Source organism: Ammospiza caudacuta, chromosome 4 (genome assembly GCF_027887145.1).
Source record: "Ammospiza caudacuta isolate bAmmCau1 chromosome 4, bAmmCau1.pri, whole genome shotgun sequence".
Taxonomy (NCBI): domain Eukaryota; kingdom Metazoa; phylum Chordata; class Aves; order Passeriformes; family Passerellidae; genus Ammospiza; species Ammospiza caudacuta.
The window spans coordinates 50,728,080-50,872,258 of record NC_080596.1 but is presented as its reverse complement, the minus strand read 5'-3'; the positions used below and the strand labels follow the sequence as shown (position 1 = coordinate 50,872,258).

The 144,179-nt window shown below is 43.7% G+C and overlaps 2 protein-coding genes and 1 long non-coding RNA gene across 4 annotated transcripts; 2 read left to right on the top strand and 1 right to left on the bottom strand.

Annotated features, from left to right (window-relative positions):
* The first annotated feature begins 8,136 nt into the window (after nt 1–8,136).
* Nucleotides 8,137–9,114, top strand: GSX2 (GS homeobox 2). Its single transcript, XM_058804414.1, has 2 exons — nt 8,137–8,590; nt 8,774–9,114. Exons 1-2 carry the CDS (start codon nt 8,137–8,139, stop codon nt 9,112–9,114), a joined length of 795 nt encoding a protein of 264 aa, XP_058660397.1.
* Nucleotides 9,115–28,221: 19,107 nt separating this feature from the next.
* LOC131557323 (uncharacterized) lies at nt 28,222–33,742 on the bottom strand. The gene is made up of 5 exons (XR_009274730.1): nt 33,683–33,742; nt 33,217–33,358; nt 32,794–32,862; nt 31,107–31,230; nt 28,222–28,684 (listed from the first exon to the last, which is right to left on the bottom strand). It is a non-coding gene; the product is annotated as an uncharacterized LOC131557323 (long non-coding RNA).
* A 13,759-nt stretch (nt 33,743–47,501) lies between these two features.
* On the top strand, nt 47,502–81,925 carry PDGFRA (platelet derived growth factor receptor alpha). Of its 2 annotated transcripts, none has more exons than XM_058804408.1 (23): nt 47,502–47,659; nt 54,990–55,050; nt 56,341–56,655; nt 59,402–59,665; nt 60,343–60,473; nt 61,797–61,968; nt 62,068–62,257; nt 62,759–62,874; nt 63,347–63,473; nt 63,975–64,168; nt 64,623–64,717; nt 64,827–64,959; nt 69,008–69,112; nt 69,793–69,903; nt 70,639–70,792; nt 71,803–71,969; nt 73,127–73,242; nt 73,796–73,918; nt 74,513–74,624; nt 76,211–76,310; nt 76,432–76,537; nt 77,252–77,487; nt 78,547–81,925. In XM_058804408.1, the coding sequence occupies exons 2-23, from the start codon at nt 55,002–55,004 to the stop codon at nt 78,692–78,694; spliced, it is 3,264 nt and encodes a 1,087-aa protein (XP_058660391.1). In that variant the 5' UTR covers nt 47,502–47,659; nt 54,990–55,001; the 3' UTR covers nt 78,695–81,925. The 2 variants fall into 2 exon arrangements, with proteins under 2 accessions (XP_058660391.1, XP_058660392.1); XM_058804409.1 differs by lacking the exon at nt 47,502–47,659 and adding an exon at nt 47,885–48,093.
* The last annotated feature ends 62,254 nt before the right edge of the window (nt 81,926–144,179 follow it).

The following is a 144,179-nucleotide window of genomic DNA, read 5'->3' as shown; positions in this document are numbered from 1 at the left end:
TAATCTTTGAACTAATACACTTAGACAAAATCATAAAACGTGTGAAATTATTTTGTTTCCATGAATTTTTAAACAGAAAGCTTCAAATACAAGCTTATACAATGTATTCATGAGAAATAAGAAGAGGCAGACTATGCAAAACCTTTTTGTATTTTTTTAATAGAAACCTTCATCTTGGTTTCATTTGGATGTGCTCATATTATGTCCTTCTTCAATATATTACTTTCTTCATAGGAAAGCAGGAGTGGAGTACCTCTAGCCTGTATTTCACTCAGACTCTACTTCCTGAAACTTTTGGGTTTGTTCCTGTATTTTAAATTGAGGCTAAAAATGTGTGTAAGAAGATGAATGTGATAAAGGGCTGCTTCCAGCTACAGGCATTAGATATTTGTTTTCACATAACAGCTGCTCAGGCAGAGCTAAGACTATATTGTGAAAATAGAACTGAAGAAAGGAGAGGATTAGTTTGTTTCTTGTAGAGCTTTACAGATTGTATCAAAATCAGACCAAAGTTTATTCTAACATATGAAAAACTCTGACCATTTTGGCACATATGGCTTTTAATACATGTTGTAATAACAAGTGTAGAAACAGAAAAAGCCCAAACAAAAGCAACAGTTCCTGTTGGAGCAGAGTCAGAACACGGAACAGGCAATGAACTGGGTTGGTATAGGGTAGAGGACAGGAAGGATGCAGCAGAGCACTACTTCCACACTTGCTCTAGGTGCTCTGTGGACCTTAGTTTTTAGGAGTACAAATCCAGCATATTTTTTAGATAACACATTTCCTGAAATAATGAACAAATAAAAATTAAATTAGTACTGTTTCAAAATGGATGTTAAACAGAGTTTGTATGCGTCTTCAGAAAAAATCCCATAAGGTCAGAGACTGTTACATAACAGTCAGAAATGTGTCAAGTTTTCTCTTAAAATTACTTCTATTTCATATGCCTATTGGTTGATCCCACAAGGAGTTCCAAAACCTCATTTCTCTCATAGTTAGAAGGAGATTTTTCCTTTTTTTTCTTGCTAAATTTCTACATGGCCAGAGTATATCCACCTGTTTTTATGATGATACTCTTCTTTGTATGGAGTAGCTCTTCTTTTTTTTGGATATTTACTTCACTGGTATAAACAAAAATCATGTCTCCTCTCTCTGAGTCTTCTCTTTTCATTGGGTTCCATGTTCCTCTGATGCTATACTTCTAAAGCTGTTCACTGGATGTGCTCTGATTTCGTTTTTTTCTGAGATGGACATGGAAATCTGTCTGCCATCACTGACGAGGTTTCTCCACACACAATGTCATGGGCTTTGACCATCTATATGGGTTTCTCCATGTATGGTTGACATACTCCGGAGTCCACATGCACAGTATTTCTGTCTGCTTAGTGCAGTGGCCTTGCCTGTCCTACTCTGTCATGCCTGTCACCTGGCCACACCACAGAGATGCTTTGTAAACATGGATAAATGTGTCTGGGTCGTTAATGTCACATTCAGGTGTGGAGCTCCAAGCTTGTTGTTTGTCACTGCGCTCCTCCCAGTATGGCACTCCAGCCTCCACAGGTACTGACTTCACCTCTTTCCTATGAATAGTGAAGTCCTATTGGCTGTGGCAAGGAAACAAATTAAACAAGGTCATTCAATTCCTTCTGAGACTTATTCTTGAGGAGCTCCATCATAACTGTATTCCTTTCTGCTTTCTGAATTTGGAGGGGTGGTATCATCTCTCCTTAGGTAATTCCTTCATCAGGCTACAGGTCTTGAACTATACCACATCCATACTTTCATTACAGGAAAAATAAAGAAATTATAACCATTTTATTTGTTTAGGTTGCGTGAATTAAACTCAAAATTTACAGTTTTCTGACTGTGAAATAGTTAGCTCCTACAATATGATGATATGTTTGATGACCTCTTCATTTTTCTCACAGCAGCATTGAATGTCCATTCCTGTTAACCTGCCTTTTAAAAATGTGGTAATTGCTCTGGTAGAAAATTCAAAAGCCTGCTTCTTGGTCACTATTGGGTTTAGGTCACTATTAGAATGCTTCAACCTAACCATGACACCTGAGGATCAAAATTCATGAGGTCTGAATTTCAAGGAGAGAAATGGAGTGGGACGTTTAGTATTACACAGAATCTCATGTTCTTTATTGGACTGGGGCCTGTGATACTACCAAGTATCACTCTTGTGTTGATTTGTGGTGCATCACTGTACAACCAAAACAGATCGTGATTGGTGTGTTCAAGAGTCCACAGCAGCATTTTGAATCCTTGTTCTGACTCACATGACCTTGGGGTTTCATCTCCATCTCCCAACATAAAACTTCACTGAGGCTGCTGCAGGGGTTTAACTTTATTCCCTTTAAAGATACACCATCACAGCTTTCTCTCAGATATATCATGTGTAGCAGCTAACAATTCTAGCTGTTAGAGCTGTAAACAGCAGCCATTAATGAAACCAAGGCCCAGACCCCCTGTAGTGTCTGGCCTGATGCTGCCCCATACCTGAAGAGTACGAGAAACATGGCAGACTCAGAGAAATATCAGACAAGACTGTGGGTAACAATCTCACTGGGTATTTTCTTATTCAAGCTCCTTCATGTGATCTCTTGTAGAAGTGCACTCTGGTGAGGAGACACAGACAAAAGATTTTTGCTTCCAGACACTGAAGGGAACCCATCAAAGTGCTAACACTCTTTTTAAGAAGGTGGAAGAGGAAGAGAATTAAGGCCTACACCTGCATATATATGAGCAGATCTGATTGACTTAGGAAGAGCCTCGTGAATTTCCCCCCCAAATAAAATACATAACAGAATTTAGCCTTCTGGCTGCTCTTTACATGAAAGACAGTTGTGTCTGTGGACCTGCAGGTGAAAGCAAAAGGCACTGAAGAGTGGATGAAGGCTGCTGCTGGAGGGCTTTGGAAACTGTCAGTCAAACATATGGGATCATAGTCGCCCTGGAGGACTCATGTAGAAATTTGCTATTAATCGTGTGAATGAGTAACTTTGTGGACAGCACCAACAGCGTGGAGTAGCATCATCTCTCCAAGAGCTGGAAGGGGTTGAAAGACGTAGCAGGTTTCTTCCTAGAGAGAGGTGGCCGCTCCCGCTCCAGCTGGAGCTCCGTGTCCCGCCGTCCTCCACCATCCCCACTCCAGGATGTGCGAGAGAGCCCGGGGGCAAGAGGGGCTGGCAGTCCCGGCAGGGTAGCCGGGGGGCTGTCGCTCCTCAGCGCAGGAGTGCCCCTTCATTCCCTCGGAAACGGCCCCGTTTCCTGCAGGGGGAAGGGAGGTGCCGTGCCAAGTTCTAGGTGGGGTAATTTATGACCGGGGATGGAGGCAAGGGAAATCTCTCACGGAAGGGAAGGGCATCTGCGAGGAAAGGGGAGAAGCTGCCTTCCCTCTCCTCAGCCCGCTGTCAGTCCGCAAACCCTCGGGTGAGCTCCCTGGCTGCGAGCCGGTCTCCGGAGAGAGGCTTCACGCCCCTGCCCTCTGGGGCCGAGAAGGAAAGGCGGGTGCCCGAAGATGGGCAGAGTTCGAGGAGTGGTGGAGGAGGATCTCGGCCTGGACTCTGCCCTGTTCCCCCAGGCAGCAAGCGCGGGCGGCCCTGAGCCCTCACAACCCCGGGGCACGGTTCCCGTTCCCGGCTCGGCCGCCTCCGGCTCCGGCCCCTGCCCTTAATGAGATTCTTTGAAATCCAAAAAAGCGAGATTTAATGTTACATCCTTATCTTTGGAGGAGCGCGGTTTTCTTGCCGCGGCGACGTCACTTGTTAAACAATCCGCGGCTGAGCCCCTGAAAAGAGAGGCATTGCACCCTTCGTGCTGAATACGCTTCTCAGTGCGCCTAACGCCAAGGCCTTTTGATGTCTCACAATGCGTGTTACGCCCAAAGATTGTCTCTTTGGACAGATCTACAACGCTTGGCTTCATGTTTGGAAGTTAAATGGACAGCGAGGTTGTAGAAACTCCCACGCTTGAAGCTGGCGCAGACACTCGGTACTTTCGCCTGTTACTTTCCATGAGTGAAAGCGGCAGGGGTGGAGGGAAGGGGCTGCTGGTTTAATCCGTGCTCTGAGGCAAAGGGAGGGGGGGAAAGCAATCCAGACTTTTCCTCTCTTTTCTTTTCTTCAGTTTATTCTTTGGCAGCCTTAAAATAAGAGCTATGTGCAAAGCGTGCGCCCTGCCTAGGTAGCTTGTGTCTGGAAGTCGCTGGCAATGTTGCTGCTCCATGAAATCAAAATTTATGATTATTCAAATGTTGGGGACTGTGAAAAGAGAGGAAGAAAGAGAGAAAATTAATATTGCAGCTGTTCTTCTGATTAATGAGAGATAATTGCTCATGAAAAGTCACCCCTGTGGCATTTTGTTGTCTCCTGGATCTTTGTTCTTTTCCACTATTATTGAGGACTTTCTTGAAGACTAAGCGGTTCTTTTCAATTTTTGGTATTCAGAAAGTGTTGCTTGGTTACAGATAATGGAGAAATCTCGGGCTATATTGGGTAAGATGTGCCACAGACAGCAATATCACAATGCCACTTTCAGAAAAGGATGGATACAAGTTAACGATGCGCTTTCAATAAAACATTAATAGACTTGTTCACGCTTTTATAATGACCTCCTTAATGGGAGCTGGGGGCAAATCCTGAAGATTGTGTTCACTTCAGAAAGGCCAGCGTCGGGATTGCCGATCACTTTGGAAACTAATAGGAAATCAATGTTAGAGTAGGGAATAAATGCGATTACAGCGCAGGAGCCTGCGGCCCCTCTCTTATCCACGCAAGACTTTATTTTGAACGGGACTTTCCCGCCCGGGAACTGCCCCAGCCCGGGGCGCAGCCTGCCCAGCGCCACCGCATGTCACCCCGGTGTGATGTTTGCGGCCACGGCCGCTCTGCAGGTGTTGTTTAGGGTTTGTTGTTTTGAGTTTGGGTGTTTATTTGGTTTTTTTTTTTTTTTGTTGGGTTTTTCTGGGTTTTTTTGTTTTGTTTTTCTGCTTGAAGCGTGTCCCCGGGCTGCGGCGCTTTCCGCTGAGGCAGCTCCTCCCGTGAACTCCGCGGAGATGCGCGCCTGAAAGCCAGCGCTTTCTCCGGGCGGGCATGCCGGGGTGGGGGAGGGAAGGGAAAGAGTTGCTTTTGTCATTTAAGCCGTGAATCTCTTCTACATAAAGGTGTTAGAGACATCTGGAAGAAAAGAGGGACCAGCACCCAGTCCTGCGCTCGGCGGACCAGGGGAGCGGCTCTGATGTTCTTTTTGAACTGCTCCACTTTCAAAAGGGGGCAATTTCGTTACATTCTCATTTGTTACACTGTCTTGAACTAAAGGCAGACAAAGCTATACTCTGTCACCCCGAGCAGAATGAAGGGAATCAAAGGATTTTCCCTTAAAAGGACTAATTTTCTCCTTGAATTATGAAAGTAATGGCTAGGTAACAGCCTGTGCTCTGTACCCAACTGCTTAATACCTTCTAAATCCTTCCACGTGGCTCTCCCAGTCGTAGCAATTAGAGCTCATTATAGGCTCATAAGAGCTCTCATTTCGGGGATTACTTAATGGACAATGAAATTTTATCGGACAGAATTATTGAAAAATAAAATTGTAACGAGGCCGATGTGATGTGGGCGCACGCCTTGCATCATTCCGCCTGGTTTGGGATGTCTTTGCTTTCAAATGACTTCTTTTCTTGCTCTGGCTCTCAGAGCTGGGTTTTTCTTAGTAATTTCTCTCTCTCTCTCTCCCTCTCTTTTATCACTGCGTTTGGTTTATTATAACAATTACAAATTGCAATTTTGATCCGACTCTTTCTCTGTTTGCCTTCCCTTACGACAGCCCCCTCCCCAGATCCACTCTATCACTGCAGACAGCTTTTTCCACAGAAGGTTGGGACTGTAGTATTATATTCTCCTTTTCCAGAATAGCCTTTCCTAAAGGAAAACAAAAAGAAAAAAAATTTAAAATTAACATAAAATACAGATATTAGTTCAAATCTTCTCCAGATGTACTTTGCTTTAAACTGGAAGAGCCGAACCAAAGAGTGCCATGCTTGTGCACGGTGACCGTGGCAGGATCTCACGGGCCCCACGGGAGCTCAGGAAGAGCCCCCGGGGATCCCCAGGCCTCGGCGGGCGGCGGGGCCTCGGCTGAGCCCTGGGCAGCACTTTGGGCAAAAGTAGGTGAGGTCGGAGCCGACCCGCCTAAACCCCGCGAGCCCCTAATTGTTGTCACAAGACGCGGGATTAGCGCATTGCTGGAATAGCTGTCTGTTTACACTCAGGAGCCCCCGCCGGCCGGTAAACACTTTCTAATTGAATTCTAATCACATTCAAATAGCCACATAACAGACCTCAGCTGCAATTCATAAAACTTTAATTGCTATCCATAAATCCTCAGATCACCGAGCGCGAAGTGTCCCTAAAAACGCTGTTGCATCGTGCCTGCCCGGGGAGGTGCGGGGGAAAAGGGGATCAGGGCTAGGGGAGAGCCGGACCCTGCACAGCGGCACTGCCCGCGGCGGGATGGAGATGGGGATGGGGATGGGGTTGATGTTGAGGACGGGACAGCACAGCACAACCGGCCGAGACCGGGCCCCTCTCTTAGCAAGGCTGCAGTTGCACCGCCGAGCCTTGCTGGTTGCAGGGGCGAGGAAATGCCAACTCCATAAGAAGGCGGTTTTATTTTGCCGGGTTTAACAGTGATACGCTGGGTTTGCGTGAGGGATGGTAGGATGTGCGCGGCCCGGCCCTTGGGCATGATAAGCGCTTCTGAACACGTTTCGGCTATTGCTGCACTCCCGAGTCTCTGTTCAGCCTCTGGTAATCAGGCGTAGTCTGTGTTTTCTGCTTTAGAGCACAATTGTCACTTCCCTTTCCCGTGTCAAGTGGGATGGGATCCGCAGTGTGTTTTAAATGCCGCTTCACATCTGCTAAACAAGAACGAGATAGTCCTTCTATTAACGATAAGTCTCTTCTTAAACTCCCATAAAACAGGTCATTGGAAAATCGCGTAATATGCTGCGAATACCTTGGCTTTGTAATGCACTCTGAAATGCTCCGGAGCCACCGACCGTATTTAGCTGTTTATCCAATTTTACTTTGAATGATTGCTTCAGCAAACTTGGTGGAGATCAAAGAATCCCTCCCTGACATGTTCGCTTTTCATTAGCGCTGCGCACTGCGGTCCTGGAGAGGCCGGGGAAGTTCGCTTGGAAGTTTTCCGTTTAGATACCGTTTGGCTGAGAAGTGTCCAGATACTTGAAGGCTTTGTCCGTTGCAGTAATTGCCAATTTGGCAAGACTCACTTGAGGTGAAAAGGGCGAGGAGAAAAAAAAAGCCACCCAACCCACCCTACGTGCATATGTATGCACAGACACACAAATGCGCTCCATCCCTAACCCTTTATCCACGGCTGCATCTGTGTACCTGGCTCCTCTGATGCAGAAAGGGCCTCCTGGAGGAGTCCTGAGTGCAGGGAGTGGGCCGGACTGGGGAAAGGTGTTGGCCCCAGGCCTCTGTGGGATCCTTTTGGATGTTCTTTTACTGGGGGTGAGGGGGCCGGAGTTGAACCTCTTGTTTCAGGGCATTACCTGCTCTCACCTCTCCTTCCCTCCCGGCGAGGGAAAGGAGCGTTCTCCTCGGGGAAAGCCCTTGAGCAGAAATTCCTTCCGATTAGTTTTATCCCCAGCATCCCGGCTGTGTTGACAGAGGGACATGCCTGCGAGCGCGACGTGTGACGGGGCCGCGGAGCAGCCGCCCCCTCCCCGCTTTCTCTGCTCCTATAATTTATTTGAGGCGGAGGCAAAGGAGTGAAGTCATCGGGCAACGAGCAAGCACGCACACTTTGCCCCCCTCCCCTACCCCGCTTTGGTCCCCCCCGGCAGCCTCTCCTGCCGGCCTGGGAAGCCGGGGAGATTTAGATCTGCGAGGCTTTCAGCCATCACGTGTTTAAATACTTGATATAAAACCCCGGCGCAGGGGATCCAGGCGGGGGGACTTTAAGACCGGCCCTCTCCAGGGACCCTTTTGTTCAGCTCTCAAACATAAGCACCTTCTCGACTCGCCAGGACTTCAGTGGCAACTTGGCCGAGCAGGAAAACCCGACTTTGGGAGAGCCGCCCCGGCCTCGCAGCCCTCCGCAATGTCACGCTCCTTCTATGTCGACTCCTTAATCATCAAAGACTCCTCGAGGCCGGCTCCGTCCCTTCCTGAGCATCACCACGGCCAGGACTTCTTCATCCCTCTCAGCATGCCTTCCCCCCTCGTCATGTCGGTGTCGGGCCCGGGCTGCCCGTCCCGCAAGAGCGGCGCCTTCTGCGTCTGCCCGCTCTGTGTCACCTCGCACCTGCACTCGTCCCGCGGCGGCGGCTCCGGCGGGGCCATCCCCCTGCTCAAGAACCAGTTCCCCACGGCGGCGGGCGAGGCCCAGTGCTGCCCGCGGAGCAGCCACGCTCACCACCCGCCGCAGCACCCTCCGCCCGCCGCCGCCGTGCCCGCCGCCGCAGCCCTGGGACACGCCGCGCATCACCCACCTGCCTGCGCCGCCAGCACCTACAGCGTCAGCGACCCCCGGAGGTTTCACTGCCTCGGCATGGGTAAGAGCCCTGAGCCAGCGGGGAAGGGGGGCAGCGGGAGAAGGGGTGTCGCCAAGGGAGAGCGGCTGTCCCGGGTCGGAAAGCTGCTGGGGAATGTCTTCTGTCTGTCTGTCTCTCTCTCTCTCTAGCCTCCCCCACTCCTTTTCCCTGTCCCGCTGAAGTTCGCCTTTCTCTCCCGTCCAGGAGGGTCCGAATCCAGTCAAATTCAAAATGGGAAACGGATGAGGACTGCTTTCACTAGCACCCAGCTCTTGGAGCTGGAGAGGGAATTCTCCTCGAACATGTACCTGTCCCGGCTGCGGAGGATCGAGATAGCCACGTACCTGAACCTGTCTGAGAAGCAAGTGAAAATCTGGTTCCAAAACAGGAGGGTGAAGCACAAGAAAGAAGGCAAAGGCACCCAGCGAAACTCGCACGGGGGCTGCAAGTGCAGCACCAGCCAGGGGCATTACCCCCGGTCAGAGGATGAAGAGTCTCTATCCCCCTCATCGGCTACCGAGGATAAAGAGATCTCCCCGTTGTGAGATCCGCCTGCCGCCGGCTCCCAGCCCGGAGCGAGGTGGCGGCACGGCGACTCACCTGGCCGCGCTCCCCACGGACGGCAGCCCGCTAACCTGCCCCGGGCTGGCCCCCGCCGCCGCAGAGGGTTAATTCTCATCCATTCGCAGTAATAGAAATAGAAGTATATCTATATATATTTTTTTCGGACTGCAAACGTTTTAGTCGTGGGAGGTCAACCTAAACGTTACTTGTGTAACCCCAGGAGAGGGCACCTGCTCTTTCTAAAATGTAACATGGGACAAGGCTCGCATAGCCAGGGGTGTCTTCCTCTGTATCCCCACAGGCAATTTAAAGGAAAAAACGAAACGCCTTTGAAACCGAAAGGCGAGACGTTAAAAAAAAAAAAAAAAAAAAAAAGAAAAGAAAAGAAAAAAAAAAAAAAAAAAAAGACCTGAAAAGCAAATTAAAACCTGTAGATAACCTACTGGACGGACTTCTTAACAAAAATAAGAAAAGACATAACGATCGCCCGTTTGGGTTTGGGACGGCTGTTTGTCTGTGAATAGTTTTATATAAAAATTATATTTATATTTATTTAAATAAATGAAATCAGACGAGAATTTAACTTTTTTCTTCTTACCCCCCCGACTCCCCCTTCCTCCCATGAGGTGCCAGCCCAGTCGCAGCAGCGAAGGTGCGCTGGCTGGGCAAGGTGCTTTCCTTTGCGGTCCTTGTCCTTCGTACGGTGAAAGCATCGCTGTATATGTGTCAGACCTGCGTAAAGAGTGAAAATAAAAGCCATCAGCTACTAACACGAACATGTTTTCTGTTCCCCTGTGGCTCGGGACGGCTGGGGGGCGGAGAAGGGGGGGACTCCGCTCCGGCCGGAATGCAAATACAGCCGGTGCTCTGAGTCCAGCAGCCTTGTGTTCCTCCCCAGCCGGAGTCAGGGCACGCCCTCCTGGCCACTGACAGCTTTCTCCCGTCCGCCGGTCCGAAGGCACAGCGCCGGGCACCGGCGGCTGCCGCTGGCCCGGGGATCGCGGCTCGGGGCCGGAGGGAAGCGCTGGGATCCCGCACAGCCCCCGCCCCGCCGGCCTGGGAGCTCCGCTCTTCCCTCGCCCCCCTCCTCAAGGGGGGCTGGCTGCGCACGGCGACCCTTCACCAGGCTGAAACTCCGCTTGTTATTTTACGGGTGGATATTAAGCAGAGATCAGGGATTTTTTCCCCCCTCGGGTGTCGGAACAGCGTTAGCTCTTTTCGGTGTTGATTTCATTAGGCGCCTTGACCAGGCTTAGGGAGAAGGTCTGATGCAAACCCGCTAGGCTGAGACATGGTTGAAGCTCTCTGCAATTTGCGTCCGGCAGCGCTCAGCCACGGGTCCGGTCCTGCCCCTGCCTTGGGCAGCCCATCCTCAGCTCCTTGCAGGAGAGTTACCGGCGGCTGATGAGAGCGGGATGGACCTGGAGGTAGTCAGTCCCAAACGAGCCCCTTCATAACATTTTTCCTAGTTCCTGCAGTATTGGCAGACAGTAAGTTTATATACAGCAAGTAATATAAGCAAATCAGAAGTGCCTTTTGCACATTATATTCTTTCTCTCACATTTTCCTTGGGTGAAGTTTCCACTAATCCAATATACACTACCTCTGAAGCAATCCTTACATTTAATCCCTAATTTCAGAGCTTCAGCTCAGAGGTAGGTCTCCAGTTTGAGAGGCCTGCAATCTCCCTGGCTGCTGAAGAGACTTGGACTGGACTTGGAAAACAAATACAAAATCTCACTGGTCCATACCACTGATCCATACCATTTCACTGCCTGAGCTCACTACAGAGGCCAGCAGCCCGCGTGCCAGCTGAGTGATGGGGATGTTGGTTACCCCAGTGGCAGTCCTCTCACTTGCCAGGCTGGGGAGACCAAAGAGCCAAAGGCTTGAGGTCCTTGTGGCTCCTTACCAGGGGACTTCATGGAGGGTATGGCTGAGGGTATTGTCCCTGCTTCACCTAAAATCTGTTGAGGTGGAATCTGGAAACTGCTGATTCTCTGCTCCAGTTCACCTTGCTAACTTGCTTCTATAATCACAGTGGGTCTTTTCCAACCTTGAAGTTTTGGGAGGAGGGCATTAGTTCCACAGAAAGTATTGCCCACCCTCTCAGCAATGTCATCCCATACTGTGACAGGAGGGAGTCAACAGGCCTGCAGCAGCCTGGGAAAGCAAAACTTTGCTGGGTGAGAAAAAGCATCACAGTCTCTGAAATCTAACACTGCAGAACTCAAAGATATTTTAAAACTGCAAAGATACACTTGATAGAGTGTATATGTTCTCAGCACAACTCTGTGGAAATATGCACCTCAGTGAATAAATTAGTATTTCCCTCCATTTCTAGAAGATAAACAGTGAAATTTATCTTCATTACAGTACTTAACAATTTCTTTAAAAAATAGGAAAAATAAGTTAGTTGATCTCATAGTAATCAATGCTTACATGTGTCTTTCAAGGGTTGGGAGGTAATTGTGGCATATCATCATCATCATCATCATCATCATCATCATCATCATCATCATCATCACATACAAACTGTCATTTGGACAGTTGAGACAATATTTCATTTTATTTCAAAGTAAATGTTTCATGTAAAAAACTTTGGAAAAGATGAATGATAAAGTCGGTGTGACAGAAGCACCACCGGAAGTTGAATGTACTGTAATTTGCAGGAAATGTTTTTGAGGGTTTCCACATCCAGCATTCAATATTCTGAAATTCAAGCAAATTTATATTAAAATGTGTTGAGTTTTTCCTTCACCCCCTTCTTCTTTCTATCCTTTTTTTCCCTCCTACAAAGTGTGAAGTGCAATTTCCCCCCCTTATTCGTCCAGTGCCTAAGACAGGCAGTGTGCAGCTCCTGATGGAGACACTCCTGGTGTAACTTGGTGGCAGAGGAGTTGCCTGTGTCCTGGGTGGATTTCAGGTGTGGAACAGCTCCTAATGACCCTCCGGGTCACCTAGCCCCCCCAGCAAGGGGACGGTTACACAACTAAAGCAAGAGCGTTAGCGCAAGTGATGTGAGTCGTGTTTGTGTGAGTGACCTTCTGTAACCTGTTGCGTTATCATCCCTCCAGAAAAGCTTTCCAGTTGAGATATTTATTTACTAACGGTAGTTCTACTTAACTCTTTTCAATTAAAAAAAAAAAATCAGAAGAAGAAAACATCCATCTTGAGGAGTTTCTCTGACCTTGGTCTGCATGGCTGAGGTCAGACTCATGGCTCTGCCTTCTCTGGTTGTGGACCCGCTGGTTGAACCTGCTCCCATGTCCTGATCAGATGTGTTAGTCTTCAGGCAGCATTGGCTGTGGCCTGCTGGAACTTGGCAGTGCTGAAGACATGATGTTCCTTGGGCTGCTCTTTCAGCCCTGCCCTGAAATCCCCATAGGTGCTGCTGAAGCCTTTCCCCACTCTCTGAGCTCTTGCCACAATGTCCATGGCCAGCATCTCACACTTCTCCCCCAGACTTGGGGAAGTGGAGGCCCTTGGGTCAGCTCCTGGCTTCCACACGTGGTGTAGCTGGGACACGGTGACAGGTACACTCCAGAGATTCCCAGACTGAAGGGCTCAGTGTTCTGGCCGGCTGCACATCCTCCCTGGGGGATATGGGGCAGGCTGGGCCTCATCAGTCGAGCCCCAGGCACACATGGAGAGTAGAGCTCACAGTGCAGGGATCCAGGCCAGGGAACTGCGGTGAAACCCTCCTTCCTCGGTACCTCCGGTTGGAGCTGGGGCAGAGAGGGGACAGTCTACCTAGTCCTGCTGCATTCACCTCTAGTTTATCCTAATTTCCTACTCCTGCCTCTCCTGCTGACCTAACCCCCATGGGACAGGGCCTCGGGTGCGACTCCCCAGTGCCTCCCCAGTGCCTCCTAGTGCCTCCCCAGTGCCTGCCCAGTGCCTGCCCAGTGCCTCCCCAGTGCCTCCCAGTGCCTCCCCAGTGCCTCCCCAGTGCCTGCCCAGTGCCTCCCCAGTGCCTCCCCAGTGCCTCCCCAGTGCCTGCCCAGTGCCTCCCAGTGCCTCCCCAGTGCCTGCCCAGTGCCTCCCCAGTGCCTGCCCAGTGCCTCCCCATGCCTCCCCAGTGCCTGCCCAGTGCCTCCCCAGTGCCTCCCCAGTGCCTCCCCAGTGCCTGCCCAGTGCCTCCCAGTGCCTCCCCAGTGCCTGCCCAGTGCCTCCCCAGTGCCTGCCCAGTGCCTCCCCATGCCTCCCCAGTGCCTGCCCAGTGCCTCCCCAGTGCCTCCCCAGTGCCTGCCCAGTGCGTCCCAGTGCTGTCCTTGCGGGCAGGGGCAGCCGGACTGGCGGCAGCGCTGCTCGGCGGCTCAATGCTGCCCGTGGCTCTTTCCCTCTTGCACGGTTCAGTGGACGGCACGGCCGCAGGACGAGGCCAGGGCCAGAAAGGATCACTCGGGAGTTTCTGTCGGGTCCACACGGGGATAAGATGGGCAGGAAGGGGCGAGTCCTATTATCACCGCTCTGGGACCCTGGCGAGCGTCCTGACACCAGCTCGGAGGACGTGGGCAGGGCGGGGAGCACTCCCATTCTGGATCCGGAACCTAAAGATGACCTCATGCAGTCCTTCGGGAAAGAAACCCGGCCAAAAAACTTTTTATTTTTTTTAGAATACATTTTCGCGGATGCTCGAAAAGCCTGTTAACTACGATAGCGGGAAGCGCACCCCGCAGCCTCTGCGCACCTCGGTCGGCTGAACCGGCTCTAGGTCGGGGCGAGGAAGCCCGGGCAGGGTTGGCAGCCCGGGCCCGGGGGTCCTGGGTGGGACCCCGGCGCTGGGAAGGCGGCCTCGCTCCCCGGGCCTGGCCGGTGGCGGAGCTCCGTGCGCCGGGCAGCTGCCAGGCAGTCCCGCATGACAGCGGAATAACAAACAGCCCGAACCCCCTGTGCCACTCGGAGCACCTCGGGGCGTGTGGCCGCGCTGCAGCGCGCTCAGGCCCGCCGTGAAAGGGCCGATTTCACGCAGGATCGGCTCCGCGCCCCTCTCCGCCCCCCTGCGCGCTTCCCAGCCGGCCGCGCTGAAGGCGATGAACCGGCCCCGGCCCCTCCGGGCCTCCCCCTGCCCCGACCCCAGCCGGCGTGTCCCGGGGGATTTCAGCTGCTAGAAGCGAACCCAAAGAGATCGGAAGCGTGTGCTGTGTGCTCTGGAAAAATAACTAGTTTCAGATTAATGAAGGAGTGACAATTTCAAGGCTAACGTTGGCACTGCCCAAGCCAGAGCGTGGGGAGCTCGCCAGGCTTTGCTTTATATTGTCTGCTTTTCTGAAGAGCAGACAAAGATGGATAGAGAGACATTGAAAAGCAGGAGGCGTATTTCAAACAGTTCAATAAAGAGGGTTGTCACTTAAAGACAAGAACCATAGTGCTTTGATGACTTTGTATTAGCCTTACCGTTTCAAATAAGTGACTCTACTCTCTTTGCGGAATTCACCGAGTTTTAGTAGATGACACTTCAGTGAAGCCGCTTTAGACAGAAATGAGAGCTCGTAACTGCGGGACAAATCTTCTCTTCGGAAGGGTTTTACACAGAAGATTGCCGACCCTGGGCTTTTTTCTTCCCGTCCCCAAATTTAAGAACCTCGGTAAAACCGAAGTTTACAATTTACGCGGAACCGCTGTATGAAATAGGGAAAAACGCTCCGCCTCCGTGTGAATGTAAAGAAAGCGAAAGGGAGACCTCGACACCACAGGAACAAACTCTGCCTCCCGGCAGAGCCCAGCAATACGGGGGCGGTCTTTCCAAACCAGTTTCTACAGCCTCGGAGGAGGCACCGACACAGAGTGTTGGAAATAAAGTTGTGCGGGCTCCCCCGGGCAGCCCAAGCGTGTTCCCACGCACGCCGGGGCACGGTCCCGCGTGTGCGCGCACTCCCTCCGTGGCCGCGTCCCCTCCGGTCGCCGGCCCTTCCCGCCGTGTCCAGTGCCGATTCCTCCCCTCTGCCCGGGGGCGGCCGGTGCCGCAGCCCCGGGCTGTGCGCGGTGGGAAGGGAGAGGCGTCGCAGCCCTGCCGGGGGAGACTTTGCTGCCAAACTCGATAATTATTTTATATATATATAGATGGAAACTGTTTTTTAAGATGAGGACCCCCGACCGCTGCAGCCCCCCAGGCTTTGAAGGCACAGCGAAAGGGCTTCACTGTGGGTTTGAGAGAACCATTTAGTCACTGTTTCATTAGGCACTATTTGAACCTTGCAACATGTGGTAATTTCTGGGGCAAGCTGAAAAGGGGGGATTATGTAGGAGGGACACAAGGAAATTAGCTAACGGTTAATTTAACTCGTTTTCTGGTAGAATTTTCGATACATTCCTAATTGACTGAGGAGGCAGGTGAAGTCTTCAGTTCCAGGCAGACTCATTCACGGTGAGAATAAATGGCTCTTTTTCAACCCTCACTGCTCACAATATATCATCAGGGAAAAGACATGCAGCGAATATGTTGATTTAGGGTTTTTTTATCATTATTATTAATGGAATTACACCCTGCTACGCAGGTGTGAGGGTAAAACCTATACTGGGAAGAAATCAGATTAACAATGAAATGAGAATTTTATTAGCTTTCTATGTCATATAGACCTGGATTTAAACTGTCAAAACAAGAAACGAGAGGGGCGAAATATAAGTCTGAAGAAAACAATCCCAATCAGTGGGCAGAAGTAGTAGCTTGGATTCCAAATGACAATTAGCTGTAATTCACGGTGAATATTGGCACTCCGTACTCTACACCATTTATATCAAATAGAGAATATATGATTAGCCCATAATGGTAAATCTCTTTTGAGTCCGGGGTTTGCCCATTGATCCTCACCGCACCAATTTGCTATGAAAACGGAACATTTGGTCGTAAGGTGCGAGTTTTAAAAGGTCGTGTCGGAAATAAACTGTGTCTAACATTCTTGCCGTGTTCGCCGAGGAAAAGGGATCCGGCGGGATCGGAATGTCCCACGGGCGTTTGGGAGCAGCCCAGGGAGCAGCGGAAAAGCAGCTGTGATCCTGCACCGGGCAGCTTCGGACAGCGGCGGGCTGGAGGTGACCCTGCGCTGGGACGGGAGGGCTGCAGGTGGCCCTGCGCCGGGGACGGTGGGTTGGAGGTGGCCCTGTGCTGGGAGGGGGGGCTGGAGGTGACCCTGTGCTGCAGGTGACTCTGTACTGCAGGTGCCCTGTGCTGCAGGTGACACAGTACTGGAGGTGACCCTGTGCTGCAGGTGCCCTGTGCTGCAGGTGACCCCGTACTGCAGGTGCCCTGTGCTGCAGGTGCCCTGTGCTGGAGGTGGCCCTGTGCTGCAGGTGCCCTGTGCTGCAGGTGCCCTGTGCTGCAGGTGCCCTGTGCTGGAGGTGGCCCTGTGCTGCAGGTGACCCTGTGCTGCAGGTGACCCTGTGCTGCAGGTGACACTGTACTGGAGGTGACCCTGTGCTGCAGGTGACACTGTGTTGCAGGTGACACTGTGCTGGAGGTGCCCTGTGCTGGAGGTGCCCTGTGCTGGAGGTGCCCTGTGCTGCAGGTGGCCCTGTGCTGGAGGTGCCCTGTGCTGGAGGTGCCCTGTGCTGCAGGTGGCCCTGTGCTGGAGGTGACACAGTACTGGAGGTGGCCCTGTGCTGCAGGTGCCCTGTGCTGCAGGTGCCCTGTACTGGAGGTGACCCTGTGCTGCAGGTGACACTGTACTGGAGGTGACCCTGTACTGCAGGTGCCCTGTGCTGGAGGTGACACTGTACTGGAGGTGACCCTGTGTTGCAGGCACCCTGTGCTGCAGGTGCCCTGTGCTGCAGGTGACCCTGTGCTGCAGGTGACACTGTACTGGAGGTGACACTGTGCTGCAGGTGACCCTGTGCTGCAGGTACCCTGTGCTGCAGGTGACACTGTGCTGCAGGTGACCCTGTACTGCAGGTGCCCTGTGCTGCAGGTGCCCTGTGTTGCAGGTACCCTGTGCTGCAGGTACCCGGTGCTGCAGGTGACCCTGTGCTGCAGGTGCCCTGTGCTGGAGGTGACACTGTACTGGAGGTGACCCTGTGTTGCAGGTACCCTGTGCTGCAGGTGACACTGTGCTGCAGGTGACCCTGTGCTGCAGGTGCCCTGTGCTGCAGGTGACACTGTACTGGAGGTGACCCTGTGCTGCAGGTGCCCTGTGCTGCAGGTGCCCTGCGCCGGGGGCAGCGGGCTGGAGGCGCTACCTGTGCGGCGTGCGGAGGTGTTGGGCGCAGCCAGGCAGGACCCGCCGTGGCCAGAGGAGCCCGCCACGTCTGCCAAGGGCCCCTTTGTAACCTGCTGTAGAAAATGGAGGTATTCTGCATGACAAAGCCCAATTAAACTCGCTATTCAGGACTTCTGCAGCTGGTAGCCCATTGGGAGAGTGGGAGGAAACGCGAATATATTCATTATGCGAAGGGGCGGTGAAAAGTACCAACAACCGCGGGTCTGGGCTGGGTGTTGGGTATGTTTGTTTGCTGTTTTGTGTGTCGATCCCGTTATCTCTATATGTAATTTGGTGGCAGGGGTGGGAGGGGGAGGAGGGGCGGGGTGGGCGCTGCCCGGGGCGCACAAGTCCCGGCCCACGGAGCCCCCAGCGGGCCGGGTCTCGCTCACAGCGGCAGGAGCATCCTCCAGCAAAGAGGAGCAAGGAAAGCTGCCTGCCAGGCTCAGGACAGCGCTGGGAAACTGGCGATTAATACACAGCTAAGCTGTCGGTTTTATGTTAGAATTTTCTCTCTCTCTCTCTCTTAATTGTCACTCAACGGGGGTCAGCTGTGAGCTGCCAAGGGGCTTTCACAGGCTGAGGGGCATGAAACCCCAGGGTGGACTGAAGGCCATCCAGACAAAATACTGTAGATCTAACACTAAGATTAACCCAGACAATTAATTTATTCATTTGCTTTCCAGTTCTACCTTCCTGAGCCAACAGGCCATAATATATGCATAGCTGTAGTTGGTATGTAAAATAACAATTTCCCAAAGTGTCTGAGAAATAGCTTACATGTTGCAGTCATCTTACCCTAAAAAATCTGACTCCTATAATAGCAGAGGAATTTTAGCTCAGAACTGTGTGCCTCTGCACACAGAGCTGTGTTTGGGACCACAGAGTCTCCAGCCCTGACCACCAACACATACATGTGAGCACAGATCACTCCCTTTCCTTCTGTAGGAGTATTACATGACAGAGAAAATTCCATCTCTCCATGCTCCCAGTCTTCTCAAAATACCATGAAGCTTAAGCCAGAATGTGGTCAACCACACATGCAGAAGATGTAAATAGCATTAAGCCAAGGAGCATAACATATAAAATGCATTTGTACAAAACTTGGTATTCCTTTTTTTTCCCAGTATGTTTAGATTTTAACTAACCTACCACCCTTATTGTATTCTTCTAGAACAGTTTTCAGAGTAGTCATGACCTCATATCCTCAGTGTTGCTACAGAAAAGCAAGTAGGCATCTCCAGTTTATGTACTGTGAAGGAGAGAGACATTTCTTTTTTTCATTTCCATTCTCTTGGAAGACCTGTCCTGGCTTTTGATACATCTTCTGGAGTGGATAGACAGGGATTCTATGCTGACTTGGTTTGAACTAGTAATCATAAAGGCACCACAATGTGTCTTAGACATTTGTCACAATTAGACATGTGATTGCCTCCACCAAATACAGGAGAACAGTGTAGGTCAGTCAATCGTGCCTGCTTAAAATCTGTAGTAACCCTGAGGGGAGCTAGAAGAGTAACAGAAGAAATCACTACTTGATGCAATTAAGATCAGTTTTAATTTTGCTGTCATCATTTTCACCCACTCCAATAGTTTTGTTTTGAAATTTCATTTTTTGACAGTCAAATGAAAAGCCATAAGGAGGGGTTGTTTTCTTTTGTTTGTCAGTGTGACCTGGCAATTTCATATTACCAGTTTAAAATCATTATTGAAAGGCTGCTGCCATTAAGAAAAGATCAGAAGAGGTTTTGGGTGGTTTGGTGTTGTCTATTTTCTCTTGCTAAATCATTTATCAAGATCTGATTTGTCTTGTGTAATTAACGCAGGACAGAGCAGGTTTAGGCAATGTACAATTTAATAGATTGTGGCATTTCAATGCACTGGATTTTTAGCAAAAGTTGTTGAATTGTAGTAAAGTTGTTAATTTTTTTCTCTTTTCCAATTGCTATTAATTAAAAGTGCTTGCATGCACAGAAGGTAGCTCTCAAGCTTTTTTATTTTTTCTTTTTTACACAAAGGTGAAATGTACTGAGTTCCCAATGCATATTACTCCACACCAGTCTGCCTTAGCAATGGATTGCTTCTTGAGGCAGTCTCCCAGATAGTGATAAAATGAGACCTTTTCATCTTCAGAACTAATTATCAGAATGAGCTTAAGCTAGAAATTTGATTTAGGGACGGAATTCAGACCTTGCAGGTGAGCTGCCATTATAGATGAGCTTGAGAAGAAAGAAACTCCCAGCTAAAGATTTTTTCCAAAAGAAAAGAGGCACTGAGTCCTTCAAACACCTTGATTTGTGGAAACATTCAGGAACAAGACCCTCATACTTGGAGGGGGTCATTATGGTCTGTACTATCAGAACAGATAACAGGGCCAGCAGTTATTGGAGGTGTCTCCATGGGGTGGGAGAACGTGTCCCCTGCCACAGTGCTGACCTGAGCCATTTGATGCTGCTGAGTGGCAGTGCTGGAGCTCGCCATCCTGAGGGTACAGGCATTTGCCCATCAGACAAGCAAAGGGGGTGATGCTGCTTTTGGCATTGAGGGAAATCCTGTACAAGAGAATGAAAGTGAATCCTGAGAAGTGCAGGCTGCCAGAACGATGTGTGTCAGCCTTGTTTATGCTGGAATCTCATGACAGAGGACAGTGTTGTTGCTGAAAAAATGGCCTTTTCCTCTGGTCATTCACAGTTCTCTGGACTGTCCCATGTTTTGCTCTTTTTTCTTTTCTGTGGAAACTTCTGCCCTTGCCTTCATTCCATTTCTTGAGAAATATACAAAATCAGAGGATGTGATCAGGCCATCCTGTTTACAGCCCTGCACCTACATGGGAGGAGAGAGCATCAGTACATCTGTATGACTTCTACACTTTTCTAACTGACATTGGCTAATAGATCCCAAAATTACAGGGGGCTGAGTGGGTGGGATGAACTTGAGAGACAGATGAAGGTTCAGACAGATCACTGTCATAAATTTAGACTCTTTAGAATATGAGATTTACAGTGTCATCTGCTGCCAGAACCTGCACTCCCATAGCTGCTGGGTCAAAGTTGAGACGGTTTAAATAAAATCCTCAGTGTAAATGCAGGCTTTGAAAGAGTTTTTGCCAGAGGAAGACCTCCGCTGTGTTTGAGATACAGGAATATCAGCAGGAACCATGGTCTGCCTGAAGCCATAAAGATGACATACTTTGGTGGTCCTTTGCCTATAAGAACTAGGGAGTTTTGACTTAAAAAGAAAAGACTTGCATAAAATTACAGGAAGAGGAGAGAGTAAACACAGTGCATATTTAGAGCAAAGGACAGCACTGATCTGTTGTTGTTTTCATAACTGTTTTTTTCCTCTTGTTAGTCTTGTGTTTAATTCTTCCCATACTCTAAGGAGAAATGGAAGAGATTCACTAGTTTTCCCTTCACATTAGTGTTCTCTCCAATGCCCTTCCCACCAAGGCAAACCCTGGGGCATTTAAAGAAATTTGACATTTGAAATTAAAGACTATATTTTTTGTGTAAAAGGTAAACAGGAGATAGAGATGTTTGAAAACTATTTCTGTCTTACCCTCATTTAGAAGGGCCAGCTTCAACTTCCCCAGCCTCTGAAGCAAGCTGCAGTCCCCAGCAAGAATGTCTTTCTCTGTATCTTCACCTTGGTTTTCCCATTTGATCTTATTCAGGTTTCAACTTATCTTGAGGGAACATGTGAATCTTCTAGGTCCAATTTTGCAGTAATAATGTTTTAAAAATTTTCACAGGAAAGCAGGGTGTATTATACCCCAGCCTGTCTAGTATATAATGCTGTCTTCCACAGAATTAACAACACAGAAACCACTGGTTTTGCTGGATTTGTTTTTATTCCCCTCTTCTTTTTTTGTGGTTATTTAGGAATGAAATAAGGAAATGTTTCTCTTTCACCTTTTAAGATCTTTACTCTTTGGAGACAAAGGGAATAATGTTGGGCAATGGTTTATTGTTCTTTTGTTGGTTTTATACACATATGTTCTATTACACACATGCATGCACAATTCTTTCTACACGCTGAAAAAAGATTAGAAACTAACAGGAAATTTTGTATTTGAAAAGATTATTTCTTAATCAAAATGGTATACATTTGCAAAGACATTTTTTGGCAGGGGACGCCGGCAAACCTACGGAATTAACAGCTCTACAGATGGGCAACATCCAGCTCTGAAACAAGGAGTGAAAGAAGACATGGTCCAGCCAACTCGGAGAAAGTCTTTAATGGGACCAATTTGCTCCAAGATAGAACTCGAACTAATGCCACCTAATGGAGAGTGGGAATCACTGCGGCAGAGGAAAGGATGGAAGTTTAGGGTCGGTTCAGGGGAGCTGGGTAGTTCCCCCCTGGGCTCTCTTTGGAAGGTATGGTGAAAGCAAAGGTGAAAGTTGAAAAAAAAGTGGAGAACAAAAGTTTTCCCAAAGAAAAGGAGTATTTTGATTCATTGGTGATTTTACTGTTCAGGCTGCCAGACTGTATAAAAGAGGGAGCAGGAATGACCATCAAATCAAAGAGGGAATGGGGATTTGAAAACTTCATTGTTATTGTAGCTAGAAGAGAAAATGGCACAACATGAATCCATTCTAGGGGCAATGATTGTAAATGAGAAAGGGAATGGCACAAAGGTAACCCTTTCCAGTCCTAACAAGGTACACTTGTGTGGTCCTAACACCCTTTGGTTCCCTATTTTGTGCAATTCGCTGGTTTCTTTGCTACAATGACTGCATGCTTGTAGCCGTGCAGCAGTGAATTAGCAAATAACATTTTCATCTTTGGAAAACAGAAGTTGCCATTGTAATTACATTAATGCTAATCAAGAAATAGTTTTAACTGTTCTACAGCATCATGAAAGAGATGTTACAGGGACTAAAGCAATACTTTCAGTATCAGCCTACTCCATCCACTTAGAGCACTCCAGAAATGGGATGTTTTTGCTAAGATGAATGTATTCTCAGCAAAAAAGGTCAAGGGACAAGCACTTCAAATCCCGAGCCTGGCTCAGATATGTGCAAACACAACAGGAGTTACAAACAAACCTTGAAGTGTCCATGCAAACATAAGTTTGCACAAGCAAAGCAGGATGCACATGTGAATGGGACTTTGCTCACATACACTAACTAGCTGGAGCAGAAAGCAGCAGGAAAGTTTTGCTTTCATCATTTTAGAAAGTGAAGCAGGAGGGTGATATTTTCCTGGGCCACTTCACGCTGTTGGCCATTTCCCACCCTCTGGGGAAAGCGCTGAGAAGGCTTTGCTGGTCTGTAGGCACAGCTTGGTGGGTTTCTATGCAGCTGGAAGAAAAGTGGGGCAGGAATTCAGAGGTGAATTACAGTGAGGGTCAAACACATCCTTATGGAAAGTCTCCTGGGGACTGTTAGAGAGCTGTTGACTGTTAGAGGGCTGCTAAATCTTAAAGCCAGATTTGGAGCAGGACAGAGTTTGCAACAGGTCAGAGTTAAGTGTGGGCCAAGGTGAAAATCAAGTCTCTCAAGTTAGGTGGTTCTCTAAATTTCATGGTATATTTTTTATAGACCATTTGAATTTGTTAACAGAATTTGTTAAGAACTGATTAAAAGATTTTGTGGCTACTACAGATATTTATGTATCTCTCTCTGTATCTCTCTATAAACACTTTAGCATATTATCAGAACACTCAGAAATCCCAGCATTATACATCTTTTAGCAAATAAATGACAATTTTAAGGGCTACTTATGGGGGAAATATACCTGGGTTAAGTCTATAATGTAAATTGCATTTTTTAAAGAAAGATGTACTACAGATAAGGAGATGGGATGGGTCATGACTTCACTTTTAGGCCTCAGTTAGGTCTTCCATCTAACACAGAAAGTATACTTCTTTGTATATTTCTATTTTAATTATCCATGCCACAGGAATTAACTATTTTTCCTAATTTGCATTTTCCAATACTTTCTGGTACTTAATAATCTAAAAATGCTCCTTTTTAGGACCCTATTGCCCTTCTGCTTTTTTGGTGTTTGGAAGTTTCCCACCATGTGTATATAGCCACTGATCTCATGTTAAATTGATTATCAGTATTCTGAGTCAAAGGAATAGATTTTGAAGCACAAGAAAAGACTGGAGGTGTTATGTACTGAAATAAGTGCAAGTGTTTATTTGAATGGATCACAAAGCATTTGTGCATCTCAGCAACATGAGGGCAAAATAATTTTCCAGATATGCAGAATATGAAATAGCAGGAGTGGCCAATGTGTTGTCTAAGTGAAATGTATTCTCTCTGAAGGTTTATATTCAAATGCAAACCTGAAGAGATTGATGTTTGTATTGTAGGTATCCACAGGAAAAGGAGCTAATGCTTTGATGCAGCAATGACATTGTCAGCAGTGCTGTTGGCAGCCCAGAAATAACAGCAGTGCAGGATAATTTCTATCAGCTTTCTTTTTCTATTCTTCTAAGGTTTCATTAGTCCAATATTAAGCCTCAAGGAACCAAACTACTTTGCTGCACTTGCTATGCAGAGCAAACTTTCCCTTGACTCAAAACAGATCTCTGCTAAAATTGTACGGAAATCTGTTCTTACACTGCTGTGGTTGATTTTATTTATTCATTTATTTAAGTTTCTCACTTTCTTGCAGAAAGTATTGTTTGTTGGAGCTTCCCCCACTGTGTGTCTCAGAGAACACTTGCTGACATTTCTTGTTCTTATGCTGAGTGAGGAGAATGGAAATAAAGCATCACCAAGTACAGATGATGAGAGACAAGACCAGAGACCAATTTCTGCAAATGCTGTTGTCTGTACTGCTCAAGACCAGCCCGGTATGAAGGAGTGCTGGTGGCCGCTGATGCACTTGTTTGTCCCCTTGAGCCACCCGCCCTTTTGCATTCAACAACAGATTGTCATTCCAGTATTCTATGTCTTCCTATAGGTTACCTTAAAGTTTTGGAATAAGTGTTTCACTTTGGGGAATGCCTGCTCTCCTAGAGCATGTTCCTCTGAAATCAGTGACAAAGTACTCTTTGATTTCATTGACTGCAGGGTCAGTTTCTAAGATAATACTGACTGTGTAAGAACTCTGAGAACTTTGAGCATACAAACCCCAAATTGTGATGTCACACAGGACAGCTGTTGCTATGATATTCTTCAATGCACTCTCATACACTACTCCTCCAACCCCTACATTTTCAAACAACAACAACAACAACCAAAAAGAATGTGCTTTACTAAATGCCCAGGGAGAGAATTTTTACATTGAGTTATTGTGCACACTAGATTTTTCTATCATTTTTTGGGCAACACTGTTGACTTTGAGATCCAGGTATCCTACTAAGCTTTACGGCAAATTTTTGGGAGATACGTGTATTTCTGGCATTCAGTGTGAAAACTTGCAGCCTTTGCTCTGAAGTTGGTGAGACACTATAACAAGTGCCCATTCATCCAAAAACCCTCAGAAAATACAAATACAAAATCATTTTACATACAGTAAGACACCTTTGGTGGAAATACAATTTTTTTCTGGTTTTGTTTTTTTTTCTTTCAAGTGGAAATGTGTACACAGGTTATTTTCTGTTAATACATGAATGGTAACAATTTATTGGTAACAATTTAAGTACACACCTGAAACCAATTTTCTCTTAAGAACAATAACCCAAGAAAAAATAAAATAACATGTAAAAAGCATAGGTTTGGTCCATTTCAGCATGCTTATTTTCCTTCCTGGAGTGTATTCAAGCCTGCTTGAATAAACTCTTAGACTGGATGCTTGAAGTGAGACAAAATGAACCCTCACTGGCAGGAAGAAAAAAACAAAATGCAAGAATTGGTGATTCTATATATTTTACAGGGTGTCAGAGCTGACTGTTATTCCACATTCCCCAGACTGCAAAAATGTGAGAACTGTCAAAACTAAGACAACCACCCACCCTCTGCTGTAAGTAATGATTATAAAATATTGTAACTATGCCTCAGCATTTGCACACATACTTCCTTTTTTTTTTTTTTTATTGGTGAAATAGAGTATACAACATTGTCAAGGGGAATATTTTTACTTTTAACATGCCTTAAATATTCAGCAGTGCATTCCAATTCTTTGGAAAGCAGTCATTATATTGCATAGAGGATTTCAGCTTGAAATACTGAAAGAGAGACACACACACTTCACTGTAAGCAAACATTTCTGTCACTGGGAACACAAAGGCTGTCTTGTTTATAGTGCTCCAAGTGAACCATTTTAGAGGTGCTGTAGTGGATTTACAAGATGAGTTGACAGTGCTATTGTTAATCCCACTCGTCAGTGTAAGTGCAAAGGGATTTCCCCTTGGGAACCAAGTCCAACAGGCCTTTGAATCAGAATACTTTCTCATTTGGCGATTTCTTTACTGACCTGGTCCTGGTTTAGCAGTAGGTCAACTAAAGGCATGGACTCTAAAGAGAAATCCTGAGAGTAGTTTCTAACTAGAGGGAGCAGGGGATTGATGCTCTTATAATTTAATGTCCTTTGCATTTCTTATCACTACCGCTATACACTTGAAACATTCTCTTTTAATTAGAGAATTCAATTTTGTGTGAGCACACTTCAGAGGTTAAGTATGTGATTAAGTGCTTTCCTGAATCACTCTCTGGAGACACCTCTTTCTCTCTTTCCATGAATGCAGAGGCAGCCAGCTCAGCTTGGGTACCTGCATACAGAAGGCCAGAGCTGGCTACTCTGAAGTTCCTTCTTGGTGGATATGACTGTAAAAGGAGGCCAGACAGTTTTTCATTTCCAGATCACACACAACAAGTTCCATCAGTCAGTGTCTTCCTCTCCAGGTCTATCTGGTGTCATAAAAACCTTATTCAAATTGGCTCCCTTGGGCAAATTCTGCTGCTCATGATGCTATAGCTCTGAAGGCTGCAGCAGTGGGGGTCTTCTGCTCACAAGCTTGTCTGACCCTCCCACTTGCTTTCTTACTACTGAATGTTAACCCTTAATGTTTGGGGAGAAAAGTAATTGTGGATGTATTCCTTGCCAGCTCAGAAATTATGATGAGATTTTCCTACACTTTTCCCATTTTTTTTGAGCACAGGGTAGTGATGTTGAAAGAGCTGGATTTTTCAGGTGTGGGGTTTTTTTAGTGGGTGGGAGGTCTATTTTCCAATCCTGCCCTGTCTGCATTCCCTATATTCATCTTCACCTCTGTGAACTTCTAATGCATCTTCCTGGGGGAGGTTTAGAGCGAGTAGTAGCATCTCAAAGGGGTTCTGTTTTGGATCAGGCAGTCTCACAGTGGAAATCTGGAATAATTTGACTTAAATTAGCAGTTATGGGCAGATGCATAGTCAGTCTGGTGTAGTGATTAGACATTAGTCATTTGGTAGGCAAGAAATTAAACCCACTGGCCAGAAAATGTGGAATAAGGGAGGTCGAGCCGCTCACTCCTCCCAATTCCTCCATCCCCATCCAACCTGTACAGTGACTGTCAGAGTGTGGGGTGTGCGTCAGAGGGAGCTCATCAGAGCACTACACACTTGGCTGCTGTATGGCATGCATGTCAGAAAAGAACAGGGATTGGGGTTTTCTGGTCTTACCATTGTGAAGTCAAGAGCTATTGAGCCAACGCTGCTCATACAATCTTGGCAAAGAGGCAAAGACTGGGAAAAAGCCTGAGAGGGCTGACTGGCATCTACTGTGCTGTTTTGACAACTTCATAAGAAAAAAAAAAAAGAGAAGTTAGTACCATATTTATCTAATACATTAACTTCTGTGAAGTTTTGGTTAGAAGCACCTTTGCACATTGTATAGAGTAGTTACAGATGGAGAGAACACATACAGGATACAATATTACATTTGCTTTTATTAATGACATTGCTTCTTCATTTTCATGTTGACCTCAGTTTCAGGTCATCTTTGTAAGGTTTTGTATCAGGCTCTAGATTTACACTGCATGCATATTGTCCAAACTGGGAGGATTTCTTGGTATTCTCTGCTTCCTTTTCTTAGACACTGCTAATTCATGAAGCACTTCTGCAGTACTACAAATTTGGGAAACCCATGTTGTACACCAGTAATTGGATCTGGCATGTTGAAAGAAACTTTCTTGTGATGGGCAAGAAAGAATGACACCTTTTTAATAGAGAAGAATCTATATTTAAAATACAAACACATGTGTATAAAGATTTCTTTTTCAACTACACCTAATACAAATAAATAACAGTTTTAACAGGTGCTTAGTTTGGGAACTCTCTCAGGTGATTTCCCAGAGTATTTTATATAAAATGATAGGTAATGTACACCTGCTTCATTCTCTTACCTGATTCTCCTTTCATATATCAGGGGTGCAGCAGTGGTGTTATTTCAATGGGATTCCCCCTGATTTGGACCACATAGGCAAGAGTGGGATCTTTTTATGCTGAGCTGATGAACATTTTGTTGAACCGCTCAGGAAAATATTTTGAATGATGAGAGAAAATGCCTGTAATACAGCACTCAATATGTTCAGTTGGCATTGCTGTAGTTTAAAATAGTCAGCTGAGCTTTGACAACATGAATGCTTGTTATCTTTTCCCAGGAAAGTAAAAATCTTTCTTCATTTCAGTGGTGCCAAACCTGGCCTATCAAGAAAGTATTGTCATTTCCAGAAGACCATTTTCAGATTTATGGGGTTAACTCCCTTACAGTTTGATTTAAAATATTGTTATAATGAACTGTGTGACGGTTTCAAATGATGCATTAGAGCAATATTGCTTTTTGCAGTAAATGACCAACTGTTATTTCCATTCCTCCAGAGTTCATAAATTATAGCCTCTTTCTGGAATTTGGAAAACAGTGCTGATTCACTCCACTTTAAAAGCTACTTTATAGCACGGCGGGAAAATGTTTCATACCACAACTCCTTTAGCAAAATTGCCACTGCTGCCTTTTTAATATTTAGAACGTGCAACACCAGTGAGAAACCTGCAATCATAGACTTTATTCTCACATAGAAACATAATCAACAGTCTCAGGAAGGAATATGACTTGACAAAACCAAAGTTGGGGAAGAAATATATACCCTATAAATACACAAACAATAGGAATATATGGTGTGTTTAAGATAGCAGGAATTTTTTTCTGCTTAGAAACCCATAGCAGATGGAGCACTTTTACACTTGCCTTCTCTCCTGTAAGAACTGAAATGTGACAAAAGAAGTCAGTAAAGGACTTTTCCAAGTTTTATTTTTAATTGCTCTACTTGCATTTGATGCCTTTTTTATCAGTATGAAGTTGAGTCCCAAATTCCTGATCACAAGCTGAGCTACAGCTTTGCTTCAGAACAAAGCAGTTATACCAGTGCAGAAGGCTGCAAGCATTGCCCGGGATAAGAAGTTTATGACTTGCTGCCCTGTTTTCAAGGGAGAAAAAGACACAAAAACTTTTATGTGACAGACCAAGGCAACATTTCTGGTAAACTCCTGGGTGGCAGCTGGGTGACAGATGCTCTGACACAGCCAGTTTACACTCCAAGCATCTCCACCCCACTTGCATCTGCCCATGGAGCACCTCCCACAAAGCCATTCCTTTTTTCATAGTCAGCAGAGATGGATCAGGTAAACTTAATTGGCTCAATGAGGTGATTTTGGCTAACCTGAGCCATTTTAGGAGAAACCTATCAGGGAGCAATCCCTGAGCAGCTGTGGACAGGACAGAGACTGGTGGAGTTTCCTGTGGGGATGGGTGCCAGGAGCAGAGGAGCTGGGAAGCTCCAAGGGCCAGGCTGCTGTGATGTTCACAAACAATGCCCCCCAGCAGGTTCCATTAGCCTGGGCACGGTGCCACGCAGCTGAGGGGACAGTGTGCAGCCAGCAGAGGCTCTGGGGTCTCTGCAGAATGCCCTGCTGTGTAGCATAGGCATCTACTTTGTGTTTCCTTCAGACCATTCATGCTACAGCTGTTTCTAAGAGGCTAAAAATACCTCAGACTCGACAAGATGCATGGAGTCGATGCCCAAAATGAGATTATTGGTTTGTCTGAAGTGGGCTCATGTATATCTTAGGTTATTAAATTTCACCTACTTTTTTTTGGAGTCTGGAACTGATCCAAAGCCTACTGCAGCCTCTGGAATTACTCCAGAAAGTTCAATGGGTTGTGATTCAGGCTTTGAGTCAAGCTCAACTTTATACATTTTTAATTATTGAAAGGATTCTAATCCCCTTCTGCCTTCATGTGTGCTGATACAGAGACCTCATTTTCCAATGGTTAATGCTGGAATTTGTCACTTTTTGTAGGAAACATGCAGCATTTTCATTCAATGCAATCAAACTGTGTATTTTTCTAATAGATATTGTGGGTATGTTAATGGAGTTGTGGCACAGACTCAGGATGGGTCTGACACCAATTATTCCTAAAACTCAATGAGTTGTGAGCATAGAAACAGGAGTATTGTCCTTCAGCTTCAAATTACAGATCTCTGCTCCCTGAGCTGCAGGTGATGGTCCCCAGAGGTGAAGGGTGAGTCACACCCACAGAGGTGGATCAGCACCCCTGTTCAACTAAGTATTCCCAAAGCTTTGGAAAAAAGAAAAAAATCTGGCTGGTTTCTAGAGTAATGAAAAGCAGGTATTTGCCTCACATCATTCACAAAAATAGCAAGTGGAATGCAGAAAATTTATTTCAAGACAAACTATTTCTGCCTCTGGAAGCAGAAGAGAAGAAAGGGAGACAGAGAAATTACAAGGAAATTCACAAAGTAAAGGTGGCATTTGCCATGTGAACCTGAGCAAGCAGAACATGGGAAAATCTCAGTTTTCTGTCTGTCAGCAGCAAAGAGGCAACAAGTGTAAGCAAATGAGAAGAGGTTGGCCCAGCACCAGCCCATATATAAAATTATTTGAAGAAACTTAGATGGTGAGTGCTGAAAAGGAGAAAGAAATCCTTGAGACCACACTGATAGCAGCTGTGTTCAGAGTTACTGAAGAAACAACCACAAACTAATTCCCTTTATCATTTCAAAAAGAAGATAGAATTGAGTGTTGAAAGAAGAGTGCAAGGGCTAATTGTTTTACAGGTATAAATAACATGAGGCCCAGATCATTCTGCAAATGCAGCTTCCAGTTTTGCCTGGTTTAATAGCATTCCTTTACTCATGGTGGTGTAACAAGATGATTCAGCACATGGCTGAGGTATATTTAGTGAAATGCTGGCCCATCCACACCGCTTTTGAAGGGCTGTGTGCTGAGAAGGAGCCTCCACCAGCTGATGCACTGACCATGTGCTGAGCTGCCCTCAGAGGAGAGCACCAGCTACCAGTGAGGTTAGCAGGTTGCAGCTTTGGTTCCATTCCTGGTCTTTTTCTTGCCTGCTGCTCCAGCAGTTTAATTCAATACTGAGCACTAACCCTAGCTAGCAGCTAATTCCTGCAAGCTTCAGAAAGGTGTCATCTTCCTGCCCAATATTCTAGGAAATCACGAGCAAATACTGAACTTCCAACAAGCCAATCAATGAACCATCAGTGCAATTAATGGTTTCCTTTTTTTTTTAGGACCTTTAAAAATCCTGATAAAGAGATATGTACCTCTCTGCACTGCAGGGGTTGTGAAGTGTCATAATTCAGCACTAACTCTAAGCATGAGCAAATCTCTGCCTCTTTTTAAAGCTCTGGAAAATCAGACTGCAGCTACTGCAGCCACCAGCAAGGGATGAATTGGTGCATAAATAGCAGAGGGTATGGGTGAGGGAGATGCCTCCTCCCTGTAAGAGAAGCCATTGCTTCATAGCTTGGTTCTCCAACCTGGGAAAGGGATACAAGAGCTTTGATGCTCACTTACCTTTGTTGTCCCTTCCTTCTGGCAAAACAGATGCTCTCCAGGATTACATGGAGTCTGAGACTTGGGCCATGAGAGATCTTCCACCTCTCAGGCTGCTGCAGTGCTCCTGGTGACCAGCCCACCACTTTAGAGGACAAAATGGAAGCACTTTATTTATTATCCTAAACATGTGCATCATCAATATTTACTTCATTACCGATGTTTTATTCACCAGTATATTTAAGCACACTTTTATTTTGCCATTTTTTTAAAAAAGAGCATTCTCCCTTCTGGTATTTACTCTGTTGTGTTTTTCAAGACATTTATACTTCTCCATTTTTCAGTTTGACAAACTGAGGTAGCCAAGCTCCCCAGGTGCCCTCCCACTTTCATGGTAGCTCTTCTCCTGTACCTAGGATTTCCCTTTCATGCGTGTTCTTGAATAAAGCTGAACAAAGTGAACTCAGTTCCTTGTAGAATAGCATTTGTTCTTCCATCTCTCCGATGATAATTTCTATCCTGATATACCTTGTTATCTGTTTTTGCTTATTTATTTTGACCATTATGTCTGTAGGAGATCAAAATGATCCCATCAGTCTACAAGCCTTTCTTATATCCACAGCAAAAGCTGCTCATATCCAATTGGTGGATGATCTTGCACGTTCTTATGCCAGATTTCATCTTTCTTCTCTCACTTCAGTCCAGAACTTCTTTTTTGCCACTGTCCTGGTCCTTTTGCCTACCAGTGATTCTTCCCAGCTCGATGCCAATAGACTATATTGGCTGACTTTTCCCTGCTGTACTGCTCTAGAATGGCTTCTGAAGAGCAGCTGTGGCCTTTGCAGTCCTTGGCCTCCTGGAAGAGCCACCGTAGATACAGCATGTTGTTACTGGCTGCTCACCAAATCCAGCCTTGATCTTCATCACAACCTTCACATATATAGAACATCTGGGACTGGAAACTTACTGCACTGTAAATTCTGTTTCTGACTTTTCCATCTACAGGATGGCCTGATGGTTCTTAAAGGAAGTGACCAACTTCAGTGCAGACACCTTTCCATATTTCTGATGTCTTACAGTGCAAGAGTTCAATTGTCTTTACATTATAAGGGTTCTATATTGCTGGAGTTTCCCATAGGCAGCTCCTCCAGGCCCTGTCTCTGCCTTGCCCTCACAGCAGCCAGCTGGCTCCAGTTCCCCTCACCCAACCAATCCACTCTTTTATAACACTCCTCTCATTGGCTGCAGCTGTGGCCTGTTAACATCAGGCCTGCTCCTAATCCTTAGGAACTGGCTCAGATGCAACTCTTTAGGGGGTAACATTATTTTCTATACTACCTTTATTTACTTATGTTCTATCCCACTACATATTTCTGATGATAAATATAAATTAAATGAAATCACCTAGCTTCTTGACAATTGTGTCTATTTTAAGTTTTGCCTTTTATCCTTAGTGAGCCAGAAAACCCCATGTTCTTTCTTCAGAATCTTCCTTCCAACACAGGTAAGGAATAGCTTACTGTTTGTTTCAAACATTTGCATGCTTTTCTTTATGAAATTTATGATGAAAATTCCTATTAATTTTCTGCCTAATATTCACTGGCTGTAATTTATGTTTTCTTTACTAGGCTCTCAAAAAACTAATTTCACATTTTGACTTTGAGTCTTTCCAACCCTGCCAATTTCTGTATTGTTGTGTGGTACTCACCTCTCCTGAGCCTCTCATGATGCTTCTTTCTAAGGAACCCCTTGATGCTGGATGTGCAGGGCTAAGACTCTGAGGTGGGGGGGTAAAAAGTGCAACTGAAAAAATTGATGGACATTGTGAATTATTAAACATAAAATATTAAATGTCTCCTTTTGCATTTGCCTCTATTTCTGTGTTACTATTGACCATGGGCCTGTGGTCTGGCTCAGTATAGCTGTTCTTGTGGACAGTCTTGTCCATAAATCCTGGACTTTTCTGATTTCCTTTAAACTTTAACAATGTGAGAAGCTTTGTGTTTAACTGAAATGTCCCCTGGCGAGCCCCAGGGTGTCTGGAGGATGCAGCACCAGCATCACCTCCTGCACAGAGCCCCGATGCCCACAGAGCAGCAGCCCCCACTGCTCCACAGCATCTCCCTCTCACCTGGGGCCAGGCCAGAGCAGCTGCAGGGCTGCACGGCTCCTCAGCTCTGCAGACTGGCACTGCCACCACTGGGACACAGGAGCTCGGGACTGTCACACTTGGCCTCTCCGCCATGTCACTGCAGACTCCGGGACAGGGTCGCCTATATTTAGATGTATCCATTTATAGATATTCATGTGTATAAGAAGCATCTTTTATGGCAGGATACTAATCTTGATTGATTACTTTCTGCAAAAAAACCCTCCCAAACAAGCCACTGCTGGAAACAACCCAGGTGTAAAGGGAAAACACAGACAAATTAGGAAAGTTGATGGATAAAAGTATGCTTGCATATATAAGCACATGGAAGGCTACAATAATAAATTGCTTCTGCATATGGCTTATTCATATGGTTCCCTGTTGCCTAATGGTGCAGGAGCTCTTTTGTCATTACATTGCAAGGGTTCCATTTGCTAGAGCTTTGTACCTCCTTGATGTTTGTTGTAGGCAGCTCCTCCAGGCACTGAGTCTTCCTTGTCCTCACAGCAGCCAGCTGACTCCAGTTCCCACCAATCCACTCTTTTATAACACTCTCCTTATTGGCTTCAGCTGTGGCCTGTTAACATCAGGCCTGCTCCCAATCTTTAGTAATTGGTTCAGCTGCAACTCTTTAGAGGCTAAGATTACATTCTATACCACCTTTATACCCATACTGTATCCTCCTACAGTTCCCTATGGTTTTTTTTTTTCCAGTTCTTCCCTCTAGAAAGTAGTGAAGCTGGTTTTGGCAGTTTCTGTGTTTGTTAGAATATCAAATAATAGATTTTTTTCTAATCTTTCTCTGGAAGAGATGACTTGTGAAGTTATCTACATTGATCCAGAAATGGTGCAATATCCTTCTCTTCTGAAACTTACAGATCTGTGCTAAGAGATGAAAACACAGGAGAAAAATTGCACAACTTTGCTAGTTTATGGAAATATGTCAGGTCATGTAAATAAAACTGCATTCTTGAATTCAAAATATAAGGTAACACTACCAGCTTGAAAATATGCCCATGTCTGCATATTAGGTAACTATCAAAGTGGCAAGTAATATACAATATACTTAGCAACTTTGGCATATCTTTTTCTTTTATGAGGGAGTGATTAAATTTTTTTTTTTGATAAAAGATTCCTTGTGAAAATATAAAATTCAAAGATTAGAAAAACAAACTAGTATGAACAAATAACGTGACAAAAATGTTTCAAAGGAATTTCAAAAGAGATGCTTGAGATAGCATTTCAAAACTGTGCTAGTGGGACTTGATTTTTTCAAAGGGTTTCTCCAATAAGAATCATAACAACCCAATAGTGATCAAAGTTTGTAATGAAGCAAATTTAATGCCACAATATCACTTTTTGATCTGTCACCACGCCCTTCAGAAAAAATGAGTGACCTTTGCACCTCAAAATCCTTTTAATATGAGTATAAGAATTGAAAAATCTCTCTAAAATGCTATTTTCTGTTTGAAGCAGTTGTCAAATAAAGTAAATAATAGCCCAAATGTCATATGCAGTCATATTTCCTAATTTTTCCTTGTATTAGTATTACCTGCATTGCTGAAAGTGCTGCATATCTCATACCAAACACTTATCAATATTTTCATAAAACCCTGCATTTTTTCAAAATTTCCCGTATTTTTGTGTACCATAGGAACATTTAGGATTGCAATCACCCTGCCTGTTCCAGCCATAGCGAGCCACATCGACTCCAACCAGATGATACTGGAGACAGAAGAGCCTGGAAAGGAAATGTGTGCATTTTTTTTGATCCTGTTCCTGTTTTTCGCCACTCTCTGTTCTCAAAATTGTTTAGAGAAGCCTTGCATCCCCAGGCTGGCCAAATCCACCAGAACCCCCTTCCCTCTCAGGTGTCTATCTGCTGCCTCTGTCCCCAACTGCAGCAATGATCTCCTCTGCGTGTGCCTTGGCGCTGGCTTTGCCACAGGAGCCAGCGCTGACCTGTCCTGCTCCTGACCCAGTTTTTCCTCTGTCCCTGGTGCAATAAGTGGGAATGTGCTACAGTCTGAAGACAGACAGATGGAGGAAGAGTCTCAGGATGTGACTGTTGCAAGAGCTTGAAAGTGAGCCAGCAAAACTTCATCATTGCACAAAGGAGTAAACAAGCTCAACTGGAGTATGGAGATGAGATAACCCCAATGTTCAGTGTCAGCTCTCAAGCTGGGGAGAGTCACCATGCCACAGGGATGTTTCCCATTCTTGTCTCTCTTTCTCTCTCTTCTTTTTTTTCCCCCCCTATATTCTTTGAGAGAAAAAAAAAGGACAAATTAAACTCAAAGAAATGTGTGAGATGGGAACCTGGTACTGTTTTAAATATTTTTTTCCCTAGGCTATGACTTGGATCTTCTTAATTTTGTCTAAAATGAAGAGATTTCTCAGAGAAAAAGAAAAAACTTCCATGAGAATCCATTAAAAATTTCCAGCAAAAATCAGTGATTTGTTTTGTCTTATTGAAGCTTTCTCATTTGTGTTAACAACTGCCAGAAGCCCATTTGGAGGAGTGATTTTGCACTGTTTGCCAGAGAGGGATTTGGGATGGAAGACGTTCTACTTGATGGTGGAATATCTATCCTGTCCTGACAAGCTACATTCAATGTTCTGAGTTTCTTCCATACTGATGCTGAAAAAGAGTCCCTAATATAAGGAGATGTACATATTGGTACAGCTTGTTGAGGTTTTTTAACCACCTTGTAGTAAGTTTTAGGAACTCTGACCTTAAGTCAGGCTTCACGAAGTATGGCCAAGCAGAAAGACTGTTTACATATGATATGCAGAGGTAGGGATTATGGAGTCCCTGACTGGTTCTTATGTAGTTATTATAACAATATATTTTTTATGTTAGGGAAAGAGCAATGCTTGCAAAAATATTCTGTTGTATCTAATAAATTACATTTCAAGATGAAAAGCTACTATACTACCTCTGAGTAATGTTGCTCATTACTTAAATCCCTCAGCAACTTCAGGAAGTATTTAGTAAAATATTCACTATGCTACAGCACTTTTTTTACATTTTTTAAAACTACTTTATACCAGAGTGGGCACTACTTTGTGAGAGGAGAGGGAAGCAGGAGGGTGGTGGTTTACCTGTCTGTAGCAGGCATAGGCATCCCAACAAATTTAAGACTTTTATTGACCATGTTGTCCTCAGGATCAGGGCCTCTAAATTTTAATAGCTGTCTGGTGGCTACAGAAGCCTCTTTATCTGCATCCTTCCTCTACATGATAGCAGCAGATCCAGTGACTCCACCAGATGCAGTGCACAGCCTCTTAGAAGAGTGTCAGATGTTGCTAGCATAGTGCACTTCAAACCCAGAGAGCACCAACCCAGTTGATCTGCAGGGAGTGAAGACTGGCTTGGAAATATCTGCCAGGTCAGAAGCCAGAGCCAGAGAATTTCTGCACATTTTTGGGAGTATGTGTGCAAAGCAAGTAGGATGCCTGCTGCCTGTGAACAGAAAGGAGAGTAATGAAAGATGCTATGAAAAGGAAGAAAAGAAGCAAAATCTGAAAGCAGCCCAAGGAATGATTAAAAACCCCCCCTCTGAATCTGCTTCATGAAATCCACTTCCCTGCAGGGTCATGAGCTGTTGTGTTGGTCAGGCTGCAGATAGGAAAGGATCTCGTGGCCCCATGACTCTGTGCACTGCCACCGGGGGCCTTGGGGCCCTTCTGTCCCACCAGCTCTGCACACACTGGAATCCTGTTGTGCTTCTTCCAGAGGCGCCTCCAAATCCCCAGGGGCAGGAGTCAATGTTGGATGGCATGCAGAGCGCCTGCAACGCCTGTGCACAGCCTGCTCCTCTCCTGTGCTCTGAGAGCCTGAGGAATCCAAGTGAACGGTCAGCTTCTGGAGATTTAGGAAACAGTCTGGTATTTAGGCTAGAGTAAAAACAAATGTTGCCTGCAAGAGCAGATGAGGATGCTGTGTCTCACTTCCTGGAATTTAGGGCTGGCAAAGGCAGAATCCTTTTAATTCATATCATATCAAGGTCTTCTGCACATTCCTTCTGAATGGGAGATACTGGAAGTGGAAAGTTGGCTCTGGTTTTTATTGTTTCCAAAACAAAGTCCTTTTGGTGATATTCCTGACAGAAACACTAAAAACTTTTCTTAGAACCCCACCTCCAATATACTGATTTTTCTGAGAGACGTCTAACAGATCCCTGTAGGTACAGCCTGTTACATAAAATGTTGTCCTTACAGATTTTCTGATTTACCATTTCAGTGAAAAACATCGTGGAGGATCACTATGAATTCAAAGAAAAAAGACATCCTCTTGGTCCCATTCTTTTCTCAATGTAACTTTGGTGGATTTCAACCATTATCCTTCTGTTACATTAGTGAAGTTACTGTAATCAATGTGAAGTGATTGGTCTTTCTCCCTGTACAGCTGGCACTAACATGAACTGATCCATTCCATTTACTTGGTTGAACCCAGTCTTCTGGACCAAAACTCCAAAGGGTATTTCATGTGTTGGTACACATGGGCCCAAAGTTTTCTGAGCTAATATGAACAGAAATAGTGGGTGGTCTGAACTTTCACCTTGGTAGCCTTGTAGCTGCTTTAGTGAATGCTAAGTGGATAATTAACATAAATGCCAGCATGAGGGCACAAACCTCTGCCTATGCTTTCTCCACAGGCCTAGCTGCTCTGTCTGCCCTGGATTTCCCTGCTGGAGACATACTCGTGCCACCAATGTGGACCTAATCATCCAATCATCAGCAAAACCAGTCTCCATCCAAATGGAGGATTTGAGGAGTGGCAGCAACGCATTTCAATATGCCTGGAGATCACCACCTTAAAGACCAGGAGGTACCCTGCCTGTACCCTCTTGCACTGTGGTCCTGTTCTGATTCCAGTTCTCAGCAGAATCCCTGACCTCAGGAGACCACAGACTGCATCCAGGTCTTTTCCAACAGAAAGCCTGCCCTCCAGTGTGTTACTCTCCTGTCCCTCTGGCCACATCTATGGGCTCAGATGTGGTGGGATGGATCCTTGGGTCTCCCCAGCAAATGTAGAGACACAGGTCCACAGGAGTTACTCATTACATTGCCATACCAATGAGACACATCCAAACTGACATCAGGATGACATCCTATTTCTCAGCACTGACTCCTTACCAAAGCCACAGTGCTGCCATATTTTGGATTCATTACCTGCTCTCATAATGAAAGGGCTATTTTTTAATCCAAACAGGTTCAAAACCATCACCCCTGGCACTTTTTAAACTCTGTAGAGATCCAAAAGGTTTTCTCCTGAAAGGACACCTCACCACAAGACTACTTTTGGGTTAGACTTTTGTGGTGTGTCCTTTCTGTTGTGGTTTCTGGAGATGCTGCAGGACTTGCAGAGCTGGCGAAGCCATGGAGCTGGGTGGAGGCAGCCCATGGTGCCTGTGCTTACAGACTATGTTAATTTTATTTTTGCTTCTGGGTGGGAAGCCAGCAGTTGGTTTCAATCCAAATTTGAATGTGTCTTTCTCAGAGTCTGGTTCTCTTCTTGTGTAACACTGTGACGCTGAGATATTCTGGGACACTTTTACTAACCATGGCAGAGATGCATTCCTGGGGACTGGAGCGAGGGTGCTTTTCAGTGCAGGGCCACATGTTTGAGTGATTCCAGCTGGGAAACCCACTCTCCCTGGTGGTGTGATGGAGCAGAGGTTTACTGACCTTCACAAAACTGTGCCACCCACTGCAGCATGACTGCCTCCCCCTGTCACACACATTCCCCTTCTCGCTGCACACCCCTGTGACCTAGGGCTTCACCCTTGCTTCTCCTGGCTTGGGCAGGCAGAGCAGTTCAGAAACAATGATGGCAGAGAGAAGGGAGGAAACAAAGCTACCCAAGAATGACAGCAGGTTTTACTCAGGCTCCAGTGGATGCTTTGAGGGATCCAACATGGTTTTTTGAAAGACGGTTTGTTACATCCCTAATTCCAAATAATCCTCACTGCTGAAATGGGAAGCAAACATCCTCCACTGTGATCCTGCTTCTCTCCTGCTCTTCAAAATAATTGAGGAGTGATACTTACACAAGGTGACTACCTACCCTAGCTCCTCTTGTCCCTTTATCTTCATTCAGATGCTAATGATGGTTTAAACCAATGTTTGTGATTCACAGGCCTAAAGCAAAGCTAGGCAGAAGGTCTGTAGACAGTAGGGGAGCCAGCTATTTTAGCTCTCCTCCTTCCCTAAGTCAATATTAGTATAAGCAGCAATGAAAAAGGCCAACACACGGAGAAAGAATTTGAAGCCAGGAGAGCTGCAGAAGCTGTCAGAACAAGCAGCCTCACAGGGCAAAGGGCAGCAGAGGGACACTGGCAGGTGCTAAGTGGGCTGGGGGACCATTTGTCTCCCACAAAAAAAAGCACTAGACTGCTCAGATATTTACAATGGCTTCTGTCCACTCCAACTGTCCAACTACCTATACATCTTAACCTCCCCTAAGCAGAGCTGCCTCCAGCATCCCTGTTAATGCAGAGGCTCTGGTTATGCTTCTGAGCGCTGTTCTGATCAGCCCCCAGCTGTACAGCTGCTAATGTTTCTGGAGTAAAGCATTTCCTCAACCCTTCATCTTGTCAAGTTGACCAAATCCTACCATGTTTTGGAAAGGGATAATCTGAACAGGCGTCATAGATTCTTTCAGCCTACCAGAGATTCTGCTAGAAGCTTGCTTAGCAAGAGATTCCCAACCAAGTTTCATGGAGGTGTGGATTTCAATAATACCTTTTTCCTGCAGTAGTATGTGATGCATTGGGAGAAAAATAACTAAGAAAATAAAAATATAAGTTTAGTGATGGAAATGATGGAAAGGAATTGCAAGAATTTATTTGGATTTATGTTGGCTTTAAAAATGTTTTCTGCTATTGAAAAGAGAGGGAGAGAATATTCTGTACTCTCTTGACAATAAGAGGAACATGCTCATATTTCCTTTGACTGTGAAATAAAAAACAGAGATGAAGTGACCTTTGCCTATTCCTTCTTCTTGGTGTCCATGACTGATGGACAAAGAGAACTGTTCTGAAGTGGGCATTGCTTTGTATCGTTGCTGCTATTCCTTCAGCACTTAGCCTGTTAACAGGGGACAAAGGAAGAAAAACATGGATGGGAATAGGGGCCAGGTTGGTAAGGGATTACCCCACACTTCCCTTTCTCTGAAAGAAATCTCAAATGTGTAAAATCAGAATGGGCTCCATCTTCCTGGCTCTTTCAGTACATGTTCTTTCAAAGCTGCAGCCTGGTTTCTCCTCCTGTGTTTGCTCCCTGCAGCCTCCCAAGGCACCCATGCAGGGCAGAGAAAGGATGGTGGATAAGCTCACTGCCACAGGAGGTTGTGAGATGTGATGTGTTAGGGTGCTTCCTAATTCTACAAACCTGCTCAACCGGGAGATTAAAAGATTGCTCTGTGAAAGAGTCAGCTTCACCATGGTGTCTCTGTTCACTGATTGAGTAAGGAGTCAAAAAAAGAAGGCTGACAAGGCCTGACACTCAGGTACTTTTGAAATAACAAAATAGATTTGACTCCTCCTACATGCCAAACCCACTTAAAAAGAGCAAAATACATTTTCCAAATACATATTCTTCATACCCCACAAGAAGGAATCAAAGATAAATTACTCTTTCCCTTTCACCCCTTCTTTTCCTACACACCCTAAAGAGAGATCTGATTAACCCATGATTAAAATCTGGGGCCAGTCAAGAGAATGATAAATATCCTTGTGATTTCATTGGGGCTGAAAGGCAGACCTAACAGAAATAGATCAGCACTTTCTGACCAATTGCAATCAAATTATGGTGACATATTTTCTACGATGGACATGGACCTAACAAATAGAGTGACAGTAGAAATAGAAACTGTTAAATGTCATCTCATTTTCTTACAGAAATTTGGGTAGCAATTTATAATACTTCAGCATTCCTCTAGGAACTCCTTGCAGAGGTAGCTTTCCAAGGATACTAAAGAACTAGACAATTGCTCCTTCTCAATGTGTTGTGTTTAGCAGTCAGATAACAAGGTTTGCACCATAAAAAACCCATGTTGATTAAAGTATAAATTCAGAATTATTTCAGTGCTTGTGCTGTGGCTAGAGCAGTGAAATTCATTACTTCAGCAGCAAGCAGAAGCTTGCAACTGCCACAGCAGCATTTGTATCCTTTTAATGGAATTTGTTTTTTGTTTGGACAATATCCTGCAAAATTAAAAGTTTCTGTACATAACATTTTAAGCACAGTTGGTTGTCAAGGGTTAACTTGGTCAGTGGAACCTAAGTGAAAGTTTTAAAATATTGCTGTCATAGAGAACAAATGCCTTCAAAGTGTCTATAGCATATGTTTTTTAAAAGAGTGCTGAAATAAAGTCCTGGTTTTAATTATTTTTCTTTGCAGAACTTCTCTAACTTTATTGCCAAAGAAAAGACTTCCAGAGCCAATTTTTAATCTTAATTATACCAGATTCAATCTGGAATTTTTCCCTTGAAGTTAGAGTTACACCAGGTTTACACAAAGCAGAATCTGGCCCAGTTTCCACATTAGACTCTTTCTCAAAAGATAATGTAGATTAAAAAGCAAAATGTCTGACTAAAAAAAAAGCCAGAAGTCTAAGGATCATAATGCAACTAAAATGCTGCTGTATCCTCTGTTCGTGAGCCACTTCAGAGCTTTCCTGTCAAAGCCTGAAGTGTAGCTTCACATGCATGGTTACAGGAACCTTTAGCTGCATTTTCCTCTCATCTCACTCTCTCATTTCTCTCTCCACAACCACCTTGTTCAAGAGAAGTGTATATAACTGAGTTCTCTGGAGGATTGTCAACAACAAACAGGCAAGTGATCATGTAACTGAGGCAGAAAGTGCTCTCTGCAGAATTACATGAGGTGCAGACTAAAACAAGGGGATCTCGGAGAAAAAGGCCAAACAGTCTATTAGAGAAGTAAAAAAAGAGAGGAACTGCTTCCCTTGACATTTCAATGTTTCAGTCTCTCCTGTGCCTGAACTTAAAAATAAGGAAAATGAGGACATGGGCATTGGCCACTTCTTGGGATGGCTTGAGGTGTGATTGCTGCCTGCTTGATTTCTTCCATCACTGGTTAGGGCCGTAGAACCTTGAGTACAGGAGACATGCAGGGCTGAAAGGAGAATGAACATGATTTGTGCCTCCTGCTGGCATACCTCCAGCACGATCTTGGTAAATACGAGTAAAAGGAGTGAACTAATTCAGTGAGTAAGAGGAATGGCTGCTTTCATTTCCAGGTTTGGAACATTTTGCTGACTGTGACAACTCCTTGCAGATCTTGCAACTCCTAGTGGTGGCTCCACACAAACTCCAATTCTGCAAGCTCTTAGGAAGCATTAATGCATTTCCATCTTCTCAAGTCCTTGGGATGGGGCAGATCCAAGTTCAGAAACACTCCATGCCACAGAATAAGAGGGACAATGTTTTGTTTGCAGGGGTATTTTGGAGCATGAAAGATCAGGTGAGAAGGATCCTTTTAGAAACCTAATTGCAATTAATAAACCTTGGCAGTTGCTCCAGTATTTCCACAGGAAATCACCACAAAGGTGTGTGTTAATCACTAAGTGTCAGAAGACAATCTGTTGTGGGATGAAGCAGAAAAATGTCATCCCTTGCCTGGAGCATGGGCAACTCTGGGTACTCGGTAAACAGAGACCTTTCTCTCCTGAGTCTGACTCTTTGTGATGCTCAGCCTGTCTTGGGTCTTCCAAGGTAGGAATGTATGGTGGACATGATCAGCCCAGGAGCACGTGGGGACGGACACTGACACAGATGTTGGCACATGCCCACCGTGTCACAGCGAGCACGGCCGCGACATCCAGGGTGGTCTGCACACCATCCAGCCCCCCGTGCGGAACTCAGGGCTGGGCTCCCAAGCACAGTAGCCCGAGGGGAGCAAAGCTGGTACTAATAGCGAATAGCTGCAGAACGCAAGCAGCTTGGTCTGGCTGTGGTTTTGTCCTGCTGTAATCCATTAATCGCTGCAGCTCGAAAGAACAAAGGCACGGATAATGGTCTCGGGAGTTACGAACCGGAGGCAAACCTGGGCTGAATCAGCAGACGATCCTTTGATTTCAGAGGGAAAACTTATCATTTGCGGCACGGGAGGAATTTATCTCTCTGCTTTGCTCGCAACACGCCACATCCCCCGAGCTGCTGAGCCGGGTGCGGGCTGGACCTGCGGGGCAGGAGTCATTCGGTTCCCGGACGGCCCCTCTCGGCCGCATTCTCCGGTCTCTGTGCCCCTGCCGGGCTCGGCAGCTGCTCCCGCGGGCTGCGGTGCCCTCTAGTGTCGCGGGGCGGTGGCACTGCCCGGCGGTGGTGCCCCGGTGTGGCTGCGACGCCTCCCGCCCGTCGGTGCCGCGGCGGGGCCGGGGGTCCCCGCACGGGCCCGGAGCGCAGCGCGGAGCCAGGCGGCGGCGAGGGGCCGGGCGGGGAGCAGCCCCTTCCCCCTGGCTTTGCCTCGCCCCTAAATTGCGTTCAGCCTGCTTCTGGACCAGAGCGACGTGTTTATTCTGTCGCAGTCAAAAAAGTCAGGGCGGGAGCAAAAGGAAAAACAAAGTCTGTTTTTCAAAGAGTAAGGCTTCCACGGCTGTTCTGGCATCTTGTAATGTCGAGAGCCAAACGCAACAATGAAAGCAAAACAGCTCGACGTCGTGGCAGCAGCGGCCTCGGTGGGAAAACGACGGGCATGGGGAAGGAAAACGACGGGCGCGGGGAACTACCTTAAACAGCCATGTGGCGAACAAAAAATAAAGGCTAGGGAGGGCAGGCTGGGCAAAGTTAATTTCTTTTGTCTGGCTGCCTGTCCTCCCAGTGACACGGGATCCCTGCCATTCAGAGCCAAATTCTGTTGAACAAACAAAATGAGGGAATCTGTACTCGTGGAAAGATGGAAAGAAATAAAAATCTAAAAATCTGGTAGGACTGTAAATGTACACAAGACCCTGCCGCCTCCAGAACACTTTTCCAGAGGGGCTCGGGCCCTTGAGTTCCCGTGCTTAGCTCTCCTTCCAGGTGGGGCAGCCCTCGCCGCTGGATTCCCTCCCTAGGCGGTGGATGTGAGCACAGATGTGAGGCCGCTGTGTTTTCTCCCTCTCTCAGGAGTTTGAGGGGTCTCTGCTCCGGGCTGTAGCTGCTCCTCACGCAGGGGTTCCTGCTCTAAAAGGTATAAAGGGCGACTACTCTCCGTGCATCGCAGAACGTGAGTAACGATAATGAAACCCACACGAGCCTTCCCATCCAGTCAGAAGGCTGCGGCCCCTCAGTGGGGGCTCCCTCGGAGCCCGGGCCGGGGCACCCCCTCTCCCGGGCCTGCCCGATCCCGCCGGTGGCCACACAAGCCACCTATTAGCTCGTTCAATAGGCTTATCCAGTTAAGCGCTCCCCGGCTCACCCTTGGGAGAGAGCCGCAGGAAAGGATTTATTACTTGAAACAAATTGTGATTTCCCCAGGGAGGGGGATGCTGAGCGGGGGAGGTTGGGGGGTGTGAAGGGGCCTCGAAGGCTCCCAGCCCCCCTGGAAGGGCCTGAGAGCCGAGAGCCCGCCCCGCAATAACGCGGGCCGTCGGTGCTCCCGCTGCCCGGGGAGGGACACACACACACCCCGCCCGGCCCGGGACAGGCTGGGAGCACAAACAGCCCAGAGCGGCTCTAGCCCGGGCGCCGCGCTCTGTTTGAGACGCGCAGCTTCCATCTGTTACCACATAAACACAGCTAACGGGATGCTGTATGCTGCAGCCCTTCAGGGGAGGGGAAGGCGGGAGGACAGGGAGAGGTAAAAAATCCCCCCACCCCCAGCCTGTCCTCTCGCTAACCCCACGGCACCCTCGCCTCCCTGGACGGGACCCCCTGCACCACTCGGGGCGGGAGGCAGAGCTCAGCAGCCGTCCTGGAGGGTTTATTTTAACTACCACCGCCTCTGCGCGGGACCAATCCATAGGCACAGCGCAGAGAGATCGGCCCAGAGCTGGCAGAGCCCAGCTCCCGCCGGCCCCGTGCTCGGGCCCTTAGTGTGGGCAAGGGAAAGCTACGTCGGGGAAAGCGCCACCATTCCCACAAGGGTCCCTGAGCCACGGAACACCTCCGTCCCTGTCTCCACAGAGCCGTCGGGCCCCCGCCAGAAGGGCCAGACTGGCCTAGCAGGCAAGCCTCGCCAGTCGCCCAGTTCACAATTTTTATTTTTGGCTGGGTCTTGTGAAATCCCACGTGGAAGCCGTTAACGACGTCTCGATAATGATCGCGACAAAGGCATTATTCAAATAAGGCAGGTAATTGCAACCAGAAGGCACCTCCTCCCCTTGCCTTTCGCTCCTTTCTTTTGGAAAGAGTAACTCTCGCATTACATCCCATCCTGATGGTGTTTCGCCAGGAATCACCCCGCACGTCGAACCACACACTCTCACGCCGGTACAGCACGGCCCGAGCCCTGCAGGATCGCCCCGGCGCTCCGGCAGCTGATGATCATCTTCGAGGGGTTTAAATTTGCCAGAGCCCGCAGCTCTGATCCAAGTAATGATAAAGCTTTTCCCTCCGCAAATTAAGGGGTTCAGGGTGCTGGGTGCGCTCGCCCTCTCAGATGGAGAGTTCCAGGGTGCGGTGTGGGTTTTTTTTCTCCTGTGTTGTTTGTTTGTTTGGTTTAGCTTTTTTTCTTTTTTTTTTTTTTTTTTTTTTTTTTTCCTCCATGTTTTTTTTTGACTCTCTGGGAGCCTGTTGTTTATTCACAAGCATTACGGTATCCTGTTAGCATTCCGACCAGGGGCTGCTCATAGATGTGACTCCGATGATTTCCTGGAGGAACATGTGGAAGCAATAGCGGGGTTGTGCTCTCGCCCGAGCCGAGGACGCGCTAGTGGAGGGCGTGCAAAGGGCCGGGAGCCCCGAGAGCCCAGGCAGGGGCACCTCAGCCCTGAGCGCGCATCCTTGGGACGTGGTTCTCGTTTCTGCTTCTGTTCTCTTCGGGGCATCTTCGTTTCAGAGGCTGAACTCTCCCTCGCTTACGAAAGAGAAAAGCTACTGTGTCCTGGCCCTTGCCTTCGAGAACAAACTTTTGTTTAATACTAAATGGGAGAAAAAGGTGTGGGTGGTGTGGTGCTGGGCTGGGGAAGGAAGCAAAAGGGAGAAGCCCCGGCCCAGGGGCATCTGGGGGCCCGTGCCCTGCCCAGAAGGCAGGCGGCGGGCAGGGACCCGCTCGGCTCCGTTCCTGGGGCTGCAGTGCCCCCTTTCCCGCGGCCGCCGCATCGCCGCGCTCCGCACGAAGCCTGCAGCCAAAGGGCGGCGAGGGCAGCTCCCCGGCAGCCCCTCGGCCACCCCTTATCGCCAGCGATAGCGACGGCCAGCAAGGCAGAGATAGCCAGCGCTGCTCCCCGGCGGGGATCAAAGCTCCGTCGGGAGCTGCTCAAACGGGACGGGCTCGGACGTGCGCTGCCCGCGCCTCCCCGGCACCTCCGGCCCCGGCCGGGTCCCTGCCTTGGTCATTACTGGGCTCTGTTGGAGCAGGGCAAAGCGAAGGCAGAGACGAAGAGAAGAGTGCTCTCGGTCCCGTCGGAGCTGAGGGTTTTGGGGATGCTCTCTCCTGGCGAAGGTTACCTTTCGTTGTGTCTTTCATTCATAAATGTTAGTGATTCGTCTCTCCCCCCGTCTCTCCGTGCCTCCTGTCCTGGCTGGCTCACGGCCGTCCGTCCAGCTTTCTAGCCCGACCCCGAGCGCAGCGGTGTACAAAGGACACGAGGAAGCCGCGAATTCGTTTCCAAATCAAACTCCCCATCCATAAACTCACACTGTAAGCGTAGACATCGAGCCCGGCGCCCGAGCCACCATCCTGGAGGCTCTGAGGAGGGAAGACTCATTCATGAAATTTGGGAGCACTCTGAGTTTTCATGAAAGTTTTTTGGGTCTTTTTTTTTTTCCTTTCTTTTTTTTTTTTTTTTTTTTTATTTTCTCCCCCTGCAGTGCAAAACTCCCCGCTTCCCCCTTTCCTCCCCCTCGCCCCTGCCATATGGCCAGCCTCCCCCTCCCCTGCGAGGCTCCTGAAATCTGGAGGCAGAGACTGGCCCCCCTGCCTGCGTAAGAGCCTCCCGCCGGCGCGCCCGCCTCCGCCCGCGGGGCTGGGGGCGCCGGGCGAGCCAGCAGCTCTTATTCTGAAGGGAACGGAGGGGGGCTTCATTTCCTGACAGCTATTTACTTAAAGCAAATGATTAGTTTTGGAAGGATGGTCTATAACATTGAATCAATTACGGGACGCGGTTTCTGAGACCATTACAGTCGGATCGGGAGAGAGGGCGAGCGAGAGGGAAAGAGCGCGGCTAAGCAGGGAAAGTCACAAAAGACGTGGACATATTTTGGATGTTTTACAATCTGCAGGATTGGGGCTGCGGGTTGTAAAGGAGAAGGTAAGAGGTGCGGGGCATTTTCCCCACCTTTTTCTCTTTTTTTTTTGCATCTTTTCTCCCGCGGTTTTTTCCTCGTTTATTTTATCAGGTTTTCTTTATTTATTTGTTGGGGGTTTTCTTAATTTGATTTTTTTCTTTTTTTTCCTTTTCTTTTTCTTTTTTTCTTTTCCCCCGATGTCCTGAGCCGAGCGGAGGGGTTCCTCTCTCGGGGTGCAGGCGGCGGGCGCTGGTGACCCCGCGGAGGGAGCGGGGGAGCAGCGGCGGCCGTCGGGGTGCGGCGGCAGCAGCGCGGGCAGCGCTAATGACAAACACATTGGGACGGCGGCGGCCACCGCGCCGCATTCCTGCCGCGGGGGCGGGAGCGACCCGCCGGGGCTCCGCGGGCAGCGGCAGCGTCCGCCCCGCGGGGGAGAGCGGGGACGCGCACCGACCGAGTAAGCGGCTCCGTCTCTTCTCGCATCCCTCTCTCCCTTCACCCCGCTGCTCTCCCGTCCCTTCCCCCACCCTTTGTTTTAAACCACCTTCCCTCCTTTAGATCCCCGTTCTCACCTCGCTCCCCCTGACCCGGTAGCCTAAAATGCCCCGAGATCCCGAGCGGAGGCACGCACACAGCCCCCGAAAGGCGACCCGACCTCCATCCCTGCGCGCCCCGTCTTTTCTTTTTATTTGAGTGTCTCAGTGAAAGGGAAGATGCTGAATTTAGACAGGGCTGGTACCTGGAGCCTTTCCAGCCTGCAGCCCCTCTTTCGACGGGAATGCCAGCCCTGCCGTATGCCCTGCCGGACTGCTGGACCCCACTGCCTCCTACCCCGGGAAGGGCAAAGTCTTCGCGGCCACCTTTTGGATTTTGTCAAGCGCAGAGTTGCAAACCTGCCAGCCTCTGCCAGGCTGGAGTCCCCTGGAAAAGTCCTAGGAGCAAGTAGGAAATGGCTTTTTGGCTGTCCGCGGCATTGCTCAACATTTTTGGACGCGGATCCCATAGCTCAGGAACCGTTCCAGAGAACAGGACTTGGACAGCTTTTTCTGGAGCCAGCAGCGGCAGATCTAGCAAGGCAGCAGCAGCAGTCCCAGGGCACAGCCACCAGCCCCCGGGGCCCGTCCGCACCCCGGCGGGGAGGCGGCTGCGGACCGGAGGCGGGAGCGATGCCCTGGCCCCCCACCAGTGCCGGGGGCACGCTCCCAGCGCCCCTCGACGGCATTCCCGGCGCGTCTCTCGCCGGTGTTCGAGCTCCCTAGCGCTCCTGCGGGGCCCAAGTCTGCACGGCCGGAGAAGGCAGCGCATCGCCTCGCCCCGATGGGAACCCACGAGCCCGTTCCCGGGGCTGCGGGCGCATGGCTCCCTCTTGGTCCCACAGCTCCCGGGGACACAGCCTCTGTCCCCCGCCGGGACCCCCGCCCCTCTCCAGACCCCGCGCTCTGGGGCTCCGTGCTTCGCCCGACGGAGAGGGCTGGAGGAGAAGCGTCGGGTCGTAGCACCAGCTCCGCAGGGAAACACGTCTGGTCTCCGCTCCTGTCCGTCTCCCCTGTCCCGCTTTTTCTTTTCCCCGGCCACTCCGCATTAAGAAAAAAAAAAAGTGGTCTCTCCAGCTTGGCAAAGGCTTTCCCATTGTTTCCCAGACAAACAGTGGAGGGGCTGGGGGCTGCCATCTCCGCTAGGTTTGCTCGGTGTCCCGGGCAGCCTTTGATGTGCAGCGGCCGTCGGGCAGCGCCGGCGGTGGGCGGGCCGAGGGCAGCCGCGGCAGCGCCGCTGTCCCGCTCCCCGGGGGCTGCGCCCGGCTCCCCGCGGGCCCGCAGGGTCTGCCGGGCTCCTGCAGCCCGATGGGGGCCGGAGGGTGCGAACGGAACGTCCCAGCGCCATCCGCACCCCAATCCGGCCGGCTGCAGGCCGCTGTCCCCGCGAAGGGACGCACCGGGGGCAGCGGGATGGCTTGTTGCGCTCTCGGCGTCTCCAGGGCGGGTGTAGAGCCCAGCTGGAGCCCCAGCTCCGCTGACTAAGCTCTGTGTCCTTAGGTGGGACAAGACACGGGATCAAAGCAAGGAGACAGGCATCAAAGATCTCTGTGTCATCGTCTTATCAAAATCTGAGCTGCGGAGATCCGACTTTTAACTCTGTGTGTAGAAAAACTAGGAAAAGATCTCCCAGCAAGGGACTTTGGTTTTAGCTTCGAGTTAACAATGAGTGTTTTAGAACGGTCTGCAGCTAAACAGCGGTGTAGCCAACCTCAAAGCTTGGGGGGAAAAAAGTTTGCAGAAAAATGAGACCTCACAAAACACTGGGATTTAGGAGTCCACGAGCAAAGCAGCTCTCTCAGCCTGCAGGCACTCTGCTGCTGCTTTTAAATGAGATCCCTTGTTGTGGTCCTGCTCTTCAGGCACTGAGGGGCAGGAGGTGTGCCAGTCCAGCTGCCGTCGGGTGCTGGGGCCATCTTTGCTGTTACTAGTTTGTTGATGTATGGGAAATCTTCATGTGGCTCTGAGGATAATACATAGGTATTAGGTTTCAAGAAAGCAGGAAGTAATAAATATTTTAATAAAATACTTCTCTACTACAGCATTGGGCTAGGATTGAAGTACAGTATATCTAGACAGAAAGTCTTGCATAGCCCAGACCTCACAGATCATTTCCAGCTATACCCTTTGGTCTAAAAAGGAGGCTGAAATCTATAACTTCATATAATCCTTGCCTTGCTTGCTTCTTCATTTCATCGTGACTACAATCGTACCTACTTTTGTACATGAACTCTAAAATTTTTAATAGGAGATGTTTCCTTTTTTACCTTTGAAGACATAAAGACAAAGGAATGATTTCTGAGAGGTGATTTTTCCTGGTGGTGATGAGAATTGCTGGTAATTTAAAGAAAAACAAACAAGAAAGCAAATGATCCTTTCTCTCCCTTATGCCTTGCTCTCCTGCTTGACTCATCTCTTTCAAGCCTACGAAGCTTTGTGTGGGTGCCCAAGGGAAAAGTTTGCAATAGCTAGGCTTCCTAGCTCTTGTGGTCAACTGAGATGGATATTTTTTTCCGCACAGTGCTTCTCAGCACTTGAGTCGGGATCTGAGGTGTTTTTTGATTTGATTCTGAGAACCTAAGGAAGATAGGAAGATATATTACTTGGAAGTGCTAGCTGGTTTGTTTGTTTGTTTGTTTGTTTCTTTTTCCTCTTGTTTTCTGGGACAGTCTGGAAAACCCTCCTTGGATCAAGTGGGAAAATTTAGGCTTTGCAATTCCCCCACCACCCTTAGCTCCTAGACTCTGAGGGACTCTGTCCTGGAGAGTTAGGCTGAAGAATTGGGACTGACTAGAAGGCTCCTTGGGAGGCAGCCTCACTGTGTCCTGCAGGGCACAAAGTACTCAGCAGGAGACCAGCACTGGGCTACCCTTAATGCATGGCTGTTCCTTGGGTTTTTCTTGCTGCATAGTTTTTCTGTGTACAGGCTATGCTGGATTCAAGTATTTGTTAAGGGCCATGGAGCAAGCCTCATTTTGGGAGAATATTTATGCCAGTCTTTTTCATTGAAGAGCTTTGAGCCTTTCCCCAGTAAAACCATCAGACCCACATGTTAGCGCTGCAGGGCAGCGCTGCTCTTGTGGAGAGTTGAGTTTGCACTTTGGGAACTGAGGACCAAGAAATGTTTCAGAAGGTCCTGTCTGAACATTTACATTCAGCTGGTGACATATACCACAAGAAAGAAACGTCTTTTCTTGGGCTGGCCTTAGCTCTTCCTGGAAAAGATCAGCTTTCCCAGAAGGACAGACTGCCACTCTGACAAAATCACTGCTGAAATTACCCATCCCTCTCACAACAAGGATAATCATATCATTACGTGCCAAGATTTACAATCCAAATACTCTCCTATCCCTTATGTAAATACAGAGAAAATGGGACCAGGGTAGCTGTGTTGCTGGGATTTCGATTTTTTTTTTTTTGTTTGTTTGTTTGTTTGGGGTTTTGGTTGGGTTTTTTGTTTTTGGTTGTTGTTGTTGGATTTTTTTGTTTTGTTGGTTTTGTTTCGTTTCGTTTCTTTAATCACATGAAATTCAAAATGCAAGAATTTTGAATTTTGAGTTGATCCGGAGACCCAGTTTAGGCGGCTCCGTTGGAGGCCAGCGCAGCCCTTTGCCCGCAGGGGATGTGCCTGGTTAGTGCGGATCAACATTGCCATCCTGCGGCCGCCGCTGCGAACTTCAGCGGGACCCAGCCCAGCAGCCCCGCATCTCGGCAGATGGGCGGCTCTCTGCCTTGGAAGGGGTCTTCGGTGGATTCACAGCAGTGTGAAAATAGCATTTACCCTTGGCTCTTCTCGGTCCCCCTCCGCTCTTTCTCTTCAGGTCACGTAGAGCACTCGCCTAGGAATATCGTAATTTTCTAAGTGTGAATTTCCGTTGAGTTTCTGAACATTGATTTTACCTTGTCTTTTGTGGCAGAGTCAATGAAATCTTTCTTTATAGGAAGCCAGTGCTTGGCAGTTAGTGTTTGGAAAATTGAATACTGACTGATAACAGCTCTTTAGAATTAGCTTTCTGACTTTTTTTTTTTTTTTTTTTTTTTTTTTTTTTTTTTTTTTCCATAAAAGTGCACAAGGGAGATACCAGGATTTTGGTCAGAACCTTTCAAAATCTCTGTAAATTCAATGACTGTCCAACCCAGGGCAAACCCTTGCAAAGAGTTTGGCAAATCTGCCAGTGCATTACCTTGCTTTTACTATACACACCCACACTTCTATTTTAGCCAGCAATGTCCTAAGTATGCAAGAAAACAAGGTTTGCTCAAACTCACATTGTATATGTCGTGCTAATACTGGGTTTCAACTCGCATAAGCCTACTGGCTTCAGCAAGGCTACACCAAGTTATGGGTTGATAGGCCAGTGTTAGGAACTGAACCTGAGGTATTTATCCAGGGCTGAGATTCGGATAGCTGGGGACAAAGACGACTGGTCTGCCATTAGGAAGGTAAAGGAGCTAAAAATGTAAATATAGAAACCCAGGATAGATGTGCCTGCTTGGTGTTGTGGGAATGAGTAAAATCTCATGCACATAAGTGTGAAATGGTGCCTGTGTTAAACCTCGAGCCCGGCGTGGATGTGTGAGGGTATGCTGGTGCATTCTTAAGTAAGATGCGTGATGTAACTGAATTCAGACAGGTTTTGAACACGAATGATGTGAATCCTTAGTACATTATCCTGTCTTTCACAGCGAAGTTTGTTGCTCTGGGTCTTGATGAGATTAACGGGTCATTGGGGAAAGATCAAAGCTCTGGGTTGCGAAAGAAGAGCCAGATGGAGAAAGCAAGTTTAGTTAAGTCCTTGTGTTTTTAAACTGCAACGCTACATTGAGACACTCATTGATTTCAGCGTCAGCCAGGCCAAGACAGCAAGTTCAAAGCAGCACTTTGGAAATGCCATCACCTGCATTTCCATCGTTGGGCTTTAGTCCTCACTTACACTCACAGCTCTGCAACAAGTCCCCTTCAGCACAGCTTCTGGTGTGCAGGAGATGAACTAGCTTTGTTTTTTCTCCTCCTTTGCTGCATCACTTGCACTGAATAGTCTGACAAAACAACACAGGAGGGGGAGAGAATTGCCTTTTCAGTCAGAAAAGGGAGGGAACTTGGCAGAAGTAGGATAACATTGTCTTGTGGATCTTGGGAGATCAGGAGTCAGATCAATAAAGCAGACCATGGTAAGTCTGTAAAGAGTTACAGAGGGTTACTTTATTAGAAAAAAATGCAGGGTATAAATGTGATTAAAATGAGTAAAGAGGCTGAAAGTGAGGGAACTATTTGATATGCAAGAGTCTGTTATTGGTGGGAGACAGACACATAAACACATGGCAATTATTGCTAATTGAAGAAGCAGGCAAGATGCCTTGTCTCTGCTGGAGCTTTGTTAGCTAGATTTCTGATGGTCTTAGTACACGTTTTTGAGGAAGGTAGTCTTCTAATCCTTCTCTTGAGACCTTTATGTTTGACTATAAACTTCTTCTGCTCTGCAAAGGGGTGCTGTCTGCTCCACCCATTGCAGGAGAAAAGCAGGACTAGATCAGAAACATTCCTTGGCATGCTGTAAGCATTTAGTTCCCATATGGCACTGCCACAGTTGTAATAAGTAGATGCACCTACGTGCTTTCATATCTCAGCATCAGGAACTGAATACTAGAGAATGAATAGAAACTCTCCAGAACCTTTGAAAAAAAGTCCCTGTCTTGGCACATCATCCTTTATTTTACTCCTTGGTCAGTGTTTCAAATTAGGGGCTCTTCTGTGCAGTGCTTATTTAATCTCTTTTGGATTTGGGCCAAATCCAGTTGCTGTTAAAAGTCACCAACAAAGCATCTGTTGGTTTCAATGGGAGCAGGGATTGCAGAGTCTTCTCCTTTAGAAATTACCTAGCATGCCGCTAGAAGGTTTTATGTAGAAATGTCATTACAAGGCACAAAAATTGCATAAATACTGATTGCTATTGTTGCCTCTATAAGACAGATGCTTTAGGATTATATGTTTGAAAGCTGAAATAATTGCATGCGATCTATGACTCTCTGCACTGTTGGGGAGAATAGATGCTCTATGAATGGCACTGCTGGCCTAGAGTCTGTAATGGATTTATTTCATTAGAAAATTTCAGCATGTGTTTTAAATAGCGTGTCTCTCGATCAAGGGAATTCCTGCTAAATAAGCAATAAGCACTATTGTGTTACATTGTATTCTGTAAGCTATATATACACACATTACAATGGCAAAACAAAAATATCACTCAGGGTTGTACTATTTGTAATAAGAGTGGCTTTAAAAATGTACTTTTTCTCCCATAAAAGCTGCTTGCAGCTGAAAGGTCAGAACGTACTGCATGAATATGTTACATCTTCATTGATGCCTGTGAGGGTGCTGCCTCTGTGCAGGGGCATTTCTGTGGGCTCAGTCCCAGAGGCTGCAGTGGGAGCAGAGCTGCCTGCAGGCTGTAGGAGAGGGGATGCACCAGGACTTGGCACCACACCAGGACTTGGTTCCTTACACGAGGATTTGGTACCTCACACCGGGACTTGGCACCTCACACCAGGACTTGGTTCCTTACACTGCCAGTGTGCAGAAGGAGTCGTGGTGTCTCATCTGGCTGTGATCAGTCTGTGGCCACACACATCTTGTGGCAGTAGGTGGCATGGGTCTCACTGGGCTGTGGCTGTGAATTGGGGTCCCTGGGCCACTCCTCTTGGTGGCACTGTGTGTAATGATGGGAAGCTGCACTTGGGCGCTGCAGAAGAGGGGTCCTGCTAAGCCTTATGCACTTGTCAGTCCATTAATTGTCTCACTCCTGCCTTCTCCTTTCTGTTTCAGCTGTTGGCAGCTATGGGTACTTACCCACAGGCGTTCCTGATCCTGGGATGTTTTCTCACAGGTAATGTTCCTCAATCCTCTAAGCTTCCCTATCCCAGTTCTTCATAAACCCATGCTTAAACTCGCTTTCATTCTGCCCACAATAACAAATGCCACATGCTTGCCAGCTGGTTTTTTCTGCTTTTCCCCCCTGGCAGGCTATGACAAGCCCTACTGAGAACGCAGTACTTTCACCGGCCCCTATGGCCTCTCTGTCCCTCCTGAGCTGCCACAGCCTCCCACCGAGCGGCAATGTGCGGCACAGTGCTCTGCCCACCTGCGGATCCCGGCCGGGCTGGCTCTGCCTCGGTGGGCTCCCTGCATCCTCCCCGCCCAGCATCCCGGCTTTGCTGTGCCATGGGGATGGCAGGGCAGGGCTGGCTGGGCCACAGCGTGCCAAATATAGAAAGGGCCCCTAGAGCAAGGTAACTCTGGGCAGGAGTGGAAAATTATTTCAAAGAGTCTGGATTCCTGGTGCGGGTTTATTGCAGAGAGTGCCAAGTCAACTCAGTGGGCCTAGGTGCTTGTTTATTGTACAGGTCATTTTGTAGACTGGAACCACAAACATATTTCCTTGATGAGTTCCTCATTTTGTAGGGTTTGGATCCTCTAATTTTCCTTCTGAGAGTTGGACCTGCACCAACCCACCTGCAAATTACCTAGACTTGCAAATCTGAGCCTGTAACTGGAGATTACATCTGAAAACCAGTTCCATCTACAACATCTAGTTCAGTGAATTGCAGTTTTATCTGGCTACAAGCCTTCTGTACATTTTGGCTAGAGGTAGGCCTGATGTACAAGCTCCTGCTCCAGCCCTTTGCAGAAACCAATGTCAGATGTAAAATGCAGGTTTTTAGTCTTGGGAAGTTGTTTCCAAATTTCAGCTGTGAGCTTGCTTGGAAGCTGACAGGACTGCTGGTTTTGTGACCAGGGCTGTAAGAGGGTGTGAAATGCCTGTGACCCAGCAGCCGGGGTGTGGAATTCACTGGTCTGCAGTAGAGCTGTGTACAGCTTAGGGCTGGCAAACTGCGGTGAGGATTGGGAGCTATCTCTAACTTCAGCTCTGTCTGTCTTTCACCTCTTGATTTGACAAACAGAAGTCAGCAAGCAAACACTTAACATTTCAAAGGAAAGCCATTTGCTATTCCTCGGGCAAAGCTTTGGCTTTTAACAAGGGCAAATTTCCTGGGACATCAGCAGGTCTGATGCAGTCAGGAAAGAAAGCTGCTCTGACCCTCTCCCCTTCCTTTCACATCCCTGTGCTGAAGCTGTTTTGTGTATTGACGTGCTGTTTATTTGTGTCTTTTTGCAGGACCATTCCTAACATTTTGCCAGCTTCCTCTGCCAACTATTGTTCCCAATAGGAATGAAATGGTGGTACAGCTCTATTCCAATTTCACACTCAAATGCTCTGGAGACAGCGAAGTGAGCTGGCAGTACCCGGTGACCGAGGGGAACCACAGGATAGACATCAGACACGAGGAGAACAACAGCGGCCTCTTCGTGACAGTGCTCGAGGTGGGGAACGCCTCGGCCGCGCACACGGGCCTGTATGTCTGCTACTACAACCACACACAGGTGGAGGACGGCGAGGTGGAAGGCAAGGACATCTACATCTATGTGCCTGGTGAGTGGGGATGCCACAGCTGTGCAGGGGGCTCGGGGCGGGAGAGGTGAGCCAGGGATGTTCAGAAGAGGTGTAAATTGCTGGTGGCAGTTTACTGTCCGAGGAAGAGAAATAACCCCAGGGTTAAATCATATGTAAACCAAGGCCAGCCCCTGTAAATCTATGGATATGTTCTTCTTTCCTTCTATTGGTTTTCACTTTTTGAGAAGAGTTTGGGTTCTCGATAAGAGTGATGAACTCAGAACTTTAGAGCTGAGGTCTTCTGACCACCTGGGGGCTGGAGGGCAGACCTTGGTTGCCAGCTCAACTCATCTGTGGGAGCATGTCCAGCCTTCAGGTTTGCCTGGCTGCCAGGTGGGGATTAACAGAAATTCCAGGCTTTTCAGGGGGCACTTGGGTGGCTATCTTGGGATGTGTACTGACAAACCCAATGTGTGTACTGACCAAACCATACTAAAGCTGCTGCCAGGTGAGGAAGGCCATGTCCTGCTCTTAACCTGAATTAGGCTTTAACTGAGAACTGGAAAAAGCTCATGGGTGGACAGGGCCTGGGAAGCGTAAAGCATTGAAGATGTCCTAGGGGTGACTGTCAGAGGGAGGGGAAAGAAGTGTTCTTGCTGGCCAGTCTGACACAAGATTAAACACATGGTGCTACTGTGCAGTGCCCTGTAATTTTCAAGGCAAACACAGCCTTCCCAGGCCCTGCATTGCATTTCTCTTTAGTGGTGGAAAACTGTTGGACTCAGAAGAAATGGCATCCCTTCTTTTGGGAAGTGCTGGAAGTCCAGCTTTGCCCTCCCACCCCCTTGTTCTGACTGGAAATCAGCTTAAAGGCTTTCCACAATCTCTCTGGGATGAGAATCTTTATTGTCATAGCTGAGATAGGCACCAGAGGCTGAGCCACGACTGACTGCTCCTGTAAAGCCCTGTCTGGATGTTTTCCTCAGCACTGTCAGGGCTTCAGGGGTGAGGGTCACAACTGCAGGGGCAGAAGAGATCAAGCCACTGGATTTGCAGCAAACACATTGAACAGGGAACAAAAGAGTGGAGAAGAGATTGCAAATCATCCTGTGAAACTGCAGCGTGTTCTGAAGGAATGACGTCTGCAATGGCAAGGAAGATTCTGGAAGAGCAAAAAGCCAGGAGGCAATAACAGGACATGTTTAAAGGCTATTTTGCAGTGGCATTAAGTTTTTGCTGTCGACAGTGTGTGATTCAAGGACAGTGATTCTTCCAAGACTTTCCATTTGCCACAACAAATGTAATGTGTTTGCCTTCGTTCTTGAAGCAAGATGTTTCAGCAGAGGAGTATACTGCCAGCTTTGGCACATATATCTCAATATCCAAGCAGCTCTAACCAAATTGCCAGAAGATGTTGTTTATGTTAAGCAGTCATGCAACAAGTGGAGGAATATAAAGGCAGGAGCTGGAAGATTTCTTCAAGAGGACTTTTTGGTTTGGTTTTCGAAAGCCTCTAGACATCAGCCTACCAGATTCGCAGGGAGAGACACCCTGTAATTTTTTCCACTTGCTAACCATCAAGATGTCATAAAGGCAGAAACATATCCTTTTCTCCAAATTACAGAGAATGTCTCTGTTTCCACTATAAACTTTGTCGTTACAATTGGTTTTCCTGCAAAGAATTAGGAGGGCAATGGGTGGCAGCAACCCACTTTAGCCAGGGAGGATTACGTTGGGACTTCACACAATATCCTATTTTCACTAACAGCACATAGAAAACCAAACTAGGTGAATCTTGTTTCTGTTTTAAATTACAGTGGGAAAATGAATACATGGAGTTGGCAGCATTTTTGGGATGGAGTGCTGTGTTTGGAATATTGCTACAAAGAGCCTGCCAGTGCAGCAGAATGTCTATTGTTGGAGGGATTTGGATTGCTATTTAATAAATTTTATTATAAAGCTTTGCACAGAAGCTTCAGGCTAGCAGGGATTATTTGTTTATTCTGAATGGCCAAATGGAGACGATTTGAGGGCTATGCTTTTTATGCATAATGTTATGCAATTATGTTTTAAACTCAGACTTTGGATTGGCTGGAAAGCAAAGTTGGCATGTGTTTTGTTGACTTTAAAAGAAATAAAACTACCAGGTCCTTGTTTGCTTTTTTTCCTACTTGAATACTGTATTTTGAAAACCACATGCTGTGACCATAATTAACTATGTCTCATAACTGTAATGTTGGACATGTTAGAAATACACGAAGATAAGTACCTTGAACTATTTTTGATGAAATGTGGCTTTAGTGGTGTTCAACATAAACAACACGAGACTGACTTCAACTTGTTTTTTTTTTTTTTTTTAACTTGGAAAGTGTTTGGAATTTTTATTTTATTTTTATTTTACCCCCTGCTTATATATTGGTTAGCAGACAGCTACTAATTAAAAAAGCTAAAAAAAAACTAACTTAAAGTCATGTGAGTTGTGGATAATAACACGTAACATTTTGGGGAGGGGATCTTTCGTCTTTTTTGTTTTGCATCCTGAATTGTCGCAAAGGAACCTATGCCCTTTCCTGTTTTGTCCTTAGGAGAAAGGTTTCATTACACATCACATCAAGTAGCTAAAATGAGATACCACATGAAATTAGCAAACCTTACCTGCAATATCTGAAACAGAGGGAGAATGAACTGTGCAAGTTTCACTTATAAGTGGTCATTGATATGCAATGCTTGTACATGGACTTGCTGCAAACAAGACAGTGTAAGATTGCCTCTTGTTTTTTTACAGACCCAGACATGCCTTTTGTTCCTTCTATACCCGAAGACCAGTTCATCCTGGTAGAAGAAGGTGATCCTGCAGTTATCCCTTGTCGGACAAGCGACCCAGAGGCCCAAGTGACTTTAGTTAACAGCTTAGACAAGGCTGTGCATGCTTTATATGACACCAAACAAGGCTTCATAGGGAATTTTCCTGCGGGCTCATACACATGCAAAACAATGGTTAAAGGCGTGGAGTTCAAATCTGATGAGTTCCTCATCTATATTATAAGAGGTATTTCTTTCTATTCATTTTTTAAAAAATAAAAAGTGCTTGTGTTCTTTCTTTACAATGTAAGAGCACCAGCATCATGGGGTTATATAGGATATTTCTGCAATGATGAGCTCCTTGCTCCTCTGGCAGTACTGCCACTTAATTGCAAGTTTACTTACAATTTTGATGAGAATAACATGTCTTTATCTTCTCCCCAAAATTATTGCAAGAAAAATGTTTTGTAGTCCATATATTTTCAATCTATTTGCTGAAACACAACTTAAAAGGCTGGTGTTTACCAGTGGCTTTGAACTGTAGAGCTCTGGGTAGCCTGAAAAACATATTGATTTAATTATTTTGAAAACATTTTTCCTGGCCATCAAGGAATCCTCAAAGACAGTCACTAATTAGCAAAATGGGACATTGTTTTTATTCCCAATACCTTTTTACAGGGGGATTTGAGATAGGAACCTCTAATTGAAATTTTATTTGTGGAACATTTCTTTGTGGGATTGAACTGCAGTTCATGCTTTAAATACAAATTGTTTATATCAGTATAGATCAGCAGTACTTTTAATGAATTTTCAAGGTGATTCCTCAGTAGAGGAATTGAAAGGGAAATCTTCCTCTCAAACTGCACCATGTGAAAATTGTACTCTTTTAAAAATTAAATGAGATGTCTCTCTCTCTTCTCTTAGCTACTTCACAGCTGCCTGTTGAAATTGAAGCTCTTAAAACTGTCTACAAAACAGGCGAGACCATTGTAGTGACTTGTGTGGTCTTTGACAATGAGGTGGTTAATTTACAGTGGAATTACCCAGGGAAAGTGGTAAATATCTCGTTTTCTTTCTTTTTTTTTTTTTTTTTTTTTTTTTTTCACAACATTTGTAGTTATTTATTTGGCAAGCAAGTGAGGTTGTAAAACATTCTTCTCTTATCTGAATGAGGGCTGCTGAGGAGAGAAAACCAAGTAAGTTCTTTTAATTTTAGGTTACCATATAAGAAAGTCAGTCCCAAAAGGTAAATTTTCTGTTAGTAACTAAGCAAAGCATGAGAAGAAGGTGAGGTATGGCTGAGGAAGTAATGCTGTCTCTCAGGTCTCGTGCTACTGCCAGAAAAAGAAATCTTGTGAAAATTGAAAGATCTAGGTATGTTTGGCATCTGAGTAGAGTTCAGCTGCTGAAGGTCTGAGCCTCTAAAACAGCTCTCTTAAATCCTGGTTCTTGGGGATAATAAAGGACAATGAAGAATCAAGTCTATAATCTTAAGTGCTCTTCATTATGCAGATGTAAACTGAAATAATTCTTACAGTCACTGAATTTACTAATGAGAAACATCTAGTAAGAAAATCTTGTAGAACCCTGAATTTTTTTTTTAACTGGTTTAACATCCTTTTGCAGTGAAAACTTTTATTCAGTGGAACTTGGCTAGGGCCAGTCCCAGGCAATTTCAGAGTATCCAGTGTAAAAAGTCTGGTTGTTGAAGGAATGATGCAATTGAAGTGTACTTAGTTGTTACTCCAAATCCAACTTTTTATTTAAGTAAGTTAAGAACCCAAGAGGAAAAATTATTTGAACAAGTTTTGTCTTGTTTTCCATCTTACACATCAGTATAGTCTCTGCTATATGCCACCTTTCAAAACTAGCCCCAGCATATTTTTGTACCAGCCCCTTATGATAACATGTTGTGTCATTTTCACCATTCCTTTACTCTCAGGAGTTTCCTCCTTGTCAATAAATAATTCTTATTTTGAGAGTAGGCAGCACATAGCATCTATTAACTGGTTACTGTTTGTCTGATGAAGGGGATAAAAATTGATCTTACTTCATGGACATTGAACAAAGGGGACTCAAGGTGCTTTTACATCTGAGGAAAAGGTAGTGCATAAAGAGTAAATTTCTCTGTCAAGTTGCTTACCCAAATTTTCAAAGGTATTTTGGTTTTTGTGTTTTTTCAAAACACAAAAGGGTTTATTTTCACAGGCACAGTTTTTCTGTTGTGGCTGAAAGAGGCATCCTTGTCTGAGTAAACAAGTCTTTTGCCACACAGAATTTAGATGTTTGCTTTCACTTCAGGGATATCAAAGATCCTTGGTGATGTGCTTTCAACTCAGTTACTTAAGCAAGGTTTTTTTTCCTTCTCCAAACTACAGAAAGAAAAAGGTCTGATAAAGCTTGATGATATCAAAGTGCCATCGCAGAAGCTGGTTTATACCTTGACCATTCCTGAGGCATCGGTGAAAGACACAGGGGATTATGAATGTACTGCTCGGCATGCAACCAAGGAGGTTAAGGAAAATAAGAAAGTAGCCATTACAGTTCATGGTATGGTCTGATTTCAGTGTCTAAAATTATCAACACATTGGAAAACATAATTCTTGAAAAATGTTGCATAGTGTTTACACAAGGCTTTTTCATTTGCAGACAAAGGCTTTGTTCACCTGGAGCCTCAGTTCAGACCTCTGGAAGCTGTCAACCTGCATGAAGTAAAAAACTTTGTTGTTGATGTGCAGGCTTACCCAGCACCAAAAATGTACTGGTTGAAGGATAATGTGACTCTGATTGAAAATCTTACAGAGATTGTTACTACTTCAGGAAGAGTCCAGGAAACAAGGTAAAAAACCTTCTGAGCCTTACCTTGCCATGCTGACTCGACCTCCTTCCCCAGGAAACTGGGCACTACTCCTGCTCACTTTTTACACCACAGTTTGTTGCTTCTTCCTCAGTGGCGTTTAAAAATAGTTTAGTTGTTTTTTGTTCTAAAGGGCAATGCCTAATTTACTTCTTCTTACTACCTTCATAACATCAACCTCTTCAAGGTTCTTGAGCAAGAAACTTCATCACTCCCTTTAGGACGTCCCACACCAAGAATTTCTGGCTGTTTCCAGTAAAATCAGGGCTTTGTCAGGTCCTTGCAGAAAGTAACTAAGGCCACTTCTTTCTCACTTATATGTTGATAGTTATTTACCACTTGAGTAATGACTTAGTTAAAGGCATGCTAGAAATGCTAAATGTCACTATGTTATAATTGCAACATACCCAGATTACATGTTGCTCTAAAATGATTTTTTAATATCTTCTTAAAAAATACAAACAAAAACTTGCATTTCTGCAGGTTTCAGAGTGTTTTAAAATTGATACGGGCCAAGGAGGAAGACAGTGGATACTATACTTTGGTTGCTGAAAATGAAGATGAGATTAAAAAATACACCTTCTCATTGCTGATACAAGGTAAGCAGCCCCAAAGCCTTGCCCACCAGAACTCCTGGCACACAGCAAAGACTTGATCCACTGGCACACTGCATTGCCTGGAGTATGGAGCCATGAAAGGCACGAACCAGGCTGAGCAGAGGAGTGCGTGTTAGTCTCTGGAGCTCCTCTAGCCTGATCCTGGCTTTCACTTCTGCACTGGCCTTGAGCCAAAAAGAAACTTTATCCATCCAGCTAAGTAATTCCAGCTGACAGTAGGATGATAGCTCATTTAACATGACATGAAGACGTGGCACAACTGCAGCACTTCCTTCTCATTGCTCTAGCCTAGAATCCACTCTGTGCTACAGGAGATAAGCACCTCCTGCTTGAGTCTGTGTCTGTGGCTCTTGCTAAGGTGTTGGCCAAAGGACACCTGTCCTGCTTTGAAATTTGAAGCTGCTTTTTTGTAATCACTGACAAATATTTTAACAAACTCCCAACTCCTTCCCAGTTCCAGCTCTGATCTCAGCCCTCGTGGATGATCACCATGGCTCTGCAGGTGGGCAGACTGTGAGATGCTTGGCAGAGGGGACCCCACTTCCCAATGTGGAATGGCTGGTTTGCAAGGACATTAAAAAGTAAGAGGAGTGGGTGTTTTCTTACCTGAAATGTGACCTATATCCTCAATTATATTAACATAATTAGTTACTGTACCATGTTTTCCTCATCAAGAGCTAGTAAGTTTCAGATAATTCTTATTTATTTTTAGAGGCATGTGTTTTGTATTTCAAGAGATGTTGTCAGTGCCCTTCTTTTTACATCCTATAGGACACAAAACAATGCACCAGTTCAGCTTTCTCTCATAAAAGCTTTCTGTTCAGTAAGCTGACTGCAAGGATTTCCTAGTCCAGATTTGAGTAAGGATTTTGAAAAGTAGCTGTCTCTCCATTTAGGGAGTATTTTTATTTTGAAGGAAGAAAGGTGCAGGTTTTTCAGAGATGCAATCTGAAGACCCTTCTGGTCCTTAAATGTATTGTTGTCAGAAGAAATTTGCAGGGAAAGGTAATTCTTGTTCTGTTCACTCTTATTCATCCATACGTACACCCAACGCCCATTTCCTCCATTATTCTTCTCTGCAGGTGCAACAATGACACCTCATGGACCCTTTTGACTAACAATATCTCTGATATACACATGGAAGCCCACCTGGATGAGAAAAATATGGTGGAAAGCCAGGTGACCTTCCAGAAGGTGGAGGAAACCCTGGCTGTGCGCTGTGTGGCGAGGAATGACCTTGGTGCTGTTACTCGAGAGCTGAAGCTTGTGGCTCCCAGTGAGTTTGCTTTGTCCTTCTGTGCAATTACAACAGCCAGTTTGGCCCTGCTCAAACCCCCCCCAGTTCAGTCCTAATGGATAAAAATATGAATTGTTGTAGATAATACATTAAAGTGGATTTTTTTTTTACCCCAGTATTTCTGAAGATGATGCCTTTTACAGGTCTTTATGGTGCATCTGCTTTTTGCTTATTATGTGGTTCCATAATTAATTTTATCATTTTATTAGTATTGGCTATGGGAAATTCTTCTAGACAATTTGCATTTGGTTTTGGAACACAATGGCAGAGCAGCTCTGGGCATGGAAAAACTTTAAAGTCACCAGCCTCAGGAACTGTTCCTGGCACTTCTTCAGGACACAGGAACTGCAATGAGAGGGGAGGTGGGTGTCTTATGTGTGTGATGTCCCTCATGGCTCATGAAGAAAATGTGGTCTATCTTTTTACTCCACAGCCTTGAGATCAGAGCTAACTGTGGCTGCTGCTGTCTTAGTGCTGTTGGTGATTGTGATAATTTCACTGATTGTCCTGGTCATCATATGGAAACAGGTATGTAGAGAAGTATTTCAGTTTGGGTGCTGAGCTCTGCTGGGTTTTGATCTGCTCTAAAGTCAGGTCCAGGACTAATGCTTGGTTTTGCATTCAATGTGCTCTGCAGAAGCCCAGGTATGAGATCAGATGGAGAGTCATTGAGTCCATCAGCCCTGATGGCCACGAGTACATTTATGTGGACCCAATGCAACTGCCTTATGACTCCAGATGGGAGTTTCCTCGAGATGGGTTAGTGCTTGGTAAGTTTTCTGTGAGGGGCTGGCCCCACCTTTCTTTGGGGAGAAAGACATTCAGTGACCCTTCTGAGGTGTCTGCAGGATTTGCAATGGAAGTTATGGCCACCAAGTCCAGAGTCTCTGTTTGTCTGTTCTCATCAGTTCTCCTTCCTGATCCTCTTCTACAGTGGCATCAGCCCTGAGGTCCCTGTGTTAGTGTCTCCTGTGCCTGCGTTCTTGTTCTCTTCCTGTGTGCAGCATCCACCCCTACGTGGCTTAGGGGAGTCTCTCAGTGTTAAACACCCTTTTCAACCCTCATTTCTGCTAAGGCATCCACAAGAAGGACATAATTATTTTTTGTTTGCAAGACATTTATATAGTTACGTGCAGAGACCAAGAAAATCTGCAACTAGTTATATAGTTTTATTAAAAATATTTTAAAAATTATTAATCCATGCCATGCACATATCAGTGCTGAGTAACTGCATATTTTTGTGGCTACTGTCCTTCTTTCTTCTTCCTTCCCCTTCTACTTTCTTGCTTTGCTATTCCTCATTGGAATTCATGCACAATTCAGTTGTAATTATTTCCTCAAGGCTGGCCCAATCTCTCATTTATATCAATTGAAAGTGTAATGACTATAGAAAATTTTAATGCTTTATCAAGATAGTGCTTTAAACATACAAGGCTTCCCTCTCTTGGAGATATCTGTGAACCAAATTGTATTGCAAAACACAGGAGAAGTTGAAATGTGTCTTTTGTTTGATATATTTCAAGAAATATACTCCCCTGGTGTATTTCTTCACCATCACAGAGAAAGAGTTAATTCTTGAAAGAAGCAAGAGAAAAATTTCCAGTTCAGGAACAATATCCTTTAATTAAATTCATTTTGCTAATTGAAGACTAGAGGAGGGTGAATGTTTTATGGAATTATTTTATTACAACCCAGACTTTAATTATATGCCTAAATAGGATTTGTCAGATCTGAGTTGTTAAAGACCACCACTGTGACTTTGTCTCCCTCTGACTCATGAGCACAGCCTGCTTCAAAGCCTTCTTGTTTACAAGTGTATTCAGAATAGTCAGTAACTTTAAAACCCAGTGCTCCATATCCTCCTGTCAATCTGGGTTGCACAACTGCTCTTCTAGACACTCTCACCTGCTGGCACTTTTGAGGTATTAAATGCTTTCTGGTGAGGGGGGACCCTCTTTTGTTTCTAGGGATGACAATTCTGATTTGTATGGATTTTCTCTTATCTAAGTGGGAGATGACAGCAAAGCAATTACACCTTTAGTTCAGGGAGGCTCTGAAGCAGGTCACAAACCCATTTTGGCTCTGCCAAGATGAGTATTTTCCATCCTAGCTGTGTAAGCCAGCTGGCATTTATTTGTTTTTTCTAGCCAGTAGTGCCTGGAGTGCAGTGCTGTGTTAAAGGCCATCTCTGAACATTGGCTGGATGGAACTTCAATTGATAAATTTGGATTACACTGCAAATTTCCCTTTGCAATCTCTGATCCACTGTATATGCAGTGCACTGCTCTTTAAAGGGCTCCTGAACCAGTGCAAGTCCAGGAGATGTGTACCAGAAGGAACAATGCAGTAATTCCATGAGCTGTTTGAACACCACGGCCTTCTCCTGGCTCTGCTGAGAACTGGTGAGGTCCCGGCAGGACCTGGACCTCCTCATCTGGCTGACAGAGCTGAGAGCAGCTCCTCTTGAGGCGTGGGGTCAGAGTGCTGCTGCTCAGGATACCAGGGTGGCTGGACAGAGACAGCAGAATTGCTCTCATCACTTCCCAGCAAGACACTTATTTGTCCTGGTGACCTTAATTAAATGAAATGCTGGTCTGACACAGAATCTGACCCTTGCCTATTTGAAAAGGCAAGTTAAGATTCAGGTCGCACAACAGTCAGAGATATATTTAATTTAATGAGTCTAGAAACTGGGTGTAGATTATAATGCTTGACACTTGTTTGGCTTTTAATATAGCCCAAGAGACTTATGGTTTCATTTGGGTGGGTTGATTATCCCAGGCTAATTTTAGAAAAAGAAGCATCCAGCTGAGATGGCTGCATCTGGAACAGATTCACACACCCCACCCTTGTATTCTCTGAGCAGAAAAGCAGCACCTCTCTGGCAGGCACAGCAGATAAGCTCTGTAGATGGGTACAGAGGCTGAATTAGCTGCTGTTCCTCCGTTAGTTGGAGGAATCTTGAGCTGCTGCTGTGTCTGCACAGTCCCTCTGTGGTGGTGAAGCAGCACTGCTCCCCCAGTGAGCAGATCACAGCTGTGCCTTTATACTGAAGAGTAAACTCTCACTGTAATTTTGAGCCTCAACGAAGCACTCACCAAGAATATGATGGCATTACAGATGCTTCCAGTTCTTGGGCAGTTAGCTCCCACCTGGCTCCTAATTTCAAATGCAAAAGACGTGGGGCTTGAGCTACATCTGCAGAGAGGGTTGGAAAGGGGAAATAGCTGTGGTGGCTCCCTGCCATTCGGGAAGTGCTCTCACTGCCTCCACATGCACCCCAGCCCAGCAGAGGTGATGGAGAGGGAGATGTGTGCCTCGTGCTCAGCTGACAATATGGTTTTGGGGAGGAATTGGCTTGTGAAGACAAGAAGATCAAGGAGCATCAGCAGATGCCATCACATTCTGAAGGGCTGCATCCTGCCATATGGCTCCCAGACCTTCAGCCTGAAGAGTTTCAGGGGCCAAATTTCAAACTCAGGTTGTTTGAATTAGTCTAAAATTTAGTGTGAAGCTTTCTCACATCCTGATTGGGAAGGATAACCTTTGGAGCACGGGAATCTTGAAAAGAAATCACATAGCTTCTGTGTGCATGACAAACTATGCTGTCATAATCTTGGAGAGGTTCGCCAGTGTTAACTCAGCTAAGCATTCTTTAACCATTTCTTGTGCTTTTTAATAATGTAGATATTGTTTGGTTGGAAATTTTCTTTTGAAAGCATGTGCACAATAAAAGTGGGGGCAGTAGCTGGAGGGTAACAGAAACATATGGCATTGTATGCCAGATAACACCTTCAGAAGTGTAAAAGGTGACAAGTTCAAACCGCAAACGAACGTCAAAGACAAAATGCTGTGTATCTCCATAGTAAAAGTTACTACTCACTCTTTCTGTGCTTCAAGTTAAAAACTAACATAAAACCAAAGTGACAGCTTGTCAGGCATGTGATTATATTCTGGCATCTGGACCTCATACACAGGTTTGTTCACTAAGTGTTCCCTTGATGAACTTGGTTTTCAATGCAGGAGCTATGAAATACAGCATTTTGGAGAATGTTCGTGTAGTTCATATTTCTCTAAAATCTCAATCTGTACAAAATTATTCTGGAGACTGTATCCATATTAGAAGACAGGATATATTAATACCAAATTTTTGTCTAAATTGATTTGTGGCAAGAGTAAAGGGTCTATAAACATTAACTGTTTCATTACAGCACTTGGAAATTTGCAATACAATTTATTCCAGCAGATGAAACACACTTGTACATTAGACTTCAGAGAAATTTCCCCTCATATGTGATCAACATGTATTTCAGCTTCTTGCAGATCTGAAATGATGCTGCCTGTCTGAATGGGCTGTTGATGTGCTTTAGTCCATTTTACTGCTGGATGTATCCAGCATTATATAAAAGACCAAAACTACAGCTGAGGGACCCAATTAAGATTTGTAAGTCAGGAACACACCTGTATTTTAATCAGGTGTTGACTGAGGCAAAGAGGTCAGCTTAAGCCTAGGACAATCCATGTTGTAAGAGGATAAAGTGAAGATGGCAGAGCACAGGAAGGGATGAATTTGAATGAGCTGAGCTTACAGGTGTGCTCTTGATGTTTGCTGGCATCTTATTAAGAATTGTACTTAATGATAGCACTTCATATCTGCTTTTTCTGCTTGAAAACAACATTAATAGCAATAATACTGGTGGTCTGGCTGAGGGAATGTGCCCTTTCCACACAAGAATCAACTTGTAGAGGAATGGAGATAGGAAAGGAGCTGAATTGCTGTTACTTTCTGAAATGAACAATGCTTTCCCTTGTGTTCAGGTCGGATCCTTGGTTCGGGTGCATTTGGAAAAGTGGTTGAAGGGACTGCATATGGATTGAGTCGCTCCCAACCCGTGATGAAAGTAGCTGTGAAAATGCTGAAACGTAAGTTGTCATGGTTCCATTTCCCAAGCCAGGCAGGGCAGGTTCCCAGAGGGTTATTCAAACTTTGCTTGTTATAAATTAATTCATCATATCTGAAGTTGAAAATGAATGGTGAATGGTGAAATGGTGGGATTTTAAAATTATAAGTTAGATTGCTTGATGGCATTTCGCGCCTGAAGGTACCCAGGCTTTTGAAAGCATCTAAAGTTTAGGTTTAGCTGAACAGCTACAACTACTCAACAAATACTGAGAAAGATAAAGTAACCATGAATGCTTGTGAACAAATGAGGGCTCTACAACAAGGGGAAATAGGCAGGTCTTGTATAAGTTCACTGAAGATTTCCTGCTTTGTGAGAACTGAGAATCTGATGCAGTGATTCTGTAGGAACCATGGGGAGCTTGCTTGTGTTGAATGAGCAGCTTGTAGAGTGCTTCTGTGCCATGTGGCAATCCACTACACCTCTGGAAAGGGACAGACAGACTCAGTCAGCTACTGAGCTGCATCAAGACAGTCCCTTACTAATCATTTGGGGTTCCTCTCCAAATCTTAAGAAAAGCATGTATCAAGTAAGGGACATGCTGGCAGCAATGCTTCAATGAGGCAAGCAAGGAGAATTTTTTTGTAAATATGAAAAAGGTAACTGCTCCCACCAGGTGGCTAATATGTTTTTTCTCAACAGCTACAGCTAGATCCAGTGAAAAACAGGCACTCATGTCTGAACTGAAGATAATGACACATCTTGGCCCCCACCTGAATATTGTGAATCTGCTTGGAGCTTGTACAAAATCAGGTGAGTTTGGTTGACAAAATAAAGGTTTGCTGTGGGATCAACATTCAGTATTTAACAAGCACATTGGTGCCTAAATATTTTTAGATTTTTATGTAATCTTCATGTATTTATAGCTTTGTAGACTGTTAAATGCCTAGGTATAACTTCTAGTATGTTTCCAGCTTTCTACCCACAATGAACAAATGTTTATTGATGCATTCCTTAAATTTTATCTAGTCTTTCCTGTTAATTTACTGAAGACCTTTTATTTTGCACCATGTCATCAAAGACACATGAAAGATAGGGTAGGAGATCGGGGAGAGAGCTCCCGTGAGGCAGAACCCAGGGTGGAGGTTTCCTAACCAACTGCTCCTCAAATTGGACAATATTGGCTAGATATTCTAATTGCCCTGTTTCATAAAACTGTACAAATTTAATTCTGACTGCTTTTTTTTTTTTGCCATACTGCGTATTTGAAAGTTTTTATATTATCATTCTTATTTTATTTGGAAAAGTTTGTGTTCTATTTTCAGGCATCAACACAGGTTTCAAGTAGAGGACTTACCAATAAATATAACCAAATACAGTTTTTCGGAAAACCTCTTGATATTTGGTAATAATTGCAGTCATAACTTAGTAGATAGAAATGAATTAACTCGCAACTATATTTTCCAATACTTTTGGAGGCTCTTTGTATTTGTTTCTGTTTTTCAAAACTGCCACTCATCAATGCATAATTTTGCTTTATTTTAACAGGTCCTATTTACATCATTACTGAATACTGTTTTTATGGTGATCTGGTGAACTACCTGCATAAGAACAGGGACAATTTCCTGAACCGACACCCTGAAAAGCCTAAAAAAGACTTGGATATCTTTGGGATGAACCCTGCTGATGAAAGCACAAGAAGGTGGGGAAAAAAAAGAAAAAAAGAAATCAGTGACCTGTAACTTAAGGATTTAAGCCATTATAAACCCTTATAGCATTACTCTCATTCATTGGTTTAAACTCCTCCTCAATTTTTCTTGTTAGACTTTTATTTGTCACATTTCATAGGTCTGGGAAGGTTTCAACAGTTTTTATTCAATCTCCCTGACATGTGTCCTAGATCTGTGTTTCCTGCATGTAGACATGCCTGCAGTCTGAGGACCCCTGTGGTTTCTCCATAGATACCCCAGTGCACTTACCTGTCTCCTTGTTTCCATGCTTGGGGAATTTCCAGTGTCTAAAACTCCTTCCCTCCAAGCAATTTGGTAGGGCTTCTTCTCCAAACTCAAGTCCTCTCCTTTATCTACCAATGGCTTAGCCAGTATCAAAAGCGTCCTAATTGCTAATGTTCATCCCAGAACTTTTTCCAGATGATGGTTGAGGAAGCTTGTCATCATATATTCAGCAATAATATAATACCATAAAATGAGCCAGGATTTAAAAGGTGGACAGAGATTCATTCAAAAAATCACTCAGAGAAGTAGATCAACTGCCTTGGTAGCTGAGTAAAGCCAGTGCCATTCATCTGGGCATGGGTTTATTTGGCAGGACTGGATTTGATGCAAACTGTGTGAGTAAATTACACCAATCATTTGGAATACCTTGAGCTAAAAGCCCTAGGTAATGATACTTGAGTTCAGTGGGATTTTGGGAAATAAGGCATGGTTACATACCTGACTGCTGGTAAAAGCCTAAATTTGCAGTACTTGTGTTTGACTACAGTAATTCATAGTAACATGTATTAATAAGTGATGGTTATGTAATACATATGATATCTGGTAATGATATTTATATATGTGTATTTCCTAACAAGAAGCTAGCTGTTGAATTTCACCTCAATCCAATGGTACACATTAAATGAATGGTTAGATATGCACATGCTCTGAGAGGGAAGTCACTACCTGATACACTTGTGTTTTTTTTCAATTTCAGTTATGTGATACTATCCTTTGAAAACACTGGAGAATACATGGACATGAAACAAGCTGATACTACTCAGTATGTGCCAATGCTGGAAAGGAAGGAGGGCTCTAAATACTCTGATATCCAGAGATCTGTGTATGATCGGCCTGCTTCCTATAAGAAGAAATCCATGTCAGGTAATGTAACTGTCCCTTCTGCATATATCATTGGTACAAATCGCTCTTGTGTAAACAGGTATCTGAGTTTTGTCCTCTAAATGCACACAAACTGTTTAGCTCTGTTCAGCAAGAGTGTGAGCATAAGCTTTAAGGCAAAATCTTGTGGTTGTGTTCTTCCACCCTGCTCTGGGGGTAGGAGAGCATGTTGCTGGGGCAGAAGGGGTCCCATTGTGTGTCTGTTTCTGTGCTGAAGCACTGGGCAGTTGTGCTCAGCAGTGGGGCTGTAGGCACTCTTTGGAGGCAGAGATTTTTTTAGTCTTGTAGTTTGAAGGATTTTGAGCATTAGCGATGACCAATGCTAATAGTAGTTTTTATTGTACTGTTTCCACTTACATTTCACATTAACTGACACTTAGCAAATGCAGAACACTCCCAAATATTTTCCTGGATTATGTAATGAAAATAATGAATGCATCCTATTCCCTGTCCCTGTTCTCAGAACCCAACTATGCTTTTGTTTAAAAACAGACACTGCCACCTCTGCCTCCAGGCCTCAGAAATGGAACCATCTCCAGTCCCAGATTTACATGGCAGACTTATGCACTCATGCTCTAGGACAGTCAGGGAAAATGAATCACTGGATTTTGACTGGATTTTTTCCAGCATTTTTCATAAAATAAATAAGAACTGCTGCCATGAATTCCTGACCCTTTTTGCTGGTATTGGATTAGTGCCAGTGGATACTTCCTGGGAAACAGCAGTGTTCAGCAAATGTAAATGGATAAGAATGTACATGCATGCATAAAACCCTAATGAAGGCATCACCTCTAAATAAATATTTTTGTACCACACAATGAGTAAACAACCTGTGTGACAGCCCAGTAATGTCCAGCAACAATTCTTTCTCTCTTTACTTTTTCCTGCTGTTGACAGGGGAAAAAAATTACAGACAGGAAAAAATTCTAACTTGCTATTTAACACTGGCTGTTTTTAAAAATGCAGTATGTGTCAGTGACTGATGCAGACATTAGAAGTGGCAATAGTTACTGTGAAAAGACTGTTTTGGTCATGGTACTCTGCTAAAATTATCAGCTCAGAATCATGATAGGTAGGGGAAGATGGATTCTACTTTCACACTCCACAGCAAAATCACGTCTTTCTTCTTTTTTTGATAGAATCAGAAGTCAAAAACCTTCTTTCAGATGACAGTTCAGAAGGCCTCAGCCTATTGGATTTGCTGAGCTTCACCTACCAGGTTGCACGGGGAATGGAATTCTTGGCTTCTAAAAATGTAAGTAAATAAAAAATAAGCGAAATAGAATAAGGTGCAAAAATGTCTTCTGCAGCTATGGTTTTAAATTTAGATTCTGAGCATGTGACACAATACAGTATTATTTTTGGAGATATAGACAGCTTTCTCACTTACCTGGAAATGGAGATCACCATGGTGGGAAAAAATCAAAGCAGCAGTCTCTTGTCTTCCCCTGCTTCATCCTGTGACATTGCTGGAGTCAGGGTACCAGAGATGGTGGAGGGTCAAAGCAGGGTCTGGGTGAAGGGTCCATGCAGTCACAAACCAGCATGGTGAGAAGCACAGGCAAATCATTAGCACATGAGGGATGGAATGGGAAAGGGTGATCTCACTTTTGCCTCCTCCCCCCTAAAATGCATCTGTGTGAGACCTTGCTGGTCCTGAGGCCTGGTGCCTCCCTGCCCCTGTCAGCAGGTGCTTGTTCAGTAGACGGTCTTTTTAGGACTGCACCTAGAAAGCCAACCCTTTTGTAAGGGCAGTGGCCCTCATGGAAAAAGCATGTCCTTGAACAACTCCATTTTTCTCCACACAGTGTGTGCACCGTGACTTGGCCGCTCGTAATGTCCTCCTGGCTCAAGGAAAAATTGTGAAGATCTGTGACTTTGGGCTGGCTAGAGACATCATGCATGATTCCAACTATGTCTCCAAGGGCAGTGTATGTACTTAATCTATGGAGCTCTGCTTTAACTGAAATGAAAATTGTCAGTTTTAAATGCTATTTCATGTTCTTGCCATTCAGTGTTGGTTACAGTAATTGGCCATTGGGATGAATGCGCCTCAGAACAATTTATCTTCAAATCACTAATTTCTGTAACTTTTCTAACTCTGTTTTAAAGTGAAAAAGTACACATTCAGTACTCCACTTCAGTCTGACATTTTTAACAGGCAGGTTTTGTGACTGGATAAATTACTAAGGAACTGTCAAACAATGACATATCAGACCTAGTTCAGCAGTGCCAGATTTTGCATCATACTTTCAATCATTTGCTACCTGGTCATTTGCCAGTAATGAAATGAGTGCAGCTATGGTTTAACTAGTTTTTGTGGGGAGCAACAAGTAGCATTGCTTATAATCCTGGTACCTCTGTATTAAATGTAATTGAATTGAATTAAAAATAAACACTAGCAAGGTTAACATAACTTTTCTTATAGAGAGATGTTATTCCTGGCTATCAAACAACAATTGCAATAATAATAATTTATTTAATGACCAATCTGTGTGCCTGGGCTTTCTTTCTTTTTATTACAGACTTTCCTCCCAGTAAAATGGATGGCACCTGAAAGTATTTTTGACAACCTGTACACAACATTAAGTGATGTCTGGTCTTATGGCATTCTGCTGTGGGAAATATTTTCTCTTGGTATGTACTGTGAATATTTTCCTATGCGTAGTGATTAGTTTTTTTCAATTCAAACTGTTCTACACAAAGTATTTAAAATTCTGCATATAAAAATATACACATGAAATCCACTGTTAGTTGTTCTTCTGTATGGCATTTCAGATTCCAGTGTTAGGTGTGAAGTGAAATGTCCATACTCTCCCAAAGTTCTCTTTAGTTTTGGTATGGATTTTTTTTGTTCCTTTGTTTGAGGGTTTTGCTTTTTTAGTTTTGTTTGTTTGTTTTTGCAATATACGTTTTTTTGCTGTAAAACTAAAAGAACTGTGTGAAAATCTTTTGTGGAAAAGTATTGGTGTGCACAACAGGATTGATTTTCTGTCTAATATGAGAAGGAGCATGTTTCTCCCTTGCAATGGGGTGCCTGGGGCTGCAGCCCAGCTCAGCAGCTGCTTTGGAACAGTCTCTATACACATTTCAAAAGAGCCTGTCTTAGTCCCATTACAGAATGAAAATAAATGTCAATCTTCTGGGACACTGATTTCTCATTTCCAGGTCAACACTGCTCGCACAGTTGGTTTATGGCAGTGTAAAGTGGTTATGACAATATATAGCAGTTCCAGACAACGCACAGCTCCCAGCTGGGAGCAGCCTGGCTCTCTCCTCAGCCTCATTAGTTAATTAATTAGCCTCCTGGACGGGTGGATGGCCCGCTCCAGCGAGCCTGCATTGCCCAGATTTACTGCCAGCAGAATTACTCATGCCTCTGTGGTGTCTACTCCTGCCCCACGGCAGCCCCAAGCCTAATGTTATTTGCTAGAACAAGTTGTCACATAACTGCTTCTCAGAAAACAACAGTTGCACCACTATTTATGGTATTGATTCCTGTAATCTCTGGGCATCACAGGGTCCTGTAAATAGCCATTCCCTGATATCCCTGGGAGACATTGGACAGCTCAGGAACTGAAGCACTAAACTTCACTGCTTTATCTGTAAAGAAGGTTCTGAAGCTCAATTTTAGGTGAAAATCCTGCTTTAGAAAGGGCAGAGATTTCTGAAGTAATATTATAGTACGCCTCCTCCATCTGAGAAAATTGTTCCTTTTTGGAAAGCAAAATATATCCTCAGTAGTGTTTGTTAAAAAGGTCAATTATAACATCTTGATACCATGTTGACTTCAGCTTGAATTACTCTTTTACACATCAGCAACAACTGAGCATGAGGGCAATGATGTCTCTGTGCTGCAGCCCCAAATTATCAGTTAGCTGTGTTAGCTAAGACCAAACTTTTTGACAACCCATGCCAAAGCAGGCTGGTGACCTGATCCAGGTATTATCCAATCTCTGTCCCAAATACATTCTATAAACACTGAAAAGGTATTTTTTCTAACTAGCATCTACTTCAAACTTTCCTAGCCAGCATTTCACATTGGGGCTTAACATCGCTATTGTCACCAAGACAATAGCTCTGATGTGAAGCGCTGGCTAGGAAAGAATAATTCTGATGCCATGTTAAATTGTAGTGCTAACATCAACAAGAAGACAGTATTTGGGAACTCTGCATGGATATTTAAGTATAGAGTAGTACTTTTGCTTCTCTTTTTTCTGCAGGTGGCACACCTTATCCTGGCATGATGGTTGATTCTACTTTCTACAGTAAGATCAAGAGTGGATACCGAATGGCCAAACCTGATCATGCCACCAATGAAGTGTATGTGTGCATTTGGCTTTTCCACACCTGCCCAGTCTCCAGAGAATTCTGGCTTCAGTTTCTGTTTGATCAGTTGTGTTCCTCTACCAGCTGGTTAAACTGGTTTCCTTCTTATCTGCAGGTATGAGATTATGGTGAAGTGCTGGAACAGTGAACCGGAGAAAAGACCTTCTTTCTACCATTTGAGTGAAATTGTGGAGAGCTTGCTGCCTGGAGAGTACAAAAAGGTTTGCTCTTTGTAATTTTCTCTGTGTTTTCTGTATATTGCTTCAGAGGGAATTACAAGCATTGTTCCAGCCATGAGAGCCATGAGCACTGAACTGGCACATTCTAAGCTATGAGAATTATGTGATTAGCAGAGGGACATTGCATGTTTGGTTTCCTCAGTCAAACTAGCTGAGAGAAGCAGTTCTGCAGTATTAACTGGGAAACAGAACCCTTTATGTCTAATTAAATCCTAACAACTCAATTTTTCTACTGGAGAACTAGTTCTGTATATTTTCATGGGATTTTGTAGGCTGTGAAATAATTATATACAAAGGACTTCTTGGCCCATGAATATAATTTCCCTGTCTCTTCTTCAGATCCTGACACCAGCAAATTTTCCCCTCACATTTCTGATAGCTCTGGACAAATTGTGCCTTCCCCATCATTCAGTGTTTCATTTTTCTGACCTACCTTAACTCCCCTTTCCTTACCCTTCTTCCACATCTACGTGTCTGCTTTGTGCTGCCACAAAGCTTTGCTCCTGCATCATCTAGATGTCACACTTACATGACACTTCTCCCTTCAAAGCAATTGAACATTCTGGACTTCTCTATCCAGTACTGCTGGCTCATAGGGCAGAATATTTGCTAGGCTAATGAATCACAGCTGCCCATCTGAAGAAAGGCAGCCTTAGTGAATAGCATCTAATGAAGGGTTGAAATGAATTTTTTCAGAGCTATGAGAAGATTCATCTGGACTTCCTGAAAAGTGATCACCCAGCTGTCACACGCATGAGAGGGGACTGTGACAATGCTTACATTGGTGTAACTTACAAGAATGAAGACAAGCTAAAGGACAGGGAGAGTGGATTTGATGAGCAGAGGCTGAGTGCTGACAGTGGATACATCATTCCCCTGCCTGACATTGACCCTGTTTCTGAAGATGAGCTTGGCAAAAGGAACAGACACAGGTAGGTGCAGTTTACAGAGCCCTTAGCCCATAGTCACCACTTGGGGTCATGTTCGGCAATGTCCATTTCCCCTTTCCAGCACAGTACTCTGCAAATGGTTTCCTTAGCTCTGTTCAAACTACTTACTGGGGGAGTCACATATAAATATGGTAATATGACTGCCCACAGTGTTTTCAACGGGAAAAAGTTATTTTTTCCTGTTTTGTGGTTGCCAGGGTAAGGCGACTGCTGGTAGGGGGCTTCTGTGTGTTTTTGGGACTCCTTTAATAGCTTGCTCAAGTCACAGTGGTTGTCTTGTGGATCTGTGGGCAGAATTTCCATCACATCTTGCCTCCTTGCAGCTTCATATGAGACCTCAAAGGATTGATTTGTTTGTGTGAGACAAATTCTAAATCTAGGAGAAGTTTTTGATAATATCTTCCATGTTCTATGTCTCTATATCTCCTAATTTTCTATGAAAGCAGGGTGCCCAGAACTTTTTACTTCTTCTTGTCAATTTGCATGACCAATGCCACTACAACACAGCACTGCCTGACCCTAATTGTGAATGATGGAGGTTTAATTCAGCCCTTAATTCACAGTGTATAGATTCAGCAACCTAGAAATGCCTTTTTTCATTTTCTTCTTCTTCTTTTATTTTTTTATATTTTTGTGCTTTATTCAAGTGAGGGAAGAAAGAAGTCCCTAAAAGTACTATCAAAATTAAGACATATTATCTCTGTCTGTTATTCTTATCTTGCTGTTATTGCTATCTTGTTTTCACCTGACCTCCTTAGATTTGACTAAGTGGCCTATTGTCACAGTAGTGTCATAAAACTACTTCTCCAACAAGTATCTGGCTGAGAGTGCCAGCATGCTCCTTTGAATTCCAAGGTGGTTCACTACTTTTGATATACTAGGTATGTCATGTCCTAAGAAACCGGTGGTCATAGTCACCTAAGATTGCACTGGGGGTCAGAAAGCATCTGGGGAGATAGCGTTCAGTTCTGCCAGAGACTGGAGTATTTACCCAGCCAGAGTCACCACATACCTTATCTCTGAGATATCTGTCTCTTCCAGTTCACAGACATCTGAAGAAAGTGCCATTGAAACCGGTTCCAGTAGCTCTACCTTCATCAAGAGAGAGGACGAGACCATTGAGGACATTGACATGATGGACGACATTGGCATCGACTCCTCAGACCTGGTGGAGGACAGCTTCCTGTAAGGCACGGCCGCCCGCCAGCTCTGCACACAGGGAACCTTCCCCAGCTCTCCACAGACTTCTGCTCCACACAGAAAACCACTTTATTGCAACATCAAGGATGTGAAGAGGAGGTGGATTTGTAGAAAGGAACGCCCAGAAATGGGCAGAGGACTCAGCCTGAATATAAATGAAAGAGACATGTTGAAGATGGATATTTTAGTGTTGCTTCTTGCAGTACTTCAGTAGCATCTCAGTGTTGTTTGCCATTCCAACTGGTAGGAGGATGAAGGGAAAGGCCACAAACAGACTGGTTTTGTGTTTCAAGGGCATTCATATGACTTTGATGGATCAATTTTCCACTGCAGCAATACTTCACCATTGTAATTATGTAAATAACTGACTACTCAAGGATCTTTTGAGGTGCACATTGAACAAATGCCATGGATTTTAGAAGAGGTCATTCATGAATTCTGTGTACTTCCTCCCTCAATCTCAATGTCAGCTGCTGTTGAACTATCATGTGAATTGAAGAACATGCAAAAACCACTTTTGGACCAAAAAGGTCTAAAAACACAAGGGACTGACCGGTACTATAAAACATGTTACTTTCCACCATTAATGCAAGTAAAGGGGAATAATAATGATAATAATAATAATAATAATGATAATTAAAATTCAGTCTATAATAGGTGTTAGAAACCTAGTAAGTCTATTAACTATAGAAGGTAGCTGTTTTCAAAATAATACTACTACTGTTTTCAGTAACACTAAATGTATATTTTACAATCCATTGTCCTTCAGTAAAAGCACAATATCAAAACACTTTTTTAAGTGCAGGGGAGAAATTTCCAGCCCAAAATTTTTATGAATTTTTTTTGATCTACACCGAATGGTAATTGTTCTGGTTAGCTAAAACTACTTTAACATGGAGAAAAAATTTAAGATTTTTTTCTTTCATGAGCTGAGTAGCTTTTCTAATCAGATGTACTAGAAGCAATTAGTTTTCCTCTGATTAAGTGAGGTCCTAAAAATTTCAATTAAAAAAATTATACCAGATTTCTAAGATGCTGGAGAATGGAAGATTATGATAAACCACCAGCAATACCTCATTATTAGTGTTTCATGGTACTCAAAAGAAATCTTATCCTGAGGTTAGCTATCCTGAGGTTAGTGAAGAATTGATTTGATATTTAAACTGTTCAAGAAACAAAGATATTTCTCCTAGCCTGAAATGCAACTTCAAGTAAGCAAAAATAAATATGCAGAAAATATTCTTGTCTTAGTTTTCAAGTTTAAACAGGAGCAAAAATCTCTACTATCTTTGCAGACTGTAACTACAAAAGGTAAATGCTTCTAGGAGTGTTTTTTGGAAAAAAGTGCATGAAAATGAATCTGCTCTCAGCCTGCAATTGTTGATTTTTGGCACCACTTATATGAACAAAGTATTATGATTACTGCTATCACTGTACAATGTGTTATTGAGATATGACACTTTGGAAGACTTACATGTGAAAAAAATTATATCACTGCCAAGGGCTCCATCCTTTCTGGTACTCAGCTTTCAAACTTTGCCTTAATTCAGTGCAATGAGCACCTCGTAGGATATGCCCAACCTCTGCTACGATACAACCAATGCAAATGTGGTGCAAACTCATTCCTGTGTTGAAATATTTTCCCAGAAAGTGTGAAAGAGTGACTGACAGAACATGCTCCCATGTTAAACCACAGTTTACCTTCAAATAGCCCTACAAAAAGCTTTGTAAGTCCCCTTGACTTCACTTGTGGACAGCTACAGATCAAACAAAAGCAAATGCAATTTTGGCAGACACTGCACAGGCAAATCATTCTGGGTCTGCGTTTCAAGCTGTCACCTGGCTGAGGCCATGCACAAGATCACAGCAAATGTGGAAACAGGACCTGAAGCGAGCCCCCACATTTCCACCCCGATGGAAGCTGACAATCAGGAGGAATGGTGATTGATGGTGCATCCTCTACTTCTTGCATTCGACAGATCAAGAACAAGTGTCTTCCTGGGACCATGCTTTTGCCAAACACGTCACTGAGCTCTGTACGGGGACAACTGTGAAACATAGACTCTTGGTACAGCCAGGACAGATGAGATGGTGTGAAATCTCCCTGCAGTTACGAACCATGAATTGAGGAAATGCAAATTGTCTATGGATATCCCAGATATCTGAATGGCCACTCGAGATGACATGTGCCTTAATTTGCATGTGTGGTCTTTACAACTACACATTCAAATTAGGCAAGATTCACCTGCATTTTTGCACATGGCCTGGTGTTCTTCAGGGTTTGAAAATCAGCCCCAGCATGTTTTATTATATCAGTTACTGGAATCTAAGGACATTTTTGTGCAGCTTTGCCTTCCCCTCACCAGCCTCATTCTGCATCTCACCGTGCATCTCAGGCTAGACTCAGCCAATGAACCAGAGCTGGCTCATTTTCTGGTACATGATAATGTTAATTCTCCATCTTGTCATGAGTATTGTACAGATCAATTGCATCCCTGGCAGGGGTCTAGCCAAACCCAGCTCACTGCAGGCTTGGAATCAGACAAGCTGGCCTGGAAACTGGAATGAGAAGAAGAGGAAGAGAGAGGATTTATTAGAGAGGGAGAAGTGTGAAAGGATGAGAATGAATTGTTTAGTTTCACAATATTATCAGTATTACAGACTTTTTATTTTATGGCTTACTTTTTGAGAAGCCACTGGAAGAGATTTTCCCAAACCTTTTGCTACAGTAATTGTATAACGACAATCAGTGTTATCCTACAAAATGCAGCTTTTGATTTGGAATGGCCAACCAATTCCTTACAGCGTGGTCTGCGACTTGTACAAAATGGTCCTATTACATGATGAAGGACGTGAGATATGATGATGTTATACATCAATATGTATATAAGTATTTTTATATAGACTTCTAGAATACTGCCAAAACATTTATGACAGCTATATCACTGCCTTTGTTTATATTTTTTTCTACTGTGATATATTCCACAGGCACGTTAACTGTTGCACTTTGAATGTCCAAAAGTTATATTTTAGAATAATAAAAAAGGAAGTGTTTCCAAAATGATGGCTGTTGTGAAATGTTTGAAGAAGGGCAAACTGGCCTGAATGATGGTAGGCACAAAATGTATTTCAAAAATGCCCCTGTTGATATTTTGTCTTTGAAAAAATCTTGTAAATGAAGATCTTTATATTTCAATAAATGATATATAATTTAAGGATATGTGAGGGGTCTATACTCACTTATTGAAAGATGGTTATAAAGAATCAGTCTTGCTCAGGGATTTTTTCCCTCAAGAGGTCTTTGAGCTGTCTGTGAAGCCATCAAACAGTAATGACAACCCTGTCTCCGAGCCCTTCCATGGTCACAGTGAGGGAGTGCTGGCAGCAAGTGACCAGGATACCAAGTGACATCTGTGGGCCGTCATGTTATCTCCCAAAACACAGCAGGTATAGTGCCCCAGCACTGGGTGGGTGAGTGGGTGGGCACTGTGCTCCCTGCCCAAGATGAGACCCTTGGCCTTGGCACCATGTGTGCTGGGGTTGATGCCTGCTCTCTGCACACACTCACAAAAGGCCCCTGGCTACAGGGTTTTTCAACTTGTGCTGAACTCACCACCATTGTGAATCACACTAAAGTTTTAGTACGGTTCTGTGCTCCCACAGAATCAATTTTACACAGCATATGTAACTGAATGTGAATTTGAGAAGATTTGCAAGATTTCAACCTGAAATCAGAGTTAAACTTGGCAGCTGCACCTCCTGCACAAAAGGCTGTCTTGGTTTTCCATTGGGAGCCAGGCAAGGCTGGTTGTGGGAATGCCCTGTGAATGGGTAGGTTAGCAACCTTCTGTCCTTGGGGTGGCCGCTGTTTCTGCTGGGAACTTGCTGGGGGATGAACTCTCCATCTAACATCCCCTCCTCACTCAAATGGGGTGCAGCATCCTGGGCCCTGGCCTTGGATACGAGTGACAGTAGGTTGTGTCTCCTTTGTGTGTCCTCGCTGAAAGGAGCCTTTATCCTGTATCCTGCACAGACACACAGCACTTCCTGCCACCACAGGAGCACAGGAAAGAGCCCTGGAAGTGCTTGTGCCCTCACATCCTGCTGGGCTGTGCACCTGCTCTTCTGGCAGCTCAGCAGCTGTGTGAGACACAAGGACGAATGGAATCGTCATTTCTGCTGTGTGGGGTACCAAAATCCCTCTCTATGCAAGAGCCTGGCTACAGAGCATCCTCCCAAGCACAGGGCATGGCTGTGTGTGCCTGTGAGCATATCTGTCCATGCTGGGGAGCATGGAGAGTGAGTTTCTCACCTTCTTGCTGAAGCAGACCCATTTTGGGCAAAATTCTAGCTCTTTGCTCCACCAGGCTGGGAGTCCAACATGAGTTCCATGCATCATCTTGCTCCCTGTCTCAAGGCCTCAGCAAGTATTTGGCTGCAAATGTGCTGAGGGCACGCAATGGCACAAGGCAGAGGCAGCCTGCCCAGGAAACAGGAGCTGAGAGAGAGCAGCACTGTGCCAGGAGCTGAGAAGGGCAGGCTTCTGGCCAGGAGGATGGGAAGAGAATTACTTCAGGTTATGCAGGTAAAAAGATTTTTGGCTAAGTTGCGTTGCTATGAGTGGAAAAAGCAGCAGGTTCACAAGCCAGGGAGAAGTTATCCAGCCCCCTTGAGATGATCCCCATGGCTCTGGAAACCTGAGGCATGGTGCCTCTGCAACTGTCTCAGCAATTTTGCTGCATCCCATCAAGTCATCCCCATTGTTAGAGGCTGTGTGGTATGGGAGCTGTGTGCTGGCATAACCCCCAGGAAGAATGAAAGGGAGACAAAGAAAAGACTTTGTAGGCTCAAAAACAAAGAAGAGAGAATCCACCTCATGGGTCTGGGCTAGCTCGTGAAGCAGCAGCTGAAGCAGAGTCCATGCTCTGCTGGAGTCCCATCACTGCTGCCTTCAGCAGGGTGAGGGTGGGCTAAGCACTCATGGGCTTGTCCTCCTGACCTCATCTCTGTCCTGCACCCTTGGCACAGCAGCTCATGTGAGACCAAAACAGAGTGTGTGGCAGAGGAGGCACCAGCCCCTTCCTCTGCTGGCATTGGTGTTCAATGCTTTTCAAAGGGAAAACCTAGCTTCCAACCCCAATTCATTCCCATCCAAACAACTGGAGCTAAGGATTAGAACCACCTCTAAAAATTCCAGTGTTTCCATTCATTTGTTAATAATAATTTAACTGAAATAAACCCCCAATTTTTTCTTTTCCAAGTTGGCCACAAGATGGAAGCAACAGACAAAAATATGTGAAATTGTTCTTTTCCTCATCCTTTCTCTGTTTTTGCTTGCACAGCAACACAGATGTATTGCCACTGCAGAGGCAGAACAGTTGGAGCTTTTAAAGCAATAGGAGGAACACACAGTGTCCATCAGCTCCGCCTTTTTATTTGGAAGAACTTTGAACCTCTTGTGATAGCTGTGGTTTTTTGCAGGATGAGACTGGCAACTGCCTTGCTATCCCTGATGGTGCTGAAGAGCACTCTGCCTTTGCCTCAAAAAATGTACCTCTTGTGGAGAGAGAGGGAGGAATTTAAAATAAAATATTATTTAAAATGAGGCAAGAAGTGATACCTTAGATATCCTAATATCACCTGAGATGATGTCTTTTTCTCTGCATTCATTCTTTTGTTGCTTTAGTGCTGTGCTGGTGCTCAATGGGGAGCTAAAAGCACTGCTGAGCTGAGGGCCAGGCTCATGTGCCTTTGTGAGACTCAAAAAAATAGTTGGGACCAGCCTAAGGTACGTACCCAGACCCCCAAAATGTAACCCCTAGAGAGCATGGGGGGTGGAGGTTAACTCCAGTTTGCAAGCTATTCCCTGCAGCAATCTAATGTATCCCCTGTGCTGTACCACCCTGCCATCAGCTCTGCTGGCCTCTGCCACAGGAGCATTGTCTGCTTTAGCATTTCTCCATAAAATTGATCCAGGCTTTGTAAGAAGGGGGATGTAATTTATTAGACCACCTGATAAATCTGAAAAAAAATGAGGAGAAACTCACATCAGGTACTTGAGCCCTTGAGGTGGGGCTTGGGTAGCCAAACCTGGGTTGGGTTTTCCAGCTCTACTAATTGGCCTCATAAAAGCCTTCTTTTGCATAATACTGCTGGGTAGCTGAGACAACAGCCCTTGTGTTGCCAGCAGAAGCATGTGCCAGCTCATACCCAAGTCTAAGAAAGCCATTTAAAGGCAGCTCTAAGCTTTGAAATTGCAGCCACCTTGTCTAAGGTAAGCCAAACAAGTGTGGGTTCCCAGAGACAGCTCTGCACAAAAGCATATATAGGTGCAATTGTATTTATACCAAGTGCATTTGTGATCTTGTTGATTGAGTGCTTTTAAAGGTAGAGTTCTACTTTTTTCACAATCTATTTGACATGCAAAATGATGGGTGCTTTGGTAGGCAAAAATGCTACTATATTGATGTGGGAACAATGTCAATGCTCTAAAGCTAATCTTCAATTACACAAAAAATAGAGTCTACTCTAGTCATTTAACCTGGCATGCTGTATGATACAAACCAGAGGGTTTTCCCAAATTAATTCCCGTTTGAATCAGAGCCTGCCATCTAGAAAAAAAATACACAGGCTTTTCTCATCTCTGTGAATCCTTGTGTAAATATCAGGTTTTGCAGCTGCTTACATATGAGACAAGTGTTCTTAGTTCAACACTCTGGGCATGCACCAAACCAAGACTTATATTTTCACACTGTTTGCTCAGAGGAGTTCAGAAACCCTATCATTTCTAGTCTGATGGGCTGGATGAGCAGGAAAGTGGGATTTCATCAGCATATTTTAGTTGTTTTTAGTGGAGTTCCTGGTGTCTGCCTGCAGCAGTCCTGGTTACATGTGTGCAACACTGATGCTCTGTGTATGAAGTGGGAACTCCTTTGGCTAGAAGTTAGTCGAGGTGGACTGCCCTGAAGGAGAAAAGATGCCTGTAGGGAAAAAAATAGCACAATACTTCTATTCAGTAAAAACATGCAGGTGAATTTAGTTAAATGTGTTTTCCCACTCTATCATATGACCTTTCCATGCTTCTTTGAGCTGTGTCTCCCTGTTGTTGGCTCAGAGAGATTGCTCAGTGAAGAGCGGGAGGGGTGCCACTGCCAACCCCTCCTGGGCTGGGTCAGAGGTGCTTTCACTTGGTTTTTATGAATGCAAAAGCAGGAATGTATAGAGGACCCTCCATAGCGTTTCCAGCTACAGTGTAATGCAGCAACACGCAGGCTTTGACACTGCCTTTGGCTGCAAGTACAGGGACAGCTGTGGGCAGGTCAGGAGATGCTCTCTCCTGACTGCAAGGCTTGGCACAAATAGTGAGACAGTGCTGGGACATGACACAGTCTGTTTTTCCTGCTGTCTTGCTAAGACTGCACCATTTGATCAAGGGTGCATTTGACTTGGCCCTTTTCTCCTGTGCCTACCCTTTCCAGCTTCCCCTGGATGAGGGCTGGGAGCTCTGCTGCATCTCTGCTCCACTTCCAACTTGGACAGCACCAGCTGCTGCCAAGGGCCAGAGCTGGAGGGGTCCAGTGCCACTTTGAGCTGCTCTTGAGAGCTGCCATTGCTAATGCATTTCCACGGCTCCTCCCTGGATTCTCGGCTGTTCCCCTGGCAGTGAGAAACCCTGAGAATTAAATACCGTGAAAAAGCGTTGTTGAAAATGTTCAAGCAAAACTGCATTTCAAGAGAAAATGCATTTGAAAATGTCAGCATACTGTAAAAGAAGACGAAAAAAATGGTGCGAATATATGTTGCTTTACTGTCAAAAACTGAGCAGCCCAAACCTGTCCTGAGCTGCCAAAAATTAAAAACTTTATTTTTTGGCTTGAATATTTTGGTATTCAGATTTTTTCCTGAAAATTCCTTTTTTGCTGTGGACTAAAAAGCAAGCTATTGGGTTTTTTTGACCTGGTTGAAATCCACTTTTACTGCCTTCCTCCTGAGGTTCCAAATAAATGCTGGGAAAGGATAGAGGATAGAAGATAGAGAACTTTGTCTGCTGGGTTTCTGCTCAAACTGTGGATAAGGGATACCCAGGCATGAAAGATGCATTTTGTTCCCCTGCTCTGCCCTGTGGTAGTCAGCTCTGGGAGCCAGTGGGAGCCTCCTTTTCCAAGGGGGTCCCCAACACAAGGGCTCAAATGTGTGAGCAGAATGCAGTGGCCCGTGTATTTGGGCACATGTCTGCCTGCTGGCTGCTCCCCGCCCACAGGAACCTCACCTTTATGGCTCAGGAGTAATGATAAAGAGGGCTCTGAGCCCCACCACAGCCTTACAACTTCACACTGGTCAGAGACACCGCCAGTGCTGCCTGGGTTTTGCCAGCCGTGTGGATGGGGCTCATAAAAGACATTTCCAACCTGACAGCATATTAATCCTGAGACCATCTTAGTCATGGAGCTCTGCTGTGCCACACTGAATTTTGGCACAATACTGCTCAGGTTATCTTCTTCTCCCTCACCAGGGAGAGAGCAGGAGGCTTGTGAGAGCACTGAGTCAGTAGAAAAGAAGAATTTTCTTACACGTCTGCTGAACAGTGGTGATGGAGCTCATGGCAAACCTGCCTCCCGGTCTTCTCCTCTCTCCAATACTTTATATCTGATTCCAGCAGCCTTCTATCATGCTGCCCCCAGGCTCCTGATGAGGTCTCTCAGCCACACACATACTGCTGGCCCTACTGTTGAGATCTGTCTGACTCATGGTGTGGGAGGAACAGCAGCTCTGTTCCAGGAGACCTCTCCAATAACAGGATCTGCTGCAGGTGAGGGAGGTAGAAGGACCCCTGCACAGTTGTAGATGGTGGGAGGGGGAGCCATACCATGTAAGCACTAGACAGGATAAACACCATAATATGGCACATCCTACAGTGCTAGCAGGGACTAAACCCTGTCACCTTGCCCAGGACAAAGCACCTCTGTTCTCACTCCCACAGGAGCATTGGCCAAGACTCTAGTCAAGACCAGTAAGTCAAAAGTGTGACACTTGTAGACCACCAAGAGGGACTATTAAGGATTTAGCCTTGAGGTTATCACCAGGACACCTTCCAAACTTTAAAAGAAACTAAGGAGGCTCCTTTAGGGCTCAGAGAATGTTGTGATTCTGGCATGAAGCTTTTAACTTCTAGATGTGCCTTACCACCACTCGAGACATCCTTGCTGAGTTTTGTCCATTGACATGTCTCTCCTTGGGAGTAGTCTGAGAGATTTTTGGCCCTGTCAGGAGAACAGAGGCATGGGTAACCTAAAACAAAGGGAGTAGGGCACTGTCCCGTTTTACTGCAGCCAAACAGCTGCCAGAAAGTGAGGGCAGTGATGGTTCCATTACTGGCCTGCTGCTGAGGGCAGCCTGGGCTGGATTTGAACAGCTGACAACTGACCCTCCTGTCAACTCCCCAAATCACACATTCCTCATTTTACCTTGAGTTTTACGTCCAGTAGCCATGCAGCAGCTAAAATACTGTCAGATTATTATTTTTATGTCATTATATTGTTGAATCTGATCTGATGTAATGAGATTGGATTGTTTATATTTATATATACTTGACTATACCTTCTCTCTCTTTGAATAGACAAGCACTCCAAATATTGGGAGTGTTTACAAGTTCCCAATTTTTAAATGAATCTGGAAAAAAGAAGATATTAAAAATAGCTTAAAAATTTAAACAATTTTTAAAATAATGATAAATAAAGTAAATAAAAAATCAATTATTATCTATCTCACATTACCCACAGCCTAGCCTTAGATAAAATCTTTTTAGTACAGCAGGCACATCTTGAAGACATACCATTTTTGCTAACCACCTGAATTCTGGCTTTAGTAGCTCTATGATTGGAAGCACTCAAAGTCTAGACACAAGTACTAATACTTCAGAACAAAAGTGAATATTCATTTATTACAGAAATTGTACATCTTTCAAACTTTTCATTACATTGTCATGACTACATCAAAAACAGCTTGTTGAAATGCAGTTTTAGCTTATCAACCTTTTCATGTGATCTTACTTGTCAGGAATTCTGTATAATAAATTCTGCTAATTATGTGAATGTACAGCTATATATCTGCACAAAAGGGCCACATTTTCTCAGCAGAGAACATTTTTCATGAAAATGCAGTTATTGTTTTGGACAGAGCAATGAAAGCAAAGGATGTTAGGTAATGAGAAGGTTCTGGGAGAGCTGGAGGAGCTGGGCAGTGGCTGGGCTTGCTTATATCCCATCCCAATATAATCCTCCTGCTTTAGGTTTCAGCAAGCTCAGCTCTTTTAGCAAGGAAATTGTCAGAAATATTCCTTTGCATGCAACAAGCAGAAAGTGGCAACTGATAAATACTTGTCTTTCCTGCTTCCCTCCCTCCCTTCTAATTCTGCAAACATACAATTATGGAAGTCACAAACTAACAGCGCTGTTGTCCTTTCCTGTCCTTCCTCTCCCTTAAGGCCACATCACCCCCCTGATATGTCTGTGATCAGTACTCTGGAAAATCAGTTTGACTCCTCCTTCCCTCCCTGCAGGTGCTGTGAGTCATTTGCCTGAGCCTTGCTCTGGAGGACACAAATGCTTTGCTCACTGCTCACTGAGGTACTTTGCTCCATGCTCACTGCAATACTTTGAATCACATATTGGCCTTGGGTTTAAAACCTAAAGGTTTTGAAGGGCCATACATGTGAGTAACTGTGCAGGAACTCACTGGGATTGCATCTTTAAAAATATGTATTTTGATGCAAAATGTGCCAAATGGAGAAGCAGAGAAAAGCAGAGAAACCGAATTATCAAAATGATAAATGGACAATATGCATCAGTGTCCCAATATCCTCTCCAGTTCCTGAATTCACGACTCTATAATCCTTTGTAAATTAAGGCACATTTTCATCTCTGCTTCCAAAATATTATCGAAGGGTTATTAAAAAAGTCCTCATATGCCGTTTCATCCCTATTCATATTCTAGTACAAGTCTGGAAATATTCCTACTGGCATAGAAAGATTTTGACTCAAAGTCTGTCTTGATTACATAGTGGGCAATCTGCTCCTTTCTGGCTGACCTTATTAACCCTGATTGGTGCCTAGGAGGCAAAATGATTATGGTGCTCAAGAAAATACCTGAAGCACTGCTGCACCAAATAACAGGAGCCATAAGCTGATTCTCCAAGGCAGGATTTAAAATCAAGACAAAACATGCTGGGTTCTTTCAGTTCCACTTGATGGACTTTCAGGTTTGTGCTTGTTTTATCTTTAACGATTAGCAATGCACAAATGAAAGTGAAAAATCTGTGATTCCAGCAGGTGGGACTTCACCATCCATCACAAAGACATGGCAAAGGAATCTGGTACAGCCCATCACCAGTCTCATTCTCCTCCCAGAAGTCCACAGGAGCTCACAGATTACAGGGCTTCTCCAGAAATTCTCTCTGTGGGAAAACCACCAGCATTCAGCTGATTAAGTAGAGTTGTATACTTGGTTAAATGGTTTGTCAGGGAAAAAAAATCCTTTCTCTTGTCTTTTTCAATTTGCAAGTAACTTGAACAATGAGAATCCTGGAATCTGCTCAATAGTTCTAGAATTTGTCTGTTGAGCTTTAATAACTAGCAGCAGTCTGAATAAAACTGAAAGAAAGTTCAGGAGCTATACTGAATAGGATATTCAGGCACTACCTTCAGTCTCAGATATTCACATCCATAAAGCAGAACTGTAAGAAAGCCATGATTAATTTCTATTTATCTCTCCCATTTCCAAAAAAGTCAGGTTTATACTGTGTCCTGTGCAGTCATTAGCATGTAATAACATAGATAGCTAAATTCCCTTATCAAAGGGAGTTGTTGGTCTGCTTTTCATCTTCTGCAGGTTGAGATGGCTGTGTGTACACAGTCACAGGTGTACGTGCACGCTCTGGTTTGGATCTGACACTTCCTCTTTCATCCCATCCATTCCAAGCCAGGCAGTGAGGAGTGTTTTGTATCTCTGAAGTCCATTTCCCTTAGCTGCTCCTTGTCATTTCCTAGCAGGATTTGTCTGTGTATGTGAAGGCACAGCTGGAGAGGGGTGATGTTTGTCCTTTTTTTCCTACAGCTGCTCTGTGTGTGTCGAAGCTGTCAAGGAGGCTTCTTGGTCACAATGAGGAACAGTAGAGGACTGTGACCTTGGAGTCTTCTCAGGACACAAATCAGCTCCCTGGTTTTAATTTGGTACTTCCTGGGGTTTCCGATGTATAATTATTTTCCCTTTTTGCTTCTTGGAAAATAAATTAATGAGAAATGGGGAACTGAGAAAAAAAGCTGGGTGTCTTGGGTTAATGAGAAGAGGCAGGAAAAGAGCAGAGACAAGTCCACAGCTAGGGAAGGTGTTAGAGATTAAATGAACTAAAGTTAAACCTGGCTCAAAGTTTGCAGCAAAGGAGCAGCTGTAGATGAGAAAAGGCCAGTACCAGAGGCAAAGGTGGTGTTTATACAGAGGCTGTGAAACCAAGGGCAGGTACTAATAGACTTCCTTCAATCTGTATTACACCAAAGATCTCATTCAACAACAGCATTAAAAGGCACTGAAAGCTGAATTTAAAATATCCTTTTCTAGACTGATTTCACAAAAATTCACATTCCAGCTATGACTGGCAGTCAATTTACCAACAGAATGAGGTTAGGTCCTCTAAGAAAAGCACATCTTACCTTGTAAATCTCTACCTTTTTTTGTTAAAAGTGTGCTGTCAAAATGATACCTGCGTATTTCCTAAAATGAGCTAAATGTAGCTTGAGGATTACACCTGTCTTTGCCAATTTCTATCATTAAACAATTTCCTGTCTCCAGTTTTGTGCTTTATTTCCTGCTGATGTCTAAAGGATGCGCGCTGACAGCTGAAGAAAGCGGCTGTTGTGCAACACTGGCACTGCCTGTGGGGCCGTGATCAGCAGCAAGGCTGACTGGTGAGCCTGGGTGAGATGTTTGCTTTTGTTTTGATCAATCGTTTAGCGTGAGAAAAACGTGGCTTTGGCAGATCTGGCACTGTTCACTAATTGGGCTGAATGTACAGATTGACTAAAGCACATGCTTATGGTTTGGGTGATCCAAGTTCAACTTCACCATCTGCTTCAAGCCTCGTCTTCCTGCAGCCCTTGCTGAGCAGGCTCTGGGCTGAGCAGAGCTGGCAGGTGCAGAGTCTCTCTCAGTGAAGCTGTTACACTTTGCATACAAAGATTAAATATTTATTAGTGCTGATGGTTCTCTGTGTCCCAGCTCCCACGTGGGTGCCCCAATCCCTGCACTGTAAAGCTCCCTCTGGAGCAATTCGTGTTCAATGTAATGTGCAAAACGAGAGCACACCAAGGGAGAGGTGGCTAAAGCCTTCCAGTGCTGTGTAACAGTTTGCAGGGATAAGACAGTCTCCTGGGGAAGGGATGCAGTTATGAATCTCCTTGTACAGAGGAAAGCAGGGCAGAATTGGGTTTTCCTTCACTCTGAATGTGTGCCAAGCTTGAGGCTCTGTGGAGTTCCCCTTTGGGTGTGGAAACTTCTCCAGTCTCTGAGCTGTGCAAAGGACCATGAAAAGTGCTCAAGAAGCCTGAGCCCGCAGGCAACATTTTAAATCCTTTCTACTAGCATCCTCACCTGGCAACTTTGGGGAAATTCAGCTAATCAGAAGAGCTGGAAACAAGTGGAGAGATGCTGAAGTAAAGGGCTGCCACACCCTGCAGAAGAATTAAAACTAAGACAAGCTGCATTCTCTTTTGGCTTTTATCAGTTCAGGTGAGATCCATTTAAGTATTGCTGAGGTCTAAAGATTGCCCCAATCAACAACACAACTGCAGAACTGATTCTTTCCTTCAAAATTTCACAGGCCGTAGTAGGTAAATATAGTTCAGACACAAATATGTTTTTAGATGAAGAGTGTTCTTTCAAATCTTTTTTTCGCTCTTCTAAGAGTGCCAAGTAGCACCAGTTTTGAAGTAATTTCTGAAATGTGGGCATCTGTCTTCTAGGATCTGTACTGAAAACACCATCCTTTTTCATATAGCTTACCAAACAAGTCATTCATTAGTAATTAGTTTTCATTTTAATGACTTTGGGTTGTAATGACTATTGGTTGTAACTCCTAAACTTTGTGCCACTGTCAGTGGGGTTTGCATGAACATACATGGGTGTAGAATTGAATCTGTCCTTCTTTCTGGTCAGACTAATTATTTTCATGCGATGTTTCACAGGTCTTCATTGATCTCCAGAGCACTTCTAATGTCTGAGAAAGAAAGAGTTGCAGAAGAACAAATATGCCATAAAATTACTCTAAAAGTAACAGTTAATCTCCTATTTGAGATGTTAATTTATAGAAGGAAATATTTTGGAATATACCCGGAATCTTGTAATTAAGTGACTTGCTGTTTTCTTGAGGTGCTTAAGTATGAGTTCTACACCCAGGTCTTTTAGCAGTAGTTGAAAGGTATTTCACATCAGTCCACACGTAAGAAAAAGTATTTCATCAGTCTGAAGTAAGGTATAAACAACCTCAGGAAGTTTGGAATATATTATTAAAACTGTTCTCTAGTATCCTTCTTACAGTGTATTTTGGCATCTCATCCTTTAATGTAAACTTATTATGTAAGTCACTTGTTGGCTCACCTCTGGTCCGTCCCATGATCTCTCACTAGAAAATCACAGTGTTTTGTAAATGGGGTATGGCAGGAGAGACTGCTGTGTGCTGCTATTCATTCAATGATTCATCTGACTTGCTTTCCCCCGCTTCTAGACCCCTCTGTATCTGAATTTCAACCTATCTGTGTCTTAGGCATTTCTCCTGACTTTCTCTTTCCCATGTTTTGGGCACATCTGCACTCGAAGATGTCCGGCTTGCCTTTGGTCACTGCCCTGAGCAGGGTGTCAGGGATGTGCTGGCCCTCAGGCCCTGCTGCAGCCTGGGGAGGGGCTGTGGCACCCAGTGCACGCAAAGGCCAGCATTAGTATGTAAAGGACACTAAGGAAAGCCCCTTTGCTCCCCTGCTGTAGGGCTGGAGATGAGCCTCCCCAGGAGATGGCTCTCTCTGAGGCCGGCACACCATCCCATAGCAGGCATCCTGCCACATTCAGGCTTTGCAAAGAGAGGTGGTGGGGTCCCTAAACCTCTGCAGACACCAAAAGGTGTTTAAACCTCTTTAGAAAGTGAAATGAGGCACCCAGATATTTGTGTTTCCAGTTTCCAGTCAGTGCCTTGCCTCTTACCTCATATTTGAAGTGTTAAACTAAAGGATGCCACAGACAGATCCTGTACCTAGAGGGGTTTGAAGATCAACCAAAATATCACTCTTAGAAAAAACTTTCAGGCCCTGTAGCTGTGGATGCAACAAGAGCTGTTCATTAGTGTTAAGGAGGTATAACTATATGTGGTCACAGGAAAATATGAAACATGAATATGAAATATTTACAGCACTGAACAAGGAAAAGCATCAGGTAGTTAATTTTCTTTGACACCATCTCTTGAAATGAATAGGTCAATGTGTTCCTAGGATGACATACCTCAGAGTCTTCAGAAGTCTTCAGGGCTGTAATCATCTGTCTCTTAAAAAGACCCTTGATCCCATCCTTTTATTGGGCATGCTCCTCATGCTGTAAATCACCCTGCAAATCAAGAAACAGACCTGAAAACAGCTGAGCAATGGGGGCTGCTGAGCACCACCAAAGAAAAGTCAGCTTGAGCTTGTGGTGAGGTTATGTGAGCTGCCCAGAAGCCCCAGAATGGGTATGAGCTCAGCCCCCCAGGGCCCCTGCACTGCCTATCACACCGTCAGGAACCGCTGGCATCGCGGGCACATGTGCCACGGCTCACAGGGCATGGAAGGAGGAGGATGAAGGCAGGGATAAAGCAAACCTTCAGAAATATTTCTGCACTTTCTAAGGCATTACCAAAATTTCACTCCATGCAGGAGTATCTGGAAGAAATACTTTGGTGGCAATGAGTCAAAAAAAAAAAAAAAATCCCATTAAGTGAACATTGCCAGGGTTTGCAGATACTTCTTCCAAAATTTGGAAAATGCTTTGGAGGTGGAACCGACCCTGAATATTTCTTTGCTTTTCTTTATACAAAGGTATGTTTAAGATACCATTTTGAAAAGGTTATCAAGTGGCTGCAAGATGATATATTTGGGAATTTTTTAACAGAGCTGTGAGGTGAGGGATGAGCAGCAAGATCAGAGAAACCCAAACCTTGTGGTGGCAGGGTGGTGTGGCTGGGGAGCAGAGTGGCTGGCTGCAGTGGCCGGGAGGGAGGGCAGCAGCCTTCCTGTGGGAAGTGGAGAATGCCTAGGAGAATGTGCTTGCAGAGGGAGAAAATACACAGCAGCTGGTTACCTAGTCTGTCCTTGTGGCAAGTTGAAGCCCATCAGTAGAAGCTGCTATGGTTGTTATACACTATAGTTATGATACATAACAGTAGTTACATCTATTGTCCCTCAGGAATTAATAATGTATTAATGCTACCTTATCTATTAATAAGTACTATAATGTAGGTAACACAGAATTCTGTTAATTCTCTGTCTCTACATTTTACTCCCTCTAAAAAAGGCAGGTCTGTATCTACTTATTTGCTTATCTGAATTGCTTTTGCTGCTTTTGCTACCACTGCTATAAATTTCCTAGGAAACCACCCTGCAAAGCCACGGTAGGAATTCAAAATTTCTTCAAGGTCACTCACATCAGAGGTTTTGTTCAAAGCTTTTAAAATAGCTAGCCTGGTGCTGAGTCAAACATATTTTTCTTGACTTGGTTTGTATTAAAGTCCTCAGCTACAAACCTTACTCAGGCAAAACTTTATTTTCGCCAGGGCTTTGGCTCCTGCTGCGTGCTGGCTTTGCTTGCTTTAGTAGAAATCAACTTGCATGATACCCTGACCTACACACATAGTTGGACACTAACCTTCTTTGACCAAGGCATCCTTGGTCATCCTGTGCAGGCAGATATGTTATCACAACAGATATGGACCTAACAGTGAGGGAGGGTTTGGACAAACCACTGGGACACAGCCATTTCCTGAACCTCAGGCGCAGCTGGGTAAGGCCATCGTCAGGACCCGTCCATTCTTCTGGGACAGCAGTCAGATCTTTGCAAAATATTCCCCCTCAACTTGAAATGTTCTTTCAGGGGCCAGGAGAGTGAGGTGATGCAGCAGTAACTGAGCAGGAAAGGAAGGTGGCCTGTTCATGCAGCACAGATGTTCCCAGGAGCTCCACGGGCTCCTGGAACTGCTCCGTGTGTGCGGCTGGGCTCTGCGACTGCATGGAAAGAGCAGAGTATCTGGCTTGACTCTCAGATTGGTGTTTACAAGGCAGGCAGAGGAAAAATGAATGTTTTACTTGAAATGTTATGGAAATCGTTCAGAAATAATGCCTGCAGAAGGCAGTTCTCAGAGTCTATTTCTGTTCGTGAAAGGCGTGCACCAGAATCAGAAATTCTGCAAATCCATTTCCTTTTGTTTTATCGCTGCTAAGTTCATGAACTAAAAGAAGAGCCTGAGCAATTTGACTCAGTTTCCAGGGGGAATTATTAGGTTTAACTTTTTGAAAAATATATATATGCTCAAAACTATTGTTTTTTTAAGATAAACTGGGATTTTTCCCTCCATACAACAATAGTTAAATCTGATACTCAGTTGCTTGACTAAGAGACTGATAGGATTAAAACCTAAAAATACAAAAGATAGAAACCAGATTGTGTTATCTAAAATATACATCCTCTCCTGTCGTGCTGGTAACTTAAGTTCACACAGTGTAAACAGAGAACTAACAAGCTCTGGTATTGTCATTTGGGCTAGGGATTTTTTTCTTTTTTTAACATAAACTAGCTCCAAGCAGCTTACAGAGCTCTCTCAGAGAGCAGGTACATAGGTTTCAATGTGTCTTCAGTCCACAAATGTTTGATTGATATAGTACAGTACTCCTGTTCATATAAATATTTGAAGTTTGAAAAACCTTCTGGTTTTATTTCTGTTAGAAAAACCCAAGAGTTTAAGCTAATTTCCCGTGGCAGAACAGTACTTTCACACACACACACACACCCATGTGCAGCTCTGTTTCTTGTATGTAGATCCCCATCCCCACCAAGAACAATGGGCTTCATGCAACAGCTTGGCCCTTGCTGTTTCTTACAAACTGGCAGGAAGGTACCAGGGGCCTGACCCAAAGCCAGCTGATTTTTCATATTCCTCACTGACTTTGGAGGACACTGGATTAAACAGAGTTGTAGTGCTACTTGCTTTCTGGGTTTCATGTGTTTCTAGGGATTCCAGTTGTTCTTCTCACCCCTCATGCAAGCTGCAGTCCCAGCACAGCAGTTACAGAGGTAACTGTCCTCACAATAAAAGGCTTGGACACCTCACGCACAGATCTACTGGTCTGGATGTTCAATTCATATGGAAGCCTTTTTGTTGCATTCACAGCTTTCTGAAAACATAATGCTACATTTTTATTATGCTGTTATGAGAAAAAAAAATGTTACCAACTAGATAGATCCCTCATGAATGAGTATCTGAGAGAAGGGAAATGAGAACACTGCAGATTCTTGTCATCCTGGGACACGGGCAAAAGCTGTGAGTAAGGAAACCTGGAAGAGAATGGTCAACAAAAAAGCAATTGCAACTGACATTAAAAAAGCATTCTGAGATGCTTTGCTTGACAAGTTCAGAGCTGGAAACCATGTGTAAGAATCCTCAAACAAGGAAAATAACAACTAAATGTCAGAAAAACCAAGAGGCTGATTCCATAATCAATGAAGGCAAAAGTCACAGCAAAGTCAAAGGCATGAGACAAAACTAGACTCCTGTGCTCTGGGTTTGCCTGTTCTCAAGTTGGTTTTTTTCCTTCTAGTTTCTCAGTTTCTCTACTAGGACTTCTCCTTCCTTACAATCTAGCCCTGAAAATACCTTTCTTCTGGTAACCAGTGTGGATGACGGCATTGACAAGCCCAGTTATCCCAGGTGGGGAGGAGATGTCTGACATACTCCAGCTCCAGCCTTGGAAGGACTTTCAATTCAACACTAATAAACCCAAAGCACCAGCAGAAGTCAAAAGCAATCTTTCAGATGCTGCTCATGTGTGTAGGGATGTCGGCAGCAGCTGGAGATGAGTGTGGCTCACTGAGCACAGCCAGGGAAGGCTCCAAGGTGCCTCCATCACGAGATGCACGTCCTCCAGATTCTGCCAAGTGTGTTGGGAGCCACAGTCTGGCTCCCCGTGAGGAGGAAGCTTCAAGGCTTTGCCACACCACAGCCTAGTTCCTCCATGAGCTGGTGAGGCTTTGCCCATTCTTTCAGGGAATTAGAGATGCAGTGACAGTATTTTTAATTTTAGGCAGGATTGTTGATATTTTTGCACTGAGTATCTACCCAACTGGGAAGTAGGAGCCCGCAAGCACAGTCACAACATTGAGACACATTTGCACTGGTTTCATTGTCAGGGTGGCCTTTGTCCTTCATCCTACATAGAATCATGGAATAATTTGGTTTTTGGTTTGGAAGGGACCTTAAATCATGTAATCCAACTTCCTGCTGTGGACAGGAACACTTTCACGGGACCGGGTTGCTCAAAGCCCTGTTCAGCCTGGCCTTGAACACTTACAGGAATAAGACATCCACAATTTCTCTGGGCAATTTACTCCAGTGTCTCCCCACCCTCATTGTCAACTTTTCTTCCTTATATCCAATCAAAAATTATCCTCTTTTAGTTTAAAACTGTTGTCCCTTGTCCTGTGACTGCAGACTCTGGCAAAAAGTTTTTCTCTGCCTTCTTATCTGCTTGTGCCCACACAAAGTCTGTGATGCATGGAGGAGCTAACAAATGTGTGTCAGCAGGGGAAGAGGTAAAACCTTGTTGTGAAAACTGGGGTGACGCAAGGTCACTTGTAGTGTTTATTCAAAGTCCAGACCAGGTCAGCTCTGTATCCCTGCAGGTTGCTTTCCTGGAGCAGCTGCCTGGTAACCTGCAATTAGCAGCTTCCCTGAGTCTTGAACCCTTGTGAGAGACACCACTTTTCTGGGAGAAGTTATTTCAGAGTCAGGAAGCCTGTGGAAGGAATAAGAGGCTGCTTCTAATGTGGTGTGAACTCAGAAGCCTATACAGTGTATTGTTCTGTGCTTCTTGATACTTGGAATTGAATACAATTGCAACATTTAAGGTAGGCTGCCTGCTTTAGTTTCACCTTTGTAATTTTAATTTGTTTGCTGTGCTGGCGGTATTTTTTTCTTTTTCTTTTTTTCTTAATTCTGGCTTATACAGGTGGAGCCAATCTATGCATTAGCTTGTTCCTGTCTTCCTGTGGCTTAGCCATGTATTTTAAGACTGTTTTCCTTTACAGGAAATGGGAAGCTGTGGAATGCAAAGTATCATTTTAATAAAAATAATACTGCCTAACAAACCCCAAATGACTTAGTGTATGCAAAAAAGCCAGATATACCAGAGAGACTCACTTGGAAAGTGTATTTTGTGTTTAACTTTTTTTTTCCACGCTGCACTTTTTAAAGTTAGTTGGATACATCTAGAGAGGCTGACTTGAGTAGGTGGTTTGTTATTCCTCACTTATTTTTCAGTTATTTTTCAGCTAATTCTCCAAGCATACACAAAATACAAACATATTCATTCTGCACCTGTGTCCCCAGCAACATTTTTGCCTCTAACACAATCTGAAGCCATTATCATTTAGAATACAGAATTATCACTGACAACAGGAAGTCCAAGGAAAGTGGGCAGCTAGTTAACCTTTGGGATGAGTTACTGGTTAAGAAGCAAATATCAGAGATTCCTTATTCATGGATGAAAAATCTTCTAAAAATAATAGAATGTTGCTACTTTTAGTGTTATACTGAGGACTGAGAAATTAATCAAAAAGGTGATAGTGAGTGTTTGTAATTACCTAAAAGACAGATGAGTGCTGGGGTGGCCAGTGGCCTGCAGGACATGGCTAAGTGCAGAGACTTGCAGGAACAAATCTGCTTTCAATAATTTCAGCTCCTCAATGACCTGGCTGCTATTCCTTTCCTCCCTGTTTCCCCACACATGCACATGTGAAGCAGATCAGCTAATCAAGTAGAAGATGAGCCAATTTGTGAATATTTTCCATGGGCAGAGGGAAAATTAGGACAGCCCCTTCAGTCTGACCTTGGGTGTGGGGCATGGGTAGAGCCCTTGGGTCCTTTGCCCTTGCAGGTGCTGAAGGTTCATGGCTGTCATTGCAGTTTGCCATTTGCAGCTTTCACACTCCAGGCACCAGGAGCTGAGGTGCTGGTAGCTTGGCAGAGTTGGTGGGTGTTGGAAGGGGTCTGTGGCTTAGCTGCCCACCAGCCAAGATGCTGTGCCCAGCAAATCCTTATGTGCCAGAATGTCTTCAAGAATAGCAGGGAATCAGTTTGCAAGCTATTAACTTATTTAAGCTGGAATTTCTTGCACACACTAAATTTATTTGCACTTTATTTGATGAATAATTCCATCCTCAGCAGTGAATGGTTAGTTTTGTTTGTGGATGGACTGCAGGAATGAACCCAGACTTTTCACCATCTGTAACTCAGTTTTGACCATGAAGAGTAATTAAAGAAAATATATTAAATGAAGTATGCTTTAGCTTGCATGTTGCAGAGGCTTCTCTTGGCAGCTCCAGTTACTTTCAAATGCAGTGATAGGGTGCCATTGTTTTGGCAGAAACTCTCCACAGCAATGTTATCAGAACAACTTTCAGCAGGCACACGTGGACAGGAAAGTCAGCCCAGGTTCCATGGAACTGGGACCATCCCCGAGAGCCCTAAGAGCTCTGTTTTGCTTGCCAGGGAAATGAGGGAGGATGTGCATGGTGCCACAGCAGAAAACAAATTAAAAAGAAGCTGTGAATCCACTGACAAGCAAGGTAACCATACCAAGCATATCTCTGCCATGCAGCTGTGTCAATTTGGTTAAAATATTTACATTTTATACATGTCAAAAATACAAAGTATGCTACTGTGTTTTTCTTAGAAAAAAGATAGCATGTTTAATAGTGGAAGTAAGAGAGAGAAACCCTTATTTTATAAAAAAAAAATGCTACAGGTATTTTTCTTCTTTTATATGAGTGCTTATACTAAAACATCAGTGGGAAAACGTAGGCCATTGCTATAGCAGGTCATCCTTCATGCTGACCACAGCATCAGGCAAGTGCAGCTTCCTGAGACACCATTTGGCATCATGATTTTGTTTCTCCTGGACATCATCCTTTTGTTTTGAAAGAGGGGAGAAGAAAACAACATTCACCTGCTGCTGTCTCATGGATGCCTCATGCCTATTCATTTCATTTAGTTGTTTTTCTTATTCCAAAGTAAACACATTCTTCCTCACAGTGTTTGGTGTTTGCCATGTGCTGGAAAGCAGATTACTGCTGTCTGGTACCCTCTCTTCTCTTGGAAGGAGTCCAAACCAGCAAGGTCTCCAACCTGTGAGTAATAGTTACTCAAATAATGGGATACTGCATAGAAATTACTAACTTGAGCAAAGATTGAAAAGTCAGTTTTGCTCTTAAGAAAACACTACTGAGCGTGAACAGAAAAAGGCAGAATTAAAAGCTGAGAGAAGGAAAAGAAACAACAACAAGAAGAAAAAGACAAAAACCTGAAGGCCAGACCTTCAAGTCCTAGAATATACCTCCTGCACAGTATTTGCAGTTAGGCAAGTTGCAGACAAAAATGTCCTGTCCACAATTAAGTGTTAGGGAGTTAATTCCATTTAGGTTCTTCAGTGCTTGATATGTGGGTACCACCAGATGATTGATGGTTACTTATATCAATCACACCAGGTCATAAATACTGGCTGTGAAAATTGGATCTCAGTGCTTAAAAGCCCAAAAGCAAATCAGATGCTAACATCAAGGCAGCCCAAATAGCATGCCTTATTTCTTTCAAACAATTACAAGTGAGAAAAACCCCATCAGTGCCAATGTTTCTGGCTTGCAATGGACTTGGATCAGATCATCACCAAGAGGAGTAAACACTGTAAATGGAAGCATCCAAATGCAAGCTGGCATTTTAAAGTGATATTTGCTGAAAAAAACATCACATAAAGCCTGAAACTTTCCCTGTGATGTGGTTAAAGCTCACACTAAGGTCACTGAGGGAAGGATCAGCTCAAAAAAAATGCCTCCACAGGTAGTGATGGCAATTTGAATGTTGTAAAGAGCGAGCTCTTCGATCTAGGGATGCTCTCCCAGTCCTCAAAGTGCCCCCACTCCCAGCTGGGAGCAGTGCCCTTGTTCAGGAGGGCTGGCTCTGATTATCAGGGAAGCCTTTGCTCATCTGCTGGGCTAGCCCTATTTTCATGAGACTGCCTGTGCCATGCTAGTTTGAATAACTGGCTTTTCATTTTACTCACAAACAAAAGGAGGCTTTTAAAAAACCAGAACCACAGGGGTAGATACAGGCTATCGAGCAGACTGTATTAGCACTACCAAACTATTCAGAGTTGATTCCCATCTCTCTGCAATGTCTTTCCAGTTATTAAATGCAAAATTTATATTAAATGTATATATATATAAATTTATATTAAATGCATAATTTTTGTTTAAGGCAAAGAGAGAAAAACAAAAATTTCCTTCTGCCCTTTTATTCCTCAGCTGTTAAGCCATGGTGCCATTTCAGTGGTCCAGTGTGTTGGAAGTAGGTGAAGATAAGGCCATTTCCAGAGTAAATCTGGGTCACTCTCACCCTGTTACCTCATTGTGAGATTGATGAAGGTTTTTTTACTAAGTTGTAGGTCCAGCAGTTGAAATGCTGCTTTAAGATGTATTTCTGAGTTGTACTGCTGGGCCCAGCTGTCTCCAGAACAGAGAACTGGGAATACTTTTTGTTAGCTAGAAAAGGCCTTTAACAGATATTTTATTCAGTGCATATCAGTCTAGCTTTGATCTCCTAACTTTCAGTGTACTTTATTAATGAAAAAAATATATTTCTTTTGTAATAATGTCACACTTGCAATTGGTGATATTTATTCTTACTCTTGAAGGGACAAGTTTGCTGCCTTATTTGAGCAGTTCAGTTGTAACAATGTAATACTAAGACCATAGTGCAAAGGAGCTTTCCTTCTCTGTGTTCAGTTTCACTTCTTGAAGTCTCTATACCTAATACATGTATGTATGAAAAGTGCTGCTCTGGAAGATTCAATTTCTTGAGAAGCATAGCCATTGATTTGTGATCCTTTTCTTCTGCTGTAGTCTCATCTATTGCATTAATGCTAATCAAATCATTTTCTTTGTGAAACAATAGCTTTTACACATGTGTGCAGCATTTTTATTACAGCTCCAGTTCATAAAAGGTATAGATTTACCTTAAAAATTCAACTTCTAGGCTTCTTCAATTTGTTTTTGGTTTTAATTTTTTTTTTTTTTTTTTTTTTTTTTTTTTTTTTTTTTTTTAGTAATGAAGAGTTTAGCCCCAAACTAATATTTTTTTCCAGACTATTGTTCTTAGGCCTGGATACTTTTTAAGTTGCTTAAATGTTAGGTATTAGAAAAATTCAGTTCATGAGAACCCTTTTACCAGTGCTGGTAGCTTTGGTCCAGGTGTCCATTATTGCAATACTCTAAAAAAGATGTCAGTATATGAGCTTGTTCATGTGCTGGGTGTTACTCAAAAGAGACTTGTTTCTCTGTCTTTATGGAAGTCTAAAATTTTGACGCTTTTCTTTCCAGCGAATATTCTGTGCACTATTTAATGATTGCCAGCCTCTGAATTGCTCTCCTTTTGGCTGGCTCCAAAGTTTCCATGACACTGGATTAGGGAACCATAAGAAGCATGCCTTACAGATTCAATTACAGCCTGAGAGAAGAAAGGTGAATAAGAAGGAAACTTGCAGCCAGAGCAAAAAGCTTCTCTCTCTAAAGGGAATCCAGAATAATATGCTTAGGAAAGGAGGGGGTTTACCTCAAATACTGTGAAAAAAAGGAACAGCAGTTTCCTGAAAATAAAATGAGGCTGATGTGTATTCTCTTGTGCGTGTCACTCTTGTAAAGTGTATCTTTTTCACAAGCTGGTTGGAGTTGAGATGATAATTTGCATGTCAAGCAAACTGTCTTAATTTCCTTGTTCTTGCTTCCCTCCTAGGATGACACTGCCTGATATGTATTCTAACAAACATGTTTGTCAATGAAGAAATCACAGCAAATGCACAAGTTAATGACAGTGTTAGCTGCTCTCTGACTTCATTGTCAAATCTTCTGGTCAAGGTAGCCAGCAACACACTCAGGTACACGCAAACCAGCTCAGGAAATCTGTAAAACACATTATAGTCCAATATTTCTCCTCACAGTCAAATTAACTTAGAATTTAAAGTGTTTTAGCAGTTCTGATGGGACTCTACCTGCATACAATCCTGGTCTGAAATGCATAAAAAGCCCAGTCATACAGCTCTAATTTAAATTAGCTTTATCCTTTATAGCATTAGCATTAATTTTGTGAAACTAAATGCACTGTAATTACAATAAATCCATTGGGTTTTCTAGTCCATTAAAAACACAAATGAGGAAAAAAAAAGTTTTTTTCCCCTTCCCAGAAAGCAATGGTTTTGAACTGGGAGACAAACAGACATTTCAGGAAGTCCAGGTGTTAATGTGAATGACTTTATTGCTTCTGCTTCAAAGCATCCTATTGCGACAAGTACAAAAATATGAATGCAGACATTTTAAATCAATAATTCCACATTGAGAAGGAAATACCTTTGTCAAGTACACTGTTAATTACTGGCACAATGATATTACTAAAATGAGAGAAAACTTAGGGGGCAAAAAGGAAAAAGAAAAAGACATTCAAAAGGAAAGGGAAAGTGCTATAAGAGAAAGCCGTGCTACCATCTCAGAAAGAGATTGTAAACTAGGTAATATCTGCTCATTTCAGGGTTCACTGGAGTTAATAATCTTGCATGTTCTGCTCATTCCTGAATCTTCATGGTCAAGTAGCAAATATCTAGCCAAGGCCCTTTGATGTGGACCAATATTAAAATGCATTCTGTGCACCAATAATAATAATAATAATACACCTCTTACTTATGGCCAGGAAGTCTCGGTCACGTTTTCACACTGGACACTGCAATAAGAGCACACTGGCTCAACTGCTGCACTCTCTCAGCACAAAGCTTCTGGCTTGTCACAAGATGATCTCTACATACCAGCTTTTGTGTTAATTAAAACAAATTGAACATTTGTGAATTTTGTTTGCTTGTCTTGACAATGACAGTCTTCTGATACTAATATCTCACTGTTGACATTGCTCAGATTAGAAAAAGTAGTAAGGGTGAGTGTACACAAGGCACTTTGTCACTTTGTGTTCACTTCCACTCAGCCTAGAGTGTATTGCAGCAGGCTTATTTCAGACAAAAATGTTTCTTTTTTTTAAATTTTTTAAATTTTTTAAATTTTTTTCTTTTCTTTTTTTTTTTTTTTTTTTTTTTTTTTTTTTTGAGTTCCAGAAACTAGCCCTGGGATTTATGGCAAACACTCCTGCTTTTGGGTTGCTGGGCTGCTTCTCTGCCTTTTGTCCAACCGCGTGTACTCTTCCCACAGCAGGTTCAGCTTAACCTGGTGTAGTGATCAGTGTCATCCAAGAAGGGCTGGTGGTGCCCCCATCTCTGCAGTGGGGTGTCCCTTTGCTCAATCAGAAACCTCCCTCCTGTGCCCCCTCCTAGGCAGGACATGCAGCAGGCCCCTGCACGGCCTGGGGGCCAGACCCTTCAGAGGGTGGGAGGCCAGGGCCTTGCAGGGCCCAGCAGGGCTGGGGAGGCTGGATAATGGAGGCTGTGTGTCCTCTCCTTTCCCAGCTACTCCTCCTTGCAGGGTTACACCGTAGGGCAGGATCTACCACGAAATTGTGCACGCTAACAGCTCTGGTGCTTAAGCAGCATTCACCTCCTGGCAAAGCTTTCCCTTTGTCAGCAGAAGCCAAAGGATTTTGGATGCTGTCATGTTGCACGTGGCAAATACACTCAATGTAAGCACTGAGGCTCCTGCACAGGATCTTAGCCTCTATAGGTATCCACTAGAACACATCATATACTGCATGAATAGTCAGTGCCACTGAAAAGAGAGGTGCACCTTGAGTGGCTTTTAGGCAAAGCTTGAAAGGGCCAGACTTATATGGCCTTCATATGTAGATGGCCTACACATGTAGTTTCAAAACATTCCTGTACTGGTAAATCTAACTCCTGCTTCCATGAGAACCACCCAGCTTAACTCAGCATTCAGGTCTACAGGCAGCGCTTCTCAAAAATGAAAGGCATTAAAGGAATTAATTAGAGATGAAAAGGATATATATAGTATTGCATGCTAAGCAAACCAGCTATATTTTCTATTTACTTAAAATAGAAAGTTCCTATGTTCCTGAGAGTGATAATATTTTACCACACACACTTCAGGTAAAATTGAAATACTCTACTTGAAAGTCTCTGAGGACATTTTTATTGAAAATTCACCTTCCAAGAGAGTATCAGTGGCTTTTCATGGTGTCAGAACGCAATTTTGTAATTTTATAATCCCACTGGTTACCTATGAACAAAAAGCTGTCCTGCAGACAGTCAGCACCAAAATATTAATATTCTATACATTTGTCTTGGGGAGGAGGTACCCTAGCAATTACAGTCACTTGCAGATGTGTGTTTTGTAGTGTGTTGTAAAGATTTTTTTCCTGAACATCCTTTTGCTCTGCAGCATGTGTCAACTGAACTGAATGAATTTCTCAGTGTTTTCCTGGGCTCAGCCATTGAGAGCAAAGGCTCTTCCTCTGTCTTCACTGATGCTTGTGCATTGAGCATTGTTGCTGCATTTCCATCGTTCACAGATGGATTGCTAGGAAATGTGTGAAACTGCCTTGGGCACCAAGAAAGCAGGGGCATCAAGCCAGGACGTTGAAAGACTATTTCCAACAACTGCAGCTGCAGTGTGCCTTACTCCACACTGAGCTCCACTCTCCTCCCCTGGCTGGTTGGCTTCCTCTTTATGAAAGAAACAGAGCATGTTTCAAGTGCAAGCAAGTTCAGGAATTACAGTAAAAATGAAAAGATAATCTCCTTTAAAGCATTTGTAAATTCTTTCTTTGGTGCTCTAAATCTGCGCATTCCCACATATGAGATGAGCTATGGAAGTGCTTAGACCTGAGCATCTTTCATCAGATCCCTCCCCGTTTGTGCAAAAGTGCAGAGAATGCAAAGAGCAGTACATAAGCACAAAAAATTAAACAGCAATGCCATTTAAAATTTTTATTTTAAGCCCTATTTCGTGACTTTTTATTTCTCATCATTTGATGAGTGATGGTCCCCAGAACAATTTGAGAGGAGAAACTGGGAGCAGGAGGGAAGATGAGCAAGCTCATCATCAAACTGTAAGGAAAATATAGGAATTACCCTCCCATCTCAGTGCCCAGCAGACCTGAGGCACATCACAAGCAGAAGAGAGCAGTTAAAATTTGGCTGTAAATTAGAAGTGTGGGAGGCTGCAAAACCAGCAAGTAACAGGCTCTAAGAGGTGTACCTGTCCCTGAAGAAAAACAGAACTCGGGGACAAAAGAAAATCTTGCAAAATTTTGGCTAAGTGACAAAATTACAGATACTACTTGAACTTTTAAGGAATGTCTAAGAGAAGAAAAAAAGGAGATAAAAAAGGATATATTTGATACCAATAAAAAGGACAAAAATTTAACCTACATCAGCATAAAGTATACTGTGGCAAGTCTAGGGCATCATTTGTCTGTCTTACAATACATCATAACTGTATTCTCTGCATATTGCAGCTCATTTCATCGTTCTGCATCTGGAATGCAAAAAACCCAAGGATACCAAACTGGAAACAGATGGAATTCCCTCTACCTAGATTAATATTTACATTTCTAGACATCTAATCTCAAAGAAACACCAGAAATGGAAGGGACATAGTGAAGTGAAAAAAAATGAGAAGAGTACAGGGAAAACTGCCCTGGTGACAGAGCTGGATTGTAGAGGAAGGGGGGGAAAAAGGAAAATAAACTGAAAATAAACTGAATAAATTGGTAAATCCTGTTTCATATTACAAGGACAAGTGAGAGAGCCAATGGAACTGGAAATCAGTAATCAGAAAACTAATTAAATCACCCTGCTTTGTCTTTACACAATGCATAATTAATCTATGTCACAGATGTTCTAGAGTCAAGAGAGATTAGATGATTGTATACATAATATGAACATCTGCAGCCATGTGATATAGGATGGAAGCCCTCATGTTGTACAGTATGACCCAGGTACTTACTGATGGAGCTTTGGATCAAACTTCTCTTACTAACAGGCCATTTTCTATAGGCTGGCATTATATTTAAAGCTACTGGCAAGAGAGCTGTAACTCTGAGTTCCTGACATGTTAAACTATTTGGCTTTTTCTGACCTGTGTCATTTATTCCACGCTGAATTAAAGACAAATATGTGCCCACATATCAACCTCACATAATAAAAATCTCTCCTGAAAGAAAAATAAATATGCCTTATTTCTTCACGTGGCTTAAAGCAAAGATTGTGTCTTAAACACTTTGATTAAAAAATATATATTAATCCTGCATATATTATACAGAATTAATCATATGGATGCAGATCTCTTCCATCAGAAGGCTGGCTGCCTTTAAGCAGCTTTTCTCTTTGAAAACCCTGAACTCTGGATGTGACAAAATCATTAGTATTTTAATAGAATTACAATGAATGCTAAAGAGAGACCCCCACTTCCCACATCCAAACTTTCTGGCAATAAAGAGCCTTTTCAGACTGTATAATCCTATTTACTGTTCTTAATTGGAAAACTGTGTTTGTAAAAAAGTACAGAAGTCTTCAGTTATTTGGAAGTGGGTCTGGCTCATCAGCTCCCAAGGGAAGAAAAGAACTATTTATTTTAACTGTTAAGCCTAAATGCAAACCACACAATAAATTTGTCTATCCAAATACTGACCTATTTCATGTAATGTCAGGATGAGGCTGGCCTTGCTCTATAAAGCTATTGTGGCACGTAAAAAAAAATAAAAAGCAAGCCCTATTACTGAGCCCTGGAAGCAGCTTCTGGGAGGTGGCAGGGTGAATGACTGCCAGCCCCTCTGCCCCCCTCACCCCCAGATCCTGTGCCTGCCGGGAGGCTGGGAAGTGAACCTCAATGGCCCAGCTCCATCTAGTGTTTGGGGAGCAGATCATCCCTGCCACCCTCCCTGCCCGGCAAATGCCACCCGGCAGGGATGGCAGCGCTGGGATGGATGTGGGGGCTCACACACCCACGAGCATGGCCACAACCACCCAGTTTCTGTGCCAAGGTGTGACAGTGATCACAAGGGTTTTCAGGGTGAAGAGAGAAACGAGAATGTTGACTTCATGTTCAGAAGGCTTGATTTATTATTTTATGATATATATTACATTATGACTATACTAAAAAGAATAGAAGGAAAAGTTCTCAGAAGGCTAGCTAAGCTAAGAATAGAAAAAGAATGAAGAACAAAGGAGTTCTCCGACTCTGTCCCAGAGAGAGCTCAGTCCTTGATTGGCCATTAATTGTACACATCCAACATGGGCCAATCACAGATGCACCTGCTGCATTCTACAGCAGCAGATAACCATTGTTTACATTCATTTTCTGGGGCCTCAGCTTCCCAGAAGGGAAAATCCTAAAGAAAAGATTTTTATGAAAAGATGTCTGTGACACCAAGGAGCTTCTTCTATAGCAGTGGGTCTTGCTTGGATCTGTGGACTGCAGGATGTTGGTGAACACTTCCAAGATGAGCAGGTAAAGGAGCAAACTGTACTGGGTATGCTTGGCTTGTTAAGGGATCTGAATTTTCCCTTGAAGATTTACCAGGATTAACCACAGAAACCCACTGATCCTCATCCAAAAGTGGTGGCCAGGAGGAGATGCTTTTGAAGCTCCTCAGGAATGCACCAAGGTGTGGCATCCAAAATGAAAATGACTCTGGATTTCTAGACATAAGCAAAAGCATCTAAGCCACTCTTATCTCCCTTTAACTGCCCTAAAAAAGGCGAGCCTGTAGAAAGCAGAACCCAAAGAAATGGCAAGAGAAAAGGTTGTCTCTGGGGCCTTCCAAAGATCTCCTTTCTGGAACTGCTGACAGTTGCCCTCTGCTCACTTTCTCTGGCTCACAGGTGACTTCTCCTTGGCAGCCAGTAACTGAGCTCCCAGGAAAATGTGCAACAGCTCAGCTGCCAGTCACATTTCTCAAGTCTGACATGTTTCAACTATATTTCCTTAAGAAGGAAATAAATTTACAGCTCTGGAAATAGGAAACCATGGCACTTTACTTCCAGTACTTCAGTCTGAGCATTTTGAATAGTGCTGAGATAGAGCAGTTTAAATAAACAACATGACAATGTTTTCAAGCATGAACCCACTATAAGGACTTTCCAGGAAATACTTGTAAAATTTCATTAAAGATCTCCATTTAAAGCCAGCTGGTTTTCTTTCTAGTCAGCTCAGAATCAAAGTTTCTTGCTTTTCTCTCTCCTTAATAATTTTAAGTGATTTGATTGGCAATGCACTCCAGCCAAATTTCCTAGGTGATTCATAGTTTGGTCCAGCAGAATGGGGATTGTTCCTGCTCAGGCTCTGCAGATCAAAAAGCTATCAAGCTGCTTCTTCTGAACAGGCTGAATTATAAACTTCAGTCAAACCTTGCCCTCATACTGCAATGGGGTTGCTTCACTGAATGTGCAGAAGGCTCTTTTCCTGAGCTGTAACAATAGTTGTAACTCCACAACAGCACTGTACTCTTTGCTTCAGGGTATCTGATTTGCATCATAACTAGAGAGATGGATATTGTGGAAAAACACGAGCCATATGCAAATTCTTACACTGTGGGAGGATGGCAGCCTTGGGAACCAGTTAGAGAGGAGAGATTTGAGTAACTCCTTCACATCTGTTTTTGTAGGGTATGTTGCTCATGAGTTATTTTAAGGTGATGCAGCTACAGGCCACCAATTCTCCAGCCCTCTGCTGCCTTCACAGGCTGCCTTTCTGGCCCTACCCTCACACTGTTCAGGGAATACCAGGGAATCTCAGATTGCTCCCCAGGGCACAGCTGGCTCCTGCACTAGGTGAGCCTGGGTATCCCCTTGCCCCATGGAAGAGCATCTCAGCTGCAATTCCCACACCCGAGCAGCGCCAAGTGCCTCAGCCCCACCTCCAGGTTTCCCCACAATATTGCAGGACAATCAATGCACAAGCCTTTTGCCACAGCAAAGTGCTGCTCAGGTCTCCTGCAGCATGACTGGATCTGCAGCACCTCCTCCTCTTCCTCATCCCAACTCCTGTTGCCTCCTTCTCTATAGTCTCCTTTAATCAGCCTGAAGCTAATCCCATCCATGCCTAAATAAATGAAAGGTAGTATAAGCTTCTTAGATTTACTTAATGGCCCATACCTCCTCCTCCCAGCTTCCTTCAAACTCTCTGAGCTAAAATATAATTCTCTTCACGGTAATCCATAAAACAAAGCACATTTTTAGTTCTTTAGCAGTCCATTTTGCAGATTTCCAGAGTGAACACTTTGCCTCTGAAGAGCGACAATCAAAAGGGAACATGCTTTAAAAACATAATTTTGCACTCCTTTTCTGCTTCTCTCTAGGACTAAAGTAGCAGACAATATTTGGTCTGATCAGAAAGTAGTAAAATGGGACATTTTAGAAAGGACATTTTTGGGGCAGAGAATGCAGAACAAATTGCAGATATTGGTAACTGGACTTGGATTTAGCTTTGCACTGACCTGAAATGAGCTTAAGCAATGCAGAACTGGAGGACAGTCAGCATTGCTAAGGCTTTCTACTTTGCTATCTTTCTGCAGACATTAGCATCTGTATATTGCTTTATCTAGGGAGCTGCTGTAGGTATCATGAGACCTATTGACTCATGATTATTCGCAAAGTCATAAACCCACAGTTACATTTATCTACAGTAAAACATTTCGCCATCTATGCTATCAAAATAGAGCAGAAGTCAAAAGAAAATACACAAGTCTTTATCAGGATCTAAAATGTTTTGGAGTAATTACAGCTCAGTGAAATCCACACTAGAAAACAGCTCACACATCCTTAGGTTATTGGGATTTTACTTGCTACACAGAAGATGCCAGTGCACCATTTTAACATGGCATCTGATAATTTTTGAGGACAAGCTTTTTTGAGGACAAGAAAGCTTCTTGAAATTCTGCAAATTTGTAAAACATAGCAAAAAACTACATGCAGGAATAAATCTGAACCTCTGATGAGAATGTATCCAGAAGTTCACCTTTCACTGTCCCCACACTGCAATTTTCTCATTTCTACACTTCTTGGGAAGAGAAATGGTATTTTTGGTATTTTGTTCAGAACAGACCAGGAAGCATCAGAATTCTAGATTTTAAAAAAAGTCTGAATATAAGAGATTTTCAGACACATTTGTCAAGCTCAAAGTTTCAGATCAGTGTGGCTAAACTTGGGATAAGTATTTCAGCTTGTCTTAAAAGTTCCATACCTGTATCCTTTAAAATTTAATGAAGTGTTTTGGATTGGACTCTGGACTGGAGAATAAGGAGTGGAAAAATCTCTTTGTTGTCTAAATAATCATGATGAGGACATTTGTTGCTATTATACAAATATTTCCCAAGATCTCTGCTTTTGCATAGAAGAATGTTGAAATAATTCAATTAGTTCAAATGAAATATTTAAGCAGAACATGTTATTGTCCTGTTAATGAGAAAAGTGAGATCATACTGTGGCTGCTCAGGTGCCAGCTGATCTCCTGGGGCTGCTGGCCCTCCCACCTGTCCCAGCAAGCCCCCAAGGCAGAGGCACAGCATCACTGTAGGGGCAGGGGCAACCTCCCCAACCCCAGACTACCCAACACTCCAAGAACAGATCCCAAAGTAAAGCAGCTTTTGCAGCATTCAAAAGAAAACTGAGGTGTTTCTAGACACCCCGAGGGGCTTAGTCACACTCCCAGAATCCTCCAGGGAAATCCTTCCAATTCCGGCATATGGCATCATTTCCCAGGATATTTCTTTAAGCAGAGAGGAAGGGAGGGTTCTGCTCTTCTTTTCTCCTTGGCAGGATTGGTCATAGCCAGAGATGAGGAAAAGCATCTCCAAACCATGGGAAACAGCATTGCAGCAACATCTGGAGAGTATGCCTATAAAGGAAAGAGCAATTGAAATCATTCAAGTAGGGGCAACCACTGAACACATTTCCCTTCTGACACCTAAAAACTCTGGCTGCAGGTCTGATCACTGATATCCCCTGGGTGGGCACTAGAAGCACGTGATGGCGTGAAGTTTTCTGCCACGTCAGTGAAAAGGATGAACAGCTGATGCCAAAAGGCAGGAAGAGAGGTTACCACATTCCCAGATGGCTCAGCCCAGACCTTGTTTTACCCTCCTTCTCCCCTCATGCTGTTCTCCTGGCTACTCCAGGAAATTACTGAAGCAGTATGTGATGTGGAAGTCACCAGTGAATGCTCTGCTGGCATCATGCATTAGCAAAAGCACTGCAGTTTTAGCTACTACCACTCCTAAGCTCTGTCAGAACCAAAACCTTCAGTGGAAATTGTGGGTGGTTTCTGAATTTTCCCATTGCCAGCAGGTCTAGGAGATACTTGGCAGACTTTCCAATGCAAGACTGATTTCCATTGGACTGGCTGAATTGCACTGGCCATGAGAGGATGTTTTTCTGTAAACAATAATTTCAACCTTTTCAGGGCTCCTGTAATTCCTCCTCTTATACACATGGCAGAGGGTCAAAATAACCCCCTGTGCACTTGAGGACCAACAGAAGTTATCCATGGTGTTGCATCATGTTCATTTTGTCCTCATTCCCCATACCCTCATACCCCATGTGAGATGCCAAATGAAACACTTGAGAACATTCAGAGCAGCAGCAGAATATGACTTTGAGAAGCTACAAGGAAATTGGAGGTGTCTGCTCCATGACTAATGTGCTGATTATAATATCTGCCTGCTGAATTTTGCATAGTACATGGGAGAGAACGACAGAAAAGGGAGTCAATAGCCTTGGATCACTTTGCATGCAAACATCTCTGCTGAGATCTGCGGCTGCTGCTGCTGAACTCACACAGGATTGGTCAAGATGAGGGAGCTGCAGTGCTAAGCTGGGCTGGTTCTCTGCATGTGTTTTCAGATCAGTGCTGGGGAACTGGAAATAGATGAGTGAAATTAAGGTTATATTTGGTTTAAATGTAATTATATGTTGCTGGCTTGATCTGTGCTTTACAAATGTGCGTTTATGAATTTTTTCTCATGATTAGCAATTTCTATTTGAAAGGGTGAGGAAGTGCTTGGAAGAGTGAATTACTGCTCACCGCTGCTGCCAAGTCTCATGTTTTAATTTCAAGTTTCATGATTTTTGATGCATTTCTTAAAACTTAACATTCTTGGAATAAAGATTCTATAACATTTCCAGCTTTTTTAAAATGTAAAACTTGAAGAGATTTTACCTAGGAGATTGGATCTAAAAGGCAAATAGAAAGAATCCAAAATGTGTTACTTTAAGCGTGCTTTATGATGTTATGTTAATCTGGTGGGACCTGGGAGGCCTGATTCCTGAGGGTTTAAGGAAATTCTGTGCTTTACTTCTACGAAAAATAATATGCCAATGATACAATTATATTTTTTTCAAAATCAGTTGCAATAGCCAAATGAAATAAACATTTGCAATGACAAGTACAATGGAGATGGTGTTTGTTTCACATTTTCATACAGTCCCTTTCAGTTAGCTCTCAATTTTCCTCCTCTTTGTGTGGTAACTATCAGAAAAAAAGGACACAAGATTTTCAGAGAGCAGCAGCTCAAGAAGCACAGTTCTGTACTTGAGCAAGCGATATAAGACCTGTTGGGGAGAGAAATTTATTTTTCATTTAAAATACCCTTGGTATTTTGGAATTTTTGATTCTGGAAGCCTTAGCTGGTTCCTTCTATTCTGTCTCAAGCTCTGTGCACTTGCAAAAGTGGCTTATTCAGAGAAATACCTTTGATCTGAGCTCAGGTTCATCCTGTCAGTGCATAGACAGAAATTAGGCTTTTATATTCCTGGGATTTGAGATTTCTATTCTCCTCCTGCCACAGATCCAATTTTCCCACTCCAACCAAGTCTATTTGTCAGTGATTACTACAATGCATCAGCCGTTACCACATAACTGAAGAAATTAATGCAGATTAAAGAGTACATTGCCATAGGAATATTCCATTCAGTCCTAGAAAGACTAAAAGAGTGTAATTGAAACTGCATCTTCAGGCCAGTCCCAGTTTCTTGCAGCTTTCTTTCCCATTTCACTAAAGCTCGAAGCTTATTTAGTGTGGATCATACAAGAGTGTTAGAGAGGTTTGCAAAAAACAAGATGAAAGGAATGAATTAAAAGGAAGAAACAAGATGGGAGAGACTGCTCCTATCTGGCTGATTGTGTGAACACAGCATGGTGTGTTATAAGAGTCAAATGACTCTAAGTGTTGCAAATTTCTGCATGGCATGTCAGATCGAGGTCAAATCCTCGCTTTCTAACAGAGTTTACTCTTGATCAGCATTGATTCTTCATGCAAACAAGCTCAGATTTGTTTTCTTATTCATAAAGGTCAAACATATTCTGTAAGCTTTGCTTCCCTTTGTCCTTAGTATAAAAAGAGGCTCTTCTGAGCTTCTCCCCGGCCATATCTCTCTCAGTGATCTTTTCCTCTAACTTCACAACATTTTTTTCCATAGCAATACTGTGCTAGCCCTCAGCTGGATGCAGTACTAGCATATGATCTAACAGGATTCTTGTTCCCAAGAGCTTACACTGTAGGTAAAGCGGAATTATGATACAAGAAATATACTTTTAGAGCAGTTATATCAAAGCAAACTTCAAGTCCTCCTTCAGTGAGGCATGACTGAAGTAAAAAGAAGACTATGTGGACAGATTTGGCCCCTAAAACACATCTGTCCCTTTTTTTGCTGTCTCTTTTCTCAGAAAAGAGGTCACTCAATGTTTACAGGGCTCTGTTTTGTCATGTTGTTGGGTATGTTCTGGAGGCTTCAGGTTTAAAGCATTTCTTATGAAACCCAACTCTGATCTCTGAAATTTAGGACCTGAAAGAAAGGAGATACGGGCGAAATACTGTAAATGTTTGGATTAGGACACATAAGGTTCAAGATCACACAAGAAGAAAGATGATTACACCAGAACTTGGTGTAATGGTTTCTGCCCTGTTTACAGCGAGTCACCAAATCGTGGCTCTTATCTTGGAAAAAAATGTCCTCAATTCTACTGTTATTTAAAGATCTGTGTCATGAAAGCAGTAGGGAGATTAAAACAAACAGATTTTAAGCTTGTTAGCTTCTCACCTCCTTTTGAACCCCTCTGTTGTGTTGTGAGGCTCTGCATTTTCCATTCTTTAAAGTATCTTTTCAGCTGCTTTTTCTGTTCTGTGAAAGACCCACGCCAGATAAGGGATATACAAATAACGCTATCTGATGCACAGACATGAAAAAATTATCTTTTTTATCATTTCTCAGAATAACCTAAGGTTCATACAGCAGAGTGACGTTTCTTAGAGGTGCCAGGAGGTGCTTTGAAGGCAGCCAGAGGAGCAGAGCTACTTCTCCTCTTGTCCTCTTGCCACCAGAGTAGGAAAGAGGATCTTTGAGCTCCCAAGTCCTTCCCCTAATTTCTCAGCTCAGCGGCAACAGTACAATGAGAGTCAAAGGAAAGGGCCATAACATGGTTTGATAGTCTTAACAGAGAGCTTTTATAGCCAGTGCAAAAACATATCACAGGGCAAAGGAATAAAAAGAAATTAAAGCTTCACACCTGTCTCTTTGAACACAATATTCTGTGACCTTGGGCTGCTGCTTTTTTCATTCCCAGCATAACTTTCCAGACTATAACTTACCCTGTTAAGTGTATAATTACTACTGTGACCACAAATAAAAGGTTTTGATGCATGTAATCTGGAACTGAGCACCATTTTCTTTTTGAGCTTTAGTACCTATGTGTGCTGGGATATGCATTGAGTTTTTCAGACAGGGAAGAGGAGATCACAATTCCTATATGGTAGGATCCTCTGCCACGTTTACACTGATATTCTTGTCTGCAGTTTGCTTTACACTAGGGTGCAATAGCAACAGTTAAACTTAAAGGTCACTCTGCACAAAAAAAAAAAGGCAATACAACAGAAAAAATTCGAACCTAAGACGTCAACCCTATCTGAGAATCCTGTGGTCTAAATGCACAAGACAAGTGGACTTAGGAGGAAGAAAGCATACTTGTTACTCACAGCAATTTCTGAAGAATACATTTTTAAATCAGTGAAATGGAAGAACATTTTCTTATTCTAAGATATATTTGATCCATATTTTGCAAAGTGGTTCTCTGTTGATCCTGTGGAGTATCAATGGAGCGACACATTAAGTAAAACTGGTTTTCACAAGGTAGCAATGCTCAGAGTAGCTTAAATAAATCTCCAGGTGAGCATCCGAAATAGCTCAGCTTGTCCCACCAGTGTTTTGATGTCTACCAGCTCTGAATGTATTTCTCCCATGTCTTACAGTAATACTTATAGTACTAATATTTTACTGGGCTGGGCAAAGTTCAGCTTGTGTGGTCTAAACTGCACTTGCAAGCTGCTGTCAGTAATGTGAAAAACAATCATATCCTAACTTAGGCATGCTGCTGAAAACTCTACAGTACATATAAATCCACATAAAACAGTTCTTTTGCTAGTGCAGTTTATTTTAATTGGCAAAATGGTATGACCTGGACTGATAGAAAGACTTTTGTTTGAACATAAGCTGACTCACAACAAGCAAGATGTACTGCTCTTATAAAACAAAATTAAACATTTTCTAACATAAACAGAGTTTGGAGGTCAAATGCATAAAGATGTCCAGGTACTCAACTCCACTGAAATTAGGCGGGAGAATTGTTTAGCCAAGTTTCTATCTGCAAAGAAGCCAAAGAAGGCATGCCAAAGGTTATTTCTGCAACCAGAAAATACTGTTAAAATAAAGATTGCAGCACACATAGAAGTTTAAGGACATTCATTAGGAGACCTTAAATCTTTTAACAACATCTATTTTTTGAACTTGCAATGTCCTTGCAGGATCCATGTATGTTTCTTTGCACCCTGTTAAAGCATCACAAACTGCATCTGCCTGATGGGGATAATATTGTGGGTATCTGTGTAACCTTACCATAGTCCTGGTGTTTCCCCTGCCTGTTCCTGCCCTAAGACTGCAGAACCCTTCTGTGTAACTGCAAGTCATGTATCCTTCAGGCATGAATTTCAGGCAAAAACCCCACCCCCAAACCAGGTAAGAAGAGGCAGCGCTTGTAGGCTTGTAACCTTAAGTCCAGCTAGGTGAGGATTGGTGGGCTGAGTGGAAATGCCTCATCTGCTGATTTGTGAATGCAGACAAGCATTTCCCCAGAATGGCTCCTGCAGCCACATCTGCTTTGTCAGCCATGTCACCAAAACGGCCTGCACACCTCGAGAGACAATAAACTCTAAACTAAGCAGGAAGGACTGAAGCAGAGAAATGAGAATAATCACACACTGTGGCTAGGAAATCCTGGCTGAAGTTAGATCTGAGTTTATCTGATGACTCTGTTTTCAGTGCTCAAATGTAATTTAAATGGGGAAATGCAGGTAGCTAAACATAATGCTTTTGGAGATGGCGGCAGTTGCTGGAGTAATCTAATGTGTTGGCAGCTTTGACACAGGATTTATGGCAGGATTTGTGCCCTGCTGGAGCAGCAGCTGCAAGCCAGACGGGCTTCTTGGAGCATCTAAAATGACATTAGACAGCTCTTCTTATATTTAGGCATCTGAATCTCTTTAAATGTTCCTTTCTTGGAAGTAAGTGTTTTAGCATCCATTCAATGCTACCTCTAAATTACAGGAATGGTACAGTTGTGTAATCAAATACAGAACAGAAAATTACTGAAAGAAGGGGCCTCAGGCAGTCTCAACATGTCTTCTTGCAAGTACGCATCTTGACACAGTCTGTAGGATATTGGATATTTTTTTCTGTAAAACCCACAATGCATTCAGTTTTTGGAAGGTCGATACTTATGCAAAACTTTCCACCTTTTAATTACTGTGTACCTTTCAGACTCTGAAGTGAATATGAAATTATTAATTTCCTCATGGCAAACTATTAATGAATACTAATGAATGCAACTTTACAGTGCCTTTCCCTGAAGAAAAAAAATGCCTCAATTCCCAGTTTACTGTGGTAGATATGATGTCAAAATCTTAAAGTGAGAAAGGATGGACAGGCAGTGTGGGCAAAATGCCTTTATGCTCCACCTGGGTTGTGTCCGCACGGGTCTCTCTCAGAATACTCTGGGGTTCATAGATTAATATAAGGCTGTCCAGTTACTATGATTCACAGTTATATGCCACATGCTATTACAACTTAATGGTGGTTTCAAAATGTGTTTTATGTCACCTTATCCTAGAGAGGGGTACTGGTGAAAGGGGATGATAAAGTTCAAGTCGTTACATGTACACTTGCAGTGTGAGCAAATTAGGAGTGACAAGAAAAAATAGTGTGATGTAAGAGTAAGGAGGGGGATAAGTGATTCAGATGAGAGGAGGTAGGTAGAGAAAGGGGAGGACAGTGGATGAATTGCTGTGGGAATGCTTACTGCCCATCTCCAAAGCCTGGACACACTGGAGGACTTTGTGGTGACACACACTGAAATGGTACAGAGAGAATGTTCTTAAGCATAGAACAGCGCTCTGTTTAACCTCTGATTGGAATCTCTGTTTCCAATATTAAAATGATTAGTCCTAAAAGCCTAGCCTTAGGTCCAAAATGTGTCCTATACTTAATAGGCAGGATGAGCCTCAGGGAAACTGGAGATGTTGAGGTGCAATCTCACAGCAGCAGCAGTGAATCAGCAGAGAGGGAACCTCAAGTGCCCACTCCTGGCAAAACAGGAAATCCTGCCTAGGATGGATGTTCCTGTGTTGTCCTTGCTGCCACCAGCATGAGGCCTGGAGATGCTCTGCAAGGCCCTGAGTGAACCCCGAGATGCCTCAAAAAAAGGGTCCAAGGATGGCAGACAAGCTTAGTACACACAAGTCTTAAATCCTTTGTAGACTCAGTCCCAGTCCTCTGGGGCCACATTCAATATAAGCCTGTCCTATTTGCCTGTAAATCACTGTCTCCTTCATGATATGTCTTTACAGTATCTTCAGAGAATGAAATGGGCCCCAAGGGATTAAAAGAAGATGTTGAAGTGACCAAGCAATAAAGTATGTGTGTAAAGAAAGTCAAATGAAGGCTGCACAGGAAGTCTTAATTTTCTCATTTCTTAATTTCTTCACTTTTTTCCTAATGTGGTATTTGAAAAAAAAAAATCCATCTCCTACTGTCACTCAAAACCAAATCCAAACCACAGAAAAAAAAATCCATGACGTGACTTACCAATGTGATTGGGACCTTTTTAGGTCCATAGCAAGTCCTCTTCTGTTTTTACATTAAGGTGAAGTGTTTTGTCTGCCATCTACACACCTCAGAGGAGGAGGGCTGGAGGCTTTGCAAGGTGCCAGGGCCATTTTCACCACCTGTAACTGTGCAGACAGAGAGAGAGACATCACAGATTGGTCCTGGAAATGTTCATGCTGCTTCCTGCTTTTAAAAAAGAACAGTGCTGGAGAGGTACTTCCTGATGGCTTTTATCAGACTCCTCTTCACAAGCTTAAAGAGCAAACGAGTTCTTTAAAGCTACTGTGCACAGTGTTTGATACCTGCCTTAGCAATTTTTCACTTGGCCACGTGCTTCAGTGATTGCTGAGGACCTCCAGGGCTCCTGCCAAGAGGACCTAGGAGCTAAACCACCTCGCAGTGCTTGCCTCAGCATCACAACAGATATGAAATGATAGCTGCAGCTGCAAGGCTTGGCACACACATCCCTGAGCAGTTGTGGGAACCCTTGATGCCAGGACCTGAGCCAGCTTCCTCACCAGAGGCTGCAGCCTCACCACAGGGCTGCACATCCCTCTGGATCACACTGCAGCCCTTCTGCTGGGGGAGGCTGAGCAAAGCCTGCTCCAGTCACCTCTGCTCACGGCTACTGTGGAGAGCTGGATGTGCATTTCCCACCCAAAACAGGGTGGGGGGTTGAAGATAGAGATTCACTGACCCAGGGGTGCAAATAAAGTTCCATCCCTTGCTGCTGTCAGTTATGGATCAATGAAATCTAAAATACAAGGTAAGGAGAGGCTCTTGTAGAAACTCTTATTGGGCATTTCCTGTGAACTAGGGTTATAGGCAACTTCTGGCAATTTATACATGACCACTGAGAAAACTGGCACTGGCAAAAGCTGAACGTGGCTTTTGACTTATAAACTTGTAGATAAATAGGTAATAAAAATCCAGTCGAAGGAAATTGGTGGTCTACTTGGTAAATCTTGAAATGTGGAAATTTTTAAAGGCGTAAGTGATTAATCCATAGAAAACCTTGTCAGAGGATTGGTGAAACCAAGCATAAGATTTTTAATTTCATTTTTAGTCCAGACTACCTGTTTTCTGAAAGGGATTCCCTAGTTCAAACTAAAAATTACTTGAAAACATTTGGTAGTTTCAAGTCAGGCAATCAGAACTGATCCTTTTTACCCTATGATTATTTCAGAAATGCACACTGCATACTTTAATATCTCTGCTGGGTTACAGACTAGCTGCTCTTTGCACCTTAAATGTTGCTATGTGAACTCAGAGAGTAATTTGAATATAAGTATGCAAAATTGTTCTTGTATTTTCCTGGAAATTCTTTAGCACTTCCCTTTGAATGTCCTTCCCTTAAGACAAAAGGCTATCAGCTCCCACCTATTACATGTAAATTCCACTCAGTTCTTGATAGTCAAAGTCCATCTCAATTAATGACAATAGATGAGAACTTCTTCCTCTAAAAGGAAGTCACAAAAACTAATACTGGAGAGCTCATGGCTTTAGGTTAAAAAATGAGCAGACAGATTTCTAAATCTGATATGTTCCCCAACTTTGTAATTCTTCCTTAGATTGCAAAACTGAAATATCTCTGTGAGCAAAGATGATTGTGTAATAGCTAAATTTGTTATAGATCAACTGATCAGACATCCATGTGTCATCATGTGAACCCGTGAGGAATTTTCTGAGCATGAAAGATACCATATCAACCCACATATATTATTTTGGTGAAATATAAGTGTGATATATTTAGATACCTCTTTTTTTTTTCCAGTTCTGAAGTTTATTATATGAAATGTCATTTTTATTTGCAACTGAACAGATAAATTTTTATTTTCCTTTTCCCTTTCTCCTTCAGTTCAAGTAATGGGTTACTGCACACGCACAATCATTGTTACTTAGCAAAATTGTACTCTATAATATTGGTAGTTCCATCTATAAAATTACAGCAAAAAAATGAACAGCTGCACCATACCTGTTAATGTGTTTAATTCCACAGACCACACCTTCTCTCACATTAGAAACTGTGCTACTTATTTTCAGTCAGCCAGGTTTTCTTATCTGCATCTAGTACAGTTCCAGGCCATGTGATAATTTCCATAGAGGTCTATGCAACATCTTTTTTTCATAGGACAGCTATTTACTTGAACCAAATGCTTTAAAAACAAATTGTAGCTCCTGATAAAGCACAGTTAAGGAAATAGAAAATATCCACTGACCCCCTGGCTAATAAGTGTCCATGATGGCTTATCGAAGAAAGTGCAAATTCCCATCAGGCAGTAGTAGCACAATCAGCTGATCATGCTGGTTCTGTTTGGTGCTGGTGTACACCCCAATGCAGGACACACATAGAAAGAAATGTCTAAACCATTTGATTAGTTTTCTTGCAATCTTGAAATTACATTCAGAAAGGTACAAAGTTCCATCTTAAAACCCCTTTCCTCTTTCACATCAACTCAGTTGCAGGTAGAGGCTGCTGGAGAACCTGTCTCTGCCAATGATCAGCTTTTCTTACTTCTTTTAGCATCTCCACTGGCCATGTTTGCCTAATAAAATTCAACGTGAATACTCTGATTGTTCCCATTTGTTTTGTGTCGCTTTAGTTCCTCAAAGGAGCCAAAAGCATGAGGAGGAAGTGATGTGTCAGAAGGAACTTAAAGGACAAACTCTGTTACAAATGTACTGTAACACTTATGCGTTGTTGGTCCAAGGTGCAAATATGAACACACAGCATCATGGCATCCTCTAGGAGTCAAACCTTTGCAGTTTTTGCAAGCTGACACCACAAGGACCCAAGAGCCACAGGCAGTTTTCATCCTGCTGACTGCCAGACATCAGCTCTTTACTGTAACTGGGCTCTCTCTGTCACACTGCAAACAAACAAAGCACCTAAGAGAACACCTATTCTGCACCATGCCATATTGATATGTGGGGTAAAATGGCATGAAGGCAGAGTTTAAATCAAGAAACTCCAGTTGGCTGTCCAGTAATGGGGCAGGCTGTTGCCTATGGTGAGATTCTGTCACCATTCCCAGCCCCCAGACCAGCAGCACAGTGTGGTGAGATGCACAGCAGATAGAGCAGGGCGTCCCTGCAGTGCTTGGGTTGTGCTCCATCCACACCTCTGCAGCGTGAGGAGCAACAGGAGGTTCTTGACTTCTTCATAAGTGCTAAAGAAAAGGAGCAGTGTGCCAAGGAGGCATCCCTCCATCCTCCCCATGTAGCCTCAGATCTCCCCTTTCCTTCCTTCCTTCTTTGGACAGCCCTAAACAACCATTCCTTCCACATCCCACCCTGGGTCCCCTGCCAAGCAGAAGAGACAGTTTTGTCATCTTGGTACAGAAAGATTATACCACATCCTAGAGAGTTTCTCTCTTCACAGCTGGACTTTCCCCCCGACTCTTGACAAAAAAGATGTTTTCCCACTAATCCTACAGAAAACTCTCTCCTTGACCACCTAGAGGTACACTGGGGATGGCAAGGCATCATACAGGGGCAGGCAGGCAGAGTTTGTCTGTCTGTCCTCTTTGAAGAAAGGCAGGCTGCAGAAACTCTTCCACCCCTCTGAGCAGGCTGCAAAATCTCTTCTGCCCCTCTACCCCCCCATACTGCAGTAGGCATGACACAAGTACATCTAGAAGTCCATCCTGGAGGGAGCACTGCTGGAGTGAGAGGTATTTTAGAGCAGAAGAAGCTGGAAGAGAGAGGCTAGGGAAACTGAGGCAGAAAAGGATCCTGTTTCTGTAGGGCTGACATCTCCTGCCTGCCTGCTGACAGACCAGCAAAAGCCTGGAGAGGAGGTGTGGGGAGCAGCTCTTCCCCTGTTTCTCAGTTTATAACCCATGTTGCCTTCTAAAATTGTCTCCCTGACCTTGGGGGCTATGGACTACAGTGGTGCCCAGGATATTGAGTTTTTCCATTTAAGCATTCATGGATGTAATGAAAATTGGATGAGAAGGCCACTCTCACTTCTCGATGGTCTCTTGTTTTCACATGTGGGATGGGTGCACAGACTGTGTTCAAGCCAATTTTGGGAAGCTAGTCCCTGATTTTTACCATAACAGTTTTCTTCCATACATGTTCCTCTTTCTTTCACGCATCTGGGAAATCTTTTACTGTGTTTTTTAATATCCTTCACAAGTCTGACTCAGCTTGACTTTTGGCAATACTCCTTTTATTGAATGCAGATTTCTTTGCTGATCAAATGCTTTTGCAATACTTCTGAGCTCTCTGGCACTCTTCATGTGACTTCTGAGATGCTGACTCAGCTTGCTTAGTCTGGAGACCTTTCTGACAGATTTTCTGGTTTTGCTTGGGATATAAGCTGAAGATACTATGGTACTTTTGGCTTTAATGCATTTATTTCCATTCATGTCTTCTATTTCTTCAGCTGTTAGAATTAATTTCATGACATAAAATTGCCCTTTAGAAAATGAAAAACTTTAAAGTCTTCCAGTGAGTTTAAGCAGAATCAGGTTGTAATAACAAACAATTTCATAACCAGAGAATATAGAGGTTACTTTCTTCTTTTTTTCTGAGAATTTCTGTATTATATAAGCCCCTTTTCTGAGCAAAATACTCCAGAGTCCCTTTCCTCCCTTCCTTCTTCCATTGCAAGTGGTCCAGGCTCTCCTATGTTTCACTCCTCAAGAGTGTCCCATGATTCTTTGCTTTTCACAGAAAATCCTGCCCATCAAAAATCCCGACAAAAAACCAGCTGCCCCTTCCCTGGCTGTAAGCAGTGAGATCTCTCATCTGTATGATGTCTCTCCATAGCACATTTCCCAGCTGCAGGCACCAGCTGCAATCCACACTTGCCTGCAGACCTGAGCCCCTTGGTCTTGGAGTACTGAGCTGCAGGAGCTGCCTTGCTCCTCCCTGCAGGTCTCCAAGCCAAACACACCCTTACCCTGGCTTTTCCTGCTTGTTTACTATGGTCCAGTCCAGTCCAGCTCTGAGGCAGGGCTGGAGCCAGGGCTGGGAAGAATTGAGGACAAGCACTCCAGCTGTAAGACAATGCTGAGGGCTCAGGACATTTTTATCTTATTTCCTGATGCATTTACTAAGAAGTCCCAACGGAAGATTGTGATTCTGAGGATGATGTCTCATCATTAGCAAATTAGATGCTGTAATCTGCTTCTAAATGAATCTTCTTAGGGGGTATTACTCAGGGTCAGATTAAAATTAAGTGAGAGAAAGACTGATTAAAATGTAAGGTGAGCTTCCGTTCTCTGCTTCTGGTGGGTGCAACATGAAACCCTTGAAAGGGCAGAAGTATTCTTAAACCTTTTTTTTTTTTTTTTTCTTTGTGCCCTACCCATCCTGATGGCTCACAGATCCCATGGAGATGTACATTTCCTTCTCTCTTCCAGGTGCCAGTGGGTGTCAGAGAAGGAGACCAGGTCTTCACTGCTGAATGGGTACTTTAACAGCTGCAGTAAACTCTTGTCCTGGGGGTGCAATCAGCAGGAGTCCTTCCCATCCTTGTCTAGCCACTCTGGCATGCAGGGCTGTGGGAACTTGGGCTAGCAAAGTGTTGTGGCTACACTAGTAGTGTTTCCTTCAAAATACAGGATCCCAAGTTATATGCTTAGGGAGGAACAGCCCCAAATCTCTTCTTGGCCTAGATGTTAATTTGTTCAGTCTTGCTCTGATTTCTGAGAGGGAAATAACCAAAACCAGCAAACAGGAATCTGTGAGAGACCAGTTGCACTTTACCAGGGACCCAGGTTACCTGGTAGTGTTTAATGGCCATTTTTTTGGTCCTTGGTTACATTAACCTTTATTTACCTTTTGTCATCTCAGATTAACTCTGTCCAGATTGAGATGTCATGCTGATGCCATTAGGGTAATATGGAGATCTGCAAATGGACCAGTATAATATATTTTGTTTTAACTTTTACTGAAATAAATGACTTAGCGAGCTACTATATATCAAAGCTTTGCTATGGCAGATCAAAACTGTCCTGTTAATTAGCTGCCATGTTAATTAATTGGATGTGTGTGAGCTGATGTTAGGTTCAGTCAAATAGCAGCGTATTTATTTTTCTCATGGTGTATAAATGGCATCAGCATTTTTAGTTTCTCATCTCAGAGCTGCTGCCTAATTTCATGACTGAACATGAAGGCTGTTTATGATGAATAGCACTTTAAACTTTTCTGACATGCTCTCCTTTCTTCTTATTTTCCATCCAGTGGACCCAGGTACACAGGCTTCTTCTGCCCCATGCCCACTGCCTGCTCATGTGGCCCCAGTGGCACTGACAACCTCACTGAGTGTACCAAGGGGGAGCATCTCTAGATGCCTGAATACAGCCTCCTTTGCCCAAGGCACTCCCCTCAGTGCTGAACTTTGCACTGAACAGTTTCATGTCTTTCCAGCTAAAGCTCCTTGTAGTCTTGGTAACTGCAGGGACATTGCCCTCCTCACTGGTCTGCACCGGGCTCTCCCGGCTGGTTACCGCTGTCTTACTCAAAGCCCTCCTAATCTAATTAGGTGTCTCCTGTGAACACACAAACAACAAAGGCCACGCATCCAGAACTATTATTTGATGCACAGAACAAAGTCCATTTGGTAGTTCTTCTGTCAGGGCTTCTAATAGCCAAGCTCCATGTTTACTGCATAATATATTTTAGGTTTTCATGCATGAGCCAATTCCTACTGGCGTCCATAAAAAGGCCCCTGCTGACATTTGGCTGGGGCTCAAGACCTACAACTTTATCAGAAGGCTTTGTTGTCTGCCAGCATTTTTGAGCCTAATGCACAAGTACAGCCAAAAGCAGGGACAGCTGTGAGAACCATGCTAGTGAAACCAGACAGGTACATCCATAACCCAGCCTCAGTCTTTTTACCTGAATATCTGACACAACAGATTTTAGCCTTTTCCTTGACCTATCTGAAAAACAGATTTAAAATTTGGCCGATTTTCTAGATATCATGACAAAATTATCATTTATTTTCAGGCCAGAGACTAATGCTGTCACAGTTAAGAAAAGACAAATTCTTAAACAATTTGTGTATTGTCACTGGGTCTGAAGTGAGGCGTCAGAAAACAAAAGCAAGATCTTGCCAATAAATGGTGATAACTATTCAGGATGCAGTGTTTTCTTCTCAGTTTGGTGGAAGTATTTATCTCCACTAGGAAGTACCCAACAGCTTCTGACATTTCTGTTGCCTTCATTTATGAAGTTTAAGTATCATGATCATGCACATATATACATAAAGTACCCATAAGATGGGATCAGACATGAAACTAGCAGATGTAGAGGGTGTGTGTGTAAGGGTGGGTGTGCTGTTGTGTGTTGGACACAAATCTCCCTACAGCTCTTTTTGAAATATGTAAAAACCCCACAGGGATATTAACTATCAGGATAGGACGAGGGCAGTTTCAGATGAGCCTGTGCTCATGAAAGGGGAGAACAAAGAGAGCGGTCCAAGAGAGGCTGAACTCAAAAAGCAGAAAAGTAGTACTTGTTAATAATTTTAAACACATGAAGACCACTAAAAGCATAGCCACCAAACAATTGGCTAGATAATAAGGGTTCCTTCCATCTATTGTTAAAAGATAAAGAGGAAAGATAAAAACTACTAGGCAGACACATTCAAAATCTTAAGAGACAGTAGGAAATAAAGACTTTAGAAGGACACACTTTAGGAGTGTGGCAAATGAAGTCCAGAGTGGGCAGTTATGTCCTGCCAGCTCTATGCAAAATGAATGTAGCTTTGAAAAAAAGCTTGTTTCAGGTATTTTTTTAATCCTAATTTTTTCTGAGTCTATTGAAGAAGGCATTTGGAGAAAACATGCATGAAGCTTTCATGATCAGATAATAAATGGTCCAGGATGAATTAATTCTTGTAAATGATTGGAAGGAGTTACAGATTGGCTCATCTCTGATTTCCACTGCTACAAAGTAAGAATTACTGCACAATTGTCAGTGGGATACATTAGTGAGAAAGGGAGAATTAACACCTCAAAAATGTTTTTCAGTTTCAACATCCTACTACACTTTAGCGGTGCTTTGGGATCCAGTGAGAGAAAATGTGCTGTACAAATGTAGATGTGTCTTATTAAGTGTCTGCTAATTTTATTCAGGGAAATAACCCTTGCTGCTCTGAGTTCAGCAGAGATTTGCATTATCTCAGGTAAGTGAATCAAAAATGTTTTTTAAAAAGGAGGCTCAACCCTAAAGACTTTAAAACTAGAAAGGACATTAAACTATTCAAGCTCATCTGAATTTCTAGGTGGTTTTCTTTATATTTTATCTTTCCAGGGGTATCTCAATCCAGCTGCATGAAAGAAATGGAGGAGAGGGGAAGGTAAAAGACATAAACAAAACCAAGAACATTTGAAGGAGAAGTGGCATAAATGAAGATTGAAGAACTACAGAGTAAAAAAGCACCTATGAGAAAAGGCATTTCTCAGTGAGTATTTTAGTCTGTCTCAGGAAATTACATTTACAGTGTCACAGATAGATGGAGAATTCTTTTTAGATGCTAAAAATACAATCCTTGAACTCCATTCTAATGCCATCATTTTTGCTTTGGAATGTTTTACATTTTTTTTGAGCTTAAATATGCCTTGGCCATCTTTCCAAGTTCTGCCTCTTTCTCTGAGATGTGTGGATTAACAACAAGCATGAATGCATAAACCTCAGAACACTGAAAAAAACCTTTGAAATCAAGGATGATACTCAACTTCACTGAAGCTAAGATTTCATCCAGAGAGTAAGACTGTTGAACTCAGCACAATCCTTCATGTAACCTGGGTGTTTCTGCCATTAACTAGTTTCTTTGTATTGGTTTCTGCAAATTTTACAAATGACGAATATGAACCATGAGAAAAGAATTGTCTGGCTTCAAGTTTTCCTTCAATGGTCTTTTAGCCAAAAAACCCTCCAGAATTTGGGGTTTAGGTTAAGAAAGGTGTCTCTGTCTTGATGCTTGAAATAAGCAAGCCTGATCTTTGGGTTAGTTATTCCATCATTGACAAAGACCTTCTTGTCAACAAAATGTTTAGACTTGCTTTTTGCCTGTATTACTTTAAAAGCAAATGCAGGATACACTGGGAAGCTGACTACTGTCATTTAGTCACAACAAGCTCATTTTAAAAACCTTAGACAATTTGCTTCCTTACTCCAATCAGATAAGGCATTGGAGGATGAGAACTTATTTTTAATTCCCATTCCAAATTATTCATTGTCACTTTCCTCTCATTTGTCCTTGTGCCAGTGTTGTCATCTTACTTAAATAACTTTTAATTCTTTAATGATTACCTGGTGATTAACCATTTAATAGATATATACAGATATATACAGAGTGATTGTAACTCTGTGTCTAAACCTCCCACGCTCTTTTTTTCTGTTCTTGGGAAATGAGACCTCCACTTCTCTTTTCTTTTTCATGACTCTTTTTTGCACTTCTTCCACCTGGAATTCACATTTTTGAGTAAGAGTTTGTACAGATGGGATTTTAACAGTCCCTTTACAATGGTATGCACACACCTCCCAACTACAAGAAACACTGAGCTGATGTACCTCACAATTATGTCTTTATTTTCCTGACTGCATTACATTGATTGATTCATTGATTTCATCCTGTGATTGCCTAAATACCCAGGATCTTTTTTCTCAGTCTCTTTACCCTAAAAGTTTTGTTTTTCCATGCCCAGCTATTTAATCTGGAATGACACACGGTGCAAGCACACAGTGTGCAATCAGTGAGTTAGATCCTTTCACGCTCATCACTCCCCAGTAATCTGAGTCTTAAAAGCTGAACCCAGCCTCAGAAGCAGCTCATCACCATGGAATATGGTGTTTCCTGGAGCTCTACATGGAGGAATCACACAACAGAAGAAAGTTTCTATGATGGCTACTCCAGTTCTTCTTCCAGCCAGTGCAGTGGTGTCTCCTGATGCTTTTCTTTTTGACTGCACAGCAAGTGTCTGGGGGAGCTCCTTTGCAAGTGTTCCTTGATTATTTTGGCTCCTACTCTGCTAGACATGTAGCTTCACCAGATAAACATCCATCTCCTGCACTTGCAATCATCCTTCCCCAGTGAAAACGTCCTGTCCATCTTTGAGTAGTCTTGTCCCTCACCTGTTTTTGTGGCTTTGGGTCCTAATGTAACTCAAAGAGGAGTTTGATTTTATGACTGAAAAATACTTGTTATGGGAAACTGTAGAAGTCAGCCAGGTTTTACCTACCTTTTTCGAGGGGAATTGCAAACTCATGGGAAGCACCAGAGTCCCTTCACTCAGAATGCCCTACCAAACCACATGTACCTAGACAGGTTTCAGCATAAGACCATGAAGAACTGAACAGGATGTAGTATCAGGGTCTGCTGGATATTATAGAAGTTGTGCCGACACTCAACCTGCCATTGTGGAAGCCTGTGGAGGACTTTGGAGATGAATTCTGCCCTTAGACTAAGAAATGGGAGGAGGTTCTTGACTGTAAGACACTAGCAATGAGGATGCTGTTTGTATGGATATCTCTGGGTCCTGCTGTCTGTTCACAGAGGATGACCAAGTGCCTCACTTACTTTGGGAGTGTTCACATTGTTTAAAACCACATACATGTAGTGCCTGCATGTTGTGCCTGTTAAAATCCCATGGCAGTGCCCCTGGGGCTGCAAGATACTTGGTTGCTCAAATATGTTTGAGAAGATTTCCTGTTATCATCCTCCCTTGCTCCTGCTGTTTTGCTACCATGTTCTTAAGACACAGGAGGTTTCAGTTTTTAAAAAATTAAGGAAACCGTTAATAAACTTTGGAAAATGTCCAGCACCACTTCAATGAATGTTATTTAGAGCATGTTTTAGGAATCCATTCCAATCCTAGTGTAAGTCAAGGGAAAGTCAGATCTAGCTGATGTACCCATGCAAAAACAAAACAGTAACTTGTAGTTAACGGCACACATGGTGAAGGTTGCAAAACATCGATGACAAAGATAAGCTTGAGTTTCTTTAGCATGAATCTCAGTAAATGACAACCTAAGGAGCCACAGCCCAAAGCACAAATCTCAAAGGAATAGCTTCTGTTTTTTATAATATCTTTTATTTATCCAGCCATTATATGGACAGTAATGACAAAACAGAAATGATAATGCCTTCCACCTGCAGCAATGCCAAGCATGAGTTAATGATAATGAATTTGATGGGAAGGCCATTTCGAAAGGAGCTAATGGATGGACAGGCCCATCCTGGAGCCTTTCCATCCATATGGAAAGATGGGGTCTAGAGAACCTTCCAGATCCAAAAAGAGTCCACTGGTGTGGATTTTTCATGACCAGATGTAAATAGCTACAATGAAAACACCTATGGCTGAGCTGGTTGGTGGAAGAAAAGAATCACTTTGGGTATATGAGCTTTTTCCATATTTAGGCAGATGTAAACAATGTTTCTGATCAATTGTTCCTAAAAATCCCTGGTTTTCCTGGTCAACTCTTAGGGGTTCCTAAACTGGTGGCCAGACGGAACAAACTTATCTGTACTGGAGATATAAAGATACATGAGATGCATCAGGTCACCCTGGTGCCCGCAGCTCAATAGCCTAAAATAATTATTGCCATTCTACAGGTATTATTGCAAGAACAACATCATGAGGGAGTCTTGGCAAAACTCGCTTCAGATGGTGAACAAACAGGTCTCCTATCAGCTGAACACACTCACTTACTTATCAGGAATGGACCAGCAGCAGAAGCAGATGCTTGCAAACAGTGAATATGGTGCCAAATCTTACCACAAAAAAAACAAACAACAACAACAACAAAAAAATCTGCAGTGTCTGCTTGGTGAACAGTATGACCATGGGACGTGTGCAAGCTCCTTCCACTGTTGCTGCTTCTCCTGCAAAAGGACTGATGAGCTACAAGTCATCAGATACCATGACCTAATTTATTAGTGCACTGTATCAAACACACTTTCTCACCACCCACTAAGACAGTAATGTAAATTTTGCACTGGGGCAAAAGGAACAGACGATATGGGAAAGGCAAAAAAGGAGTTTATGCAGCTTGTAATCAAACCAGATCAACAGTATTATGCATTTAAGATGCGCATTTTTTCAAAGGATGTTATGCTTTTTTAAAACAGCATATTAAGTGTAATTTAATTTAAGGAAACTGAGGTTAAAGATGTGATTCTACAGTATATCAGGTTGAGTACTGCATGGAGAGGAAGTGCTGCACTGGGATCACAAAGGCATGTTCCTGGGTGATGCTGTCAGTGCAAATCCACCATAAAACTTGCAGGGAAAGACCAAGTTACTCTCCTGCAGCAGAAATCACAGAAATAGTTACACTCTTCAGCAGGCCACAGTACACTGAAGTCCAAAAACACAGGTATCACAGGTATTGCAACTGCTTGGGATTTGTAGTGCCTGTCTCCATAAAGTAGCAGAAGAAAAAGAACCCACATGTCCTACCAAAAGCAATGTCATTAAGTGCTAATGGGAAAAGCAACTCACCACAAGAGAAATCCATACTGAAAAATACTGACTATGGCTGAACAAGGGTCCAAATGGTACCTACACATACATGATTTGGGTACAGGGGAAGCTACTACACTGTGAATAAACCTAAGAGAAAACAAAACAGGTCTGTTTCTTTCTCATTTGTTACAGATGCAGCAGGTAATGAAAGATACTTGTCTCTCAGCATGTTGTTTACTTTCCTTGCCTCATGTTCCTTTTTCCCTGGATTTCCACCACATTTCAGGGTATATTTCCTCAAAACACAGCCATATTGGAGAAGTGTCCCTTGAAACTTTAAGCATAGTGAGAGAAGTGGGATTTTTTTGTACATCTGGAATGGCACCACCTCGAAGTCAGATCACCAGCTAGAAAAGAGATGCTGCCCTTGCAAGAACAACATTGCGAGGGAGTCTTGGCAAAACTCTCTTCAGATGGTGAACAAACAGGTCTGCTATCAGCTGAACACACTCACTTGTCAGGAATGGACCAGCAGCAGAAGCAGGTGCTTGCAAATAGTGAGTATGGTGCCAAATCTTACCACAAAAAAAATCAACAACAAAAAATTATAAAAATCCACATACCGAGAGAAAAACAGTTGCTATAAAGAAAAAGAAGTGATGTTGAGAGGATGCTATGTTTGAGTTCCCAATACCAGCAAAGCAGTGACATGTTTTTGACCAATGGTGTGCTAGCTTACACAGAACAAACATTACCTGTTCCCAAGTGCTACAGAAACATGAGGACCAAAATGACTCCAGCAGCCTTTGCCCAGAAGTTGGGGTTCACTCACATGTCCACAGGCAGGACTGAGGCCCCACCAGGGGTACCTCTCCAGTTGTCCCATCAACCCCTGAAGGTGAGAATGGCCTCATTTTCTGTGCTGTATGTGCTGAGGAAGCAACCCCCAAACAGAGGGATTGCAAATAATCAGCTAAAAAATGACAAGCAATCACTGATCTACCAGGAGCTATAAAATTAGGGCTCCTGTTTGTTATCCTCTTCTTTTCTACTCTTTGAGGATTACTGTATATGCACAGCCTGTATCTGAGCTTTTATCTACAGCCATTAGGACTGGAACTTTCCTTTTTTAATGAATGCTGAGATTCTAACATAATGACAAGAGCTGTGGAAAGCATCAAATATCATGAGACATGTGAAAAACATCTTAAGTTGGCAGTACTGCACATAAAAAGAAACAGCTCTTGTCTTACAGAGCTACAGTCTAAATACAAGACAAAGAGTAATAGAAAGTAGCACTACCACAATTTTACACATACAGCAAGATTAAGGAAAAATTTGTCAAAGGAGAAACCAAGGAAAAATCTGACATGTCTGTTTTTAGAGCCCTGGTAATAGGGATACATTTCTTCTTCAATATACAGCCTTAATTTTCATGGGGAAAATAAAATATTTTGCATGTTGCCAGAAGATTATGTTTTCCTTCCTAAAACAGGCAAATTAGGCTATTGTTGTGACAAATCATACTAACATATTGCTTCAGCAGGCCATAAGCTTTGCAAATAGAATTTGCTGTGCTCTGGCATGTTTGTATTTTTCAATGAAATGAATGAAAACAATGTTATGGCACCCATAAAAAGCAACTTTGAAATATATTCAGTGAGGATGTCTCGGATTATTTGTGCAAGTGTATGTATGTGTGCAAAAGCAAACAAAATCTCACCCCCTGCAATTCCTGCAATTCAAAGCACGAGGAAAGTGACAGACTGTGACACCTCTCCTTGCATTGCTCTGCAGAATATTATCGCAACACTGACCACAGAATTTCATATACTAAACAAATTTTACCCATCAAAGTGACTGCATCAGTTTTACTACAAGGTTAATTTGCTTCTGTTTGACAGATTATTTTAATCAGAAACCCAGCCAGTTCTCAGCTGTAGCTTATTTTGACAGTCAGTGCCAACAGAGTGTTCCTTCAAGTTGTGGGCACATTGATTATGGTGGTCATGAGATGAGCTGAAGCTATATTCCCTTGTTCTCTAATATTTAATGAGTCATTGAAATTAATAACTGCCATCTTCTTATCTTACATTACAGTTGAGAAACACACTGGTTTTAGCCAGAAATAAGTTGAAAAGCTGGTTGTTTTGTTATTGGATCTGCTGCACTTGTGCGCTGTATAGTTGTCACTCAGTTCCCAGAATTTTACTGTCCTTGTGTTCTTTAAAAATTTCCCAGTACCCAGAGGCTATTTCATAAATACTAGCTCATACCTTGCTTCAAGTTAATGGAAGCATATGCATCTGTGCTAGTATTAACATAATTCAATTAATCATATTTAAGTCTATTTGCTGGTATTTGCATGAAATAATGAATTGATTAACACAGCAGCATATGCCTTATTCATAAATTATTGACTTAAAAATAAAACCAATACTGAAGTGAGACTTTGAAGTTTTAATTCAGCAAAAATGTCTGAGCATTTTATTGAACAACGATATTGCAATAAAACTATTGAATCAAATACAACGTAACACTAATTCTACTGTAGCCCTTCATGACATTTGTAATCCTGGATTTTGTTGCATTCTGACCCTCTTACACTTAAGCTTTTATTTTAAACATCAAATGATGAGTGTGTGAACTAAAACTATGTAATAATTGCTTTGTGCTGTTTACCTTGTTCACATTGAACAATTGCCTCTCAGTGAATGACTCTTAGGGGTGATGGTGTCAGAGCCTGTGCTGTGGTGTATGAAATGCAGGGAATCTCCACTCCACCAGAATCTTAGGGAATCTCCACTCCACCAGAAGCTTAGCCTGGGTGACACTAAGTCTGCTTTGATGTCTTCATTCAGGGGAATTTGATATTTTGAAACAGTCCATTGCCATATCTTTCCTTCATGTACTATCCTGCATGAGCAGGACTCATGGCTCCACTCTAGAGTCTCTGATAAAAGAATGTAGAGAAAGACTTTCAAAAATGATGGAGCACTTTTAAGTCCTTACTGAAGCTGGCTTTGTCTTTCTTTTTACATTCACTGGATAAGCACTTCTGAAAATTGTCTCCTCAGTTGCCATAGAAAAGTCACATAAAAGATGTCCCACAGGTAGAGATAAGTTCATACCAGTGTTCACTTGCCCTCCCAATTTGTTCAGCCCATAGCTATTCCCTCCTCCCTGTCCCCTGTACACACAGCAATACTCTGGTCAGCCAGGAAGTCTCATTGCTACAAGTAGGCCAAAGAACTCACTTCCCTCAAGTTGTCAATCTGATTGATTTTCCTTTCAGTGTGTACTGATGACAAACCTTCAAGAACATTGCTGTTGTCATAGATGCCTCAACAAGGGAAGATGTAAGGGAGATGTAATAACAGTCTTCAGGTGTGTGAGAAGTAGGTGGGAAGAGGACAGAGCAAACTCTTCCTCTCCTCCCAGGTGGGCAGAGCAAGAGTTTAGGGCTTACATAGAAACAAAAGCGATTTATGTTAGGCAATAGGAAAACTGTTCTCAGTGTTGAAGCATTAGAATACATTGCTGAAGGAGGCAAGGGATCCCTAAAAATGCCCTTGGACAAACTCCACTGGTCAATTGTTTAGGGAAAGCTGTACGTGTCTTAGCACAGAAGAATGGTATAAATGACCTTTCAGCTTTTTTCCAAGCACTGGTGCCCAGTGGAAGACAGACTTTATTCTTAGACTCTCCTGAGGTTCCACTACAAGTTGATGTCAAAATGGACATGACTCACTTTCATCACCTGAGATCAGATTAATTTTGCTGAGGTGCCACTACTGATGGCTGCAGCAATCAGCAGTACTGGTGGCAGTCAGAGGGCATGGCAGGAGGGCAAGGAGGTGGCTGCAAGAATGTTTACAGGGCCCCCAGCTTCTCCTTTCCTGTGGACAGACAATCTGCTCCTTCCACAGCACCTCTGCACTCTGTGTCCCACCGCCTGCACACCCAAGTGCAGGATCATGACCACTGCCCTTGCGCCAGACCTTCAATGCAGCCACTCTGCTTCCCATATTGATTGTTACTGACTTCCACAGACACTGGACAAGGAATCTAGTGGAATTCATTATATCTGTGGTCTGAAAGACAGAGAAAGGTTGCTTTCTGCAGTGGACCATCTCAGCCCTCTGAGGCAGCATCAGAACTCACTCTGAATTTTCCACTCTGCTTTACAGCTGGGGAAACCTCAGCACTTCTGAGGCTGATGGCATTGGCACAGCCCCATGGACATCATCAGCTGGCAGCCAGGCACCCTCTCCTTTCCTGAGTGCAGTGCTTTCCCACACCTGCAGCATCAATGCTAACATTTTTCCGTTAGACTGCAGGTCGGATGTGTTCATCTTCAAGGTGTCCTGGTTCTGGCAGTGGGAGTAGCTTGGCCTGGGCTGGTGCAGTGGCTGTTGTCAGATGTCTCCACGCTGTGTGCTGAAGTGACATCTCATCATCACATGCAGACAGGAAGCAGCAAGCAGGCGAGAAAGAAAATACAACAGAAAGAATTTCTCTGTCTGCCAAGGGAACAGTCCATGCACAAAAATCCTGGCTGCTGAAAAGGTAGAGAGCAGTGTCAGTAAATGATAGCTTTGGATTTTTAGTGCCATCTTCTTACCTGAATTTTATTGCACATCTATTAACTAATAGCATGTAGTTGACTGAAAATGTCATGTAAATATTTTTATAGGTTTCCACTGATTTGTTCTTCCTAAACATTATCATATTTTTACTTCTATTTATGCATCTGGGTTTAGTTACCTCTATCCCATTCAAAGTACATCATAGCTTTTTTCTGTTTTTCAACAGATATATTTTTAAAAACTAGGTACATTAAAAATCACTCCTTTTTTACAAGTGAAATAAAAATTCTTCTCCATTTATGTTTCACCCCTGGATTTAAATTCACACATTCCTCTTTTGCTCTTAAAAAAAAATCCATAAATTTATTTTGTGGCAGCTGTAGTAAACTGTAGCACTTTAGAAAAGACCTTCTGTGTTTTCTTTTAACATGGATCCTGTTCCCAGTAAGATTTATGCAGAGGCTAAAAGAAAATCACGCTATTTTTTTTTTTTTTGTTAAAATTTCCCTCTGATTTTAAGCACTAAAGTGTTCATAGCCTGGAAACTTCTGAAAAATGAAAATCTCATGAGTTTTATCCAATTTACAGCCTTCCAAAAAATGTTGGCTTTTTTTAAAGCAGCCACTTTTGAGAAAAAAAATACATAAAACTCCATTTTCCTGATGGAAAAGACTTGGAAGTTATGCTTTCACATGCTTATCCAGCTTCTCAAGCACATTAGAAAATTATTCCCTTTAGAGAGAAACACTGAGGGTTTGGGACAGGAATAAGCAATCCCATTGCAGAACACACTCAATGTGCTGGGGCTCAAGATTTTTCTCTAAGGAACGCTTTGTGGTGTTATGTTGCTGTCTTCTCTATCTCTACTCTCTATCTCGCGCATTTTATTTCAAGATTTATTTGAAATGGACGTTTTAGTCCCAAATTGATTGGTTTGGGGTATTTTTAAGTTTTGGTTGGGAGGTTGGGGGGGGGTGTTTTCTTTTGGTAGTGTGGGCATACTTCTCTTTCTTCGCTTTCAGTTCCAGCTGGAAGACAGGAAATGCCATTTTGTTTAACACAGAGACATTCAGACATGATGAACACCCTAAGCTGGTGTTGGCCAGGGAGTATTTCTGCAGCAGCCGCCATGCAGCACAGCAAGAATGAACTGCAAAGCAAATCAGTTTGGGTAGAGGACCTGATGTTTGTGATATGCAAGTTTTTGAAGGTTTCACTTCAGACTAGCTGTTGTAGTACCATCCCTTTTTGTGGATGGAAGATCAGGAAGACCTGATCTGCAGTGTCTGGTTTAGGTTAATCCCAGCAGAACCTAGCTTGTGTTTTCCAACAGTGCTTCCCAAAGCATGCTAAACTGGGACATGCAGTTGAAAATAACTCCTGATCCAAACAGAAACACCAGTGAAGATCCATCCTGAGCTGCCCTGGGTTATACTTCAATGCAGAACTACTGGGACCACTAGAGGAGTCCGGTGGCTAGAACAGATAATTTTATTCATTTCAGTGAATAAAAAAAAAAAAGCACTCTCTCTTCCAAATTAAACTGTGCCTCTCTTCCTAGACTTCATTCATACACATGTGTAGCTCTGTTAGTGGCCACTTTCTTATGTAAGGAAAGATGCTCAGCAATCAGTGGTTTGTCTCCATCTCCACTCTCCAGCTACCCATGGGAAGCTGATATAAGGTGCCCAAGTACCTTTGTAGATCTCAGACATGCACCCTTTGGCTGGTGTTAGGTGCTGGCAGGCAGTGGTTAGAAAACTAGAGATGTAACCAACCCTAAACCTGGGCTTTTCAAACCCATGAAAAGTAAAATAAACTCTACATCTCCCACCTTCATGGCGGCAACTCTCAGTCAAGGAGCAGAGGCACCTTTGATCCTTTGTGTGCATTTGACTGTGGTTGTATTTCATGGAGTCATCCACAACAGGAAACAAAGGTACCAGCTAGTGAAAACTGTCAGCTGACTCTGAGGGGGTGATTGCTACACCCACATGTGAATTAAATACAAATGCAATAAGACCAGTTTCATTCCACATGGGAAAGTCCACACATGATGAAGTAGAATTCATCTATTTTTCTCAATTTACAGGTCTGGTGAGTTTGCACCAATGTAAACCCAACATCTCTATGAATGCATGAACACAAGCTTTCTCTTTCTCCCATCCTCTTCAGTGAGGCTGCGCTCATGCAAATTTCCTCTGCTTTCTCTGGCAGTGGGGAAATGCAGCTATTCTGCCACAAATTAAATGAATCCTTCACAGATAAGATAGTCATTGCAGCTTCCTGCATAGAGCCCAACATTTTCATCCTGTTTAATAATCAGACACTGTAAAATGGCATTTTAAATGTGTTCACAGCTCTCAAACATCTGGTGCATACTGCTGGTGTGCAGCAGACAACTAACTTGTATTTATTTTTGAGCATTATGCCATGGACTATTTAAGAGATAATATATGAGAAAGAACATCCCAAAGAAAGGCCTATGGGTGAACTTACCTGCCACTGCCCTTTACTCATTTGTTGGAACAATATTTGCATATTTGCATAACTTGAGCTGCTCAGCAGCAAGCAAAGCCATCACTATCCTGCTATCACTAGTTTTTGTGTCATTTATCCATTTGCATGGATGACCAATACAGGTATTACCTTTTTGTGTGTTTCAAAATTATTAGCAGAGGAGAGAAGGTTTTGTCAGAAGTGTTCAGTCTTTTTGGAACCCTTTCTATAGGTTTTGGCTAAGCAATTTGAATATTTATTTAAATTTTACACCCTCAATCTAAACATAAAATTTCTGATGATGTAGTGTTTCTGCAAAAGTTGTAGTACCATGTCGTCTCCCTTTACTTTAATAACTTGTCTCCAGCAATGGTCAGTCTCATTACAAAAATATATTTTAGTTTGACAAGGCTTGTTTTCCATAAACCAATTTTGATTTGAAACAGCTTTCTTTCTATCCATAAAATCAAGGCCTAAACTCACAATTCAACATTTTGTTTTGCTTCCAAATAGTTCTGATATGCTTGTAACATCCAAGCTTCCTGCTATGGGTTTGTAAAATACTGACATGCCATTGACTTTCTTCCAGTCTTCTGGACACTGCTGGAAGTTTTCCAGTATGCAGAAAATCACCATCTTTGCTCCTTGGTTAGCTGTCTTAAAAATCACAGGTGCAGGTTTTCCAGACCTGCTGATTTAAAATGTTTAATATTTGTAGATGCTGTTCAACATCATATAGATCCATGCTTGGAATGACAGTCTACAGATGTAGTAGAGGAGCTGTGATGTAATAATTTTAAGCAGCACAAATTTGAACACACACTGGCCCAAAAGGCTTTACCAGAGGCAGTCTGGTTTCAAGATAAAAGGCTTAGTGGTATTTCTGGGAGCTTAGACTAGGCTGGTACACTGACCTACAGAATATATATATATATATATATATGTATATATATATATATATATATATATATATATGTACGTGTATGTATGTATGTTTATACATCTCCAAATCTAGCTGGTCTTTCATTTTTATCAATAAGTAAGGCTTTTGCTGTAAGAGCTGAAAAAAAATCTTGTGAACACAAAATGGTTGAGTCCCTGAAGCTAAAGGAAGCCTCGGACAACTTCTTGGAGAAGCCAGAGGTATTTTTCTGTCATAAAATATGACCTATGATGATGAGGGGCGCTAATCCTTATCTCAGCATGTATAATGAACTTGCTCTGGAAGAGGAAAGCCTACTTGACTTCTGTCAGAGTATTATTGAGAACTCTCTTGGCAGTGCTTTCTATGAAGATAAGCCATGTATGAGTTATGTCCCCAATGTACTTGACACAAAGCCCTGTCTCCCCTGGCACATTCTCCAGCTGCCTACCAGCAAAGCAGTGACTTTGAACAGACATAGCTGAACAATTTCAGGTGCTGTGATTTGGAGAGGGTACCTCATTTTCACAAACTATTTTTGATGGTGGTGTGTTTTCACCTTCTCTTCCTGCTCCTCTTGGCAGGTTGTCCTAGGACAGGACAGTGGCTAAATTTTGCAGTAGGCAGGAGGAGGCATAGGTAGAATCTGGTTATTCTGTACCACCTCACTCATTTGCTGGGGACAGGGGACAGGGTAGCCTGGTGGAAGGAGCAGTCAGTTGTTGGTGAGACCTCACGTGCAAACCGTTAATTTCTTGCACATGCTTTTATTAGCATTATTGCTGTAACTCTTTATTTTCTTATCTCATTGCTGTTTCCAGTAAATTTTTCTTTTCTCAACCCAAAATCTCTACCTTTTGTGCCTCCAATTTGCCTTTTCATCCCACCATAGGAGGTGGAGAGAAGGGAGCGAGTGAGTAGTGCATGGTTTGGGGTGTGTCAGTGGGAACACTAAACTGGGGAGTGTCATTCCTCAATCAGGATGCAGGTGTATTTTCCTGCAAGAGAATGCAGAAAATTGCACATGGCTGTCTTTGCTTTGCCAGGGGCCAGACCTCTACTTCCAACACAACATGGGAGTCAGCACATGTCCAGAGCAAGATGTTTCCAGGTTTCCAGACTGAGATAAACACACTAACAACCCAGCATGTCAACACCACACACACACACTCTTTTTTTATTTGTAAGCAAATACAGGGAGTTTAGTAAGTATATGGATTTAAACACTACTCTAGACAGTCAACACTTTGATGACACCACAGTTTATGATAAAAAAAAAGATGGCTCTGGGTCACAGTTCAGGCTGTGCTAAATCTTACATACTGTTGATGTTTTTCTAGTTTAATGTGGTTTACCCATACTTAATGCTGGGCATTATGTGCTGTGTACAACCCACCCCCCCTAGAATGACTCCTTTTAACATTTGAGACAAGACATCTGACTTAGAAATTTCCCAGCATGCAGGTCTTTGGCACAGTGCTTGCCTTTGAAGTGAGAGAAAACTGCAGCTGACAGGGAATGCTTTGATGAAACAGTTTCTCATGAGAAAATGTGGGTTCATAAACATGGAAAATTTTCATGGAAACACAAGAGGCAAGAAGATAGCTTAGAGTGAGGATACATTCTGGGGTACAGGGAGACTGCCACAATGGTTGAAGTGTTGGCTGGGATGGGAGGGATGAGTGTCTTTCAGGTAGTATTCTCAAGTGTATCTCAGGCAGTAAACATGCTCCGGCAGAGTCAGAGCAGTCAAGTGCTCATTCAGTGCTTGAAAATGGCTGGTAAAGTGTCAGATGGAAAGTTTTTCAGCACAGAATTGGCTTTAGGTGTTGCTGATCAGCAGTGGGTAAATTTGTGGGTCTCACAGCTGATGTCTAGTGAGGGTATTATTGAGCATTTCCCATGGGTAAGTTGTTGTCCCCATTCTGTCCAGAGAAATTTGCCGTGTCAGGGAATGTTTGTCACCTGCAACAAAGCAGCAATGCATTCCTTGTTTGCAAGTCATGCAATCACACATCATATCAAAAAGGCTGCATATTATGGAACTGGAGACCATCAACCAGAATCAGTGGAGCATGATTAAGGTGTTCATGGAAAGACATACAAATTAAGAGCACCAAAGGTGTTATGGAAAGCAAGGTGGGAAGAAGGGTCTTTGTATTTTGTCTTGCTCATCAAAACAAGTTTCTCCTCCAGCCAGGCTGCGGTCATACACGCTGGCTCAGCCCATGAACTGCTTACTTGTAGCCACAGAGGTGGCTCAGCCTCAGAGGCACAGCCAGGACTGCACCAGAGCCAGTGAGACTATATGAAAGTCTAGCAGACAGCTGAATGACCTCTGTAGTTGAGTTTGGTTCTGTCCTGCCAGCCCTGGGTGCAGATGCAGCCAGTGTGTGACTGCCCTCAGCAAGCTGGCATGCCCACAAGCATCTGTGCAATGAGATCCTTCTGATAAATGCCAGAGTCACAGAAAAGTCCATCTGCAAAGCTCTCCTCCAAGCCTTGCATCAATGAGAATCAAAATAGGAAGCACCCAAGGGTGCACATTTGTGGAATCTCGGTTAGAACAAGCCTTAGACTTCATAAAACAGTCATAAAGCATATTGGTAACTTTTCTCACTTTTATTCACATGAGATCTCACTGCTGAACAAACTTCAAACGGGTACTAATAAGTGTCTGTCCACATTTGAAAATCCATTGGTCACAGCAAACTCTCATTTCCTGAGACATGTCTATTCCCTGAGATGTTCCTGAGCAACATCCCTAATCTAAGCAGCCTGAGTGGGCTCACAGTGACGTTTCCAGGTGGGCAGAGGGGGTGAATGCAGCTTCATGTCCAGCCCCACCAAACTTGTCCTATATCTTAATGATGGGCTCCCAGACAAGCTTAAAAGACTGAGCTGCTTCTGGAGGTCAGAAAGTCAGTCCCCAGACTCAGGAAGAGTTGACCCTTTTGGTCTCTGGGCCGTACAATACAAGGGCAAAAGTATTGTCCTCCTGACAGCTTCCTTTCCTCTTTTATTTCCCAAGAGGATGCTTGTTTAAGAACACAGTTTGTTTTCTCACTTCCCAAGACAAGGCAATTAGCCTTCTCTAGGTAGCGCCTCTTTAATTGGAAGCAGTTAATGTCAATCATTGTAACACTGTGAGAAGCCACCTTGCCTTTACCTGGCATTGGGAATTCTGTCCTGTTACAGCCTGTACCAGAATGGAGTGCTCACAATCCATATAACCTCTTGCTTTACTTATTTACATTACAGAAGGGACTGAATAATTCTGAAAACATTTCAAAGATGAGGAATATCCCTTTTATTTGCTGAAGTTGTGACTACTCTGCTGCAATGTTATCACTGTCCAAAACAGACACTGAAAATACATATGTAATTCGATATATGTTCATAATAAAGTGTACTTAACTACAAAGATATATGTGTCTGAAGGTATACTTGCTATCGAAAGAACATCTAACCCTTATTGCCACAGGCTCTAGAAATGCAGAAAATGCTCAACAGTCCAGTGACTTAATATTGATTAATAATACCTGCACTT

Excerpts from the sequence above, each read along its gene's own strand:
- PDGFRA (XM_058804408.1), top strand. The coding sequence starts at position 55,002 with ATGGGTACTTACCCACAGGCGTTCCTGATCCTGGGATGTTTTCTCACA. Across the intron at positions 59,666-60,342 it reads CCTCATCTATATTATAAGAG|CTACTTCACAGCTGCCTGTT; the intron begins GTATTTCTTTCT and ends CTCTTCTCTTAG. Across the intron at positions 76,311-76,431 it reads GATCATGCCACCAATGAAGT|GTATGAGATTATGGTGAAGT; the intron begins GTATGTGTGCAT and ends TCTTATCTGCAG.
- GSX2 (XM_058804414.1), top strand. The coding sequence starts at position 8,137 with ATGTCACGCTCCTTCTATGTCGACTCCTTAATCATCAAAGACTCCTCG. Across the intron at positions 8,591-8,773 it reads GTTTCACTGCCTCGGCATGG|GAGGGTCCGAATCCAGTCAA; the intron begins GTAAGAGCCCTG and ends TCTCCCGTCCAG.